The sequence below is a fragment of the Onychostruthus taczanowskii genome, unplaced genomic scaffold (assembly GCF_017590055.1).
Source record: "Onychostruthus taczanowskii isolate IOZ18803 unplaced genomic scaffold, ASM1759005v1 scaffold134, whole genome shotgun sequence".
In the NCBI taxonomy this organism is placed as follows: Eukaryota; Metazoa; Chordata; class Aves; order Passeriformes; family Passeridae; genus Onychostruthus; species Onychostruthus taczanowskii.
The window spans coordinates 813,456-944,884 of NW_024498507.1; the positions used below are offsets into that span (position 1 = coordinate 813,456).

General features: G+C 37.1%; 1 protein-coding gene across 1 annotated transcript; it reads left to right on the top strand.

Annotated features, from left to right (window-relative positions):
* Positions 1-13,294: 13,294 nt before the first annotated feature.
* FRMD3 (FERM domain containing 3) lies at positions 13,295-89,871 on the top strand. Its single transcript, XM_041397041.1, has 13 exons — positions 13,295-13,399; positions 26,262-26,304; positions 35,607-35,685; positions 50,690-50,787; positions 52,021-52,144; positions 62,676-62,763; positions 64,586-64,674; positions 66,894-66,957; positions 67,969-68,057; positions 71,322-71,396; positions 71,948-72,016; positions 75,228-75,349; positions 86,435-89,871. Exons 2-13 carry the CDS (start codon positions 26,298-26,300, stop codon positions 87,028-87,030), a joined length of 1,500 nt encoding a protein of 499 aa, XP_041252975.1. The 5' UTR covers positions 13,295-13,399; positions 26,262-26,297; the 3' UTR covers positions 87,031-89,871.
* Positions 89,872-131,429: the final 41,558 nt, after the last annotated feature.

Sequence of the window (131,429 nt, forward strand, 5' to 3'; positions counted from 1 at the left end):
AGACATGCTGTGGAAAAAAATGCAATTACTTCATTTTACAAAGGATAAGGCTGGCAAGTAAGAGACATTAATTGGATAAAATTGTATTTGTTCCAAATTATGCAGATAGCCAAATCATCTAATGGCCTTTTCTAATGTTAGAACTCCTTAGTCCTTTTTCTTGGCATCTTTTTTTGTGTTTATATACGAAGTGTGTACATGTACGTGTATGTATAGACACACATGCACAAAAAATAGGGGGTGTGTATGTGTGAGATGCAGCAAAGATGCAGCATAAGCTAGAAAAGGAAATGCCTTTGATGAGCTAAGTGCATGATGATGGTCAGCATTTTTAATCTATTGGCCATTGCTCTGAGAGATTCTTTATTAAATATTTCAAGACCAATCTCCTCAGCCATGTATGAGTATGCACTGCAGAGATTCAGCAGAGTCAGTTTTAAATAGGCAATAATGTCTGGAATTACTGGAACACCTTTCAGCCATGCTGGGGAACTATGTCCTTCAGTAGGTTGGTGCTTTCTGATGGCTGTGCGCTGTTGTCCACTTGTGCTGCTCTCCTGTCATGCCTATAACCCAATGTGCAGATATTTGTGTTTCTCTTTGCTGGTGAGAGAAGGTGATGAAGACAAAGTTTCAGAGGACTAGCTCCTGGGTACCTCGATGTGTGATACCTACTTGCATGGACTGAGGCTGGCCACCTATTGCATGGTTAAGATGAAGACAGGCAGAACTGGGAAGGGTTAGACAAGACTAGGTGGTGAGACTGGGCAGCATAAGAGCAGAGTGCTATTCCTGCACTAAACTAAAGTTTAAATGCCTTGTAAGAAAGGGAATCTTTCATCTTTTCTAGAAAAATAGATCCTGGTTTGCTGGTTCTCGTGTCTCTGATATGGTTTTGCTTAACTCTGGTGTTTTCTCAGTTGAGTTTTCAGTGCAGTCCATTCCTCAAGGCTCTTCAGAGAACAGGTGAACATGCGTGGGTTTGGGTTAATGGCAGCAGAAGTACTTGATGGTGAAATCTTCAGAGAATCACAGAATACTCTGAGTTAGAATGCACCCACAAGGATCATCAAGTCCAGCTCTTAGGTGAATGGCTTATATGAGGATGAACACACAACCTTGACATCACCGGGCTCTAACCAACTGAGCTAAAACCAGTGCTCTTCCCCTGCTCTCTGCTTTCCTTCTGCTTGCTGCTTTCCTTGTACTTAGGGCACACGGCTAAGGATGATTGCTGCATCCCACAAGAGAGGGTGCAAGGCTACTGAAGTGTCTGATTGCTCTCTTGCCAATTTCTATACTGGCTTGTTTCTTGCATTATTTTTTAAAAGTTCTTTTTGCATTGATGTGTCAGGCAGAAAGAGGCATCGAAAAAGTTGTCCTGTGCTGCAAGACAAGATACCTTTTATTCTTTGGTGTCATCTGCTCATTTATGTAACTTATCCAGTTTTGAAAAAGAGGTTCATTATAAAATAATTTCATGCTAACGTTTTGCAGTCAGTTTTGGCAGAGCAGTTACAAAGCTGTCAGAGTTTAGCTTCTTAGAATCTGCATGTCAGCTTTGCACTGCACCTAGCTCTTTCCTAAGACTTTTAAGAAGTTTTTTTTCTTTCACATAAGCCCGTAGTACCCGTAGATGACCTGGGTGAGGAGAATGTAGCCTTAGTTTGCTCCCAAATTACCAGAGGTTAAGCACAGGTTTTCTACTGTCAGAGGCCAATAAGAAATCTTACTTTGCTTTTTATTTTGCAATAATATTCAAAGCCATTCACTTATTTTTCAAGTTGCTTAGTTGTCTTCCTGGTATTTTCTATTGCTCTTCTTCAATTCTAAATATGACAGGAATTTAAAGAGAGACCTTTCTGATACAAAAATGACCTAGGAACCAGCTGTACTATCTGTTTATGAAAGTTACTGTGTGTTGTATTTTTTGCCAGGTTTTCTTCCACTTTATAATCACCCATGTGAGAAGAGGAGTTTATTTACAAAATTGTGGTTTGATGTTTAAATACCTGTTAACAAGGCACATTTCCTAAAAAAAATTGCTTAGGAGAACTGTGCTCATTTGTGTACAGGAAGTAGCTTCCACTGTATGGTTTATTTTCATCTGCCACTATACCTAAAATGAATACAGGCAATCCTATTAAGCATCATCTTCTGGTGTTTTTTGTTTTTTTGTTTTTTTTTTTTTTTTTTGTGAGTTTTATGTTCAGTTGCAACAGGCAATGCGGGTTAAGGGAAATTGATCAGTGTGCATAAACATCCTCTGCATCCACTCATTTTTCAATGCTTTCCCTAAATGCCAGCCACTGGGGAGAAAACTTCCAATATATAAACACAAATATATAATCTGCAGTCCTTTTTTTCTCCCGCTTTTTTAAATTCAGTTTCAGCCAAGGGCTAAAATTTTATAAATATCCAAGATAGCAAATTTTGCCTTTAATAGATAGGAAAGAATAGACAAAATGGTATTGTTGCAAGGTCAGGAAATGTGAGTTACATGAATTTGGTATGTAATTCAGGGCTCTGCTTTCCATTTACTAGATGTGAAGACACATTTGCAGCATCCTAGGATTTATTTTGGGGGAGGTCATCTTAAAAGGGATACAAGAGTAACTACTGCTAAGAAGAAAAAAAATATGATGAGTTCCCAACTTAGCCAAATAGGATGCATTTTAATAGTGTGTCAGTATGTTCCCCAACTAAAAAAAGTGGAAAACTGATCAATTACTGAAACAGCAAAAGGAAGGTCAGCTTGCCTTTGATCTTTGCTGAGTGTGTGGGAACAGGAAGTCTGAGCACATGATGGAAAGATGAAGTTGAATCTGACATAGTAAGGGAGAAAGTGAAGTCTAGTAAAGGTGAAACAGTTAACAGTCTGTAAAATGCATTGCTTTATTATCTTCTTTCTTTCAGCTGTGGTTAATGGAATAAGTCTGTAGAGCCCTTTATTTGAATTTCTATTGTGTGTTGGGTTTTTGTGATTATAGTTGAAAGAAATTCAGAAAGACTTGTTGTTTTCAATGTGTATTCATATAAATATTTCTTAAAAAGTGGAAAAAAAAAGACCATAATTGTAATTTTGTGAGGTGATGATTATAAATGCAAGGGTAATTCTGGCTATGCTATCAAATGGAGGTTTTATTTTAGGTAATGCTAATGAGGCAGTTTGTGTCTCTTTCAAGGACTGAATGACCTCCAGAAAAAAAGAAAGGAAAAAAAAAATCAATCCAGCTTTCTCTACTGAAAAAAAATTTGTGAGCTGGGGACTTTTTCTTTGGCAAGGAGACAGAAACTTGTATGACACAGAGAATGAGTTTGTCCCCTGATGCCAATAGCTGGCTTTTATTAAATACCATTGGGGTGCATTGGTGTAGGCACCATGTCCAAGGAAATCTTCTGGAGGACTTCTTTCTTCAGCGTTTTCAATCCATCATTAATTTGCTCTTTTGAATATTGAATATCAAATCTTGCAAATTTAATGTTTGTTTTCCTTCAAAACAAGCATTTAACAACTGGGATTATTATGAGGGGAGGAAAGTACTGATGAAAGACTCTTTACTGTGTAATTATTTCTGACAGGAAAATATATTTAACCATATGTGTCTATGAAGCACTAGTTGAGCAGCTTGGAAATAGTTTCTTGTGGTAAAATTATTCCTACAGTCTGCTGAAATAAAGTACAGGAATGAAGCACTTTGCTGAGTGGGAAATGAGCCAACATAATCCTTGAAGTTACAAAATTTCTGCAGTCAAAGCACATAGGAAAAGTGATTAAGCAAACTGAAATATTACCAAAGATGGATAGAAAGGAGTTACTTACCTAAGGCAGGTAAGCAAGATGAGTAGTTGAAAAAAATGTGTGTTGGTGGATTCTAAGTTAATAGAAGGTGGGAGATTTTGTGTTTATCCCCATCCTCTTTCATAAAACCTTTTTTTTTTAATGTGCATTTTTGAAGATGAACATTAGGTATTATGACAAGCGTCCTCTGAGGCATAATGATATAACTATATCATATGTCTGTCTGACAGTTCAAGTGCATAACATGGCGAGGATTTCTCAAATAACCAAAAGTTTTTATCTAGGCCCTTATCACATGAGATTAGTGTATGAGTTGAACTTTCAGCTGGTTCACTGAGAGCTGGTGACTTCTTCACCATAATTGGGGGTCTTGTCTGTCAGGAGACCTTGTTTGTTGAGTTGCAGCGCTTTTTGTGATTGGGTGTGCTCCAGAGATGATATTGCCAGATCAATAACAACACAGCTGGGTTTGTGATTCTGGAATAATCCACAGAGTGATGGATCAAATTTCTTTGATATCTAGTTGTATATTCTGTTCATTATGTAAGCTGTTAGACTTTCACATCACTCTAATAGCTTTTCAAATGGGCATTACTTCATCCCCTCTAGGGATTATGTTCCATGATCTTACATTTCTTCCTCCATTCCTCTCACCAGTGCATGCACATCCCATGTCATGCTTGCAGGCATTTAAGATGTGTTTCCCCATGCGAGGCGATGAACATGTGGGGATCAGCTGGGGTACCACTCTCAGGGCTTACAGGGGTTCCCCAGCTCTACTCATAGCTTCTTTCAAGCCGCCCTTCACTCCCACTTGGTGTGGAAGCAAAGGTGTGTTTGTTCCAGCACGACCCTTACCATTGTTGGGGTTCAGTGTGTTCAGCTGAGCCCTGGAATGTGCTCCTGAAGAGACGTTCTTGCAACTACCCTGGCTGGATGTTTTCATGTGGGCAGCATAAGTGAGCTGTGTCACACACTGCCGAGTCTCCCTTTTGCCTCTGCTGAGGGAGGTGTCTTGTTTGGCTAGAAGAATTTTTGGTTACTTTTCTTTTTTGAAAACACTTCTTGTAAAATAAGGGCAGACTGCTATGCATCTGTTGGAACAGGCATATTTAAAGAATGGTACTTGGAGTTGTGCTTGAATATGTACTGGTTTTGCTGTGTCTTTTGAAACTACTGAGAAGGTTCAGGCCAAGAGAGGATTGTTGACCATCACCTTTACTGGGGGACATTAGGTATTTTTTTTTTAAATCCTGGTTTGGCTTTATGTTGCTTCATAGGTGGGGACTGAGAACTCATTATTGAAATCTCTAGTCCACTTTCCTTGATGTGGTATGATGTAAAGAATGAAAGAGAGAAAGCAGAGTCAGGTTTGCTGAACAATGTTGGATATTGAATAAAATGATAGATTTGTTGATAGAAGGACTCAATTCCTTTTAAGAAATCAATAGTGTCTCAGATGGCATCACAAATGCTGCGCTAATGGAAGCTGTTATCAGAAGCAAGCAGTTAATGCTGCAAGCCTTCTGTGGGGCTGACACTTCAGGGACACAAAGCCTAAATGGCTAAGTGATGCCCATGTGCACAACAGCAAATGAGCATGAGCCCTGTAAGTGAATATTACATTTGTGGTTTCCTCAGTGCTTGCTGGCCAGACTGGTGGAAACTTTTGAGAGCTGCAGTATGCAAACTACAAATATTTATTTTTTATTATTTATAACTTAACCTATGGGTCAGAGTAATTTACTTGCAGAATATCACTGAGGTCAAGAACTGATTGTGTGAAAGCTGTTACCTGTCTTCAGTGCTGCTCCTCAGGTTTTACTGTGTAGTGGAATATACTTTTCATTTTCCATAGTAATTTGTTTTGCATGGGACTGGCATTGTGGGATTTTTTTCTGTTGTGTAATTTTTCCCTTTTCCTCTTTATCTGTTATTATTTCATCACTATCCTTATACAATAACCTCTAACTTAAGAGAGCATAAAATTATGCTGTCTTATGGGCAAATCTGTCCATCTATTGCAAATGAATAGTGTAAATTAAAGAAAAATAAATAACCTCAAATCATCTTCATTTTCCAAACAAGATCGTACATAGGAGGAATTTCACAAGTATGTTTCTGACCTCACTGCAGCAGTTATTTCTGGGTAAATTTTCAATGTTATGTACATTTAGCCATATAGTTTCATTGAAGATTAATAGAACTTCCTCAGCTACATTCACATATACATCCTTGAAATTGCTGTTACCTTATTTCTCTTCTTCCTAACATGGATATTCTTTTTTCTTTCATTTCTCCTTTATTTTTAAGATATATTTGTATATTTCTTCCCCAAAAGAAACTGCAAATAAAGGCTTGTTCATGGGGTTCTTTTCTCTTTTGTTCTTTTTATTAGTATGTATAGCTTAGGGCTCAATTGATAATTAAGAGCTTAGAAATTTGAGTTTAAAGACTAATATATTTGTAAAAATGGTGTTTTTTAAGACCAATTCCAGGGTACCAAATGAATTCTAAAACCAGAGGAGTAGTAATAATAGTTTGTGTCTCAGACATGAAGCATTCTTTATCACTACTGACTGCTAAATTCCCTATGAAATAAGATGGGCATTAGTTCTTTAATGTTTTCTATCACCTATTCACATATTTTTATACATAATAAAATGTATTAAATGACAGATTTAAAAATTGTTCCTTCACTAAGTTCTAGAATTAGATAATGTTGATATAAATGATTTTTAATTAATATAAAAATAGTAACTAGTATATAGAACAAAATATTACTTTGCAAGAGATAACTAATATAAAATAACATGTGGAAGAGGACTGTTATAATTAAGTAAATGCCAGCTACTTTATTGAAGTGTCATGTTTTGTGCCTTTCATTAAAAATCATTGGCCCATTTTTTTGCTTCATTTTAGGTTTGTAGAAATATAATTACTTCTTCATTGATAACAGAAAAAACAATTTGTGATAAATGGTTTCTAAAATAAAATCTTCCATTTCCAATTTGTTTTTTTTTTTTTCTTTCAGCAAAAGTTGCTTTTTACATCTTGGGACTTAAACTATAATAAAAGAAGCCAATTACAACTGGCTTCTCTTACAACTGAGAAAAATTTCTGGTTAAATGTTATATACCTGACTAGACTTCCAATGCATTTTCCTATAGTAAAAAATACTGTAGGATGCTGATTATGGAAGGAAGGAATTCCTTTTAAAGAGTTATACTACTTTAGCTGAGGAGTAAAACAGACATAATTTTATTTTTCTATATATTTTGAAGGCATTGTTCAATATTGAGTTTTTGTGAAACATTTTCATATATTCCTGTTGTTGTTCCCAAAGAAGGAACAAAAAATGGCAAAAGACTTGTCTGTGTATCTATCTTGTGAGTACTTGCTGTCATCGGTAGTCTCAGTGAATCCATAAATACAAAGAGCCGTAAGAACTTTGCAGAGGGCATTGGATATTGTCAGGATTAGGGCTGGCCCAGTTTTTCCATGTCAGAGTTGAGTCTGTTCCACCTCACTGACTTTGGTTGCTGCAGAATGAGGGTTCTGTTCCAGATTCTGTTATTCAGGCAAGACTTAAAAGTTGATCTAGAAGATACTGAGAAATTCGGGTATGCCTAGATGTCTTCCTTCTCTGCGCCCTTAGTTCTGCTCCCTGTTCAGCTTCAAAGGATGGATATTAAATGAATCCCATTCCAGGGCATATCCCAGTCCAGTGATGCTTAGGGAATTCTTTTGCTGTACCACTGGAGACAAATGCAAATGTGATGATGATAGACGTGTCAAAACGGCCTGAGCAGGGAATTGCTCCCAGTCGTCTGTTCACAGCCATACTCTGGTGTGTGAGAGCTGGCCCCGTACTGAACTATGGAAAAATTGTCAATGAAATGGAAGACGTGCCTGTTGGTGTTCAAGTAATTTCTCTCATGAAAAGCCTAGAAGAAATATGATCTTATCACTGGTAAAGGATGTCCATTAAAAGTCAAAAATGTGAGACATGGCAGTCAAAATGTAGTTTAGCTCTGTTGATTTTTATAATTATTGTTATGTACTGTCAACAGAGCTATCTTTTTTTCAGTTTTTAGTGGATAAAAATGCTTTTTGCTTAATTTTTTTTGCTTTTTTTTTTTTTTTTTTATTTTTGCCTTAGAGGCACAATGGTTTTGTCCATTTTTCTGACTTAGTTTTAGTTCTATGGTTCTATCATAATTGTACTTCAACACGTGTATTTAATTATTTTACGTCCATATAACTTCAAAATATGTTGCGCACCAAAGAAAACAAGCATACAAGATCAAACAGTATGCTTGCCTTGCTTGAGAGCCTGACTTTCCATTAATTTAGACAGAAATGTTGGTTTCATTGTGCTTTGTTTGTTGTGTTGATAGTTTTTTTGTTTTTATTTATTTATTTATTTATTTTTGTGCATGACTTTACGCTTAAGTAAGCACTTAAGTATGTGACCAGCTTTACACACAGGGTCACTGCTGGGAGCTGTTCACACCAGTAAAGACACTTACTGGATGAGGATTGAAATCCCCAGTACAAATAAATACAGTGTTTATGACTCTGCACACTTAGTACTGTCAGTGGCTTCCTGACAGAGATAAGCACAGCTGGCAGGACTTCAGCGGTTAGATAACAGAGCAGAAACATTGTGTTTAATCTGCTTGTGATTATTCCTCTTCCTTGTGACGACATTCAGATAAACAGACACTGAACTCCACAGTGAAGCAAATTCAAATAGGGAAAACATTTCTCTGAATGTAAGAGCTTAAACTGCTATAAGTAGTTTTCGTCTCATTTTCAGATTTGTAAAGCAGTCAGAAAGGTTTTGTCATCTCATTTTACGTCATTGGAGAATTGTTAAATTGGTAGGAAAAGTTACACTCTCCTTTGCTTTTTAAGTTGCATCAAGATAGTTGAAATAAAAAAAGAAATCCCCAAAATAAGCACGAGATGGGGATAATGTGTTAAAAAAGAGCAAGAGCAAGAGCAACAAAAATTGTTGTTTGGGTTAGTTTCAGTATACCAGAGAAATTACCAAGGAATTAGGTTATAAATTTGCAGAGTTGCAGAAATGGAAGCTGTAATAAGAGTGTCTGGTAGGGAAAATGAGGCATTTTTCCAGTTTATTACTCAGTTCCTAGAGCTGAGGAACAAACTCAGGCTGCCCTGAGTCTATCAGTGGAAGACTGTCTTCCATATCTTGTTTCTGTACAGAACACCCTGTTTTGCTTAATTCTTTTGTCGCAGCTGCAAGTTTAGTTTGATACATATTTGTTTCAATAGAAACGAAAACTTTTGACTCAGCTTAAAAAGCAGTGTTTAACAGTTATTTGCAAACTGACCTTGTGTGTTTGGGGATTTTGTCATTTACATGGCATTATATCTGTTACATTTGTGTTGGGGATTGTTGTGGGATTTCAGTGGTATTAAGGTCAGATATTCAAATACAGGCTTAGGAAAAACATCTTGTCTGTGCCTATTTATCTAAACAAATCAGAAAGTCATTCCTCAAATTATTTATAGAAATCTCCAAATTTTTGAGTGTGTGGAATATCTGCATTATAGGACTTTGTTTAAAGCCATTGCATGGGTTACAAAAATATGAACTATACTATTTCTCATTTGAAATATACAGATATATTTGAATTAATAGACTTGGAAAAAAGTGGCTTATTTAATGGTATTATTTCATTAAACACAACGTATTTATTACAATTCAGAACATTTCATATCTCTCATGTACAGACTTTTCTGACTGTTGTTTCTGCCCACATATATCTTCTTTAATGGAGAATAGTGAATAACTTCTGAGTGAACTGTGGTATAATTCTCAAATATTTGAGCTGTGAAAATTTTAAATGTATTACTTGATTATTACTTTCAGATTCCTATTGTTTGTGGCTGAAATTCTTCAGTGGTATTGGAGTTTTGGTTTGGGGTTTTTTAGTTGTTTTCTTTTATTTAAGGATTAATTTAAGGAATTGGAAAGCTGTATGGCAACTGTCTGAAATTTCAGGCAATGTTTTATATTCATTATTCTCTGACCCAAATCCATTCCTCTGCTCTGTTGTGGATGACTAGCTGTTCTTAATTTGTGTTTTCCAGATTCTTTCACAAATCAGAACGAAATTTGGTTTTAATATATTCTTTTGTAGTATGATAACATGTAGTAATGTGTAATAAATAGAAAAAGATCATTAGATTCTAAAGCTCAGAAGAATTTGAAGCATTGTTAGAGAAATGTAGAAAATGTTTATTTATTCTGCTGTTTGCAGAAAATAAAATTAACTGCCATTGCCGATCCTTCTTGTCATACAATCTATTATGAATTAGGACTTAATGTGCAGTGTGCCACATCAAGTATTTTTCTCTGTGTATCAATTAAGATCTCTTTTTTTCCCCAAAATTTCAGGTGTCCAGAAGGCTTTAATGTTTTTAGCATTCACAATTTCATATGAGGACTCTCACTACATTATGCATGTGCTGAATTAGCTGACTTTTGTGCATCTTGAATATTTTTTAAAACGTAATGAACTGAAGGGGGTATATTGACCAAGGGTGAAGTTATTAACTAGTCCCTTCTATTTATTGATGGAAGGCTTAAAGACTGCTAGAGCATGAATCTTAGCTTGGAGGCTTTTTGCTCTTTTTTGTTTCGTTTGTTTCCATCATCTATGTTCCAAGGAAGAAAACTAGGGCATCAATTCCTTTTAGAAACAGAACGTTGTTACTGGATTTATAAACATTATGTGTGCTGTACGCTTTTATAGGTTTCTTCAGGAACTCGGAAATTTGTGATTATTTAGGTGACTGAAGCAAAGGGCTTTTAAAATTAATAGATTAGAATTTGAACTCCTAGTAGTTTGTTGTAGAAGATTGTACTACTGACTGTTCTTCCACTGTGTCCTGGTTTGGGGCATACAAGCATCATATAGCCAAGCCAGGACACAGTGACACCCTCTAAGTTGTTGCATGAAAATATGGATAGTCTGGTTTCCCCATTTCCAGTGTTTTAAAAATTGGGTTTCATTAATACACTGTTGCTAGTAAAATCTGTTTTCATGTTTGATTGTACCTGAGTCATCTAATAGCCGTTAGTTCCCAGTCCTATTTAATTTGCTGTAGATTTGTTTAAAACTGTATGCAACTTAAATGTCACATCTGTGTTTATAATTTTTCCTGCTGCCTTTGTAATGAAATGTCACCATGCAATTTTGTCAATATTTCAATGGTTTTTCATAGTCATAAAACTTTCCAGACACAAGATTTTAAGGTAGAAAACAGTTAATTGAAATATGGCTGCATAACTGTATGCCTTTTTCTTTTTTTTTTTTTTTTTTTTTTTTTTTGTCAGCTACAGGGAGAGTGACAGTTTTCCTTTTGTATTTTTCAGACTTTGATAGGACTTTTCCTTTTGAGGAAAGCGTTCTCTATGTTGTCTCCAAGATGCCCATACTTGTAACTGGGTACAGCACAAAGATATGTCAGTGAATGTAACCACTCTTAACAGTAAAAAAGTTGATTTTTAAATGTCTTGAGGCTGTAAGGAAACCTGTTGCATCTAGGTTGCATGGGAAAAGGTAACAATGCAGGGTGCAAAACATGAAGTTGGATGAGCACAAACTGAACAGACAAATTGTGTTAACATCCTTAGACAAAGGATGTTTAAAAATAGGAAAACAAATTATGGAAGTACCATGTGCAGACAAGGGAGAAATATCTCTAGGCAAGTAGGAGAGCATGGAAGTGTGCAGGATGAAAATTTATAGGAGAGAGAAGGTGGACACAGATAGGAGTAGGGGAAGAAGCTGGCTTATGCAGTAGCATTTGAAACAGAGGTGGCCACATCTAGGAAAAGGAAATCAGTAGAGAAACTGGCAATTTCATTGGGGCAGGAAGTGAATTTGGGAGGAGAGGAGGTCCCAGTGGCAGGCAAGGTTATGTCTGCAGGAGCATCAGCATACAGAAGGGCGATGCATCTCTCTGTCAGGGCCTTTACTGAGGGTGTTTTTTATTTAGTTATCTGTTTGTTGAGTGTTCGAGGCCAAAAAACAAGCAACTGTATCTACAAGAAAATTCCTTATTAATTTTAAATATAAGAGGACAAAAATTTCGTTGACAGATTGTATTATTTACTAACTTTCCAGTCCTGAAGCATGTCTCATTTTTTCCTGTGGGAAGCAGTAGATCTCACCAGACAGTGGTGGTGCCCAGGCCATGGCTTCCTCTGCCCTTTAGAGGATGACCTGTGACAGGTCATGGTGCTGGTTTTGGCACAGCTACTTCAGTGCAAAATCCAGCCTTGTAAAGTACCATGAGATATATAGATGCTGTCCCTTCAGTTTTGCTTGCCATCCTCTTTACAGCTTAAAATGCCTCTTAAATTCTTTAAAAAAAAGTTTGAACAGGGAATAGTGTTAACGTTTTCAGGAAATAGTTTGGAGAAAAACAATTAAGTATTATTTTTATATAAAGTGACTTCATGTCCTGTGTAGTTTCTATTCAGTAGATATTAAAGAGCTGAATTCAAATTGTTTCATGTCAGCAAAGGATAGAGACTCCTGGTCTGCAGCAGAAACATCTCAGTGCAGAATGAGGGTGGAAAAATAGACATAGAGGGAGAAAAAATGCAGAGACCTGACACCACTGTATAGTGAAGCACCTTCGTCTGTTTGGGACGGACTATTTCAGGAAAACAGCTTTAGTCCCATGCTAATACTGACACAAATCACATTTCAAAAAAAACCTCAACATGAACCTGCACACTAGCTGGATCAGAAGAAATGTGAAAACTCATGTAGGATCTCCATATTACGCATCAGATAAAGGAGAATAGACCCACACTCTTGAGATTGAAGAAAACAGAAAGAAAGAATGAGATTGTTAGCTAAATATCATAGCAAAAATAAAATAATAGCAAGATTTGACATGGCCATAGTTACCCAGTGACAACACAAAGATGAAAACCTCTCTTTCAGTCATTTGGGCATTTGTTTTTTATACTGTAGCTTTGACTTAATGGAGGGAATTAGTGATCAGACCTCTGTTGCTGTGGGCACTGTGTAAAGATCCAGTAGAGTACTCACATTCAGATCTGCTTTCAAATTTGGGGCGTTTCAAAACACAGAGTGTTTTGAAATTCTATTTGTAAATGTTATGCCATTATAGCATCCATGGAAATATGATTGCTAGTAGTATATTAAGTCTCATAAATTTGTAGCCATTATAGCTGCATGCATTTTCCTGAGGTAGGAGTAGTAATGATATTTTCTTAACCAATCTGTGAATTTGCAGGGACTGTATTGATAATTATTCTCTTGAGTCTTATAGAGATAATAAATTGTTAAATCCTTGTCCTCATCTGAATAACAGCAAATTTCATGTGTCATTTTCCTTGACACTTTGCATAGATTTGTCGACAGCAAATTCAGAATACTCAACATAATGTATAATTCCTTTATCTTTTTACAGAGGGAAACCAAAGGTCAGTTTCTTATTGATCACATATGCAACTATTACAGCTTGCTGGAAAAAGACTATTTTGGCATTCGATATGTTGACCCTGAGAAGCAGAGGGTATGTATATAATCTCTGACTAAATTTGCTTTAATTTATGTTTTTCTAAAATAAGCATATATGTTCTGATGCAAAGTTATGTATCTCTGAGGATTTGTACTCTAGCTGTAATCTATAGAGGTTCCTAAAGTGGCATTATTAAATTAATTTCCCCCTCACTATGTATTTATTATCATATTATTATTATATTATTATATTATTATGTATTCTGATTTGTGAAGTTCTGGGCACCTAAACTAGAAAAGAATCTACAGGCATGACTCAGAGTCAGCACAGAGCAGCTCTAGGCTCTGACAGTACACTGGAATTTGGGATTTTTGTTTTTATCTTAGTATATGATTTTTGGGATACGTAAGAAGAAATCCTATTATGTTTATCAGGTAAAAGCAGTCATTCTGTTTCACCCATCACAGGGTATATGGATTAAAAATCTGTAATACAGAAAACAGATGTGATTTTTCAGGCTTTGGGGAGCTCTTCAGGTTGGTCCTCCCTATGAGCATCTTTACATTTCTGCAGTAAAATTCTCAGGCCTCTACTGTAGACATTTTTGTGTACAGTAATTAGTCAACTTTTCTAGGTGTTAGGTGGTTCTGCAGGTTGTATTTTATAGGTGATTTGCTGCTGCTACCCTGAAATGGCTTCAGGTGACTTTTATTGTATGAGAGTAGGAACAAATGATGAACACAGAAAGCAGAAGTCCTCAGATACTGAAATTCATAACTGCTTCTTTACCATGCTGTCCTCTGGTCTCAGTATTAAGACTTAGATATGTGGCTTTAAATATGTTGGGTACATATAATGGCATTTAATCTCTGGAAACAATTGCCATTTTGAAGCTGCTCTGATTGAAGACGAAAAAAAAATAATCTGGTTGGATACCTAAATTAGTTTTGTCAAAAATCACAGGAATTGGGGTATCACCATCAGCTCAGCCTTATAGAATTGCAAAAGCTTTGCAAAGCCACACCAAATAGTTTTCATTGCTTCCCCCTTTTAAAGTGAAAATAATTAGCAGTTAGTCTCATCAGTGTTCTTAATTCTTCACAATCATAAAAGTTATAGAGATGTTCACCTATTTGAAATTGAGGAAGATTAGGTTAGGCTAATAATTGAGCTGTAAATAAGACTTAATAAACACTTCTGTTGGGTGTTTCTCTGACAGTCACTTGAAAAAGCTACAGAAAATTTATTTCACTTAATGGAAGTAAAGAGGGTCTTTTAAATAAGACCCCAAATTTTTATTTGGGGTCTTATTTAAAAAGTCATATTTATAAAGTCAAAATACTTTAAAGTAGTGATACTTCAGGAAAAAAAACTCCAAAACCTGAAATTGTTTGTGATGCCCATTATATCATACCATATGTGATTCCCATGCTTCAAAGAGCTGTTAACTATATTGTTAGCTAAATTTGCTGCACTGTCTTATTCATCTTGGCTTTCCAGTTGTTATTTTACATATCGTAGTACAGCTAATTTGGTGCTAAGTTTATGGAAGATTCTACAGAAGCTAAAATTTTCTATTGCTTAGTAGCACAAGACAATTTGAGAAAAAAAAAAAATTGTGCTCTTGCCTAAAAAATCTTGTGTTTTCATTTCCCTTTGTATCCCACAACTAGGGAATACTGTTGCCATTCTGTGTAGGATGGAGGCTTGTATCAACTGGTCCAGTCTCCAGCTCAATTTTGCTAAGCAGACTTACGAAACTTGAATTTCAATGCATACGTTTTTAAGTGCTGATTTACAATTGCTCTCATGTTTTCAAGCATAGCAATAACATCTCTCTATTTCTTTATTTTAAATTCTTCATGAATTAGGACATTATTTATAAGGGACCATTCTTTGTACAGTCTTAAATGCTTTGTTGATGAGTTGAAAGCAATGTTCCTTCTGAATGGTAATTCATAAAAATAAGCTATTTTTATATTCAGTACCTTATATTGTCACAAATATCTTCCTGGAAGCCCAAGAATTCCTAGATTTCTGCACCCCAGCAATGATGTGAATATATAATAACCCAGACACTCCCACACAGCTCCAGGCTTTGCCACCTCACAGTTACTGCAAAATGTTACCTCTGTCCTGGCCAAAACCAGGACAGCTCACTAAAAGACTAAGGAAATTACAGTTTTGAATTTATGAGGTACATGACAGTTTTCCTCACTGTTTTTATTTTAGCAATTATGAGTTTAGATGCCTGGAATTCGTCTAACAAAGAAAATCAGTAGTTGCCTAAGTATGTGGTTAAAGAGATAAGCTATAGCAAGTATAAGATGGGTGGAGTCACAGGAGAAATGTAGGTGACTGTTGTCACTGTACAGGTAAGAGTACTTATAGTTCTGTGCAAGAAATTTTCAAAGCTCCATGGAAAAAGTGTATTTTTAATTTGGTAGAAGAAATTTCCAAGACTTAGTGGAATTCTTACAGGTCCCAAGAAAGAGAAAGGGACACTCATTTTCCGCAGTACATTATTAGGGCTTGGTGAGACGTGTCACAAAACACAAGCAGTAGCCCAGCAAAGATCAGTAGGCGGACTTCAGCAACAGCTGCTTTCCAAATTTAAACCTTGTGGTTTGACCAAGCACAATTACTTTGAAGGAAAGCGATAGTCCATGCTATGCTAGTTGATAATGTGTGTGACAATGTACTTCAGTGTCCCAGAGACAAATAAAAGCATATGAGAAAATGAATAAAATGACTATCGACTAGTCTGGTTTTAGTGCATGACGTGGCTATGGTTACAGACAACAATTTGTTTGCCTCTTAGGACTGTATTTGCAGGAAGGTATTAATATCATTAGGCTCTAATGAGACCTCAGCTGCTCTGATCTAGACATCTGTATTCAAGAAAGATCAACTTAACTGAAGACAGAAAGAGGAAGGAAGGAGTATTAGAAATACAAAGAGAGTGGAGAGCTTGTTTATGAGATGATTCTAAGAAGGACACACCCTTTTAGTGCAGGAATCAAAGGTTAGGAAGATAGGGTTATACATGCATCAGAGTGTAAAATAGAAAGAAAAAGAAAGTTTAAGCAAGGGTGGTGGTTCTTATAGCAGTGAAAACTGCACTGTCTGAGACAGTCCTAATGGAAGCAGTGGGGAAAAATCTATCACCAGGTTGGTAAATAATTTTGGGAGAATTTTCCATAATTTTATGGAATGAGTTTATATTAAATATTGGCAAAGATAGAGACTAGGCACCATCTCCTGTCTGTTCTTTCAAACAGCATGCAATAGGAGCTGAAACAAGAAAGCATAACTTTTTTAGGCGAGTTATTATTGATTCTGATTTACATAGCACACAATGGATGTTGCTTTGCTGAATTTCTTGGAAATGCTAAATGCCTCTATTGTAGCATTTTATATGTTGTAGAATTTTATATTCGACTGCATAGTCTCTGTGTTTGCACAGAATGGGCTATATCAATGGTTCCAAATGAAACTGCCAAAATAATGCATTTAATTCTGGCTTTTGGTGAATTATCCTTGAATGATTTTTTGAATAGTGATTTATGAAATAATAGTATACTATTATATGGTATACACACACACATACACACATATGACATATTATGCAGATTTATGCCTGCTGGCATTTAATCTAGCAGTGAAGCTTGCCTCCATTTTATTTAGATTTAATTTTTTTTGTGCAAAGTTTCCATAGTTGCTCTGAAAGCTAATTTGCAGTCCTTTTGTTTTATATTGAGGGAGCTCAAGCAGGCAAATATACCAGCTTTAATTAATCAAAAATATCTTCTAAATGTAGAGTATGCTGCATTTTGACTTAGGAGTCTCAAAATATTTGATTGAGTTTGAGAATTTAAACAATGAATTGTTTCACTATTTCAGATGTTTAAAATTAAATGTTTCAAGTTTTCTGTTTAGAACATTCAGAATTTATGACTGTGTAAAAAATGTAGAAAATTGAGCTAATTGTCTTATGTCAAAAAAAAAAATTGAAGTGTGGGAAAACGGCTGGTGTTTTTATAGGTTATTTTTCAAGTAAGTAATAATATATATTTCTTCCTCTCCCCAACTCTACTTTTATAATAATCCTTTCCTCCTACATAAATGAACATATGTGTATATTTTGGGCATACTTAAACTTTTTTGGGCATACATAAACTATAAAACGTTTTCTACAGTTTTCCATATTCTACTGCAGAAAAAAACAAAAATCCAAACTCTGGATGACACTCTTGACAGAAGGCAGCAATGAATTTTCTTTTATGTTTATGGGAGAGTAACAGTGACAACAAAATCAAATTGAACTAGCAGTTAAAAACCCCAGGTTCTCCATCATGCTGTATCTTTTAGCGTTACATTTGGATGTTCTTTTGGGGAATTTGCACCTTAGTGTAGATTCAAAAATGTCAGTGGCGTACTAATAGTATGCAGTAAATTGTGGTATGCCATTTTATGTCTAATGATACTGAGAACAAAGGAGTTCCTACTGTTCATATATTAACTGTTAACTATTTCATGTGGATTTCTTAGACAATTATGAGGGATCACACTGCCTTTCTCCCTGACTCTAAATTGCACTAACGTTTGAAGCTACTTTTTGTCAAATTTGACCAGGTTAGAGATCATCCCTCTGCACTCAGCACTGGTGATGCCACACCTTGAATCCCGGGTTTGTTCTGGGCCCCTCACTTTAAAAAGGTGCTGGAGAGTGTCCAGAGAAAGGCAACAAGGCTCATAAAAGGACTAGAAAACGTCTTATATGAGGAATGGCTGAGGGATCTGGGTTTGTTTAGTCTGGAGGAGAGGATGCTCAGAGGTGACCTCATTGCTCTCCACAGCTCCCTGAAAGGAGGTTGTAGTGAGGTGGGGGCTGGTTTCCTCTACTGTGCCAGCAGTGAAAGGACCAGAGGAAATGGCCTTAAAATTGGACAGGGGAAATTCAGATTAGTTATTAGGAAATTTTTCTCACTGTTAGGGTGATCAGAAATAGGTTTCCCTGGGAGGTGGTGGAGTCACCATCCCTGGAGGTGCTCAAGAGGAGCCTGGATCTGTTGCTGAGTTATGTGGTTTAGTGATTTAAGGGTTATAGTGGTAGTGCTGGGTGAAACATGGGACTGGATGGTGTTAAAGGTGTCTTCCAGCCTTGATGGTTTTATGATTCTATATAGTTCTCATGTGTTAAGTTCTCTATGGGATCATGAAGAAAAGCTGCCACATTGGTGGATAGAACTCTGTTATTTTTATTACTGAGGAAAACACTAAAGGCCAAACCCAGCCCAGGAAATCTCAAGAGAATAAAGAGACATTGATACACTGTAAGATATACTGTAAGAATCCAGAAACCATCATTTGGAGCCTGTACTTTTTAACAGTTACAAATAAGAACCATGCCTGGACGAGCTGTTACTGATTCTCCTGCTCAAGGAACTATTCCTGGTATGTTTTCATATACTAGATAACATATTGAGGCCAATTGTCACACTCTCACAACTGTGGAAATGCAGAACAGCTATTGTGTGCCAAGATAGCTTGGGTTTATTAAGCAGCATCTTTGTGGTTTTGGACTGATACCAGATGAGAATAGAATGAGAGAGTGAAGCTGCTGTTCAGCATCTTCTCTAGAGTGGATTTCTTGTTGAAAGAGGCCATTGGTCTTGACTGCAAGGCGAGATTCAACTGAAAAATTTAAACTTGGAAATACTTCATTCCTTTTTTTTTTTTTTTCACTCCTGGTGGATCAATCTGAGCACATGCTTGTGATTTTGTTTTTGAATGTGGAAGTATGAGGTGGCAGTTAGACAGAAATACCTTGGAGCTACCCATGGTGTAGGTTGGAAGTGTCATGAAAAGGCTTTGTAGGGCCCTGAAGCAACTGTGAAGTCTTACCTGTCACTGTGGGGATGTCTGAAATACTAATCACCCTTAAGCACTAAGATGCTTTGTCATGTGGGTGGCTGCAGCGGTTTTAGCTCTGTGCTTGCAGGAAAATAAAGCTTTCAAATTAGTGAAACTACTCTATGAGCACACTCCTTCTATGCAGCTGATCCTGAATGGTAGCTTTGAGTACACTGGAATTTTCTGACTTTCCCAGAGCACAGAGCCTGGTTTGCTGCTTTGACAGGAGGATGACACTGGACACTATGGATTTGTTGGCATGCCTGCTAATTTCCCCCTAAAGAATTATTGCAGGTGCAATTCTCATTTTGCTTTCAAGCTTAAATATGGTGAAAACTGGGTGACAATTCCACACAGATATAGAGAGGTTTTTTTTTGGCAGATTTTATTTCATTTATTTCACTAGTAAGGGTGGTGGGGAGACCCATTTCTATACTGAAGTGTATCACTTACAATTGACCTAGGCAGAATATTTGTTCAATCTTACAACATAAGTAGTTCAGCATTGTGCCTGTGTTTACTAGGGAAGGAAAGGAGAGTCTCTGGTCCATTGGTAATTAATTTCTTTATCAAGAAATAGTGGTTCTGTTTTTAATGGGAGCCATAGACAAAATGTACAGCAGTTCCTCATCAGAGAGACCTTCATAAAGAGTCATCAGATCTTGGGTGCAGCTGATCTCTGCTTTAGCAAGAGCAGCTATTTAATACATGTTTCTAAAAATGTGTGCCTAGTCTCACATGAGAGTGGTGGAGGCTGGCAGAAAGACACCTTGCGCCCTCAGGTCAATCAGACAACTTGCAACCTCGGTTTAATGAAGTTATATTTTTGTGTAAGGAGTTGTACTACTCCATACAGTTAGGAGTAGAGATCAGTCTGGGAGACATCTGGTTTCTGTGAAGGGCTAGAACAGAAGTATTACGGGCAGAACCCCAGAGTGACTGAGCTATAGGTTAAAAAAAATCTTAATCTTTATCCATGCATATGAACCTCTCCTCCAGGGCAGAGTTATCACAAAAATTATTGCATTTGCATGAACTCTTGCTGCAATGCTGCTTGCTCTGTGCCATTCAGGTCATGTTAGTTCAAAATAATAGAACTGGAAAAGGAACAAAGAAAGCTGTGAGAATTATATCTAATAGAAAAGGATTTCATCCATACCTGGATTAAAGAATAATATGGCTAGGAAAAAAGGTGAGTGAGAGAGAATGAATAAGAGAGAGTCAGAGAGTAAGCACAAGTGAATGAGAGAGAAAGATATGATGTAAAATAGCTTGGAGAGGGTGATCAGGGAAATGTTGCCCTGTCTTCTTCGAACTGAAACACTCTAAAGTAAACTAAGTGTAAAGTCACTGGTAATGCGAAATAGTTTTTAGAAAACCATAGGAAGTAATAAAAATCATTGTAGCTGTCATGAATTTGAAAGAAGTGTTAAAAATTGTAGTTTGGACAAATTGGTAAAAGCCTACAAAGATTTACAAACCCATTTTAATGCACTCTGGGTGGAAAAAGCCTATTGAGCACAATGGGAGTTACTGCTCTTGTTCTTTCTCTAAGTGCTTGCTTCAGACCATTTTCAGAGACTAAGTGCTGAGTTAAATGGCATCATGCTTTTACTAGTAGAGCTGCATTTATGTACTAAACAAAAATTTGACAGAAATGAATAGTAAAGAGAATATATACATATGTATACACTTAATTCAGTAGAAATATTGCTAACTAAATATCTTTTGTGAAGATTAGTAAACTTGTAAACTAAATAATTTTATATTATCCTATATTGATGAAAACAAAGATTTTTTCCCATTGATTGTGAACCTGTTGTCGGTGAGAATGTGCTGGCTCATGTATCCATCAATATATGCAGATTTTATGGCCAGATGTTCAGCTGATGTAGAGACTATGGATAAATTCAGCTACTCCAACACACAGCAGTGATAATTCAGAAATTTGATTAATAAATGCCAGTTCAGAATCATATTCTACTCCAGTGCATGTGACTGCCTTTTCTGGATCAGATAAATGTTTGTGATAGTTATGTACCTTGTTTCTTCCTCATTAACATGCCATTAAATAGCATCAGTGCTCTGATTTTGGAAAAAATACAGAGGAGCAGCTCTTCTGCTACAGCAGAACAATATCAGTAGTCTTGATATAAAAGTTCTTGAAACCACAAAAAACTGGTATTGGCCTCAGGGCTTGAAGGAGGAGAAATATCATGCCCTAAGTCCTTTGGCAACTCCTATGCCTATATAGAGTTGCCTGCCACTTAATTAATTCCCCTGTCTGAACGTCTGTGAGCTTTGGATATGTATTTGTTTATTTGTTTGTTTTTGTTTGGTTGGTTTTGGTTCTTTTTTGGCAGGTGGTACCCCTATGCAAGTCACTTATTTGAAGCTAAAGCAAATGTACCTTGATTTTGCTTTTCATTCAAGAAAAATACTAGATATTCATTTTCAAGATTAATATAGGGTGGAGTTTTCAATAAAATTAATTATTCTTTTAATTTTCTAGCAGTGTTTTATATCTCCATTCTCCTGCTCTTTTCTGTCAATTAAACAAAGTTTTCCAATCCAGCCCTTGCCTGGAATATTTTTGTAAAATCTGCAGGTTCTTCTGATACTGTTTCACTGTATGCACATCCAAGCACTTGGCTAAGTATTGCTTGCCAAGTGAAATTCAAGTATTCATAGCATTTGGCCACTTTCAGTTGCCCCCTCCTAACTGCTCCTCTTCCAAACACAGAGACTTAATCAAAAGCCTCTAGGCTTGGAAGAGATAAGAGACTTTTCTTTGCTTCTAGTGCTTTGAGGCACTGGAACAGGTTGCCCAGAGAACCTGTGGATGGCTCATCCGTGGGAGTGTTCAAAGCCAGGTTGGATGAAACTCTGGGCAATGTGGTATTATGACACATATGTCTTGTCAGTGGAATGGGAGGTGTAACAAAACAGTCTTTAAAGTCCCTTTCCACCCAGGCCATTCTTTGATTCTATCACTGTTTCCTTTTTCCTCACAGCTTCTTTATCTTAAAATTCTTAACCCTGTGCTGGATCAAGACCAAGCTCAGTCTTCTCAGACCTTCTCAGTGAACAGCTTCATTTGAAACAGGTTGAAATGGGCTGAAGTGTTTTTTACTAAAAGCATATCAGTGTTTGTGGAGTTAAATTGACTTTCTAGAATGGTGCTTTCACCCTTGCAGGGTGTCCTTGTTCACTCTGAGGTTTTGTTGTGAAAGCTGATAGCACATCAGCTGCTCAGCATTTGTGGGTAAGCAAGAACACACCTGGCCTCGCTAATGACTACTCAGCGCCACTTAAGGGCTGATCAGAGGTGAAGGCTCTATTTACAAAGTAAAAATTGCACTAGTCTGAAACACAGCACACAGTTGCAATGAAATCTTAGTCAGAAGGCAATGCTCAGCACATTTTAGGATCCCAGCACCAAAAGTGATATCTGTGACAGTTTGCTTAAGCACCATTGGCACCTGAAGCACCAAGACTCATTAGCTATCCCATGACTGACCTTCAAGATTTCCACGTATCTTTCTCTCACCCTTCTGTTTTCTGTGAGGGCATCTGTCTGATCTCTGAGATACACAGCTAGTGAAACCTCTTTTGGAAAAGAGATTAGTAGTTAGTAGTGCTAAACATTAATCTCTTCTCAGGATTCTTAGCAATGCGTTAGCAGGATTAGGATCAAAGTATTTTCTTCCCCATTGGGCAGCAACCATGTTACTAATATGCTTTCACTGAAACAAGAAGTTCAGCCCCTGCAGGAATAATTTCTGGTGATCATTAGCTACTAGCACACATAAAACCAAGCTGGGTTGAGGGTGTAGGCCATCCTTCAATTACAGCAGCCTTTGTGGACTACAGTGTCAAATACACAAGACAGATGAAACTGCTTAAAATTGCTGGAGTTTTTTTTTTCTCTCCCTGATTTGCACAGTTTAGTGTTAGCAATGAAATAACAAATTATTGTCTCTAGTTACAGTTTTATATCTGAGTGATTTTGTTTGGGTTTTTATTATAATAACTCATTGCAATGAACAGTTGAAAACATCTGTGGCCTGTTCTTGCAAGGCAGTGTGGTATGTGCGTTAATGACATTTTTTTGCAGCTGAACATTTTAAATGTTTCTAAAATTTATCTTGACAAGCTAACTCGACATATTATATTTTCATTTACTAAGATTTTTTTTCCAGGAAAGTTGTTAAAAAAATATTGCTACATGAAAAAAGCATTTTTGAAAACCCAATACTTTTCAATTTAAAGTTTCTGCAGAAACAGCTTGATTAATTTATAGGAACCTTAATCTCCTCCTAACTATAACAGCTAATTAATCTTGGAATAAATATAGGTTGGATACTGTATAGTAGAGATGAGGCATAGATATTAATTATTAATAGTCAATGCTGTAAGGCTGAAAGATAAGTACTCAGGGGAAAATCTTTCCTAAAACTCAAATTGAAATATGCAAACAAATATTGGGGTGGCTATTTCCAGAAATATTAGCAATGAGTAGGTGTTTATCATCCCCTGACAGTCAGAGAGCATTAAGCACCTAATTGCTGTATCTTTGAAAGTCTCCCCAGTTTATAAAGTAACTCCTCAGTTTTCTGGAAGATTCAGCCTAATTGTGTACATGTTTGCAACATTCCACCAACAGAAGGTCACAGCAGAAATTTGAGCTTGTAGAAACTGTCTGTCAGTTCCATGACCTCCATGAGAAAGCCTGGATTGCGTAATTGCTTAGTGTCTTTTCAACCTGTTTTTAACTCATGGAGGTCAGGTCTTAGTGAAACATGTTTGATTTTGGACATGTTAGGTAAATCTGCATTCCTGGGCGTTAGAGAAATTTCATCCATGTTTCCCCTCTTTCATTATTCACATGGTTGGTGTCAGGGTTTCATATCTGCAAATTTGCTTTTTTTTTTTTTATCTCTGATTGCTTTGTTATAATAAGTAATTAACTTTTCCAAACAGTTCTAAATGCTGATCTGGTCTGTGCTGATATTCCAGCTTGGTATTTCAAAAATAAATATAGAGAAAACTGTGTTGTGTTTCTGCTAGATGAAAATGGTGAACACGCTTCACTTTTGGTTTCCTGGGAGCAGTACAGCATGGCTCACTGTCCAAGTCCTGCTTTGTTGTCTGAATCTTCATCTAGGACTGGCCTGATCCTAGTGGATGTGGGGTGGGTCTGTGGAAAGTGGACTTGTATATCTGTTTGTCTGGGTTTCCTACCTGTGAATTCATTCTGGATTATGCAGCTATAAACCACTGCAGACTGTATAAGAATTCTTAAATCAGATTGTCATTACCTTTTTATGAGCAAATCTCAGCCCCCATTATTCAGAGTGAAACATATAAATAATTTATATGTATTATCTAAAAAAAGAATGAAATGAGCTAGATATTTCTGGTAACTCAGTGAAACCGTCATTGCTGATTCAATTCTGTTTCTTTCATCTTATCCCCTAAAAAGAGAGATACTGGGAAAACAAAATAGGTAAAGAAATGTTGGAGGGCTGTTGTTGTGTTGTGGCTGCTGTTCGCAGTTTGAGGTTGTTGGCTTTTTGTTTTCTTTGTACCAGGATTCCATATCAGTCTCTCAGTGATAAATGAACTTCAAATAGAAATGCTCTGCTGCTTTGCAGAGCTTATCTCCAGTACTGCTGTAGACTATATGTGTGTGAGTTTCTGAGCAGCCGTAGCACATAAACCACAGATGTTTGAAAATGCTCATTTGATGGTATTTGTTTTTTCAAAAGTTCTCTTTCCGAAAACTAATTTGCAGTTATCCTGACTTCATCTGAATTCTTAAGACGTCATAATTTTTTAAGTAATAATTTTCTGTCAGTTATTAACTACTCCTACAAAATATCTACCCCTGGCCTATCTCTGCAGAAGAATTACTAAAAGTTATGAGGAGAAATGGTAGCCCATGTAGTATATTTTAAGTATTGGGTATGGCTTAATAAATGCTAGACTTTCATTTTGCAGTTGACCAAAGGGTTTTGGAGCTAGAATGAAAGGGTTAAAAAAGAAACCCCCTTAATGCAAGACCTTCCAATGTTGAGTATACTTGTTAAAACTGACTGCTGTGCTTTTTGACCAGCTGCTTCCACAGCACAAATCTCATTTTACTGTGGAGATTTTTGCATAAATGAAAAATACTAATACAAAAGCTGCCGGCTGTGGTCTGAAGTGGCACTTGAATATCAGCATGCTCTTTTGTCTGACAAAACATCCTCCTGAGCAGGTCAGCTAATGCTAGCAGGGGATATGCTGAGGCTCTTAAATAAAAATGTGAGCCTAACTTTTGGTTACAGAAGCACCTGAGTTTATTTTCTAAGAGAATAAAAGAAAAAAAAAAAAAAAAAAAAAAAATTTTCCTGCCAAAAGCATCTTTTCCTGTAAATTTATGCACCTACTGACAAGCGTCCATACCTCTCTGCTGTACATTATCTATGATTAATATACTGTGAACATTTCACAGAAAAGTGCAATCTTTTTCCCTTGAGATTTTTAATTATTGCTAGAAGAGAACAATTGCTTATCTCCTGTGTGTTTTGACTCTGTGTTTTTGAGGATATAGTACTTAGACATTCTTCAGTTTTAAGAAGCATAGAAGACAACACTAATGAAGAGACCGTGTTAAAGTTTCTGAATATTCTTTCTTACTGTCTGATATGATAATTCTTCTGAAAAAAATGGCTAAAAGTATGAGACTAAAATGTCTACTGCAAGCTGAGGACTACAGTCTGTAATCCATTAAATGTGTCTTTGAAATGTCTTATTTCTATCTCAACTACATCTATTTTATAGGCACTGGTAATATCAAGTATGCTTATACAATATAATTCCAGTATGGAGGTGCTTTTCTCATTTATGTATGTCTCAGTGAAATAAAATTCCTACTTCCCATTTTTGCACCATTTACATTTACAAGGTTATTTTTGATCAGTATCAACCTCTGCTCTCTGCTTTGTCTTTCCAGCACTGGCTTGAGCCCAACAAGTCCATCTTCAAGCAAATGAAATGTAAGTCTTGAAAGCTCATGTTTTTAAACTTATTTTTAAGTAATTTAAGATTTAAATATTTTTAAATAATGGAAGGTTTTCTTGTGCATCCATGCAGTAATTTAGGATAAGCTTCATTTTTTTCATTTTACCAGTGTAAACAGGTCCTTCATGCTAGCACAGGAAGGAGTCCTAAAACCTCCATGCTACCCTGATCTTACCATCTTACAGTGTTCTGCATATCAAAGCTTTCCTTACTGCTCATGGCTACAGCCAGAGGCCAGCAGACTTGGGATGGCAAACCTGGTCAGATGACCTCTATGTTCCAGCTCTCATTTTCAGTCAGATGCCATCAGCTACTGGGAGATGGCAATAAAAATGGAGTGTGGCAACTGCTTCTGGGTCTTTTCTGGTTATCCTTCTTTCTGCTGGCCCTTGCGTCGTGAAGTTGCAGAACACTGGCTTGAGGTTGTTGTTACTGTCCAGCAAACTCAAACGCTGTGGGCTAAGTGGTGAGCTTTCTGCCACAGGTGGGGGGAACTTCAGTATTTTAAAAAGTTCCTTTAAAACAGGAATGTATTATATTAATTATCTTTTTGAAATATTACTGCCTGGCCTACGGTTTCCATCAAATAGTCCAGTCAACTGTGAAGATCTTTTCAGGAAACAGAACTGCTTTGGTGCTCAGAAGCTTATATGCAGCAGTTTATTTGGAAATTCTGGACAATTGATGTGGTGCATTAGAAGTTGTGTCTTAGCTGTTATCTATCTATCTATCTATCTATCTATCATCTATCTTATGAAATGAAGGAGAATTTTATCCTCATATTGTTTGTATACAGTTTTCTGCTTTAACAAGGAGGCTATTTTGTAGGAGACAATGTATTTGCTTTAAAATGTGGTGAGGCTTAAGAGATGGTCTAATATGCAAAACCAGTTAATACTGGATGTTGACTGCACTATATGGAATATTTCAAAGAATTTTTCCATTAATGCAGCCATACTGCAATATATGCATACATGTGTATATATGCCAATACATATATATCTGGCATCTTCAATATGAACTTGTATATCTAGTGTTTAGCTAGCTGGGGTACTATCCAGTAATAATTAAGTTCAAAAATGTCAAAATAGAATGAAGTTGTGCTCTTCAGCAATGCTAGTAAGGGAAGAAAAGAGGGAAGAACAGAAAAGTTGTAGTAATTGTAAACTATCTTAATCTCTTGCTTCCTTACGATGTTATCAAAAATAGAACAGTTTCCTGAATGTATCCTCTGGCCCACATTTAGGTTACTGCTTTTACCCACAAAGAATAAGGGCTGATTCCTCTTGTGCACTTTGCATAGCAACACATGCAGGGGCTCTGCCTACAGATGTGCTGAGAATCTTTTGACCTATTCAAAACAAGCTTTCTTGCATATAGATGCTGCCTAGATGTGATAGGTGGTAGTCCATGATTTCCGTAGATGTAGTGATTTGATGGCCTCATCAGAGGATTTCTGTGGCTTTTGTGATAGAATCCTAATCAAAATTCTAAAACCAAATTAATGCATAGCAAAAAAGCAAAATAAAATGCATCTAGCATGAGATTTTTATCATGGTGAAAAGGTCTTAAGAACAACAGCCAAAGAGAAAGAGATGCTAACAAAGGATTTTTGCTACCAGCCTTAGATTTAGGATGCAGAAGTTGAATTAATAATTTATTAAAAAAAAAATAAAAAGCTTAAAAATTTGGATTGGCAACATATGTTTAAAAATACTAGTGTAAGTTAACTTTCTCTTATGTTACAGAAGGACTTCAGTTGCTACCATAACCCTTTAAGGAAAAAAAAATAAAGCTATGTATATATATTTTGTACACATGTAGAATCCATGAAGATTATGCTCCCACAGGTTTCAAGGACATTTTTTGTATGAATTTGGCATCAAGAATATTTTGATTTTTTTTTTTTTAATAGGCTGTATTAATGTAGAAAACCAAACAATTTCTAAAGGAAGAAAGGTTAAATCATATTTGATCTAAAAATATTCAGATTACTATGAAAAAGTTTAAACTCAGAAGAAGAAATTATTGATAATCACTTGCAAAACTTCCCAGTGTCAGGTGGCACAAGTGAGGACTGAAATTAGTAGAAGCTGGAAAGTCTAAAAACTGAAGCAATGAAGTGACTGGTTAATAGCACACACGTTATGTATACATGACTCCTGGGAGAAATGATGGCAGAAAGCTATTCACAGTGGCTGTATTAAATGGAAGTTTCCATTTATTCCTTTGCATTAAGGAATTCAGGAAAAAATGAATAATTTTCTCTGATAATCTCTAATGACTCAAAAAGTTCTAAATTCAGTTGAATGCTTAGATTTACATAGAATTGTGAAGCACTTGCATACATGCAGAAAAAAAAATACAAAAAAGTTTTGTTCTTGAGCTCAGCTACAATTTGTGGGGAGCTTCCTTTTCCTCCATTACAGCACCAGTTTTTTCAGTCTATTTATTCATGCAGCTCAATATTGACAAATATTTGGAGCAGAAAAAGTTTGGCTAGTAGAAGTACTCTAGTATGCATTTTATTAGGTACTTGCTTTCATGGGCCTCAGTAGTACATTAATCATTCAGGCATAATCCAGCTATAATCAGGTTGTAGGGAATTCATAATCTGGCAACACTACATTACTGTCTGTGGAATAGAATTTTGTTTCTTTGAAGCTCTGATGTGTCCATAGGATCTTGTGTAATTTTAATTTATAAAATTTTAGTTTCTTTGGCTTTGGAAAAAAAATTGCTTTATGCTCATATTTAGTAACATTGGTATATGACAGGAGGAATCTTCTAAAATTTTCCAATTTGTCTTATCACATATGAAACTATATTTAAATGTGTTCTGATGCCATACAAAAAGAATGAAGGCATGATATCTTTTCTGTCTCACCATCTACCTTTGCATTTTCTTTTTCATTGTAATGTTTGTGTTTTAACATGATGTTTAGGTCTGTGCCTCAGCTATTTTTACACTGATTTTGCCTGAGAGGGAAAAATTCAGTTTCTGAAAAAATGTCCTGAACCACTGCCAGTCTTGTTTGTACAAATTGAAGCCAATTGGTGACCTGCAGCTGCAAGCAGTGTGTTTCGAGCAGCATGACAGAAAACTCTCTGGAAGGTTGCCTAAGGAATCTGTATCTTTGAGGTTCAGGGCACAGAACTTCTAAAAGAAATTTTTCTGTTCTTTTGCATGTTTTTTTGTATAGTGTTATTCTCCTGCCAAATGTTGACAGTGAAGTTATCTGTTTGGCAATCTTTGTTGCTTATTTTCTGTCTAGGAATGTTATGGCGTAAAACCTGAGTGACATCAGCACTAATGTTTAAGTAAAGAAGAGTTGTCCCATGCACTTTCTCTCCTGTTGTTTTTTTGATTACTTCTAAAGATTATTCTGCCTAGTAATATGCAGCTCTCCTGTAACCTGCTTGGTGGGAAATACCCAAATATATGGGTTTTGTTCTTGATGACAGTGGGACAGAAGAATTTCTGTTGCTCTGATGTGCAGAAGTTCTAAATTTTCATGTTTTTTTTTGTTGTCTTGCATAACTGAGAGTAGGTTTAGATTATGTATTAGGGAAAAATTCTTTAGTGTGAGGGTGGTGAGGCACTGGAACACGTTGCCCAGAAAGGTAATAGGTGTCCTGTCTTTGGAGGTGCGCAAGGCCAGGTTGGAACCTGGTCCAGTGCAAGCAGCTCCTGCCCATGGCAGCAGGGGTTGGACCTAGATGATCTTTATGGTCTCTTCAAACCCAAACCACTCTATGATTCTAGGATCTCAAAGAGTAATGCTACAGGGATGTTCTCCTGTGCCAGGTCATTGGAATTTTTCAGTTAATTTCCGTGATCTCTAATACTGTCCTAAAACCTGAAAGGAGGTGGAATGTACCAGTGGTTCCCAGTACAAATGTAAAGAAAAGTTTAATCAAATATGAGGATCAAAAATACATATACATGTATATACATATATACAATGAGAGATTCATAAACACATATACGGGAGTTATGAGTGATCCTTCAGGCACTAATATGAATGCTGTGTATTCTATAATCCTCATGAATATTTATAATAGCATTTTAAGCTTTATTATAAACACCTGACAAAAATCCACCTTGCCCTGTGTTGTACTGTAACTAACAAGTGAAATGTAGGAGAGCCCTAATCTGAGATTGTTCTGGTTTGAAAGCAAAACCAGTGACAGACTCCAAGTCAGACATACAGTTTCTTAGGAAAAGTGAAAAGAAAACCAAAAGACATGCAATAATACAAAAGAGAAAAAAACCACTGAAAAGTCAGAATACAACCTGACACCTGTTGGCCAGGGTGTTGGTAGCAGTCCAGTTGGATTGGTGGCTGCAGTCCTCCTGGGATGCCAGGTGTGGTTCTATTGGAGCAGGGATCCTGTAGAAAGGGTGAAGTCTTCCTCTGAGGATCCAGTGGAACAGACAGCTGTTCCTCTGGGAATCCAGGGGAAAGACTAACTACTCTGTCACAAAACGAATATTATATCCAGGTGGGGATGCTTACCCACCCTGGGAAAAGCATCTCACAATGGGCTGCTATCATTCTAAGGAGTCATGTGGTGGGTCCTTGATTGCCCATTAACCACAAATGGCTCCCAGAGGGAGTTACCTCTGAGTCATGTGCAAGGCATTGATGGGCCCATTAACAAGAGATAAGGAAAAAACAATGTCCCTCCTTGTTTCAGTAGCTCTTGAGGATGGAATAGAATACATCTTTAAGTTGTAACCTAAGAGAGAGATTTATGATAGATCAGGTATCCCTTATGCATAAAAATCCTGAGTAATGCCTAAAGACAGTTTTGCCTGTCTTTAAAGTGCTCAGCAGGGAATTTGGATAAAGAGCTGATTCATCTGGAAAGGAAACGGGGATATGGAAACAACTATGAATGTCTTAATGGTTGTCCAGAGATGCTTCTGCAGAAATAGTAAACATGAAGACCATTTGACTGTAAATTGTTTTCTTGCCTGTTTGTTTCTTTCTTAAATTTCACTAACTTTTTGTAGGAATCTGTAGTTCAGAGAATGCGTAACATCAAGGAGAGATGAAGGAAGTGTTCTGCAATGTTGCATTCTCAGGACTACAAAGATAATTTTAAAATCTGCTTTTGGCTTTCAGTATCCATGTGTAATTAATGTACAGATGTTGATGTACACTGACAGTGCAGTGCATTATAGAAGATTAACATTTGTGTCATAAGGCATTAACATTTGTGCCTGGTGAAAAGGAGATTGTGAGAAATAAACTTTCCAAAAAGTATCAGCTAAGAATCTTCTGTCTTTCTCTGTTTGGTTGACACTTGTAAAATTTCAACCAAGTTTTTCAACAGCTTTTAAAAATTGTTTTCGTCTTTCATAGTGTTGTGGTTTACCCCCAGCCAGCAACTGGCCCCACATAGGCACTCACTCAGCCCCACACCATTAGGATGAGGAAGAGAAGGGTAAAAGTTGGAGAAGGGGAAAACTCATGGGTTAATGTTGAAGTTTGTTTTGTTAAGACAAAGACAGGTTAAGACAAAGACAGATTAAGACAAAGAAAATTTAATAGGGAAAGGAAAAGCACACACAAGCAAAGCAAGAAAAGGCATTCATTCAGCCCTTACCATGGGCAGGCAGGTGTTCAGCCATCTCCAGGACAGTAGAGCCACATCACACATAACAGTGGCTTGGGAAGACAATTACTCCAAAATTCTCCCCTTCCTCTTTCTTCCTCCTGCTTTATATACTGAACATGATGTCATGTCATCTGGCACATTCCTCTGGTCAGCTGGGGTCATCCATCCTGTACTTGTGTCTCCTCCCAAATTCCCATGCACTCATAGTCTCCTGACCAGGGTGTCAGTATGAAAAACTTCTCTGTATTATCAACCCTGTGTTCAACACAAATCCAAAACACAGTCACTGCAAAGAAAACTAACTACCCCAGCCAAAACCAGAGTACATAAATATTTTATTCTTTTTTCAGATTCTTTATCTATGAAGAAAATGTTAATGTGAATATGTGGGGTTTTTGTAGAGTGCTTAAAATAGTTCATGTGAGACTCAGTCCCTTATTTACTGATTTCTGTACCAAGGGAGGCATCTCCCACATCCTTCTTTGTTCTTGTCATGGTGTTGTAGGTTTGGGCATACTTTAGGGAGACCTTTCCTTTTTGATGGAATACAAAGAATACTGTATCTTAGTTAAATGTAAATGAAATAAACTTTAAAAACATACAACCAGTTGCCTTGAAAACTATGCTTTGTGTGTAGCTTCTTCATGAGGGTTTAGATCATGACTTTTTTTCAGCATTTAACATAACTTAAATGATTTTATTTGTACTGTTTCTTTCACCTCTTACGTACTGTTAGCATTTAAACTGGCAAATTAATGGTTCTGCTTCAGTGGGGCTGGCTGCAAATACTATTCTCCACACTGAAGTCCTTTGAAATTATTGTAATTGTGAATGGTTTTTAGTGAGAAAGTGAACTCAGATGGTAGGAAATTCTGACAGAACCTCAGGCATTTTGCTATGCCAGCTGCTTCTTATCTGAGAGATAAAGAATGCTCCAAAAGAAAAGGCTTGTAAGAAATAGCTACTTAAAAACTGATTATATGCCTTGATAGCTTTGTGTTGATGAAATGTGCTTCTGCAAATTCTGCTCTACTTTGGGAAGGTTTGTTGTTATGTTTCCACTTTAATATGTAGTGGTCAAAAGTAATTTTACTTTCAAGGAATTGAGAAATTATCTGGCTTGACAATCACATCTCTTGAGCTGATAAAATTCAATGCCTGCCTTGGTTTCTGCTATGAGAAACCAAAGAGAGAACATTAAGTCCTCATGCATGTTTCTCCAGTGTGGTAAAATCTATGAGAAAAAGGCCTTGCCAAACATTTACATATCATCAAATGTCTCTTTGGAAGAACATTAGGCTTATAATCTACCTTAAAATTAAGATGAAAGGTAAAGTGGATATCTTTGGGAGTTCCCTCCTTCCCCATTCAAATGTTCATTGTGGCTGGTTTTCCAGCTGAGAATAAGAAAGAGAAAAAGAGGATCTCCTGTAACTGCAGGGAACATTCTTATCTGCACAGATTAATTATATGGACAGGTTTGTATTCTTTTTACCATTTCAAATTGCAAGTTGTTTTTGTTTCATTCTTGCACAGCAATAGAGAGGGAATCTTTGCTTAGCAGGCTGCAGCAGACTTGTATAGTATTGCTGCACTGCTGAGGAGGAATATAATTACAGGAGCTTGAGCCTAGAAAAAGGTTTGAGAAATAGGCTTTAAGCTGCCTTGACAAATCTCCTGCATGTCCTGTGTGTACTTCTGTCACATATTGTTCTTCTGCTCAAGTAAAACATTTACTACTTTAACCTTTCCTATAAATGTGGGCTATTTTTATAGCACATTTTATGTTGTCATTTTCTCACTGTGATACTCTTTGCGTATAGGGCAGCTGATACTTTTATGCGTTTACCACACACTGCCAGAACGGGACTCTTCTAATATAACATTATTTATTTATTTCTTTTTACCACTGACAAATTTTTTTATTGACATCTAGAAAATTGGGTAAAATTCAGTATATTTTTGGAGTCTTGCTGTAGGCTTGTATTTGCTAGAGCCCTGAAGACACACGAAATAGCTATTCTTATGTCTTCATCGCTATTTCCAAACTAATTCTAAATCTACCAAAACATTTAAAAGTGGGCTTTTTTCCTTTTTTTCCCCCTCCACAGGGGAAGAGCTCTTGCTTGTTTAATACACGTTGTCTCTCCTGTCACGCTTTTTAACTGAAACAGCATTCCAAAAGTGTGGGTTTTCTTCCCTTGCTTAGTTTTTACATGACTATTGAGGAGTGACAGAAACATTTAAGATTACTTAAGTTATCTTTCGGTGTGTCCAGGCAACATGGCTCCTTAGTGAGTTTCTGCATGGCTGCTTTCCTTTCTGGGACGCTTTACCTTCTACTTTGCTGTTGCAGCGCAGTGAAGACATAACGATATCTTCTGTTTTGCACACTCTAAGACAATGCTGCACTCACATCTAGGACAGCAAAGCCCACAGAAAACAGACTGAGTGTTTCTCTAGCCTTCAGAGGGCTTCTCCAGATCTAAAAACAGTGACAGTTCAAACCATCTCTAGAGAACAATTAAGGCCTTTTATTTTTTTTCTTAATTTTCCCTTAATTTCTGTTTATTATTGATTATTTGCTTTTTTCTTTTCCTGTACTTTTCATATTTCCATTCCCATCCCTCTTGAAATTCCTCCTTGTGTTTTAAATGAATAGTTATTTAAACAAGGAAAAAAAGTTAAATCAGCAGTTTTTGTGGAAACTGACTGTACTAAATAAGTAGAATGTGAGATTTTAAAAGAGGAAAATATTTCTTTATCTTCAAGAAGAGTTGAGCTTTCCAAAAGATACCAACCACAACAAAATATTTAATTCGTTTTTATTTTCCATTGCTGTTGCACATCCACATGGAACTGTGTGATATCTAGAGATGTGTTTCTGAAACATTGCAACATACATGTAAATACTGCAGTCAGAGTAGCTTGAAGAGTATGATGATTGCTGAAATACAGTAAAATGTTCTGGTAGCTTACTAATTACTGTTATAATTTACAATTTAAAAAAGAAATTATTGATTTCACCTGGTATTATCTTCCAATTGCTCTGTAATTTTTTCTTACCCTTTTCTTCTGCTTTCCCTTTTCCTGCTGTAAAAGCACAATCTCTTCTAAGTTTCAGAAATTCAAAATTGTCTGTGTACATTGAGAAAATATCAAGACAAAAATATATTAAAACTAACTAGAATATTGTAGATATGCACTTTGCTCTGAGTCAAAGTGCCTGAGAGGCATTGATTGCAAAATTGAAGTATTTCTTGTTGTTGTGATCCTTTCCTCTTTCTCCTTTTCCCTTTCTTTTTCCCCTCTTTCTTGTCTATTGAAAGGATTGTACATCAGGCCTGGTATTGATACCATTGCTCAGAGTTAGGTACTATAATCTTATTAAATACTGGGAACAGAAATATTTATACTGTCTTTAGTTTCATTACCTAAATGGTTTCTTCAATTTTGTAGTATTATCATTGCTTACTGCTTACCATTTGCCAAAAAAGACCTCCCCAAAATAAAGCATATATAATAATGCTCTTGCTTGAATCTCTGCCTAAACTAACTATTAGTAAGTGGTTTAAGGTCACTCCTTCAGAGTGGCTTAAGCAATATTTGTTTCCTACGGTTCTCATGCTTTTTCTTTATAATGTTTCAGCTCATCCACCATATACCATGTGCTTTAGAGTGAAATTCTACCCACATGAACCCTTGAAGATTAAAGAAGAACTCACCAGGTATTTTTTGTTTTGTTTTGGTTTGGTTTCTTTTGTTCTTTTTTTAGTCTGTGCATTTAATGTACTTTGCTAACAAGCTCAAGAAAAGGCAGATTGTTGTCCAGGGTAGGGTTCTCACTATTCCTGATCAAATTAGCATAGGCTGACATTCACAATACTGATCATCTTCTTTGTTCTATGATTCCTATAGATTTTTTAAAGCAGTTTAAAGGAACACTTCTACAACATACAGACAAGTAGTTACACTTTACAAGAACTTTCAAAAAATGAAGCAATGGTCAAAAGACTGGGCAAAATTTATCTGGGCTCTTTTTCTGGCAGGGACAAGTTCCCTTCCCTTCCCTTCCCTTCCCTTCCCTTCGGAATTTCCTTTCTTTCTTTCTTTCTTTCTTTCTTTCTCTCTTTCTCTCTTTCTCTCTTTCCTTCCTTCCTTCCTTTTTCTTCCTTTCTTTTCTTCCGCCACTTCCTTCCTTTTTATTTTTCTTTTTTTTTCCTTTCCTTTCTGAAATAATCTGGAAAGTCTAATTCAGCCCTGACTATTTCAAGACATTTATGTATAGTCTCACTTAATTTTCTCTTGGGTGTGTCTTTGGATCACAAATAAGACAATCTTTTCAAAGTAATGACAGACAAACAAACTGATATAGATAGAGGTGCAATATATTAATACTTTTCAAGTACAGCTGCTCTGGAGGGTAAGAATTCTTGCGGCTTCTGTTAGAATTTTGAAATTTTTATTATAGTAACAGAGCTGTACGACAACTCAGCTGTGCTTAATGAATGGGAGCTTTGTCCTTCCTACTGGCCATTGTGAATATTCTGTCGCTCTGGGCATTTTTCCAAGAAGTGCAGACGGGGGAGAAGTGCAAGAAGATAGCTCTTTTGAGGTCTGTGCCAGCTGTGCAGGACTGCGCACACGTGTGCTCCACCACCCTGTTAGTGGGCAGGCCCCGCTGCTGGCTGTGTGCCGCAGAAGCACTGAGCGCCGCAGCACTTAGTGCCTTGGACTCTTCGCTGATTCTTTCCCCGAGCACCATGCGTGCGTGTGCTCACAAGTCACTTCACGAGCGTGGGGCATCCCCTTGTCACTGGCCTCGTACTGAAAGTTTCAGAAACAGCTTATGTTCTGCTGCATGGTACATTTGTAGTTTGTATAGAACAGCTGGAGCATGCTGTTAGTTTATAGCTATTTATCTTGGGTGAAATACTGAAACTGTACAGCTGAGTGAACAGGTTGCCAGCCAGGAAGTCAATGGATTTTCATTATTTGCTACTCTTTGTCCTTGGAAGAACATTTTACCTTTTATGATCCAGAGTATGCTTGTATAGACCCTTCTCATGCAAGAGTCTAAATTAACTGACTTTTTAAAAACCTGGATATCCTCCCAGGATAAGTTTTATTGAAATACAAAGCACCAAGAATTGGCTCACTGATGTTTATTGGGCTGTGAGTATGTTTTAGTCTTTGCTGGAATATTTCAAATAAATTTTTAAAGTTAAGTTGTTGTGTGAAAAATGAGTGACAGTCTTTTATAAAAATCAATACCATTAAGAGCTTAAAAAGGAGAAATAATTTGAGACATCATAAATTCAACATGTTTTTTTATCTGGTCATCTTAATAGTTTCCCAGTGTTGTTATTTGGGAAGCTTTGCTTCATCTCTGCCATATGTCTTCACAATAACAAAATACAGAAAATTCTCCTGAAATGAGCAAGTGAAGTGCAGTCATGTAACCCATCTCTGAGAATTTGCTTCATGACCAAAGCAGAAGGTCAGATTCTAGGTGATGCTCTAGATTGGCTAGATTGGTGATGCTCTGGATTAGTTATTTTTCTTTTCCTTGAATTGCAATGATTGGTGAAATTCAAGCAGAAGAATGTTCATTAGCATTTTACAGAAGACAGTCATGAAACATTGAGGACTGGTTGGCTTCTTGGTAGATTTTGCTATGCCTTTTTTTTTAGTGCTGCTGTGTTCACTTGACAATCATATTTTTTGCTGTGATGCTTTGAAAATAAATTGATAATATTGTCACCCTTTGACTTAAAAACCATCTGTACTTTGCAGCTGTATGTGCAGCCAACTGAGTGAGAGTAATAGTGTTTTGTATTTCTGTTACTGTTCGTGCCTATGGATGTCAGAGTTGCTCTCTCACTTCTTCAGCAGGGTGGAAATCTGATGGGTGTCTGTGGTCCCCATTTAAATAATGAAATTCAGTTACAGTAAGACATTGCATCACATTGCCATACCACTCTTTGTTTCAGAACATTAATTAACCTGGTGGTTAATCCCTCATATGGATTATTGCCGATGCAGTCTTTTTAAAAGCTTTATAGGAATAAATCTTTAATGAAGCATCTTAGAGACATCAGAGGGACTTACAGGTCTTAAAAAGAACTGGTTTTCCTACTCTTCCATAGAAAAAGCTGATGTGAAAAAATCATCTGTTCAGTTCATGAAGATTTGTGTCTATGGGGTAAAGGTTTGATTTCTGTGAAACCCATGTAACATGGGTAGAGATACTATTCAGGATTTAGACATAGCTTGCAGGAAGAAAATTTAAGAGTTGTCCCCTGAGATTACTGATGCTTCATTTCTGTCTTACCTTGGGCCCAGCCTTCCCTAGCTGGGTTTGACTGTAATCCTTGAGTTACTCTGTGGTTTAACATGTTAAACTATTTTCAGAAAATGAAGGCAGAGAATGACCTATCTGAAGTTATCACTACATCTATGAGATCATAGAAAAAAAACCCTGTAGTAGTCTGAAAACATGTGCACACTGCATGCTTGGAGGCCAGCAGTGCCTTGGGCAACAGATGATGCTGCGTTCTTGCCTGTCACTGCATTTTATTACACTGCTAAGGACAGCTAAGAATATTGTCAGTCACACTGTACCTTTCCAGCCACTTACTTTCATCTCCTCTTGTTTTAATTAACAACCATTTTCATAGCTATGCTTCTGAAATAAAATCAGTGTCTGCCTTCAGAAATATGCCTTCGAAATATTATTGCTAAAGGAGAAATTCAGTGGAAAATATTTCTGCCTCTCACTGTGGAAGGGAGGTTCTGTGTGGTCCTTGGTCACTGTTTTCTCTAGAGTGAGCTGGTGTTAGGATGGTAACTCACAGGTTATCTTCAGAGGCCATGAGGGTTGTTGCCTTGATCTCTCTTGCTTATGTAGTAATAGACAATCTGAAACCCAACCTGTCACTGAAGTCCAAATCTTAATGCACTTCAGTGCTTCTCAGCTCATCATCTTAATGGATGTCAACATGGTTTTAGAAGATCTGTCCTGATTTTTGGAAATAGTTTCCACAGCAGAGCACTGAAATGGCACATTTGAAACATGTTTGATAAAGACTAAAGTTACAATTTTCCTTTTTAATTAGGCAATTTTCCCAATGCCTTTTAAAAATTGTGATGAGAAAATGGCAAGGATTTAACTTATTTTTCTCAAATGAGTTGGCCTCTGCATGTGCACTGGAGGCTAAGCAGACTGCAATACAAGCAGTGTATGTATACTTTCCAATGGTTTGTATAATCTTTTAAGTAGAGAAAGATGCTCAGCCTTGATGGAAGAGTGATGCTCTTTTTAGTGTGTTGACCCTGACTGGATGCCTGGCATCAGCCAAAGCCTTTCTCTCACTTTTCTCCACAGCTAGACCTCTCACAGGGGAGAAAAAAATGTAATGAAGTGTCCATGAATTGAAATAAGGACCAGGAGAGATCACTCACCAAATACTATCATGGGAAGAGAGGGTGCAATTTGAGACAGTAATGGAATTTATTACTAAAAAATCAGAGCAGGATAATTTGGAGTAAAATAAGACCTTAAAAATGTCTTCCCCCAACCCCTCTGTCCTTCTCAACTCTACCTACTCCTTCCATGGCACAGAGAAATGGGAAATGGGTTATGGGTTACTGTCAGTTATTTCTTCTGCTGCTGAGGGAGAGGGGACCTTTCTATCCTGCACTGTGGGAGACAGTTCTCCATTAACTTCTCTGATGTGAGTCCATCTCACGAGAAACAGCTCTCAGTGACCTGCTGCAACGTGAGTCCCTCTCAAAACTGCTGCAGCATGGGTCTCTCTTCCACAGGGTGCAGTCCCCCAAGGACAGGCTGTTCCAGTGGAGGCTTCTCCCTCCATGGGCCTCCCATGAGTTCACAGCCTCCTCAGGCATCACAGAATTAACTAGGTGGGAAAAAACATCTCAGATCATGGAGTCTAACCCATGACATAACATGACCTACAGTTAACTAGACCATAGCAACAACTGCCGCATCCAGTTTTTCCCTAAACCCCTCCAGGGATGATAACCCCACCATTTCCCTGGGCAGCCCATTCCAGTGCCCAGTCACCCCTTCTGTGAAGAACTTCTTCCTAATGTCCTAGCTACACATCCTCTGGTGCAGCTTAAGACTGTGTCCTCTTGTCCTGTCACTGGTTATCTGGGAGAAGAGACCAAGCCCCACCTGGCTGCGCCCTCCTTTCCTGCAGTTGTGGAGAGCAGTAAGGTCTCCCCTGAGCCTTCTCCTCTCCAGGCTAAACAACCCCAGCTCGCTCAGCTGCTCCCTGTAGCACTTGTGCTTTGGACCCTCCACCAGCCTTGTTGCCTTTCTCTGGACACTTTTGAGCAACTCAGTGACCTTCCTGAACTGAGTGGCTCAGAACTGGACACAGCACTCAAGACGTGGCCTCACCAGCACTGTGTACAGGGGGACAGTCACTGCTCTGGTCCTGCTAGCCACACTGTTGCTGATACAGGCCAGGATGCCATTGGCCTTCTTGGCCACCAGGACTCACTGTTAGCTCATGTTCAGTACTCTGTCAGCCCTTTCTGCCTGGCCTCTGTCCAGCCACTCTGACCTCAGCCTGTAGCACTGCAGGGGGTTGTTGTGGCCAAAGTGCAGGACCTGGCACACTCATATCATTGGATTCAGTCCATCTATCCAGCCTTTGGTCCCTTTGGAGAGCCCTTCTACCCTCCAGCAGATCAACACACACTCAGCTTGGTGTCATCTGCAAACTTGCCAATGGTGGACTTGCTCCCCTCATCCAGATTATCAGTACAGGACTGGCACCAACACCGAGCCCTGGGGGGCACACTGGTGATTGGCCACCAGCTGGATGCAGCACCACTCTCCACCACTCTCTGGGCCCAGCCATCCAGCCAGTTCCTAACCCAGCAAAGAGCACTCCTGTCCAAGCCATGGGCTACCAGCTTTCCCAGGAGAGTGCTGTGGGAGACAGTGTCAAAGGTCTTGCTGAAATCCCAGTAGACAACATTCATAGCCTTTTCCTCATTCACCAGGTAGGTCACCATATGATTCTTATCTCTGGTCATAAAGGAGATCAAGTTGGTCTGGCTGGTCCTGATCCCCTGGCCATCCTGTAGGTGCCATGTGATGGTGCTCAAGATGATCTGTTCCATAACTTTGACAGGTTCCAAGGTCACTCTGACCAGCCTGTAGTTTCCCAGATCCTCCTTTTGGCCCTTCTTATGGCCACACTGGCCAGCTTCCAGTCATCAAGGACCTCTCCAGTGGGTAAGGAGCCAGGACCCTCATATACAGAGCCACCACAACCCTTGCCTGTCTCTTCTGAAGAGCAAGTAACCATCCATTGCAGCATTCCAGTCATGCAAGTCACCCCTCCATGTTTCCATGATAGTGACATCATAGCTTTCCTTCTGTACAATGGCTTCCAACTTCTCTTGCTTGTCACCCATGCTGCATGCACTAGTGTATGTGCACATCAGCTGGGCTGCTGATTTCACCCCTGGCTCTGGCTTGCTATCTATGGCTTATCTCTGGAGGGCCCATTTTCATCCACTTCCCTATCCAAACGTTGTTTAAAATCCTCTCAATCAGCTCTGCCAGTTCATGGGCTAGAATCTTTTTTCCCTTGTTAGAGAGATGGAGTCCATCTGACTTTAGAAGGCCTGTTGCCCCATGATCAAAGCCACATCCACCTGCTCTGGTGTGGAGCTGGTCCATGGCCTACAGGTGGATCTCCAGGGTCTGCAGGGGCACGGCTGCCTCACCATGCTTTGCACCACAGGCTGCAGAGGAATTTCAGCCCTGGAGTCTGGAGCATCTCCTGCCCCTCCTTCTCCACTGACCTTGGTGTCTGCAGAGTGGCTCCTCTCACTCCATTCTTTTCTGTCTGCAGTTACATTTCTGCAATCACTTTTCCCCCCCTCCTTCTTAGATCTGTTATCACAGCAGTGTTATCACCATTTCTGGCTGGCCCAGCCTTGGTCAATGGCATGTCTGTCTTGGAGCCACCAGGGATTGGCTCTGCTAAACATGGAGAAAACTTCCAGGAGTTTCTCACAGAAGCACCCCTGTATCCCCACTGTTACCAAAGCTTACCATGCAAACCCACTACACTCCTTTACACTGTGGCCATCTCTGAGGGTTTGAGTTCTGCTCCATGAGTAGTATGTGGAGAATATCTGTCTCTTCTGAATGTTACATCTGTGGCTTTCTAGGTCTGGTTATCTGTCACTTACAGATGGTGTGAAATCCTTCAATTTTAGAAAATAGCATTTAACTGGCATAATTGAGCATATCTAATGAGAGTAATAAGCACCAATTTTTAATTAAGCAATAGCAACATGACACCACATCTTCACATTTCCCCCATGCCCTGCCACACATACCTGTAAAACATAATTTCAGTTTTTCTTTTATTTTAAAATCAGCATTTGTAATGAAGCTTGACAGGACTGGGGATAGAGGCCTCAATACATACCGTTTTGGTATTATTGTTAATTTCCTTTTCTCTTAATTTTCTTTTTAAAAATAAAAAAGTTTCTTTTTTGGTTAATTCCCTTTGTTTTTCCAGAAAGCATGACAGCTTGATAGGGAGAGGTTTTCTTTTGCCATGTGCGTCAAACTGTGTGCAGAAAAAAAGGATATTCACTATAATGCCCAAGGTTATTCTGCTGGCATGGCATACAAAGATAAAAAAATTACTGTGAAGAAAGTTTTACTTGCAGAAATCACTCAATGCACCGCATACACAGCATCCCAGCAGACTCTGTGAAAAGCACAGATATTTTGCTCTGTGCCATTCTTTCCTGCTCTTGCTCACAGCTCAGAGCCCACTGCTGGGAAAGCCTGAGATGCTGTACATGAACAAGATGTGAACAATCAAGGGAATATGAACAGATAGATCAAAAGACTGGTCATACTTGAGCACAGATTTCTATTTTGTTATTTATTTTCAGTGTTCTTGTTTAGGTAATAAATTAAGCAGTGTTTTTTATTTACTATATATGAAAGAATCCCAGGGCCTCAAGCTCTCTTATCTTCAAATTCCTACGTTTTACTGTGTATGTATAATTAAAATGAGAGACTATAAAGTCATTTAAGGTCCCAAAGGAATGCTCTAAAATGCTACAGATAATACTGTATCAGTGATAATCCATGATTATTATAGAAAAAAAAATGTTCTAGAAGAGGGCATGGGTGAATAGGTGGTGGAATTAACCAAAGATGGATTATTTTAACTAGCTTTCATCATGCCATTTTTCCCTAATCCATACTTTGTAATCCAAGAAGCATTTCTTCAATGACAAGTCTGTCATAAATCAGTGTCACAAGTATAGCAGGAAAAGCAGGCAAAATAATTGTTTAATTGGAAGTTATACAAAATGTCAAAGACATGGGTTATGCAAACATGGCACACTCAGTGTTTGTCTAGTCCAGTCTCAATCAACTGTGCTAGATATTCCCATGTGCTGGAAGGGTCTGGTGCTTTTCCCTCCAGAAGCAGGAGGCCAGTTGAGTTTGACAGTGATTGTTAATGCCTGAATGGATCTGGTTCTTAATGCCTCAATATCAAGGGATTTATTTGCAAGTTAGAAATTTGTGCAATGTATCTGTGCTATTAACCAATAGCTCTAAGGTGAGTTCATACGAGCTGGGCCTGTGCTGCTAGCCCTGTTCCAGACATCACTTAGGAATACCTCTGCTCTTCCTGGTACCCTGTTCTGCTCTTCTTGAAGTATGCAGTCATAGCTATGCTTTGATATCTATAAAAGTCCACTTTTCTATTTTGGCTTTGTCAAGGACACTTTGGCAGTTGCCAAGTGAGTTTTTGGTTTTAACAGTATTGCAGGGGCAATCAGATTGAATAGCATAAATCTTAAAAGTGAGTGTTTTTTTAGTAAAAGCACTTGACACCTCAGGCTTGCAGATAACATTCAGAGTAGGGAAAAAATTACCAAGAAGGGTCATTTTTTTTTAGTGGAGATTATACCAGAGGGAGAAGAGACCTTGTACATGTTCAGAGCTCTTCTTGTGGTCCTCTGAGGGGAAGGCAGAATGGGAGAGAAGGTGTAGTCCTGTCAAGGTGTTTTGCAGAAAAGACTATTCCCGTGCTGTGGTGGGATTTTCATGTAGCCAGGAGCCAAAACAATGCTTATCATTTACCACTCCTTTGCCTGCTTTACTCATCAGTGAAATTAATTATTAAGTAACAATCAAGATTTTTTTCCCCAGTAGTCTGTGCTGTCAAGAAACTTACTGCGATGGTAATTTATCACCCTTTTCCCAAGGAAAGACCATACAGGCACTGACCAGCTCTGAAGCCAGGGGAACAAACCCATGTCTTGCTAGCTGCAAGTGGCAGTCACAATCCTGACCGCAGAAGTCTGAGATTTGAGATTACTAAAAACTGTTATTAAAGTCACCTTCCTATCCCCCACCCCAGGGCATAAAATGAAGTACTTCTTTCTGAAGGAATAGATTTGGGTGTTTTGGGGCATTTTTTATTACCAGGAATCCACAATTTTGGCAGTATAGGAGGGGTATAGGTTCAGAATAGAGATATGGAGTACTGATACCTTCATTATGTTTTAGCATTAGTATATTTCTTCAGAAGGTGTAGAACAAGAAGGGTGATTCTTTCTACAGGTGCCTGTTAACACAGAACTAGTCATGCAGTTTCTCAAATACATTAACAAGGTGATTCCTACTACTTCTGGTGTTAGATATTTTAAGAGAAGTAGAATTTTCTTTTTTCATGTGTTTGGATGAATTATGCTTTGAAATCATGATAGATATATCCCCAGTTCCTAATTCCTCTACTAGAATTTGGCTTATGACTGATCAGATAGGTCAAAAAGGGCAACAGCTGTACTGACATCAGTGTGGCATGCTTATTGTCATGAGTATCTGTTTTACAAATGGAGAGCTGTTTTACTAATGGGTTTAAGCCATGCTATCATGAACAGAACTTTCTTACTGTTTCAAAAAAACAAGAAATCTAATAGATGATCTCCTTCCCATCCAAATTCACTGAAGGATTTTGGAGCTGTTATATTAGGACTTTCAACACTTAAATTCATGCATATTCATTTTAGTATAATTTTCTGGATATTTTGCTCATATTTGTGTAATCATTCTTTTTTTTGTACTGTTTTTCTTCACAATCTTCTGAGGCAGTTGGCTTACTATCTGCTATGTCTTTCCTCTGCCTTCAGCAATTTCCTAATTTCACTGATTTCCCCCTAACTCTAGTGTTGAGGATTCAGTTGACAGCAGCTCTTCATTTTCCTTTCCCACTCAGAAGACTTCAGAAGACTCACTCTTATTCTCTCTTCATCACCATCTTGCCCTGTAAGGGAGGCTCTGTCTTCTCATTCATTTTAGTTCTTCTCTATTAATCAAGCTCAGCTATGTCCTACTCAGGCTGAAGGGACCAGAGCTAGGTAAAAAAGTCAAGGTGTGATTACTTCAAGGCTTTAAGTACTGGTAAAATGCCCCTCTATCTTTTTCACAATATCATTCCCAGTGTTGCCCAACATTCTCTTGGCTTTGTTTTTGGCTGCTTCTGTACCCTGAGTTAATGCTTTCAGGGTGATGACTTTTTCTTATTTTAAAATATATCAAAAATAGCAAACAAGTAAGCAATATATTTTAGCTAATATAATTGGAGTTTTTTTGTCACAGAAATTTGTCACAGAAATTTGGTTGGAAAAGATATCTGAGATCATTGAATCTAACCTACGATTTAAAACCACCATGTTCAGCAGACCACGGCACTGAGTGCCACATCCAGCCTTGTCTTAAACTTCTCCTGGGACAGTGATTCCACCACCTCTCTGGGCAGCCCATTCCAAAGCCTAATTTTCCATTCTGTGAAGAAATTCTTGCTAATGTCCAACCTAAACTTCCCCTAAATGCACAGTCTCCCCTTAAGACTGTGTCCTCTTGTCCTGTCACTGGTTGCCTGGGAGAAGAGACCAAGCCCCACCTGGCTACGCCCTCCTTTCCTGCAGTTGTGGAGAGCAGTAAGGTCTCCCCTGAGCCTCCTCCTCTCCAGGCTAAACAACCCCAGCTCCCTCAGCTGCTCCTTGTAGCAGAGTTGTACTCCAGTTCTCTCCCCAGTCTTTTTGTCCTTCTCTGGACTTGCTCCAGCACCTCATTGTCCTTCTTGGAGTGAAGTCCCAAAACTTGACACAAGGTGTGGCCTCACCTGTGCTGAGTACAGAGGGAGAATGACTTCCCTAATCCCCTCTAGGGACACAATGTTCTTGATAAAGACTGGGATGCCGTTTGCCTTCTTGGCCAACTGGGCACACTGCTGGCTCATGTTCAGCCCTTTTCTCTTCATGGCTCTGTAAAGCATAGAAAATATGTTCTCTTATTTGTGATATTACATACTTGTATGTAATAGTTAGTGTTTAGTGGAAATTCATATACTTTGGCAGGAAACCGGTGCTCCTGCAGTGTACTTGATGATATCTGCTGTGGAAGACAAAATGCAAAGTTGTTATTCAGAATAATACACAAAAAGAACTCAAAAATTCTTCTAGGTTGAAGGACACCCAATCCAGGAATATTGCAAACACATTCATTTGCCTTCTGCCACTTTACCACACACCGCACCATGGAAAAGAGTAATGAGTCAAGGTTGACACCATGCTGAGATAACAGCTTTTAAAGAATTGCTGGATCTCTGGAGGTGACCATATTTGTCAGCTGGAAAGACTGCAACAGCACTGGGAGATACATTTGCTATGGGAATAAACTGTATGAAGTGACTTGAACAAAATAAAAAACCACCATGTGGCCAAATCACAAAGTTTGGCTGTGGGAAAGCTTTCTTGCCTCACTGAACACCTTAAAATAGATAAGTTGTCTGTTAAGCAGCTAGCAACATGGTCTCTGGGGGTCATGATACCTGCTTAAAAACAAGAATAGATATTGCTGACCCTTAATCTGCATGGCAGGAAAGGTTTGGCCGACCTGAAGTTGAGTCATCAGTACCGCAAACAGATAATAGATGGAAATGAGGTTATTCCAATGAGAGACATTTGTGAGTGTAAGCATACGTTTACTAGCTTCTTATTAAGCTTGGATACTTAGGGCTGTAAATCAAGTTATAAAGATATGCCAGGGCTTGGAAAAAACAGCTATGGTGGAAGGACACATGAAGAAGCAAAATCAGTTATTTTGCAAGTTATTTTTGTAAGTGTATGCACTTTTAAGTACATAAATATACCTTAGTGAATTTAGGAGTCAGGGTTTTTTTTTTCATAAGTTTTTGCTGACCTGGGTCATAAATTACTACATCAGTATTACAGGAAATGGCTGAAGTTTAGTGAGTCTTTGGCAAAATGTGCAAAAATTCCTTTCAATTGAAAATACATTTCTCTTTTTCATTTGAAAGAGCTCTAAAGTCTTAGTCCTGTTCCAGGCTGCCCTTCTTGCTTTAGAGATCTCAGCCTGTCTTCATAGGACAGGTGCTCTGGCCCTCTGATCAATTTGGTGGCTTTTCTCTGGATTTGTTCTAGCAAGTCCACCTCTTTCGTGTGTTGCAGACCCCGTGATGCAGTCCTCCAGATGGGGTCTCACCAGAGCAGAGAAGAGGGCCAGAATCTCCTCCCTTGACCTGCTGTTCATACGTCTTCTGACACAGCCCAACATAAGAATGGCTTTCTGGGCTGTCATTGAACACTCTTGGGTCATGTTGAGCTTTTCATCCCCCAACATCCCTAAGTCCTTCTCTTCAGGGGTGTTCTCAATTAATTCTTCATCTGGCCTGTCTTTGTGCTTTGGATTGCCCTGACCCATGTGCGGGACCTTACAGCTGGCCCTGTTGAGCTTCATGAGGTTTCCACAGATGCATGTGGAAGCAGGCTTGTTTCTCAAGCCTGTTAAGGTCCCTCTGGATGGCATCATTTCCCTCCAGCTATGTTGACAGACCCCCCATACAGCTTGGTTTTGTTGGCAAATGACACTGAAGGTCTTCAGTTGTGGTCTAACAAACTATTTGCTTAGAAATGACACATGTTGATCTGTTGACCTCACAGCTTGGCTAACAAGCCATGCTCTGAAACCTTGGGTAGGCTTTTTTGGCACTGCTCAAAAGCTGAACACAGGCTGGCCTCAAGCTAATGGTCCCTCTGGAGAATGGCATCCTATTTTTTCACCCTGGAAAATCTTACCAAATTTTTTTGTGTAGGGACTGCTCAATTGCCCAAGTTATATATGGTATTTACATCAATATACTGAAGCTTTTCTGGTACACTGTCATTGCAGATTAAGAATTTTTACTTCATCTCACTGAGGCCTCTGGTGCACTCTGTTAGAGGTAGTTCCTCTGGGATCTACCTGTAGAATAGCAGTACCAATATAGAAAAGTGAATTTGTGAGCTGTTACTGGATGTTGATTACAGGGGGGAAAATAAGGTGCTGCAAAAAAACCCAAACAACCAAACCAAACCAAACCAAACCACCAAAAAAAACAAAAAAAACAAAAAAAAACCAAAAAAAAAAAAAAACCAAAAAAAACAAAACAAAGGAACATCAAAAAAAAAATGACCCATGTGCGGGACCTTACAGCTGGCCCTGTTGAGCTTCATGAGGTTTCCACAGATGCATGTGGAAGCAGGCTTGTTTCTCAAGCCTGTTAAGGTCCCTCTGGATGGCATCATTTCCCTCCAGCTATGTTGACAGACCCCCCATACAGCTTGGTTTTGTTGGCAAATGACACTGAAGGTCTTCAGTTGTGGTCTAACAAACTATTTGCTTAGAAATGACACATGTTGATCTGTTGACCTCACAGCTTGGCTAACAAGCCATGCTCTGAAACCTTGGGTAGGCTTTTTTGGCACTGCTCAAAAGCTGAACACAGGCTGGCCTCAAGCTAATGGTCCCTCTGGAGAATGGCATCCTATTTTTTCACCCTGGAAAATCTTACCAAATTTTTTTGTGTAGGGACTGCTCAATTGCCCAAGTTATATATGGTATTTACATCAATATACTGAAGCTTTTCTGGTACACTGTCATTGCAGATTAAGAATTTTTACTTCATCTCACTGAGGCCTCTGGTGCACTCTGTTAGAGGTAGTTCCTCTGGGATCTACCTGTAGAATAGCAGTACCAATATAGAAAAGTGAATTTGTGAGCTGTTACTGGATGTTGATTACAGGGGGGAAAATAAGGTGCTGCAAAAAAACCCAAACAACCAAACCAAACCAAACCAAACCACCAAAAAAAACAAAAAAAACAAAAAAAAACCAAAAAAAAAAAAAAAACCAAAAAAAAAAAAACAAAAAAAAAAACAAAAAAAAAAAAAAAAAAAAAAAACAAAAAAAAAAAAAAAAACAAAAGAACAAAAAAAAAAAAAAAAAAAAAAAAAAAAAAAAAAAAAAAAGAAAACAAACCAAAACCCAAGAACCCCTGAAGTGTAAAGATCCTGTAGATCTTGCAATAAAGGGATGTGTTTACAATGAGAGAAGATTGCTTTTATTATTGATAACTCTATCCCATTTATTGTATTCAGTAAAAATCCAAGGAAAGGAGAAAAGTTTCTCTTGCCCTTCAGACAGTATTTCCAGGCTTGCTCTTGATGCAGAAGCTCATGATATGACCAGGTAACAGAAGAAGGTAACTTGGACAAAATATATCTGACATTGATGTTACTGATAAACTACATTTTTGTTGGCTATAATGTATATTGCTCAAGGTTGGAGAGGACTGTCAGTGTCAAGGAGTGTCTTGATAGTCTTCAGAAGCCACTGAATCTTAAGAGAACCCTTTAGATGGTAGATTTTGTCGAGTTGAAGCAATGTTGAAATAGATTATTTTCCCAGAGGGGTGAAGCAGCTGCATGGTGTGGCTGTAACCTGGTAGGTGCCGGGAAAGAGGCTGTGAGTGGTAGAAGGTCTCTGTGGCAGAAGGCAGTGGACAGGTAGAATGAACCTTTTGTTTTCTTCTCCCCATTTCTTTAGAGAAAGAGATGAATGGGAGAAGTGACCCCCCACATGACAGGTGCCCTATGCCTGTGGCTCTTTAGGCCTCGTGAAGTTATTGCTCCCATCAAACTTCATCTGGGATTCTTTACAGATTTAAAAAAAAAAAAAACAAAAACAAAAACCAAAACCAAACCAAATCAAAGCAAGCAAGCAAGCAAACAAACAACAACAGCAAAAAAAAACCAAACAAAAAAACCCACAAAAACCCCCAACCAACCAAACAAAAACCAACCAAACAAAAAAACCCCACCAAAACAAACAAACAAACAAGCAAAAACAAAGAAACCAAAACAAAACAAACCCAAAACCAGAAGAGGAAAAAAATCTTCACTGAGGTCAGTGTGCTATTTTGCCTACAGTAAGAGAAAGATTTTCTTGTGTAAACTTGTATATAATGAGAACAGCGGTGCTCAAACAAGCTCACATTACCATAATTTATTTCACATTATTAATGTGCATTTTAATAGACATATTTTAAATAAAACTTGTTCTATTTCATTTTATGTGGGGTTTTGTTATTTTTGCCCTTATTATTTCACTGTTATTAAAAAAAAAATCTATTTACGTCTACTTTTTTCTTGTTGTTGTGTTTTGCCTCTTTTTCCTGCCATTTGAAAAAACAAGAGGAAGATTCCAAATAGTTGCACAGCTGGTTTCACACTGATATGTTAAATCTGTCATAAAAAGACAGCACATTGTTTCTTGATTTTTAAAATTATATTTCAGATACCTCTTATATCTACAAATAAAAAGGGACATTTTCCATGGCCGTTTGCTGTGTTCCTTTTCTGATGCTGCCTACTTGGGTGCCTGTATAGTCCAAGGTAAGAGTGAACAGCCGGCTTCTTTAAATACTCCACTCACATGTTGGTTCTATCAAATAAGCAATGCAAAACTTGTGTGACTACAGCTAGCGCTAGTTCTCATTGTTGTTGTACTGTTTCCCTCTATTGATATGCACTGTGAAGTGTTTTAAGTAATTCAGCCAGTTAGCCAGTGAAGTGGAGCTTGAAAAAATTAAACCAAGTAAGTCATCTTAGCATTTTGGTGAAAAAGTATGGCATCATTGTTAGATTCCACTTACCAAGAGAGAAAAACTCCATTCTGAATCTTGAATGGAAATATAGCCTATTCCATTTGAATTAAGCAAGAAAAAGTGTCATTTCATGCTCTTTCTTATGTTAAAGAAGACCTGTGTGATGATGGAATCTCTGACAAAAATTGACGATGTAATTCAAGGGGAAAGAAATTTTAGTTTATTTTCCCTAGCTTTCCCGCCCTCCCCCCNCACACTATTTTTATTTCCCCCCCCTCCCCTCTCTATCATTTCCTTAGGACCAAATTCAGATAGATGTCTTGAATTGTACAGAGAGGAACAATCATCTATATGTCAGATTAGGGAAATCATATGTGTGAAAGTTCCCTTTATTCTGCCTTAAGGTGAACAAAGCTCTTAATGCATTAGAAGGCAGTGTATCCAAGCCAAAACTGAGCCCAGCCCTTATAAAATGAGGCTCATTCAGAAAATTAGAACACCAAATGTCAGGATTGTGTACCTAAGTGACACATCTTTTAGAAGAGAAATCAAGTTTGCCCGTTACCTTGATTAACATTGTGGCCTGTGTTTCTCTGCTACAGCAGAATTAGGACCACTCCATGCCAGTGTAGATAAATCATGTGAAAAAGGGGAGAATCAGGAATCCATTATTTTAGATGTGCCTGGTACCAAAAAAACAGATACTCAAAGGGGAACATTGCCAATGCTTCTGTTTTACAGAGCATTTTCTGCCACAGAAAATAGTTCAATATTGCTAATTAATGCAGTAGTTAATAAGGCAATGACCTTCTCTTGAAACTCATTGATTAAAGTGACAGGTATAAGGATTTTGTTGTTTCAGTTAATTATAAATTCCTCAAAGAAGCATTTCTTGAGATATACTGGATTCTTACTGAGTGTGTAAGTACCTTGAATTACAATGCATTTACTGACTTTTTCCCTATTAATTAGTGTTGCAATTCAATTTTTCTGTTTTGTTTTGTGTTTTGGATCTGTTCAGCTGAGCTTGGTGATTATGATCCTGATGAACACCCAGAGAATTACATCAGCGACTTTAAGATTTTTCCGAAGCAGTCACAAAAGCTTGAGAAGAAAATAGCTGAAATGCATAAAAATGAATTCAGGTAATTTATAATGCTGTTTGATAAAAAGACAGCTAAGAAATACTTTTATCTGTTTCCAAGTAGTGCATGTTAACTTAGGAGGGTTTGTTCCATGAATTATAATAAGCCCTACCAATATGCTGTCTGATAGGCTGTATTTGAAAATGTGGTTTCAGCTTGGGGGGTTTTCTTTGCCTGTTAACCTTCATTAATCATAGTTGATTATGACAGATGACTGCTGGTAATTTAGACTTCATTTGCTTGAAATGTAGGTCTGGTTAGTGGGAACAGCTCTCATGATCAGAGCTGCTCTAGTTGATTAGTGGAAAAACATCTTTCATTTAGGTAGCACACGTTTTTTGCTCAGAAATTTCTGTCTGTAGTGCAATTCTAAAATTCTTGGTAGATATTGACCTGATTGAAACTATAATTAGGTTATTTTATCTGTAGGTGGTTAACATAGTGGTGAATTGCACAGAAATGTATTAAGTAACTTCCTTGGAAGATTAAGGAGGTGAGATCCAGAACTCTCTGCATGCTCTTTTTTCTGTCCTAAACTTTTAGTACTGCAACAAAAGGCAAAGGAGAAAACAGATTAATCATTTGTTTGGCTTTTAATTTAAATGAGTTTCAGGAAAGAAAGAGCAGTGAGCTGTGCAACTATACCCTCTTCAGGGTTGTTAGTGAATGACATGCAGAGTGTCTAGAGGAAGATTTCATGAGGCCCTCTGCACCTTGCTTAGTTGAGGATGGTCCTCACAACACGGGGAAAGGCACAGGATGTGCAGAAAATAAAATGAAATAAAATTATTAATTACATAAACTAGATGGACATTTTTTATTGAAAGATTACAAGGCCCTTTGCACTTGTTTACCCTGTGTTCTGTTTTCATATTTCAACATATGCAAAGAAAGGAGAAAAATTCCTTTTCAGGAGAGTTAAAGCTTAAAACACTTTTTATTTCCAGAAGCCTATAAAAGATATTTTGCAAGTAAAGTTCAACACTCATGACAATAAGCTTGCCAGTATTAACATGTCTTCTCTTTTTATTTTTTTCTTCCTGAAATCTATATACTTTCTTTGTAATTCTTTCAGTAAAATCAGTTTTTAAATGGTTTATAGATAAATTTTTTTTAAAGCAGTTCAGCCTGCATGGTACACAGACCCATAGAAACCACATTTTAAAATAAGAATAACTTATTTTACTATCAGTATTTTTCCATACAGTGTCTACAGGCTTCCAAAGGATAAATTCAACCTTTAAAAACAAGATATTTCATCAATTAAGCCAAGGTGCTATTGAAAAGTCTGATAAATTCAGTCTTTCAAGAACAGGCTCATGCTTTACTTAAAGTTGGGAGAAGAGATGGAAAGCTGGTGGGCCAGTGCTGGTTGGTTTTATATTTTGTAACACTGGGAGAGGTGTATTTTTCTGTGTTGGTTTGCTTTTTTATGAATGTGTAATTCTGCACATCCTTTTGAATGCAATCATCTAGTTCTCCTGTTATTCATAACCAGACACATTTTTAGCTCATCTTTTAAATCCCCTTTCTGCTGATGTAATCTGTCTGATCCTGTGACAGTAAATGTTATAAACTTTCACACAGGTCCCTCTGGGATTCTCCAAGTCCTGAGTTCCTTCCATCAGTGGTTGTTCAGCACGAGGATGTCCCTGAATTTCTTCAGTAGTGTTGTCAAGGGGCACCATTCATTATTGCCTTTTGGAAATCAGATGGTATCAGGCTGACTTTTTTTTGCTTGTGGATCTGCTGGTTCCTAAAAAAAACCCCAACAAAACAAACAAACAAACAGAAAAAACAACCCACAGGAGGTGTTTGAGACATAACTATGTTTTATAGCAGAATTCTTCTCATGTATTCCACTTATATGTTCCTTAATGTGCTTTCTGTTCTATATTTTACCAATTTGTATGTTATGAATTTTAGGCTCAGTGGCTCACAGCTCTTTGCAGCCCTCAAGAACTGCCATCTTTATTTTCTGTTTTCTTTGCTTATGTCAGCATCTTGTATGCCTTACCTATTTGTCTACTATCAGAGAATGAAGGCAGTTTCAGAGCTGTCTGGGTAGTAGCTATTTGGTAATTTCCCACTGCAGCTCTTTGTCTTCCCCAAACTGATCATCCTCTAATATTTTTTACTCCAGACATTTGCCAGTCACAGAAGTTTTACCTTTTTATGGGTATTTAATTCCATGGATCTCTATTCTGGCAGTATAAATTAATAAAACATATCTGACATATAATGAAGTATATAGAAAGAGTTCCAGTGCTAGATTATCAGATTTTGGTATAACTATCTGGAAAAAAAATTATAGGAAAAAGTGGGCTTCTCTCTGGCATTGATTAGCACATATGTTTCATTGCATTCTTCAGCAAGTCAAATTTTCTGATAACAATTAATATTGTGCTGCTCAGTGAGTATTTTTAAGAGTTGCAAGGGGTCCCTCAGGTCTTTTCTTACAAGACACTCGAGTGACATGTTAGAGGCTGAGAGCCTTTTTAATCCAGCTGCCGTTCATCTGCCTTCAGAATTGTAACCTCTGTTTCAGCTCTGTGAGCCAGATTCTTTGTTTTTGTCATGTGTGTAAACAAACAAAGATGATGACATCTCTCTCCAACAGTAGGCTCCCATATCACCAAAGCCCTGGGGCTTGGAAGAGGCCAGATCTCTGAATTCTGTCCAACGTCGTTAAGACCTGTTCATTGGTCACACCTTTTCTTCTGTCCTACAGAAAGATGGAAGAGTTTAGCTTTAGAAAGGAGCATGAAGATCAAGAGAGGAGTGTCTCAGAAGTAATAATAGGGTACTGTGACAGCTTCCAGTGCCTCATTCAATGTTATTTAGAAGTGGTTTTTAATTACTTAAAGCAGATGTATGACGGGGTATTATTATTTCTTATTGGTTTTGGCTATGAGGTCATCACTGGGTTTAACAAAATATAATCCATTCTGTGATTTTCTGTTGCACTTAATTGCAAAAATATAAATGTGACAGACAGAAATTCATGGCAGGTTTGTTGAGTTGTGGTTGTCTTGTGAATTTTGATTAATTATTCTTCCCTCATTAAGGGAGGGGGAGTACAGAAGATGATAAAAGACAGATTTAAAAAATACCTTCTAATGAATTTGATATCAGGTCTTATGTACTTTATCAGAGTTTTTAGTCTGACAAATTTTCCTACTTTTGGAAAGATTCCTTTCAGCCAGAGCTCCCAGAGGCTAAGCACTAGAAAATACAGAGATTTCTAAAGGAAATATTGTCATACGTCCCTAACAAGGGAATTCATGTTTACAGGACTAATGTTTTGGTAGAGTTTTTCTTCTGATTTTTTTTTGTTTTGTTTGGTTTTTGGGTGGTTTTGTGGGAGGGGAGTGGGAGTCTTCGTTTTTTTCCTTTTTTTAAAAGAACTCACTAGTTGAAAGTCAAGTATTTTTATATGCCATCTGAAAACTAGTATTCCATTTTTAGTCCTGATATGAAATATTGCACCACATATTTATGGAAATGTTATGTAAAAAGCCTTGAATTTACCTGAAAGTCCTCCACAAATATTTACTTTTTCAAAGTTACATGACCTGTTCAAATGCCTGTTTTCAATGTTGAACTCATATAGGTAAATGTATGGGTTTTTTTATTCCCTTGGACGGTCAATGTGGATGCAGGCTCAAGATACCTGGGTATTACTGAATAGGCTTTTGTCTCTACTTTGTGTATCAAATGCTTTGCAGGAATCATATGTGAGAGACTGTCTTTTGGGAGAAGAAAATTTTCCTCTGAGGGTATGAAATCACTGACATTTTCTGATAATAACTATCTCAAAAACCATTTAAAATGTTAAGATAAAGGGAGTATTTTCTTGAAAATCAGAGTAGCAAATTACTGCTTGTCTTTGAGCCAAGCTAAATGAGATGTGTTGCTTAAATTTGTTTTGAAAGGCATATAACACTTTTATCCTTTGCTGCATCATCTACATTGTAACTACTCAGTAAGGATTTCAATTTCCTGTGCTCCTTTGACTCTTAACTGTGTTCCCTTAGCCATCCCATCAGCTCCCATGTGGTTTTGACGCTGGTGCCAGCAGGAGCACAGTATATCCCAGCCTCCACTGATGTGGCTCTCCAGCTCTTGTGCAGCTGTCAGTGGAGCCACTGGCAGGAATAACTATAAATGTTATTGTCTGAGTACAATCTGGGAGGTTGTCCTAAAAGACTTGGCAATGGTTGCTAGAAAATGCTTTTCTTTGTGGGTGTTAGTATAATTTCATTCAAGATTAAACAACTTCTTGCATGCTGTATACATTGAAATTCATCATACATTGAATACATTAAAAAGCACTAAAACTAAATTTTGATTTAGCTAGTCCAGAATAAGGTGGATTTGTTTCATTTAAGTGCTGCGCACAATTAAAAGTGCATATTATATGGCTTTATGCATAGTGCTGGTAGCTCGCTCATGTACACTTTAAATTTAGCTTCTAGTAGTGTTAATCACTTTGATATCTAATAGCCTCGTACACACTAAGGGAATTCAATTGGAAGGACAGACAGAATGCTCCAAAACTTGCAAGTCATGTTACAGGAGACAGAAACCACGTTTCTGGGGATCAAGGATCTGTTGAGGTTTATGTGCAGCTGAGGGGGATGTCTGGAACAGGGCAGGGCTTGGGCTGCTGCAGGGGTAAGTGCCTCCCAGGCCTCAGGGCCCAAAGTCTTTTGTGTTCCTGGTTATACAAAATATACTGAGGGATTTGGAAGGCTGAGTCCAGTGTGTTCTTCATTTCAGCTTTGGTATCACATGCTGCCTGAGTTTCCCAGTGACGTAATTTAAATTTATCTATCAGGTCATATGTTGGCCACTGTCTCTGCTTGAAAAATAACTAATTCTCTAAGTATCAAAACATCACTGTGTGTGGTGTAATAGGTGAATAATTTGTTTCTATTCTGCTACATTTTCCCAGTGTTTTAACTCCAGAATTCTTATCAGTTGTAATCTGGATGAATCAGAGAGGTGGTTGGAATGTAGTCACCTAGTCCTTTCCCTGAAGCATTCCATGTGTGCTGATTTCCTCAAAGCTTTTTCCTTCTAAACAATATTTCTTCTGACAGAAGTGTGCTTAAAACCAATTCAAATCAAGGAACTGTTCTTGTAATTCTGGTTTCACTAACTAGAAAATAGTAAGAGCAAGATATTGTTTTGTTCAATTAATGTTTGCATGGTACAGAGAATATTTCCAAAAGATCTATGGTGAGACACAGCTTTCCCTGAGTGGGAATTTAATGGAAGAGGCAGATGTAACAGTAATCTAGAGAAAGGAACTTCACAGACAAGAGTTGTCTTTCCCATTCTCATTTGAAAAACTGAAAAAAAATATATCAATACATGGGATTTTTATTTTTATGTAATTCGAGGACGTATTCAGTAGAAAGGGTAATCTGTTTGAGATGAAAATGCTGTCAAATTTATGGCAACATTGATAATTTTTTAGCTTTAGGAAAGATTTTTCTTGTGTGTATGTGCACTCGTGCATGCACTGCATTTTTAAACTTCTTTATTCCCTGGGAAGAGTGGTCATAATCATGATCTGGCATTGTGTGACTGTGAAACTGTCATCGTTTTTATCATGGTAGTTGTTGCCTGTCTAATGGTGAGGTTTGGATTCAGATTCTGCGTACTTAACACACTGATATCTTCAGATGTCTGTGTGAAATTTTAAAATGTACAGATTTCTTCATCAGCTGGGAGGAAGTATTTCCTCTGCCACCCTCCTCCCTTCTTACCTCTTCTCTGTTTAGAGAAGGCTTTATGGGCTAGATGTGTCTCGAACAGAAATATTAACCTACTCTGATAATGAAACTAGAAAGCTTAGTAGATTTCTCTGTATCATGGGAATGCATTTTAAATTAATATTAGATAAATTATAACTGCATCTCTTCTGCAAATGTGTCCTGTCTTTGAATGCACTTAAAGCTGTCTGTGTCACGGCATCAATTTTTGAAGTAAAGCTGAAATACAAATGTCTCAACACAGACTTCAGAGACACCATCTCAGTCTGATCTCTGAAGGTGCACAAGTAATTTGAAATGTTCTGGTAGAAGGAGTTATGTAAGTGACACATACCATCGCAGCATGCGTGCATTTAATAGACTCAAAAAAAGAGTCTGATTATTGCTTTAGAGTGGTTATTTGGGTTTTACTGGGATTCTATCTGTCTGGGAGAAAAACAACTTTGCAGTAAAAGTTAAAATTGATATTTAATTGTTCTGCAGCTTTCTAAGTTTAGTATATTTCAGCACTCTTCAACAATTCATTGACTTCCTAAATGATAATGTTTCTTTCCATATACAGACACATTTAAAGCCTTTCTGCTTCCAGTGCCAGACTGGGCAGTTCCTGGGGAGCTGCACTGCTGCTTGGGCAATGTGCTGATGCTGGCCTTATTCTGATAAACTGAACTACAGCCTACAATGAAATTTCACTTACCAGTCATCATTTAGCGCTTTTCTTTGAGATTATCACCACCACTGTGCTATTTTTTCCACTACTAAACATTAGTAATCATAGCAGGTTTATTCCAATGCCACACAGCACCATTATTGTGACAAAAATAGTAGCAAAAAGACTTTATTTTAAAACATCTCCACTATCTGCCAAAATATTTTGAGCTTAAAGTAAAAGTTGATCAAGACCATTAGCACTTTAATTTTATAATAATTGGACTCTCAGCTATATGTAAAAAGATTTAAAGATTCAACAGCAAAAATTTACTCGTGTGGTAATCAATTCTGTGTTCAGTGTACAGTGCAGCTAAGTGTGCTGATGCTTTAGCAGAGTTCTAGCATTATTTTAGGTTAAAAGGAAGCCCAGATAACTCAGTTCTGCTGGGAGATGCTCTCTACAAGCTCTGGGATATAACAGCAAGAATATTTCATAGGAGGATATCCTTCTTGAAGTTGTTGCTGTTGTCTCTCCTGAGATCAGAGTGAAATATGTCCAAGATTGCAGGGCAAGGCAGAGTGGCTGATGGAGGTGAATATGCAATGTCTCTAGAGGCCAGACCATTATGCACATATTTATGTGTTGTTTTCTTAAAAGACATTAATACAAACCGCAAATGTCCAGAAATTAAACATAGATAGGACAGGAAAGTATTGCTATTCTATGCTGCAGCAAGTACATTTTCTTGACATAGAGATGAAGCAAAAGAGTGTACTGTAATTGTTATTATTACTAATTTGGTAACACTAGTATCTCACAGCACTTTATAAGTCAGTAAGAAAATCAGAGAAGACAAATAAAATTACCTCAGTAATGGCACTCAGGAACCAAGAGGATGAGAAGAGCATTGAAAATGCTTTTTGTTTGCTGCTTTTGCGACATGGTCTTCTTTGTCAAAAGGAGTTAATGCTCAATCCTGTGTTATTTCATCCTTAACTAAGATTTATAACTTTAGTATGTAACAGATACATACTTCAAAGGAAAGGTATGAAAGGGAGAATCTTCCGGAATAAATTGGCAGTGAGTGAAGGAAGTAGACCACCACTGTGACACACCCTGGAAGTTATTCCCTGTTGAGCTTCCTTCACCTTTGGGCAATAAAAAAAGCTTTTACATCCTCTAGTGCATACTTATCATGAGATTAAAGCTAAAACAGAGTGTGTTGCATGCATCTCAGTGTTCTATTGAAGTATTTGTTTCATTAAAATTTAATTGGGAGCTTTTGGATTGATTGATTTCTAGAGGTTGAATAATTAATTCCACAGCTAGTGGCTGTGGAACTCTAATTTCACCAATAATCCACTTTTTATCATTTGTTTGGTATGCAGAAACTTTTCTGAATAGTAGTTTCTTTTTTTGGTCTTGTTCAATATCTTTGCCACACGACAGATGGATGCTGTAGTGCCTGCAACATATAGAAAGAGAATATATCTTTCTCTTAATGCTGAATTAATATTGAAAAATAAGGTCAAGAGAAACAAATGCACTGAGACCTGAATTTCCTGAGAGTACTGAGTTCCAAAGCAAATATATATTGCCTAAATATTCCCAATTTTTCTGCCGTAAAACACTTGCATAAGTGAGTACAATATAAATTCTTGTGTAGGGCTGTTTGTTGCATATAGAAAGCTTAAGGGCTTTTCAACCAAGGCATATCTAATGTTAGAACAGTGATGGGTAAAAAAAAAATGTTGACTTTGCTGATAGGATTTGTTACAGTTATATTTTTATTTAGTAAGAAAAATTTCATTACTAAGTTACACACAAAAAGCATATTGTCAAGGCTTAAAAGGTAATCCTTTGATAAGAGATTAATGAGGATTTTTTCATTTGATACTGGCCTTGACTCTTGTGCTTTGTGTGATGTTCTTTTAAGGCTTTGCACTGTAGTCATTTGATTAGTCTATAATCGGATAAGATCAAATTTGTCCATGTCTTCTGCTTTTTTCCCCCAAATACCACAGCTTGTTTCACTTGATGTACACAAAATCATCATAGTTGCAAAGGCTATATGTGAGGGGACCCTGATAATACTTTCTTTAATGTCTCTTTAATAGTAATAGCAAATTAAGTTTTTTCCCCCATTTCAATATGCCAACTCCCCAAACCGCATTGTTGCAAACTACTTGTCACTTTTTGGTCCACTGAAACCAAAAGATTGTACCAGCAAATGGAGGTGGATTAAAAAATGTGTTTGTAATTCTTTGTTTCTGTAAGTCCCAATATTTAATAAACAACCAAACTATTTTTTTGGCTTTTCACTATGCAACATATCTATTCAAAGAAATTTAGGTCAAACTAGTTAATTACTTCTGGCAAATGCAGTTGACTGGTACACGAAATAAAATTGTTGTCTTTTATGGTCATTTGTGGTCTTACAGTTGTGATGACATATAAAGTCATCACAACTGTAAGACCACAAATGACCATAAAAGTGTGATTCAGTAGTATTTAAAATGGAGTAAAAGCTTAGTAGAGCTACCAAAAAACTGAGTGGAAAAATAAGCATTTTTGTTTTGATTGCTGCTTTTGTGCTGCTTTCTCCTTAACTATTAGCTGTGTAAATACACACTTGTAATTTTTGGTGTTCCACTTGCTCTTCCCCTCTGGCAAGTGGTGAGAAAAGAGACTGAAACAGGAAAGACAAAGGAGGCCACTTCTTCTCTAATACATATTTTTTAATTTAGAAGGAAAAGATCCACAAAAATATGGTCTGAAATAAAGTGAAGGTTGTGTAGTGTCAAATAAATACTGAAGAAGTTCAAGAAATATCATGGGGTTGACTAGGAGATGATAAAGAGTGAAGTAAAAATGAGCAATTTTAAAACTTTGTAACAGAAATGGATATTGACACTTGCATTGCCACAGGTCGTGATCCTGTTATGTTCAAAACAGGTTTTGATGTCCACAAACATGCTAGATGTTCTTTTAATTATTAAACTAACTTTAGGTCAGATACTGGATATCATATGTCAATACCTGTTGGTTTCTACCTGATAAGGAGTAACAGGCTTTCAGAGAAATTATGCTACAATATACAGTGAAATATTAAATGTCAATTCCTATGTACAATTTGCTGTGAGAGGCTAGACTCACAAAAAAAATTCAGGGACAGAATAAAGTATGACTATCACTATGCTTCTTGAAAATTTTTTATGGCACATTTTTTTTTAAACTTTTTATTTTTTTAATTACTTGCATGGAAAGTATTTATAAGGTCTGGCTTTATAAAGGTCCTAGGCACTGTTCATTATCATAAAACCATATTATCTTTCAAAATCATGTACTCTAGTGATCATGTACTCTCAAAATCATGTACTCTAGTCATAGATACAGTTATATAATACTTGAAACAGTTCACTTTCAAATGGACATTGTAAATCTGTGTTAGACCTTGTTGTAATGGCAATAGTTACCAAATACCAGATAAAACTTATTCTGCACCCCAAGTCTTCATGTCATGTTTCGGGCTTTAGTGTATATTCACTGTTGATTATAGGCATCCTAAAAATAGGGGTGTATAAATGGAAATGGTGACAGATTCTGAGCTATCATGTTGGTAGCAGGCGCTGCTATAATTAGACATACATCTGAGTAGGCAGTGTAATATGATTGCCGTGTTTATACCTTGCACTGGAAGGAATGTTTGTTAATCTGCTCAATTCTTTTAAATGAAATGGGGAGCAAGAGTTTGTGGAAAAAAAGATGCTGAGGTTTATTTCATAATCAGGCTGACATGAGGGTATATCAAAAGACAAGAAATACTTTCAAAATATGAGATAACTCTGCTGTTGTTATCTCAGGATTTATAGAAATCATCAGATTTTACCTGAAAACATCAGGCACTGTACAATTCAGCAGAAGAAATTATATGAAAAGTTTTCTTTTTATTACAAACCAAACATTGTTGAAATAGTTTGAATGTCAGTAAAATCTTTCCTTTCCTCTGTCTCTAGGCATTTAAATTCTCCAGTCAATAAGTCTTTTTCTCCTATTTATTTTTGCTGTCAAACTCCTTTTTCTTTTGTAATTTCAGAGGTCAGAGCCCAGCTGTTGCTGAATTTAACTTGCTTCTTAAAGCAAATTCTTTGGAAACTTATGGTGTTGATCCTCATCCTTGCAAGGTAACAGTTTTTTTTACTAACTTTTAGTTAAAAGTTAGTAATGGAATTAATTTAGCTCTGGTCTTTATCCAGGCACAAATAGGGAGCAATTTCTAAAAAAGCTGCCCTGGAACTACATATTATGCTTAAGCCTTGCCTTGGAAGAACACTGACTGGCTAACATTTCTGCACCAGTCAAAAAAAGGGTCTCTCCAGAGGAAGCAGAAGAACATCACAGGAATATTTAGTAGATTGTAATGGCATAAGCTCTAATAACAGTCCATAATTTCTTTGCATTTACTGCAGAGGTTTCTTTTAATTACTCCAAGTATGAAATCTTTTTTGTCTGCCAAAATTTTCACGATTCACCATTATTTTGATAAGAAAATGCAAAATATTGGTAGTCCATGGCAGATCAGTTTTTCAAACACCATCAAAATATGCTAATCTTAGTAAGAACAGCAAGCCAAATGTACAAGGAGGAAAACCCGTTTCCCATTCCCACTTCCCACTTCTGTTATTTTGTGGTCATCTGTAAGAAGGTGATCTTAATTACCAGTTCTGATTATCTTGTATGCGTGCATTTTTAATTACTTGGTTGTATCTGTATCATCTGAGGTGTTTATTTTTAGAGTGACTTGCTTTTTGTTTTAACTGCTGCTTTCGCTTTGGCCGGTGTATTATCTCCTCCGCTGGGACAGCAGTACTGTTTAGTTAGCTGTTCTGGTGGTGATCATCCTTAAGCAGTCAGCTCTAACACGAAACTGCATAAGATTTTGTATATACTTTTTTAGGAATGGTGCTCCTGTGTGAAAGACAGGGTCTGGCTCAGAGCTTAAGGAAGTCAGTGATATAGTAAACTTTACATTGAAACTATACTGCAGATTTTTCAAGAGGCATCCCAGAAACTGAGGCATACTGGCTCAGAATTACTTCTTTGCCTGTGTGGCAGGGCTTGTAGCGTGAGGGCCAATCAGAGGTTCTTCACCCATGCCCGAGGAAAATTTGTCTGGCTTCTCAAAGTGAACCCCAAAGCAAGGTTCTTCACAGGTTCCTTATGACATGCTTCTTTCAGTGCTGTGGCTGCTGCTCCAGAACCATCCCTCTTTCTGTTCCCCTTTACTTTGTTGTTAAGACATAAGGCATAATAGAGTCGATTACCTTTATCAAGATGAGGGTATGGAACTTTGGATGGACAGAAAATCCAGTTAATAAAAATTCATCTCAGTCATTTAGCAAAAATTATAAGCCAGAATTTTTATAGTGGAGCTATATTTTAAAAATGTTCTTTTCTATTTGAAAGGCTAGCACCACTATTTCTTCTGTTTTGTAGTGAAGAGTACATGAGAACAAAACAGAAGCTTATATTAGTAAATGCTGTCTGTAAGTAGTATTTCCAACATGACACCTTGCAGAGGAACAGTGTATTGTGAAATCTTAAAAAATATATGTGTTGAAGCAGATATGAATCCCTGGTTTGCAGATAGTCCTCCTTTTAAGAATGGGACATACACAGAAGTACATTTTAAATTCATTTAGTAAGTCTACCTAAGGAGTCCCTTGTGTAATCAGCTACAGGCAGATGGAAACAAAGCATAAGTTATTGTTACTCAAATCCCTAGAAATAAATGAGGTCTTTATTTCAAGAGCTGTCCTTTTCTTTAGAAGTATATATTTTAAAGGCAAAATTTGTTTTGAAGAGGAAAATAAAATAAAGGTAATCTAGAATGGAGTAACAATTTATGCTATCAGTAAAAAATCAGTGAGAAATACCTCATTATCAGTAAGAAATACCTCATTGGATGAGGGGAAAGTTATGTTATGTTTCTTTTTCTCTTTCAAGGACTCATTTGGGACAACTACATTTTTAGGATTCACAGCTGCAGGATTTGTAGTTTTCCAGGGGAATAAAAGAATTCATTTATTAAAATGGTAAGCATATGACATTTTATAAGATAAGAATATTTTAATAAATGAGCATATTTTCTCCTGTGTCTTCTCTTCCTACCATCTTCACCTGCATTTGTTGTCTTTAAGGAGAACCATGTGAATATTACCTTTTCTGCCCCATTATATTTCTATTTTAAAGGATTTTAGATAGCAACAACTACAACAATAACAACAACAACAATTTTCCAAGTAAAAATTATTCCATAGAGTTCATTAGTCAACATAATTTACAAATGCTGAAACTGAATAAGTTGATTTTTCAGCTATCTGTAAATCACCAGTGAGGTTTACTGGCAGAGAGTCCACCTTAATCTTTATTTGACTTTTGGAAATATTACAATTTCCTCATTTAATTGCCCTCAATTTGAAACCATAAAAGAACTTATTTGGTAAACAGAGGAGGTGGAGGTGAGAATGCATTTGAATTGTTTTTTTTAGTCTCTTTTTAAAAGAAATGGGCACTTATGCAATTGTCCTTGATTAGTCTGGTTTTGCTTTTATTTGAACTCCTGGACTTAATTTGCTAGCCTTACTCAGCTACATTTGAAGAAGAGGTAAAACTTAGCTCCTGCAGATGATGCTAAGAGCAGCTAGCCACACCCTCAGCAGTGTGGTGAAAAGTGACCAGTCATGCTTAGACACTGATAATCTCATTTTAGCCCTGCTGCTACATGCATGCCAGTAACTGCTGAGACTGTTCCATCTCTGAGCTTTCAGCCTGTCTTGTGAGATCAAGACAGGCAGAAGATGGAAAAAAGGTGAAACTGGGCTCCTTGCTGCATATCTGTAGAAACTTCCCTGAGTGTTGAATAACCTGAAATCCTCTAAAGTGTAAAATCAGCATTGTCCTGTCTGTATAATTGAGTTCCATATGGAGCTCTGAGGATACACCTATCAAAAGTGGATTTGCAGTACAGTTTCCCCAGGGTTAATTGCAGGTAGCCGTGGTAGCACAGTACTTCAGTGGTTTGTGGTTTTGTCACAAGGAAAACACAACAGTAATGTCAGTCTATGGCACATTGAGGAGAGAGTCGCACTTGCCAAGCATGCGCCCACCATGCTGTGGGAAATGAATCTCACGGCTTTAGCTTCTCATGATACTTGAGGATAATGCATCCTCTGGGCGATCTAGGCATACTTATTAAGTGCATTAGTACATAAACCAGATAAAAAATAAAGCAGTGATGGAGGAGAGGCCAATAAACTCTCAGTGTTACAGTAGAGGCTGAAAGGTCAATCCGGTGAGTTTTATCTGAACATTATGTACAGCTTCTTCCATTTCAGAGGCCTAGAAGTGAGTGGTAGTAGCTGTAACTAATTTTAGCTGAAATTTTCACTACACAATAAAAACCCAAATTTGTATTTGAGATTTTCTTTTTAACGTAAAAGCTTTCTCAATTTTTTTTTTTGTTTGTTTGTTTGTTTTCTCATGTAAAAGGAAAACTCTTGTTATAAAGTTTCAGGTATAGCATTGTCCCTGCCTCCAAGATTATTCCTGTTTCAACTCTGACATCCAAAACCCTTAGGGAAATTTATCAAAAACAGCAGTATCTCCATTTTAACACTGGTAATGACAAAATTTCCATTACAATTTAAACAGAGGTGTGACATTGCCTTTTTATGGTTCACTGTTATTCCATATGAAAACTGAGCACTTAACCTTGATTAAATTAAATTTTGATATAGATTTTGCAACTCAAAAAGCCTGTCTATAAGTAATGCTGCTAAACATTATTTTTTTCTTCTTGTTGTGTTCTTTAATAAGTAGTCTGTTACTAAGATGTGTGATATGAAGCCTCAGATAAATAAGTATAAAGAAAAGAATATTATCTTTCCCTAAATTTAATTACAATAGACATTGTAAGATTTTAAGATGTAAGAGGAATTACAAACTGTGTCATAAATATAATATAACTATAAGCTTCTGTCTACCTTTAATTTCCTCTTTACTTTCCAGCAGACAAAGCTAATTCTTTGAAGGCACATAAGGATGTAAAAGAAATACTCTGGGCTTATGTTCTCTGAAAAAATTAAACTATTAAATAATTTTATCCTAAATCTTGTAAGGCCTGTAGAGGGCTTTTGTCATTTGACTGCCTGCTTGACTTTGTTAATCAGGAAAGCTTACATGCTAGTTACTTTTCTTACTTGTAGATCTATCTTTTTTTTTTCCTATACTTAAATATTTTTTCTCTTTCTAGGTGTGATGTCTATAAACTGAAATTTGAAGGGAAGATATTTTATGTGTTTGGAGCTCAGAAAGAGGTTGTGTTTAATATTTTTACAGAACTTCTATATTTGTTTAAGATTGTATAATATGTAACTTTTTAAAAAAAGAAACAAACTACTAAATAATCAATAATTGTACTTAATATCATAACTAAAATAGAGAATATGAATGAATGTGAGTAATTTTGAAAAAAATGTCTAACTTGCAAAGGGTTGAAATATTTCTCACTTAATATTCATGCTGTGCTATGTGGATTGTTCATGGTTCTGGACGCCTTTGGAGTCAAGGTTTAATTTATTTTTAAGTGCTAAAGCTGTACTCACTCACTCTAAAGTATAGAAGATGTCTGTATATGATTGCAAATTCAAGTAAGCATTGCTACCTGGATCAGTGTGAGGTATTTTTTTGATAATTACAATCCCATCCTCAAATCTCGGTAAGCTGAAAAGGTTAGAGTGGGTCTGATGTAATTAGGATCCTATCACTGAGCTGTTCTCATTGAAATCCTAGAGACTTTTGTCTACAGCATGTTAAAATCAGCTCTTTCCCTAGATCAGAGTGATATAGCCTAAGGTTATAGTTTTGAATGGAGGTGGGGAAAAAAATGAAGGAAGGAAATAATGCCAGAGGTATCAAGACTGCTTGTGTGGTTGCAAGGACATTTTGATGGAAGGACATCAAATGGTAGACTGGAGGGAGAGGTGGGTGATAAGTAGTGCAGCAACTGTGTGATGTAGAATGTTGAACACAGAGGTTTCCCTCATTTGATTTTGACCAGTTACACGGTTGTTTTAAAGGCCTCTTGTACATATGCTTCCTTCCCCCCTTGAAGTGTCTCCTTTTCTCTGAAAAAATTGCCTGGTCAGTTTAAATACCAGCTATGTATGGATTGTGCATCTCTGGGTGAACCACAGATTTACACTGCACAGGAAATCTTGGTCTTCAGTGTATCTGGTTAAAGGCGATGCCATCAGGTAGAGCTATTTCAGTCACTGAGAAATTAACATTTTCACTGCTTTCATCTGCTTTCTTTTCCTTGCATTTAGAAGAAGGCTGTGCTGTCATTCCATACCTCTACACCAGCAGCCTGCAAGCATCTTTGGAAGTGTGGGGTGGAGAACCAGGCTTTTTACAAGTATGTACACCATTACCTATAGTCATTATCTATACTAAAAGTAAAGAAAAAAGTGCATGTGAGTGAAAGATTGTTCATCGTGAAATGTTCCATTTTTCCAAAGAAGGCAAAATGTAAACAGAAAATATGCAAGTTAATGGTGAATATCATTTTACTTCAAGCCAGTATTAGAAATCATTTAAAATCCAAATGGGACAGGAAGGTTTTGGCTCCAGCACAATGCTTTTGCTGCTCTGTAGTGAGATATTGGATGGACAGAGTACTGCACTTGTGTCTGGGAACTTAGCTGTTAATCTTAGCCCAGCTGTAGAATATCTTGAGAATGAAAGAAAAAAAAAAATCTGTCATGCTTGATTCTTTGGGTTCTTTTGCCAGGAGGTAATTGTTCTTTCACTTGAAATCCAAGGCTTAGTAAGAGTAGGTTGAAAAATAAACAGTTCTCTTTAATGATTTAAGCAAGGAAAGAAAATGTTCTTAGATACATTTTGAAAGATACTTGTGATCTTGTTATACATAAAAAGCCTGTAAAGTGACCAAAAAAAAAAAAAAAAAAAAAAAAAAAAAAAAAAAAAAAAAAAAAGAATTTAGTAGTTATCACCTATTCCCTGAAGGAGAACCTATTAATAATTCCTTATTAAAAACTCCTCTGTATTCTTTCTGCCCTCCATTGACTTTGTTAGATCTGTTTATTGATGCTTCCCTCTAGGCATGTAGTTTTTATTCTTGCTACTTAGTGTTTCCTTACAGCCTCTCACATATTTTAGAAATATTACTGTTTCTGTGTTGGCACACAGCCACACCAGGGGGCTGCTGAAAGGGCAAACAAAAAAGAAGTAGGAAAAATGTATCTTATAACCTGGATGTTAATAACCTGCTTTAATTTGGAGAAGAGACTCTTTAATTTCAGTGATACAATAATATATAATCTATCCAACTGATATATTCAATTGGATAGAAAAAAGAAACAGGAAGTAGGATCTGGCACAATGCATTGGTTAATTCTCTATGTCACCGTTTACTGTGCTGGAGACTATATCAAGCCTAAACATAGTCTATAAATGAAGACTAATTTGAAGTTTATCCGGAAGCATTTTCTGTTGTAAGTAGATTTAAGTAGGAAAATACTGCATGGTGTTTCAGTAGTTTCATTTCATGTTACAAGAAATAAATAGGGAATAGGAGATGATTTCCCCCTAAAGCAGACAAATTACTTTCTTTGAGTAGAAATTAGCTCAATGTAAAAATGTCTCAGGGAGATTCACAGGAATATCACCTCTCTGCTCTTGTTGTGAAATGGCTGTAATATTAACTATTTGGGTTTTGGTCACAAATACATGGTTTAGGGGGTCTAATCTTGGCTAAATGGCAGATGCCTACCCAGCTGCTCTTTCACTCCCTCTACTCAGCAGATCAAGAGGAAAAGTATGATAAAATGGCCTTAGGATAAAGATAGAGAGATTGCTTACCAATTAATGTCACAGGCAAAACAGATTTGAATTGGAGAAGCTTAATTTAATTTCCTATTAACGTTTCCACTCTATTTCAATTTGTCAACAGAGACAGAACTAAAACCACCTTTCCCCTATTTCATTCCAGGATAACCTTTACTCCTTCATTTCTGACTCCTTTATGTCCTCCTTGTCCTGACCAGCTCAGGGAGATGGGGAATGGAGACTGCAGTTCCTCTCTGCTGCTCCTTCCTTCTTACACTCTTCCTCTACTCTGATCTTCTTTATGAACTCCTCAAGCATGGGCCCTTCCCATGGTCTTGCAGTCCTTCAGGATATACCTGCTGCATCTTGTGCTCCTCTCCATGGGCCACAATGCCTGCCTGGAGCCAGCTCATGTGTGAGCTCTCCATAGGCTGCAGCTTCCTTCAGAGCATGTTGGCCTGTTCCAGGATCTCCCATGGGCTGTAGTGAGGATATCTGTTCTGTATTTTGCTGCAGAGGGACAGACTCCTTCCCCACAGTTTTCTCCATTGGTAGAATATGCTCCGACACCTGGAGCACCTCCTCCCCTTCGTTCTTCTCTGACCTTGGTGTGTTCAATGCTGTTTCTCTCATCTGTTTTTCTACCTTCCAAATTACTTTATGGAGTGGAATTATTCTTTAACAATGATTGCCCACCTCCTTCAATTTTTGTGGGTCTTTCAAGAAGACTTCTTTAATAAAATGAAGATTGGTAATGTTACTCAACGGATAGGGATGTGAACAATAGACTGGAAAATGGTAATGTTTAATATGCAGAGTGGTCAAAAATAACAATAATACTTCAAATGTGAAACTGAAGCCAAAACTATCTATAAGTAAAGCCTCAAGACAGTAGTTTTGAAAGAGTAAATGTTTCCACACATTTCGGACAAATAGAGTTGTACAGTGGGGGCTGTTATTTAGCAGCATTAGATAATTCTCATTTGAGTTCTATATAATAACAACAAGATATTCTAATAAGATTAAAACAGACATAGTCAGACTGAGTAAATAATTCACAGCATTGATACTTTGCCTTAATTAAATTTGGTCCTCTCCTCTTTCTAAAAGAGTTTGAGACTTGGAATTTAAGGGAAGGTCATGATCACATGACATGTATTGAAAAACAGAACTTTAGTCCTGTCTTGATCCAGGTTCAGGGGTCACTGTTGCAATTATTCAAGTAGATACTAATCATGGACAATTGTTTACTAGGGCCTGGGAATTAGAGACTGTACAAAATCAATTTGCCTTTTTTCAAGAGAACATCAAGGAAATGGCACAAGTGGTGCTCTTTGTTATAAAGATAAAAGGTTGCTGTGTACCTGTTGATTACAGAGAAGCAGTAGGGTATGATGTAGGCTACTAAGAAGTTGACAGAATAGAGATATTGGAGAAGCACCTACTTCAGGAGACAAGTTGTTGTCTTTATTATTTCTTTGTTTCCCTAGTGGAAAAGCAGAAATGGTCATACTTTCCCACAAACAAGCTGGTGTTAGGACACATGTCCCAGAGCCTTTGATATACCATGGTCTTTCTTTCATCCTGGGAATGAAAATTCATAGAGATGGAGCAAGTGTCTATATTTAATTTTCTTGTTTTCATGGCAATCGCTTGTTCCATGTTCAGTCATTCTATGCTGTCTGAATGATTTTATGTAAAAAAAGTTGAAAAGCTCATTTTTTGAATATTACTTTATGGTATAAAAATAACAAAGCTTGTAGTTTGCCATGTTCATTTTTACTTGTCATGTCCTCGAAAAGGTGACAGCTTCTGTTATTTTTTTTTCAAGGTATGCAAAGTCCAGTCAGATCAAGACAATGTCCAGCAGCAAGATATTTTTTAAAGGCAGTAGATTTCGATATAGGTGGGTGTTTGCTGTTTCTTATGCATGGTAAATAATTCAGGAAGTAAGAAAATGTAAGTAATTGCTCATGGCAAATTCAGGGCTGTTACTGCTGAAGGGTCTGTTCGTGACTAGCTAACATCAAGATTTGAAAGTTTTCCTGTTGCCTTTTTAGCATCACTTAAAAATTAAGCAGGAGTTTTCACACAGACACTTCTGTCAAGAGTAGTTCCACCGGCAGATAGCTCCACTTTTGGTGCAGCTTCTGTAAAAACTGGCCAGTGCAGAGATTTTATGCCCTCTGCAGCTGGGCAGCTCTGAACTAGGTGCGAGATAACGAGGCAGTCCAGTTCAACCGTAGTGTTCTACTACAAGAAGTTACCCTTTTTTTGGTAGTTTTGTGGGCAAGTAGTCAGCACAATTTTATTCTGCAACCTTATGTATGCACTTTATTGCAATTTTACCCCCCTTATTTTACATTTTTTAAAATGTAACTTAATTGTCTACATTTATGTAGTTCTTGGCATGTATCTTAGTATTTACTTGAATATTAATTTCATTTTTTAATGCAGTGGAAAAGTAGCCAAAGAGGTTGTGGAGGCAAGCTCTAAAATCCAGAGGGAACCTCCTGAAGTTCACAGGTATGTCTCAACATTCAGTATTAAAGTTTAAGGACTAGGGAGGATTGTTGCTTTCTACAGAAATATTCACCTTCCTTTTCTGTCAGTTGCAATGGCTGTCTTTCTGAACTTCCAAAATTATGCACACAAGCCTTAGGAAAAATGTATCTGACAATGCTACAAAATTCAGACAAATGTCTCCTATAAAGGAGAACCTAATCTGTGCTGCTTAGAAGCTGTTGTAAACTCAGCTGCTTTGAAGCTGAGTTTAACTAATCAGTCAGATTGATAACTTTTATTATTTTTTGTGTTATGGCATAAGCTGCTAGTATATGATCCTGACCGAAAAGTACACTCTAATTTCATTCCTAGATTTTGTTTGATTTTGAAAGTTCTCGGTTTGTATATGTTTATGGGTATGTTTCAAAGTATACTTCACAGTTTTTCTATAATGCAGTTGGATTAAAAAGCATGACCTTCATTCAGTAAAGAGGAAAAAATATTGAGAATCTTTTTTTTAGAGGAAAATTTGGCTTGTAAGAAATAAGCTGCTAGACCTTGCAAGCAAACTAATGCTTTCAGGTCCTTACCACTCATTGTAGTGACAGTAAAAACTCCTAAGAACCTGAATAAAGCTCTTCAGAAAAGAAGAGGCCATCAGGGAAAACTCAAATTGTTTGAAACCGTTTTTTAAAAACAGGTTCCTTTACAGTCTGAACATTCTACAGCCATATTCCCTTTTTTTGTTGAGACTTCATGTTTGGGGGGAATATGCTTTGTTTATTTTTAATTGAATATTGCTATTCTGTCTATTTTTTAGACAAAAGTGGATTGTTTTTACTAAAAGATGGGAATACATTTGCAGTAAATATTTATAATATGTTGTCCAGCCACACTATGTAATTAATAGTTAGGCCATGCAGGCATGCTTTCAAACATGTTTTTCCAGATTACATTTTTAAATGAGGTAAGTGAAGGTCTAGAATGTGTTAAATGATAACACAGAAGGCAGAATATAGATGCATCATTGAGGCAATATAAAGTACTTGGGCACACAAATGCATTTTAAATAAGAATAGTTGCTCACTTTAGGAAATAGCTTATTGCCTACTATCCAAGAGTTTTCTTTGTTCCTGGATAAGATTATCATACATTTATTTTTTATCTTGTATTTTGCTTTTCTTTGATTTCTACATTTAGAAGTATTTTAAACACATAATTTAAAACTTAATATACATAAAGAAGCAGATCAGAGAACAAATAAGTTTATAAAGCAACTTCATATGGATTTAACATTCATAAATAGCAATATATCTCTTTTATTATTAACCTTCTTACAAAGCTTGCATTTATAATATTATGGAAGCTCCAAGTTCAGTTTCTTAGAAAGACTAAGGAATATAATGATTTCAGGTGCTTTTATAGCTCAGGTTGTGAAACGGGAGACAAAGGTAGCTGAAACTTCTAAAAGCACAAGCAGGCAAAAAATATAGAAAATTTTCATCTGAAAAAAAGAGTCATGTTTTAAAAAAAGTTACTTTGTGGAAGAGGATTTGGGGATAGGAAATGATGGGTTTTCAGAAGATAGACATTCAGAAAAAATATTTGATTGAACATAAACATATATCTATATATCTATATATAATCTATATATCTATATATGTATATATCTAAACATCTATATAAAGCTTTTCCTCCCTGTCCTCTCACCCTCAAAGTCAATTCAATTGGACCATGGTTTCATTAAGAAAGGAACATGCAGTTGGGAGGAGGGAATTGCTAAGTATCTCTGTGTTTGGATGTTACACTTACAGTGCTGCGTACTGAAAATCTGTTGGAGTGTGTCGTCATGCAGGATTAATCCAGTGACCAGTTCTTCTGCCAAGCACAAAATGAATGATTTCATGTTCTTCTTCCAGGGCATGCCTGAAGAAGGGATCTTTGTAAATAAATATGGAGCAGAAGACTATGGGTGTTCCCAGACACATCTTGTATTTTGGGAGTTGTTTGAGAGCTTTTTACAACAAGAAAAAAGCGATTTGCATAAAAAGCCTATGGATTTACCATTGGGTTGGAGTGACTATAATTATAATAAGCTGAGTGAAAACCCTCTGTGGATAGTGAAAATTTAAACTAAATAGTTACAAGAGAATACAAATGAGAATATAAATCTCTTTGGGCATGTGTTATGGCACAAGAAATCATGTCAATTGAGTAAGAAAGTTTGTTTATTCCCACAAAATATTTACTCATAGGTAGTGTGGGTTAAGAGTTGTACACCTGTGTCCCAAGTTTACCTAAACCTTCAGCAACACACAGTTCCATCTTCTGATTTGCAATAGGTTCTTTGTTCAGTTTGTTTATGTGGAATTTTAAGTTGAGCCTTTTGTGCAGACTTGAAATGCATTTGGTGAAACTTCGGCACTGTATCAATATACCATTTGAAGTTAAGTAGGGTACTCTTCCATTTCATCTTTGCTTTTGTCAAAGTAAATATTTTATAATATAATGGTTAAGATTTACTGCAGGTCTCTTGCTTCAGGCCTGTATCATGTAAATCCTAGACAACGTATTCAAAAGAGCCTTTTTATATTCTCAGTAATACTTTTTAGGCTAATAAGCATCATGACTGAAGAAAATCAGCAGCATTCCTAAAACTTTCCAGAGCATATTTAACACCTGCTTGCAGGAAAGCCTCTTAGAGTGAAGTAAGACAAGAATGAACACCAGCGTGAGTGCTGGGAGGCATGGTGTAGAGGCAACATCTGAGGTACGTGAGCACGAGTGAGAGCACTCTGTATCTGTAAACCTCAGGGATACAGCTGTTCCTCCTTTAGCCTTTGATGCTCAGTGCTCAAACTGTAACAAATCCTTTATTGAGTTCTGGAGGCGATGGAACAACTTTTCCCTTCCTTGAATCCAAATATTAGTGTTTGCTGTGCACTGTGGAGAGGAGCAACATACTGAAATCCTGCCTGAGACGAAAGGAAGTTAGGCAGTGTAAAGGAGTTAAACCAGCACAAAACCTCTCTCACACGTTGAGTTCAGATGTTGAACTGTTTACATCTGCGGAGGATGCAACACAACACAGCTGAAAGCAGCATTTAATGTGTAGAGCTTTTTACAACAGCTCAAGAGCTAGTAATTTATGCAAAATGATTCTGAGATGAGACCTACTAGACTGCAGTTATTTCCAGTAAGCAAACTGACCCTGTTTTCCCCATTCTTTTAGAACGAGCATTAACCAGAGTCGCAGCTCTCCCTCCTTGAACAAGCAACTCATAATCAACATGGAACCTCTGCAGCCTCTCCTTCCTTCTCCCTGTGAGGAGGAAGAGGCTCCTTTAGATGAAGGTGAGTCACTTACCCAATTCCCACTGATATTTATTACAAAGTATATGGAAAAAGGTGTGATACTGACTCTGGGATGTGGAAAAAATCTAATAATTTTCATTAGGTATTCCTAATCATTAAACCTCTGTATGTCATACCCAATAACAATCACTATTTCAAGAAACTGTACATTAGCCTTATGAGAGATATAGTGTGAGGAAAGTTGGTGTTACTTGATTTCTGTTTCAAAAAATCTTTTAAATTGTCAGGCAAAAGGATCTTAGGAAATAAATAGTCTCAAGATAGCATCTTTTTCTGAATAGTGTCAGCAGTCATTCAGGAGTGAAAACTGGCTGTTAACTGCTGGATATTTTGTTTTTCTTGATACTCTTTACTTTTATATTTCCTTCTTTCTGCTTTAGTCTGCTAATTTAATTTCCTTGACCAAAAAAAAAAAAAAAGACATTATTTCCAGATCAGCTAGGAAAGATCTTCTTTTATTTATCCTTAACAAAATGGGGCATTATTGAAAGATCAGTCTGAATTTATTCTGTATAACAATGTTTTGAATGTATTTATTTTTTTCTTGATATTTTTAATATCACATTAAATGGCTCTATTTTTGAGATTCAGTCACTACAAGCAATGACACGAACACCATTGCCAGCTTAAATGAGGTTCATTGCCTTTGTGGTAATAAAAATGAAGCCAACCAAACAAAATCTGACCCTGAGAGTTCTTGCTTGAGATGTAGGGAGGTAATTGTTTCAGAGGTTCAGAAATACAATATTTGCTGTTGCTTTGTTCTGGTCAATAAAAACCAGAAAAATAGCTGAGTGAGTATCTTCCTTTTCATGGGGTATGTCATAATTTTATTTTATAGGAGTTGTATGAATATGTTTTGTTTATTCTTCAGAATTTGGACAATGAATGTAGCAATCCCAGGGTGATTACATTGTCTGTGTTCATACCTTATTATAATTAGTAGTGGCAGCTGTTAGTTTTAACATTACTTGTTTACCTCCACTGTGAAATACACATATCTGAGAATTTGCCTTCTAGCAGCCAAGTACCACCACTGTGCTTCCTCTGGGCAGTTGTCACCACGGCAGAGTAACAACAACTTGCTCTGTGTAACCACATGTCCTTGCCTGTAACCACACTTACAACTCTAGGCAATGAAATCCATTTTTGGAAACTGGTAACTTACTGCTATATGCTCACCTGACAGTGCTTGTTTTAAATGTTTTGTGTTACGTAAGTTTGCAAATTGCATTTCCTTTGAGTCAGACAGATTGTTGTTACTATGATAAGCTAATAGACATATTTGCTGGTGGTATTTAACTGCATACTTTATATGTTGTTACATATCACCAGATGCTAAGTTAACAGTATTGAGACAGTCTTTTCCTGCAGAAAACGTGGCTATATTATCAAATTGCAGCTTGAACTGATCTCGCAGCACTTCGGCAGTGATGCTGGCTGTCTTCCCAACATCCACTTCTGTGGATTCCCACCTTCTCCCTTGCACCAGCACTAATCACAACAGTGTGCACTAGAAAAAGGAGCTAAAAAATAAACCAATGACAAAAAAAAAGTCCAAAAACAAACAAACAAAAAAACCCATAAAGAACTCAAAAACAAACAAAAAACCAAACAAAATAAACCAAACAAAAAGTGAACAAAATAAATTCAAAACAACAAAACCAAACCAAATCCAATAACACCAGGAAACAAAATTAAAACCAAACAAACAAAACCAAACAAAACTCTCCTTAACTGTGCAGTCTCCTACTATTTCCTGACTCAACTATTGTCTGGCTCATCAAGAGGGTCAACCAAGGTCCTGTTCTGGGGTAAGGGCATGAGCAAGAGGTGGGGAGAGGGGAGGTATCTAGCCCTGGACTGACACAACCGCCTTGGGATACTGCTTTTAGTGTGCTACAGATATGAAACAGCCTTGGTATCTCTGTATATGTCTTGGCCCAGGGAAGCATAATTTCATTTTTGTTGTTCAAAAGGCAAAAGTCAGTGTTATCAGATCAATAATTCATGCATGAAATCTCAGCACAGAAGTGTCAAGTGAGCAAAAAGAAGCTTTCATCACTTTGTCAAAATGACATTAATATCCTGTGACTGGAGAGGTATGGTATTGCCTTTAAAAAAAATAGTCTACTCAAATAGGTGTGATAGCATCTGGTGCTGGAAAATCCAGAGACAATGGACTACCATTTGCAAAGGCAGTAATCTGTCTCACCAAAATCAGACGGGAAAAGAAGGCAGCCACAGAATCTGTACAGCAGCACTACAAGAAACATAATGTGTTCAACTACACATGGAGCAAGAACTGAGCTATACTCAGTGCTGGTGAGGCTGCACCTCAAATCCTATGTTCAGTTCTGGGTCTGTCATTGCAACAATGCCATTGAGAGGGTGGAGAATCCCCAGAGAAGGGCACTGGTGTGAGTGAAGAGTCTGGAGCAATGTCCTGTGAGAAGCATTTGAGGGACCTGGTGTTGTTTAGTCATGAGGAGGCTTGGGGTGACCTTAGCAGTCTCTACAACTCCCTGAAAGGAATGTGCAGTCAGGCGGAGATTAGTCTTGTCTCCCAGGTAATAAATAACAGACAAGAGAAAGTGGCCTCCCATTACACCTAAGAAGGTTTAGTTTGGATATAAGAAAAATTTCCTTACCCAAAAGGATGGTCAGACATTGGAACAAACTGTCCAGGGACATGGTTGAATCAACAACCTCCATGGAAGTGTTCAAAAGGCGTGTGGGTGTGACGCCTGAGGACATGGCTTAGTGGTGAAAACAGCAGTGTTGGGTTAACAGACTTGATAGTCTTTCCAACCTTAATGACTCTATGTACAGGAATGAGCGCACACCTGCTACTATCAGTCTAATTGTCTGTCTCTGTGTGGGTGCTTGGCTGTGTAAGATTTGGTTGTGAAGGAGAGTCATGTGGAGCTTTTGTAGGCACAACTATTTAAATTTTTTTAGATGGTCTCTTGCTGAGAGTTAATATAGACCAGGAGTTTCTGAGTCAGTTGTAAGATTTTAAGATTTCCCCCTTACTTATGTGTAGATAAAACTATGGGGAGCAAATTGAAATTAACACAGCCATTTCTCTTTTGCATAAGCATGGTCACATGAAACATAAATGATAGATTTTACTTCTCAACATCAGTATGTAGGAACACACTGGCCTTTTTTCCCCTTGCACTAAGATTTGACGCCTTGGATATTTTTATGCTTCTGTGTGGTTCAGCTGTTATGATAGCAACTGCCAGCTGAGATGGATCCTGTGGAAGCTTGCAATGTTATGAGGCATTTGGAAATGTTTCAAATGTTGGAAATCTTTCACAACCTTGTCTGGCTGACACTTGAGTCCTTGTATAGGCCTTCCTTTATGTATTGAACACACTGGTGATTAGATTTTTGTAAGAATTCATGCTTTCCAGTTTTTGTAGCTGTGTACACAACGAAGAGTCAACGTCTTTTAGTTAGAATTTAATGTTATGACAGTTATGAGAATAAAAATGAGAAAAGAAAACAGAACCTTACTTTTGAAGGGGTGACAAAATGTAAATAGGAAGCAAAGGGTACTTGATCTTTCCTGACACCCAGAAAAAAGTGTTTGCAGAAAAGGAAAGGAAGAGAAAAATCTTTGCTCTGGCAGAGGAAGAAAACAGGACCTCTGCTGGATATTTGTACTATACAGGCTGTGTAGAAAAAGGAGCCATCATAAAGATGCTTTCCAAAAGCTTCATTGAAGTAGATGTCTTTTATGAGAGAAACATCTGGGTGTAAAATAGGCATTTGCAGGACTTCCTCCCCTACTCCTCTCTTTCCTACATATTTGCATGCACATCACTGATTTTTTGGTACAAAGAGAACAAGGACATCAGGTAACGAGGATTCAGATAGCACAATGTCATAAACATTACAGATGAGTACTCTGGGAAGTGAGAGACTACATCCCCACCAGTACACTCCTTCCAGTTTGTCTCTTCTCTGTGGCTTTGGTGTACCAGGAAAGAGTTTCTTTCCCACTAGGATAGTGTGATGTTATGCATATGGTTGCTTTCCAGCTTCCAGCTGGAGCAAGTTATCAGCAGCCAGCATAGGCGCATCATGCTTTTTTGGGAACCTGTATATCTCTGCTGGGCAGGAACAGGGAAGTGCCCAGCCTCCTGAAACAACATTTCTTTCTGCCCAAGAAGAACCTGTCCAAAAACTGCCCTCAAGCGGGAAAGGGAGCTCATATGTAAAGAGATAATTTTTGTTCCAGACTTAAAAATTTTCTGTTCTTGTTTTTACATGGGAAGGTCAGGTTTTTATTCTGGGCTAGAAATTAATCTGTTTTGGCCTCACTGCTTTGCTTTGTGAGTAAGATTTGTAAGAGCAGCATGGGATTTTTCCATTGTATTTACATGTTTCACAAATAATTTCCAGGCAGTGATGGGGAACTGATATTACTGCCATATTAAAACATTTTAGAAAAATAATGGGACTATGAATGCTGGCCTCTTTTTTAACTGCACCATGTTTTTTGTGCCTTAGATATTTTTATCCCTCTGTGTGTGGTTCAGCTGTTATGCTAGCAACTGCTAACTGAGATGGGTGCTGTGGAAGTTTGTATTGTACATTATGAGGCATTTGGAAATGTTTAAAAATAACCTCTGGTTCTGTTCCCTGCTGGGATATTTTTGTTGGCCATGTTAGAAGCTTGTCATTTGATTCATTGAGAGTGACCTGTGTGTTAGTCTGTTAAAACTCAGTGGGAACTTAATAAAAGGTCAAAGCTGGTATGGCTAGAGCTTTTACAAGATTTTGAGAAGAGGAATTAATAGTCAACATGGTGAAATGTCTTGTAAAAATCCAAACAAAGAGAAGCATTTGTTTGCGGATGGTTAACCACTGCAACAAGGAAGTGTGCATTCGTTTACTGCGGCATGGCTTCAAGATCACAGCCAGAAGGGCTGGTAAATTTACATTTATTTTACTCAACCCCCTTTTTTTAAAACCTCTAACCCCAGTTTAAGTTAATAGTTGTGTCTTGGAAAGGAACTGTACTGTAAATGGCATGTACAGCAGAGAATAAGGACAAACTACTGACAAGAATGAAGTAGCAAATGGAGAATGAATGAGACAAAACATAAATTTATTGTATTTACTTACAGAAAATTGTAGATTGATTTGTTAATTGGTAACAAATGGGGGCCTGGAATTTTGCCTTTGTATTTTTCTGTGACTGAGGTGGGGGGGAAACACTTTGAAACTGTAATAATTTATGACAAAACTAGAATATGTGAGCTGAATGCAGTAGTTGAGTTTTCTAGTTTGTAACTTTATTTGGTTTATTTTTCTACATACTGAATAATTTCATATACTGAAAAATAGTACTAAGTGGAGAAAGGCAGAACTTGGGCAGAATCTGATTTATCTGCCTTTTTCACTCCTCCTGTGTGTACAGGAGTGCAACCCAAGGGAAAAAAGCATTCAGTATTGTTTGGAACAGCAAAGTGGTGTTTTTTTTAGGAAATGCTTTTGCTAAAGATCCATTTCCCCCGCCCATCACTAAATATGTCAATTTCCTTAATGTCATAAGATGTTTTTAAATTGGTTTTTCCATGCCTTCTGTAGTACTCATTACTTTTGATTTTTGGGCACCTATAGGTTGAAGTGTTTCAGTTTTTACTAACCTATATTAAATCTTTGTATTGAATCTTAATTTCAGAAATTAGTTTTTAATCAAAGAATTAACTCAAAGTGTTCTAGCAAATGAGAATATTGTTACTGTTTTGATACCTGAATTTAGAAAGCAGTGAGTGCAGTAGGTACATAAGAAACTGCTTCTTGCAGTGATTTGTCTTTGAGCAGCAACAACTCCTGATTGTCTTTGCTTCTTGAGTTCACCACTCAGTGAAAACAGTAGAATCTATGAGAATACACCTAACTCCCTGGATATTAACTAACTCCCTTTAAACATAGTAGCAAAATTGAAAAAGCATCATTATTGACATGTGTTTTGTATTCTTACATCTCAGAGGCTAAATACTGGCTGCAAATAGATGCAAGACATCTTGCTGGTTTAATATAATGACAACAATCATAAGAGATTTGTATGTTGGGACTACATTAGTTCTTAAACACCTTGATTTTGTAGTACTGTTCATACTATGTTATTCCTTTTGAAGTAAACATGCAAACAAGTATACATAAATATATATCTATATCTATATCTATATCTATATATCAGCATATAACATGTGGATACCAGCACCAAAGCACAGGAGATAGCTTGTGCAAAGCTCCTAACATGGGACATAACTCCCTGGGAGAGCCCCATTGTGATGCTTTCAGAACAAGTGTTGCTCAGAACAATGTTGGCTTGTGCTGGGAGGGCTCACCCAAGCTGAGTGGGAATGCTGAATGTCCCACTTGCCCTTTTGCTTGGGTGCTAAGCTTTCACATCTGTACTCGGCACTTTTCAGCCTCACTATCCTCGGCATGGTGCTGGACACCGAGTCACTGCAGTCCCATCACCAGGTCCTTCTTTCTCCGAGCTGCTGACAGATGTATCTTGCCTTCTCCTTCCTGCTCCCATAACACAGTCCTCTCCCTGATGCTTCCTTCAGTCCTATTGCTGCTTAATCCTGTTTCTGGCAGGCGATCAATCTCTGGATTGAACGCCTTCCAGGCCAAAGAGAGATGGAAGACAGGCATCCCAGAATGCCCACCATGAAGTATGCTCTGCTCTGCTTCTGCCTCTGTGCTTTGGGTGCCCTTTCTGGGGTGTGGAAAGCAGAGCAGTGGCCTTCAGTGGCTGTACTAGCTGTGACATTGGACACCGTGACACAACACAGCTGGGAGGCAAGCTGTAATGCCACAAAACATCCAACTCATATGAACTGGCAACTGAGACAGGGCTTTTCTCCCTTCTAGAAGTTCCCATTAGACTAAAGCAAACAGTAATGGCCAGCAGGAAAGTCAGATCACTGCCTAAAAAGGAGTTACTATAAACTGTCATTGATTTACTCTCCTTACAAAGCTGTAACAGGTGTCTTTCATAGGCACGGGATGTGGGTATGGTACAAATCTGTGACCTTCTGTTTCTGAGGGCAGGAGGTCTGGTTGTGAGGCAAATCCTGCTTGATATAGATCCTGTGTAGGGAAATATTTAAATTCAATGCAATTCTAGAGTCTGTCTCATTTTTCTACATTTTCTTTGTGACATTCATGCACTTTGCTCATGTGAGAAAATCACCTTCTCCTTCCCTCTGAAAGGTCATTCTATTCATAGTACAGGTGAATTTTGTCCACATAGAAAATAAGCAAAGGACACATGATATTTCTAGAGGAACAAGTAAAAAGAACAGGAAGGATTTCTCCTAACTGCAGCCTGGCTGGCCTTTTTTGTTTACATGTGTGTATAAAATGTTCCTAGCACTGTTCTGTCAGGACCATATCTAATTTTCCATTTGTCTCTCTAAAATGAGTGTGTATTCACATTTGTTCCTTTCTCCAATATTGAAGGCTGTTATAGGTGTGTAATTGTGTTTCTGGTAAGAAAAACCCTGTGCAGGATATCCAGCCAATAGACAATGTGTGACCTCAATTTTTTAATAAGCAGAAGATACATTCTTCTGAGGTGAAGTACTTCCAGCAACTGCAGCTTCTTAAGAATGGTGGAGCTAGAGCTGCCCTTCATTTTGTTAATCCTCAGCTGCTGGTTTTGGCCCCTGTAGAAATACTAGCAGCTGACAACTTCTATGTCAGACCTCTCAGACCTCTTGCACGTTCATGTTCACAGCAGATGACCAAAATAATGTCATGTCTTATTCAGCTGTTCATGTTCCTGGCTTGGAGCAATCACCAGTATTTGGTGGAAGAGGAATACTGAGTTTCATCTAGGATAATGAGATGTCTGGCTTTGTAAAATTTGTCCAGTTGCCAGAAAAGTGTAGCAAACTTTTGCTGTGGAAATATAAGAAATAAACCTGAGTTTATTTACCTGATATTCCAGTAATCTGTATTATAAGTTTCTGATTTATGGAATGTAAACTTCCATTAAGAATTCAAAATAACGAATGGAAAGAAGAGGTTCTCAAATGTAAGTTAGTTCTCAGCTCATAGTCCTTTAAATCTGAACACCACATAAATTTTAACTATTCTTAAAGAGATAGTAGACTTTTCAAAATCTTGCCAACAAATTATATTAAATGATAGTCTTATAAGAGTAGTACCAAAATAATTGTTATATATTAATAGGAGCAAAGGATTGGCAGTAGAGTCATAGAATAATTAAAGAGTATTAGGAATTGGGCTTGCTTTAACTTTTATATTCTATTTTTCCATTGGAACATTTCAAGGATTTTTTTTCTTTTAACTTGGTTTTATTACTTCAGATAACTGGCTCTCTTGACGGTTATCTGAAAAGTAAAAAATTAAAAAAACCTTTCTTCTCTCTTAAATTTGTGTTACTGGAATATTCATTGTAGTGTGGAAATTTGGTACTTTAATGTGGTATTCTTAGGTCTGCATAAGCTTTGTAAATTATATTTGCCATAATGATTTTGCAGTTATGTCTTTTGAAACCATCAAAATATGAATGGCACAGCATACTTATCTATATATTGCAACATGACTGAAACTTTGCTGGAATCAGTCATGTGGACTCCGGTTAATAGCCTGTTCTTTCCTCATTCCTTGACTTAAAAAATGTTGTGGTGCTACAGAGAATATGAAGGAACAAAAAACCCAACTTCATAGCTTAATTTTTTTAAATATCAAATAAGCTTGCAGCAGCAGCAGCAGCATTTAAGGCCCATTCTAAATTTTCAAATATTGATTTACACTAGTATTTGACTGATATAAATTACAATTACATTGATTTAATGAGTTTAAATAAAAATAAAGGAGTGGAAAATTCTTCCTAGTGGTTGAAATTAAATAGTGGAATGTAATTTTGATGTGTGCTTCAGAGCTGCAACACATTACCATTTAAACACAAACCCTTCAGGAAACAAAAACACTGACATGAAAAGGTTTCTCTGTTGCCTTCTATCAACAGGTTAGCCCCATAGTCAGAAGTCTACCAGTTATTTGAGAAAAATACAGTTGTAATGAAAGTTAATATATGTTTTTTATGTTCACTGTGCATTTTATGCAAGCTGGAATTTACTCTGGGGAGAAAGAGATAAATTGGGGTGACCTTTCTTTGTGGTAGCTGCAGCTGTCCTCTAAGATGAGAAACATGATGAAGATATATTACTGACCTTGCACACCTAAGCTGGTATAGAGAGGCCTATGTCCAGAATTCTCAAATTTAGGAGAGTAAAATTGTGTGTTTTCAGCTATTTTGAAATATCTAAGTAAGTGGCACAACTTAAATTTTAGTATTATTAAGAATATTTGAAATGCATATTTGAGAATCAAATGGTAGTACTTGTATAGCTAAAGATATGTGTAGATTCTTAATGCTGGGTTCCAGAGTTAAAAAATTTTGGCATTTGTAATTTAAAGCATTGTGGGTATACTCTTAAATAACTTGAGTATGCTTTAGTGATCCAGCATTACTTTCTGTTACTTAGGAGAAAGATGGTTAGGAGAAAGATCCTCCAAATCTGTTCTCGCTTCTTGGTGTTCATACTCTGTTTTGTCTCATTTCAGTTGGTTTTTATCCTCCTCTTCTCGACTGTGGCAAGTGTATTTTTTAATGTAAAGACATGGTGTAGACAATTACATTCCAGCACAAAACAAGTTTCATGCTGAAATATGATGAATTTCTAAATTGGCTGTAATAAAAGAGGACAGAGTAGTTACAATAGTAGGACAATAATTAGGACAATAATTCAATTGAATTATTGAACTGACAATTACTGAGAACAAGGTTTCATTTCAGCTATGCACTTTGCTGCTGAAAGGAACTCCTGCTCTCCTTCTCTGTCCCAGGTCATGTGCTGTTTCCACAAGAAGGCATGACTAGCCAGCTGACGAAAAAAACCCCATCAGATGTTAACCCAAGCTGCTTTGCTCAGTGATGAAATGAAAGGAAGCAGAAATTGTCGTTTTGGTTATTTGGCCAAAATGAGAAACCTCACCTGGTGGCATGGCCAGTGAGGTCTATAGAAGAAGGAAAAGGTAACAAATTACAGGGGAAGAGATCTGTCTGAGCAATTTTGAATATTTAAAAATGGAAATTTCCATGAGGAGATATCTTAAGATTGCTTTGCAAGGCAGGTCTGTGCCCTACTGTCCTCTCCATTCCTACGACTGACAACTAACAGCCGTCACTGAAGTATTGATGTAGCCGTAAAAAGCTAGACTTCTTTGCAGACTTCTTGCTGTTAGAGATAGACTGGAAAAAGGAGAGTAAGTTTTGAGAGAGCAGAGAATAATGTCATAAGAAAGTTTCCTCTGTAAAGGGGACAGAGAAATTTAGAGGAGAGAAGAAAAGAGCTCAAGAACTAGATAAGCAAAAAAAAAAAAAAAAAAAGAGATGAGAAGGAGCTTTTTTGACAGGTGAGGCTGTTAGAATGCTGTTCCAATGACATCTAATTCTCATATCATGTGTTAACCTTCCTCTCCTTTTGCCCTTTTTATTGTTAACATGAATTTGTCATTATAATCTCTTGTCTCTGTTTAGTGTCATGCTCTATTCTCAACCTTAGCTATTATCTTACCACATTCATTCATCTCAAAGCCATGTGAGTTGGTAGTTTTTGTTGTTGTTGTTGTTGTTATTATTATTATTATACACCAAAGAGCACCAATTCATATATGTAGTAGGTATTAATTTATACCAGAAATCAGATTGCCAGTACTAAATAAGGTGCTCTCTTTTCTGCTTTGCACTAAGCTATTATCATTGGTAGCTACATCAGGCCCTCTTAAGCAGATCTGATGTACTGCAGCATTGTAAAGATACTGCCCTCTTCAAAAAGCTTTTTCAGTTTTTGATAATTGTGTACAGTCTGCTCTTAATATGCACAATTATTGTAGAATTTTCTTTCCATACATCTATTATATATTGGAGGGCTGACTTTTGCCACCAGCTGTGAGAAATTTAATATCATTTTTTTAATCTGATTTCTTCAGGTGTCCAACTGCTAAAGGAAGAGGAGATTTCAGTACCTGTGACTTCAAGCTCTCCAGTAAAGGATACTGGGAAGGATGTTGATCTTGCCCTTGAACAGGAAGAGAAGATAAAAGAGGAGCCCTTAACCATCTCAGAGCTGGTATACAATCCAAGCACCAGCTTGCTGCCCACACCGGTTGAAGATGAGATTGACATGCTCTTTGATACCTGCCCAAGAGCAGAGAATGAGAAAGATGATACTGATTCATTTGAGGAACTTGAAGCAGACGAAAATGCATTTTTAATTGCAGAGGAGGAAGAACTGAAAGAAGCTCGGAGAGCCCTGAGGTGGAGCTATGACTTTCTAATGGGCAACATAGAGGTGAATGCTTTTGTGAAGAGTTTCTCCAGACTTTTTCTTGTAGGCCTTGGACTGCTGTTGTTTGTGTTCCCCCTTTTCCTTGTTCTCTTGGAGTCGGACCTTCAAATCTCTTTCCTTCACGAAATCCGCCAGACGCCGGAGTTTCAGCAGTTTCATATTGAATATTACTGCCCCCTTAGGCAGTGGATGGCTTGCAAAATAAACTTCATCCGTGATATTCTGGGCAGCTTTTAAATTTTACATGAATATAATACAACTAAGGGCTATATTCAAAATTTCAGTTAGCGACAGCTTTCCATAATGCCCCTGCACCCATCTGTTGGCAGCTGCCTTCATATCCTCATTTACAGTTTTTTTTACAGACTCTTCAGGTTCTTAAGTTCCCTTTACATACTTAAGTTGCCATTTTAGTTACCAGCTTATACAGTCACCTCTCAATAACCAAAAAGAAGCTTTATTTAAATTACATTTCAGACTTCCAGCTGATTTATTACATTATACAAGACAGGGTCACAGTAAGTTTCATTGTCCTTAACTTTTCAATCCATGATGCTAAGACTGATGATATTGAAACAAAACCTTTTTGAATATACTCCTTAGTGCAACAATCTCTTCTAACCAATGCCTATACAAGCAATGTTTATGCTGGGTTTTTGGTTTTTGTTTGTTTTTCTGTTTGTTTGTTTTTTTACATTTTTATGTGTTTAAGATATTTTGGTAAATTTTTAGCAAAAGACAACTTATGATGTTATTTAAATGTACACATTAGTAAGAATAATGCAGAGGGGCATGCAGGGTGTTTTTAGTGTTTTACCAATTATTTGTTTTTAAACTATGGCTGGAGAATGAATTTAATGTAGCTCTATACAAAGGGACTGTGTTTGGGAAACACACAGAAATTCACTCAAGTTCTGAAGCGGCTGCCTGGGCGAGGTGAAATGACAGCAAGTATGCAAAAGAATTTCTGAAAGGTACAGTTCTAAAGCTTGGGGAAGTGAGCAGAACTGAAATGATCCTTCCTCTTATCTGTCAGGTTGTCTTCCACTTTACCAGTTCTGTAGAAAGTCTTTACAAGATAGTCCAAGTACGTTTAGAGAAAGATTGAGTCTTCAGTCTAAATGTAGATTATTGTACATAACAGAAGACAATAACAGTAAGTAGCAAAAAAAAAAAAAAAAAAAAAAAAAGGATCCAAAAGTAAATCAGTAGGTGAGTAAGCTACTTTAAAAAATCATAAAGAAGACGAAAAGGTGAAAAAGGAATAAATTTTTTCATACTTCTTTTAAAAAGCAAAGCGTTAGGCTGTACAGTTGATATCAAAGTAATCTACCGGCTCACAGTTAAAGGCTTAAACACTTTAAGAGATGAATCTTCATGCTTAATGCCCTTTATGACTAATCTCTAAGACAACATATTTTCTGTGCATATTAATATACTTCCTTTCACATATAGCACCATACTTACCCTCATTCCTTGCTATTATGAGCCCAGTTACAAGATCTAATGCTGTTTTGTGTAACATGGATTTGTATATCTAAAAGTATTCCAATATAGCTTAGAGAATATACTTACGTAAAATCTTGTCAATGCTGAGAACATTTGAAGGCCCTCAAATATACCACAGAGGTTGTATCTAAGACAAGAAAGTTTTTATGCCTCCTCTCCCACAATCTTAGTGCAGCCTTGTTTCATATTTAAATTAAGGAAGTTGAATTTTGGCTTCAGACTCTTTCTCTTGCTTAGACATTTAGGAATTGAAGACATATTTGAGGCTATTTTATTAGATGTGCATTTAACACATTGTAACCACATGACTAATTCCTACTAAATAAGTTCCTTTAGTTTCAGTATCAGGGAATCTGTTTTGCTTCGTTTTCTCTTGTAAGCCTTTGCAAGTGTCTAGTTTTAAAATGGCAATTTTCATAGCAGATTTTTCCTTCCCTTCTAATCTTCTCCAGTTTTTAAAAGACAGAACAGTTACAGGGCTTAGGAGTTCCTTTCCTCAGCTGAAAACTTTTGGATTACTCTGCATATCCCCTCCAACAAAGGCTAAATTAAACAACTGTGGTTTTTTATTGTCTTTGCTTGTCCTTGATAATCTGTTTCCCAGAAGAATCATTAATGATTAGTTATTTAGTGTCCATTTCTTCCTGTGCTACTTGCAGCTAAATGATCCTTTCCCACAAGGTAATAATTATTCAGCCTAACAGAAACGGAGAGTGAACAATTGCAGACATTTGGTCTTAACCAGAAATTATTCACTTGCATTGTTGCTAAATATAGCGGGGTGAAAAGGTGTTTTCAGTGGTGAAGGCTGTGAGAGCAGACATCCTGATGGACTGTGAAGACATGGTTCCATACAACCTCCTAGAAAGTCTGAGAATCACTTAAAATAAAAAAAGTTGGTTACGATAGTCTCATCCCTGTGCACCCCAGAAGTAGGAGTATTGTAAGGCTTGATTTAACTCTTGTCAGAAAATAGCTCAGTTGCATCAGAACATAATCTCAAAAATTGTGCAGTGCAGTGAAGTTTTATGTAAGGTTAGATGCAAGTGTGTGTGCACATGTACTTGCATTTAGTAACCACGTGCATATATTCACATCCGTCTTTTTAAAATTCTCACCTTTCCTTCCTGGTATTCCCTAGTCTTTCAAAGTAATTTAACTAAAAGTCATGAAAGTGTTATACCTTAAAGGCCACTATCATGTCATACACAGAAGGATGTGGCTGGGCACATTCAGAGAGTGTAGCAACTTTTTTACAGGTAAAGATAACAGACTTGGACTATGGAGCGTCTGTAGGTACAGTATTGTGTATTTCTGTCTATGCTTGGATTATATTGTAAAATGTTATGTACTTGAAATCTATTTTGTGGTTTGTCCAACATTTATAAACACAACTCTGGGAAGTATTAAAAATGGTTTTATTTCATGGAGTGTAAGGGGAAAATATACCTGTAACTTGAGCCTTATCTTTGTACAGTGAATTTCACATTTCTATATGTCAACATCCTGATTGTTTTGTATGTTGATATGATGGCAGGAATCCCTAATAAAATTACACTGGAGAAAAGCCTTCTGTAGTTATGACAGTCTTTATGGAGAAATATTTTCTATAAGTAATACTTTTTGTCATTAAGTCCTTGAAATATCATAGAGATTTCTTACAACTCTAACAATGTTTTCAATATTATTTTCTTTATTTATCCGCTGGTGAGACACTAAAAAGTAGTTTAAAATAGGATGTAATTAACATGGCTTCAGGCTTATTTACCAAGATACTGTTGGTTTGCCTGATTACCACATAGGAGTGAGTCAGAGTCCTGAGATACAATTGCTGCACACAGAGTAAAAACGGAGAAGCTGGTTTTACAGTCAGGCCCAGGTAGTGGACATATGGCTGCAATCTTGTAGAGGCAGGTCTGGCTAGAATGTTATGTCGGAAAAGCTGTGCTTTCTTGCACTGAGTTGGTTTGGAGCTCTGACAAAGCAAAGTATTTGGTAAGAAATTGACCTAGGGTGAGAAGGAAGTGAGTTTTTTGTGAGGTTGTGGTCAAACCAATCAGTGCTTGGATTTGAATACTGGCACTTGGTTTGGCCACTGAAGGTACGGACCGCCTCTGAGAACTCAGGGGGTTAAATGCAAGAACTCCCAGGAGAACTCTCTCTTGGTCCCGGTGGTCGCTGAAGGAGGTCGGAGCTGCCCTGCCCAGCCGGGGCTGGCTGGGGGAGGGAAGCCATGTGGCCGGGTGAGGTAGGCCGGAGCCTGGGGCCGAGGAGGGGGTGAAGGCCTGGCAAGATGGAAGGGTGGAGGAGCCCTGAGAGGCATCGGGGCCCCGCTACCCCCTGAGAGAGAGATAGAGATAGAGAGAGCCAATGCCTGTGCTGCCTTGGAATGTGATATTGTGCTGGCAGCACGGCTGGCCAGAAGGAGAAGTGGGGGATGCGGAGCGAGAAGGTGCCCGGCTGCTGTGGGAGTTCTGGGCACACAGAGGTGAAGATTTTAACCTCTTTCTTGAATAATGGAAACCTCACAAATACTGATGCTTCTGAATCAGAATGAGGAGAGATAGATGAAGCAGGAGGAAATTGGCAAGTGTGAGGAAAGTTGGTGAAAGTGAGAGATGTCCAAAGAGATGAGAAGAATCCTAGGTGGGAGGAGACGATGGAGTGGCCTTGAGCTGGACTCTTTCTTGTATGGCCATGGACAGATCCATGTTTTTCCTGTGACACAGAGACTGCATTTAGGGAGAGGCAATGCTTTGGAGCCAAGAGTGAAGCAGTGACGTGAACAGAGACGGCTGAGGAGGGTGTGGGATGCCCTCTGTCTTCTGTGGAGAGGAAGATCTCTGTTCACGAGGCCCCTTGGCCCCAGGGGGTAAATTTGGGGGAGACTGGTGTCCCAAAGCTGAGAGACTGCTGCTTTTTTGGGACTGGGTGGAGCATCCTTAAAAAGGGAACCCTAAAAGTAGTCCTGGTCTCAGTGGTGAGATCGCTGGACATGGAGGGAAGAAGTCATGAGGGCAGATGTTCTCCGGGCAGTGCCACGAGTGACATGGAAACACCAGAAGTTTCAGTTGTGTTTCTGGGGGAAGCCTATGGTGCAAGGGGGGACTTCTCTCTCCCTGATGGACTTAAGAGTTGATTATTTGAGGGGGGGTGATGGACTCAAAGCTGATTATCTGAAAAATGGTGACTGGATGAAATCTAAGGTGTTATTTCATGCTGTGGAGGAAATGGGGGGGAGGAGGAGAAATGTATTTGGAGGGTTTTCATTCTTAGTTTTGTGTCTGTTCCTTTTCAGATATTGTAGTTAATAAAGTTTGTTTCCTTTATTCCTAAGTTGGAGCCTGCTTTGCTCTGTTCCTGATCACATCTCGCAGCAGCTACTAGGTAAAGTATATTTTCATGGGGGCATTGGCATTGTGCCAGCACCAAACCATGACAGAAATATACAGTCTGCAATGAAGCAATTTATTATAATTCTGGGGAGCTAAGAGAAATAGAAGTTACTTCCTGAGCATGTAAAACGTACTGTACTGTATAGAAGATGCCAAAATCTAAATAAATTCTGGCAATTTGAAAGATAAAAAACCAGGACTATATAGTAGAGGTAGACCTATTAATTCAGCTTAAAGGTTGTACATTGTAATACAGCCTTCAAAAGAGATTGCCTTCCTGCTTTAACATAAGAATAAAATATATTCTCCTCAACATTATTTGTATTCTGAAGTCCTACTATAATTTATGAAACTAGCATTTGTAAAACAAAGTATTTTTACTTCGGGTGGAAACACAGCACTTGGCCTAACTTCTTTCTGAATAATTACACACATTTCTCCAAAATTACAACTCCCTGAAATGTCATGCCAGAAGTGCATTTGAAGAAATCAGGCTGCCTTTTTTTGGTGCTAATGGTTGCCATAGGACCTTGACAACAGATGTGTCGACCAAACTGGAGATTGCAAGAACTGGAAGGCAAGAAACTTCACCTGGAAGTCAAGCATTTCTTAACATTTTGTTTGGTTGTGTAGGCTTTAGTTGCGTTTAAATGCCAAAGGAAGTAAGTCTCTCCTCTGTTTGCATGGATTTGCTGTGGATTTCCTTAAAGCTGTCATTTTATATGGTAAAGACATATGTCTGGGACACCCTGTGAGGATTTCAGTTGTCACAGCTGTTAAATGCCATACTAAAGACTGATGCCATAGTGTTACGTCATTCATTCTGCCCCTTTATAAAGGTGATTCCCTTATCAGCTTTATCCTCAGAAATCTGAGGGAACTGCTGTGACTTCTAGAAGCTGACTTGCTTGGAGTTTCTTTCTCTTAAGGCAGGTGATAGATGTTCATCTCAGCCAGACGAACTCCCTGCAGAGATCCTATTTTAAAAGGGTTCACAGCTTGCCCACAGGTCTCATAGCTCACTCCTAACATGGGCACTATTTGTCCCTGTGATGCTTAAGGGTATAGTATGAATTTATAGCTGTGGCATAACTCATCATATGCACATCAGCTGCTATAACCAACCACAGCTCAGTGCTTGCATATTACATTGAAGAAAAATAAGGCAGTAATCTCTACTTCAGCATCATATAGTGATGGAGTACTAAAACATAGGTATAAAAATAAAAATTTGACATGTGCTTGAAAAATTACCTGTTCTATTTATTTCATTCTGACCTTTCCCATATTAGCTCACTTTTGTTTTCACTGAAGAAATGTTTTTTGAGCTCACAAGTTGGCAGATACTTTGGAAAAGCAAAGTGGCCCCCTAGAATCTTCATCAGTGTCATGATGAACAAATACTGCCTACTAATTACTAGTTGCAAAAGATGAAGAAACATCATTGGTTTAAATGGACTGAAAGTCCAGGTGAAATAGTTCACATTTCTTTAATTGAAAAATAATTAAGTATATAATTTGAATCTATTTAATTATAAACAAATATTTAAATACCTATATATATGTACAATAAGTATATAATTATACAGTAAGTATTTCTTTGATAGAAGAATAATTAAATATGTTGACTGAATAAGGCACCTATTTTAGAAAAAGCTGTAGACAGAACACGGAAAGCCTCTCATTTGTAATACTATATATTTTATGCCAAACTCATAATGAGAAGCTCTACTGCATATAGTGTCTTCTGAAAAGCCTAGTTCTAAATACATTTTGAAATATTTTTGTGTTTCAGTATTATGCACATGAATAATTCCCTAAAGAGAAGTTTTGATAGGGCTGCAGGTACTTTTGAATTAACTTCTAGTGCAATGAACATATCAACTGAAACAGAAACTTAAATGTCATCTAATGTGTTTTTCTCAAATCTTCAGATTTTCAGATATTCAGGTTCTTCTTCCCCGAGACAGGGCTTTATGCACCCAATGACATGCACTTCGGGTATGAGAAAAAAAGATTTCTGCAAAACCAAAACCAAAATAAAGGCTTCTGATCACCAAGTTTGCTTAAATCTTCTTCTTGAGAGCTAAGTCAACAGCTGTAATTCTCACTCAGAAGCTGTATAACCACTGTATATACCCAACTCAGTAGCACAGTGACCATCACCACTGCTTCACTGGCTTTGCCTAGCTCATGGTGTGAGCCATTTCCACCTGAGATCCTGATATGACCACAGGGAACTGTTAATAACAAAGGCAATGTACGGAAATATCTCTGCTGCTCTAACAAACATAAAACCAAAATAAACATCAACCGGTACTGAAAAACAGATTGAGTCAATTTTGCTTCATAGCTGTCTAACTTGCTCTTGAAACTTCAACCTACTGTTAAGCCAGAGTAGCCAGAGTAGCTGACTTGTATCTTCTTTGGACAGCTCACCAGAAATTATACTTACTATATATTTGAGACCATTATTATATTCCCACAACTTTTGCAATCACAGATGTATAGGACATCCTCTTCACTGGTTGCCCCTGCCCTTTCCCATACACATTGTTTTCCCAAAAAGTCGTTTTGGAACCTCAGAAATGAGATAAAACATCACATCTCTAAAGAGCTGAAGTGCTATTAATGCTCAGAGAAAGGACTCATCTTTTAATGTGTGAGCAGCCTTGTCATAGTGCTCCATAGCTGTGCTATTTTAAGTGCCTTTAAGAGCTTTTTTAAGTGCCTTTAAGTGCACAGCAGCCCTGTTTCGTGTGGGAAGGAACCTCAGAAGCTGAAAACAGAATCTATACTGCCAGCCATGTACTCATGACTTCCTCCTTCGTGTATGTTGTTCTTCTGATCAAAGTCTCCTTTGCTGTTCTGATTTAGGCAATTACCCTCCACAAAGCACAAAGCTCCACCTGTCAAAATGTCATTTCCAAAGCTTGTCTTCTGCTTTCACCTCTGGTGTAAATTTAGTACAAGCCCTGGATATACAAACAATTGTAGCAAATTTCAGCATTGCCCCTGGACTGCAAAACAGGTACAACTTAGTCCTGAATGTTGTGTGCTGGATAGCATGACAAATTTTTTAGTCTGTAATACTTTGTAGTATGTGCAAATTTCTATGACTTGCATTTCAGCAGTCACTTTGCTATATTTCTTAAAAACCCACAATTATAAACAATTATACTATAATAGCACCCTCAGAAACTTTATAAAACATCAGAACCCTTATGAAAAATCTGTTTCAAAGTTTTTGGCTCTGCAGGTGTCACTGCTGCCTCTGAGTAACAGCTCTGGCTTTAAGGTTGTACTTTGCCTATTGACTTCTGGCATTATCAGTACCCTCTTGGCAGGGGAGCAAGAAGTGCTTTAAGTAAAAATTGATCAGCAAAACTCTGAAATAAAAAGATATTTCCCCCAAGAAGCTCCAGTAATGCATCACAAAGTAGTAACCTAGGAAAAAGAATATAACAAACCTAAAATTTTGTAATCACTACCAGTGTTAGTAAAGTAGACCCCACATCTAGCTAAACATTTTAAAATTTTGAATGTACCCTAGAGAGCCTTGATAATTAAGGTATTTATATTCTCTACAAAGATATACAAAGTAAGGAGCGTAATTCTATTTGCATCTGTTTTTATCCAAGTGTTTGGCTCCCACATAGATTATAAAACAAAAAGTAGAAATGACAAAAACCACAGTGGTGTCATCAGCTATAAACTGGGTGTTCTTCAGAAATAATTTTACTATGACTTTCTTTATGTTTTAATTTTCCAAATCCTTCCTGTTTATGGTGAGTGTGGCGGATTTAGCTTATTGGAAATGCTGTAATGAATCAGACAGGAACTAGTAATGTGGGAAAAGATGTTTTAAAGGTAATTACCACATCAGACTGAACTAAAATCAGTTCAGAAGATATCTGGGAGACCTAAGTAAGTCTTAGCAGAATATCCCAGAGCTAGACACGCTGGCCAAGGCTCAGGTAATTGGGATCTCCTGCACCTACTTAATTGCTGCCATGATGGAAGTCAAAGTTAGAAGTGTAATTTAGCACCCCTGAATAACAACTTGAAGTTCCTTTCCTCCCCCAAAACCATTTTGGTAAAGGTGTTAGTCCTACTCAGCTTGGATAACTATATAATTAAATTTCATTACAACTTTAAAATGAAGTTAAATATGAAACACATTTAACTCAAATATAACCAGCATCACCAGCTGTCTTAAATTTTATTGTTTCTAATCAGTTTGTTGTTAAGATGTCTGTAGGTGTGTATGAAGATGCTAGCTTATCATTCAACTATTATTTATTTTTGTTCCTGTTCAGGCAAAAGGACTTACTACAGGTAATATAGAGACCAAAATGGAGGTAGATTCTACACATTGTTGTAAGCACTTGTTCCACTGAGTTGACTATAAAGAAGCAAGATATTTTATTTCTTTCTTTTCCATTAGTCCCAAAGTGATTATTGGGTTACATCACCTCAGATGTTTTAATGTATTATTCACATATTGTAATCACTTGCTTTGTTCCATCTAAAAAACTTTTACATCATGTCTTTAAAACAATTATGAAGCAATGACACTGCAGTGATTTAATACAATACTTTTAATACAGTCACCATATTTAAGAACATAGTTTTACATTTCTCAAAATGTAATTCTTAAGTTGTATTTTTTAAAAAAGTGTATGTGCCTAGTTGCTTCTAGCAATTAGGGTACCAATACATGGGTATTGGTACTAGAGTTTTATACACGTGGAAACAGCACATTTCCAACAACATTGTAACTAAAGTGTAAAGTACGCTACAGGATTTTCAGAGAAAAGCTGTGAGCAGAGTGTAAGAAGTTCTTTGAACCAAGGCTAATGCAACTTAAATAAGGGGCTATAGCTGTCACTTTATCTTAAACTTTTAAAGCAGCTATGTTAAAAAAAAAAAAAAAAAGTTAATTATTTTCTGCCTGAAATTTGAGGTTAAGTAACATTGAATGAATATGAAGAGATGTCCTTAGCTTCTGGATTACTGGGGATCAGAAATCTGTAGTTACCACTGAATACAAAATAACTTGTGAAGCACTTGTCCTCATGAAAAAAAACCAAAACACTGTTCAAGAGTGTCCTCTTGTGGCACTATAGAATAAGCCATATGAAGCTGTCTTATGTAGAAACACTTTTCTTGACAACTAGATTCTGGAGTTGATTGGGGTGTTCTGGTATGTTTTTGTTTGGTTAGTCAGTTGGGGTTCATGAGGTTTTGTTTGGTAAGTTGGTTTTTTTTATAATGATACTAAATAAATATTTGCAAAAGTGTTTGAATAGGTATTTATAATTTTAGGAGTAAGTGTTTCAAGGTTGGTTGATCTGGGAACAAGATTTTACACTGGTTCAGGAAGACACAATGCCATAGGTCTCCAGCAGTGTCCCTTCTTGCTGTCCCAGGGGAATGGGGGCTGGATGGAGCTGAGAATGCAGAGCCATCCTGGTCCGAACTCTGCCGTTGTTGGCTCCCCTGCAGGTCCATGAATATATGTATCTCCCTGCAGTTGCCCTGTGTAGATATATAAGAGAGCTGTGTGTGTAAGGTGTAGTGAGAGCAACCTGCATTTAGGTCCTGGGCTGAGTTGGTGTGGTTCTGATGACTCTCTGGCACTATGCACTGCTCTGCAGGTCAAGTGCACCTTCAGCCATGCCTCTCAATCCCACTTGGAAAAGTGTTTATCATGCTATCATGTTTAGCTGATGATACAATAGATAAACGTGGCTAGCTAGCCACAGCTTAGGTATTTCCAGTTTAGTCAAAAGGAATACCTTTAGTCACTTTTTCTGCTGCTTGTCCTGTGCTTTTGAACTTACTTTTCTCTCCAAGCTCAAAGTAATAACAGATGATTTTTAATTTGCTGAAGGACTGCAGTAGTTCAGATGTCCCAGAAGTTAATGGGGATATTGGGCAGGATCACAGAAGGTAAATCTGTCCGTCTGGGGCTGATGGCCTCTGATGTACATACACCTCACTAAAAGGTGTATGCTCTAAAAGGTCCTAATGACTTTGGCTACATTTCTGTGTAGGCAGCTGCTCCTGAGCACTGTGGAGCAGGATGGGAGACCTCAAGAATCTGATGCCACATTGAAAAATAGGTTAAAACAGTGCTGAAGAGTAGATACAAAAAAAAAAGGGAAGGAAATTAAGCCAATACAGGTGTGTAGTTGATAAGGCACGAAATTCCAGGATGAAATATTTAATTTATAAGGGATTGTTTTTTCTCATGAACAGCCAATTACTTATGGAAGAACAAGGTCTTGCAGTACTTTCATGGAGCAGGCTTTTTCACTGACAAGTTTGGCATGGTAAAACCCTGCCAGCACTGTTCATGATCAGATGAATAGTGCCAGGACATCTGCTGCATTTCACAAACTGGTCAAAAATTAAATCATCACCTGCATCATTTTATCAAACCCTTCTCTTGAATTTTATCAAAGAACTATCATTGATAAAATTGTTGTGGTGTCTGGTTAGTTCCTGAAAAATCTCTGTGGTGATACAAAACAAAATTAGTTTCTAATACTTAATTTGTAGAGAACAAGATGTACTTACAAAAAATAAATTATCCAAGACAGAGGGCTTTGGTTTTAGACTTCATTTAGCAAGAAAAAGAAAACCAAGGATATCTGAGAATTACCCTTGGAGAAGTCAAGAAAGCAAAAACATGTGGGGGAATCTTGCTTTGAAAATTATTGTGGGCTGATAACCTGAAAACCAGGTTTCTAAGAAGAGTTATTATAAATAAGCTTATCATAATTTTCTTGACTGCTCAGATGGCGTTTGCAAGATGAAGCTAGTTTCCGTGTTCTTGGGTGTTGTATCTGTGCCCATATTATTTGTAAATTATTTGTTTTATCTTGCTTTTCATCAAACCCATGAGGCTGGGTTGCATTTCTTGCTGTGCTGGTTAAGATTTGGAGTCAACTGCTTATTTTTTATTATTCTTACCTCTAACAACTGACAAAATTCTTATCAGCTCCAAACATAATATTCAAAATGCACAAAAGTATTACTATTATTCTTGCTGTCTAAATTGAAAGCAGAGAATAGAGCTCAGTTGAGAAACTTAGAAAAGGTTAGGAAAAAAACCTTAATATGTAGGGAAAAATCAAGTGTTTGGGTCTTCAAAGGAAAGTGTAGAAAGAAAACTTAGTTTGTGAAATAATGAGTGAGTAATTTTTTGAAAGGACCTCCAAGTAAGTTTTCTAACAAGAAAACCTGCTTTTCCTCACTGTCTCCTCTGTAATAATTTTTTTTATTTCCTGCTCTATCTTTCTTACACACTTACTTATAGTTGTGGGTAGCAATCCTTAGATGTGCAAAAACCATATTATTAACATTTCATTTATTACAGGTGTCATTTGTGGCCTACTTGATTATGGATATCATTATTTTCCCATAAATATTAGAGGAATTTTTGTGTGTTTAACTGCTGGGTGACATTTGTGAGAACTATTGCCTGTCCTTCTGACAGTCTTGTGATCATGCTGCCTGCTCTGCTGGAACCAGATGGGTTGTGCAGACTGCTTGGATTCACCCCAGTGGCCTTGTTGATGTGGCTGTTGTTCCTGAGGCCAGCAGATAAGCAAGAACCCTTTGTTAGAGCAGAGAATCAAGGGAGAAATAATTTTTTTCTTTATTCCTTTGATACCCAGATCCATGTGTCCACTGGTCCACGAGCAGAATGCCAAAGGAGGAGGTGGAAGACCTTTGTCAGCAGTAAGGTGTGTCTAACATATGTTAAACCTGGAAAATAATATCATATGACTTGTGAATTCTGACTTCTTATTTGCTTTATATGAGTCAGCCTGCTTAGGTGAGTTACTTGGGCAAAGAAATAATATCACGGTGGAAAGTCCAAGAATATTCAGTGTTTCGCACATAATTCTTCATAATCTATATCAATTCACCTTAGTGGCTTTAAACCCTGTGAAAGCTTCAGATTTTAAGGAATCTGAATCGGCTGGCCTTGAAACTATATGCTGTCAGTTTTGAGTTGGGAGAATTTGTCCCAAATCAGCTTCTGAATAAATTAATTTTAATGATTATTTTAACTTGCAGATTTGATTTGTGAAAACACAAAATCAGTCTTGGCTGTGCTGTCAGTTCAACCCCCCCCCTCCCCCCGCCCCCTTCACTGTTCCCTTCTTATTCTTTGTATTAAAACTGAGATTGATTAAATTGTAACATATTTTATTGTCTTTTTTTGCTAAAATAAAAAGTAGCAATAGGACTCTAAGGACTCAAATACTCAAGCAAAGTACTTTAAAATAGTATCTACTTGAAAGAGTCTACTTTCAAATGAGCACTTCAGCCTGAATGAGACATTGCTGAAGTTCCTTCATCTTAAGGGGAATTCATGATTACAGAACTGAGCACTGAAAACTTTTTGATATTAACGCTCACCCAGGCCTTATATATTCAGTCTCATGCAGGATAATGATAACAACAGTTCTGTATTTGATTGCATTCTGGAAGAAAATTGTTGGCATTTAACTGTAAGAGAGGGAAGAGGGCAGCTTTTTGTTTAACCTAGGCTACTTATACATTTGAAGTTGAAAGTTGAAGTGAAGAATGGATGGGCCAGATTTCCTGCTATTTTCCATTACTGCTTCTTTTCCTTCAGTAAGATCCATATGAATCTAGATTTACAACAAAAGATATGTGTAATATCAACTTTATTTTGGCTTTTAATTTAAAATGGAAACATCAAATTAAAATATAAGATAATCCTTTTTGAGTGACATCTTGATTGATGAATTTCATCTGATATGAAATTGTGTATTTCATGTGAATTGAGGCACTGCAGTACTCACTCAGAGGAACTCTGCTAATTTAGTATTTCTGAGCCTTCGAGACTTAGCTGGACTTGGGAAACAAACACAACTGTAGATTTTGCACTCATACTACTAGAAATATTTTCACATATTTTTATCTCAATAAAGTCAGGATTTCACTTGCAAGATTGCTGGGATTTCATGTAGCTTTAGCAGATCAAAAGAATTTTGTGGAGGTATATATGTCTATATTAAAGAATTTGTTGACTATTTAACAGTTTAAAAACTTTCTTCCTATTTTTTTGGCCAAGAACTTCACTCATTGGACCCTTGGAATAGTACACTGTGATTAAGGATTTTATTTTAAAATTAGATTTTAATTGTTTTTATTAAGATTCACAGCTGATTTAGTTACTGCTGGGTACCAGTTGTTGGTTTCTCTGGGTCTGGATTGAAGGCACTTAGGATAGTAGTTCATGCTCAGACTCAAGTGTTTATTATTTCTTATCAGTAAAACAGTCTCACTACTGTAAGTTTGGCAGCCTTTCACTAGCAAAGCACAAAATGGCCAACAATCTCTTGTTACAAGGTCTTTTAAGACTATCCAACTAAGAACTGACACCTTGATTATTTCCCCTTTTAACCCAATAACTGATCCCAAAGAGTCCACAATGAGGACTTTTCTGCCCAATTACAAAATGCCGCCCAAATCCATGAAGAAGAAGGAAGAAGAATCATGAAGAAGAAACCCAGGTCAACACTCTGTGCCCTCCATATTGCTTCAATCCACAACATACTAAAAATCCCAAAACCTAAATTTGTCACCAAGTGATACACCTACACTACTCTCTATAATCTATTTCACACTTTTGTGGATTCTAGTCTAATCTGAAGTCTAGGAAACTTTCTCCGTGAATGAGGGTCAAAGTCGGTGCTTCCCTGGGGGTCAGGACACCCCAGAGCAGACAGAGAAATATTCCCAGTGCTCTGGGTTTCCACAAGTGACTAAATATCAATTTTATTTAATACCCTATACTATGTTTCTGTTCCAAGACATTGTTTATGGAAATAGTTTCATTTTTTGGATTCTTTTGTACCACTTCAATTTCTGATTTGATTTTCAAATCAAGCAATGTAGTTCTGTTTGACCAGTGGAAAACATACAGTTTTGGTACAAGCTGGAATTTTGTGTATCATTGTATCTCACTTAAACATAACTGTCAGCATAGTTGTGGTTTGATTTGCAATATATCAAAGTAGTAATAGAATACAGTGTAAAAGACTTGTGGCTTTGTAACCTATAAAATTAAATATCACCTACTTTTTGGTATTCATACATTCATACAACCAGAGCCTATTTATCCAGATTAAAAGTAAATAAAGAAAATATTTTCTAGATGTTTAAGACAGTAAAGGAAAGTTTAAATGAGATGTCTTACTTGCTATGAATACTTTAAACTTTGGTAACTTTTAAAAAGGCAGTGGAGAGAATACAATTGTGCATATAACCAGTTCTAATTGCTTGAATGTTGCAATTGAAAAAAATCTCAATTTTCTCACTTATTTCAAGTCAAGCATATAGTCTAACTGCAATAAAGGAATACAGTTCATATGTGTTCATTTGGCATCCTCTGAGGTCTCAGTCTTGAGGGTCTTCTTTGTCTCCATGAAAGAATTTCCTTTACTGGAGGCAGGATCAAATCTACAGTCATTGCCATTACTGAGCAGTAAACAGATCAACAGATCATACCTCCTGAAGATGGGCATTCAGTGCTATGGTTCACGTGATGAGGATCTGCTAGGTCACAGCTTGGACTTGACAACCTCAAGGGTCTTTTGCAGCCTGTGATTCTGTGAGATTCTGTACTGACTGTTAAATACAAGTCATGCATTTTTATATGGCTATTATCAATTATGTTATAAATACCCTTTGTTGCTGTTTTTTATGTAGTAGTAGGAAGAATTGCGTTGTACGGAAAAGGTATTACTCAAAAAAAACCCAGAAGACTTCATAGATTGATCTATTCCAGCACAATCAATTTCGAAAGGTGTTATCTGACAACACGTAAAAGTCGCTTCTATAATTCTAATGTTAGCACTTCTATAGCCTGGTTGTACACAAATCATGCAAAGTAAAGCTGTTCTTGGGTTTCACATGAGAAAACTGCTTTTAATGCAGCACAATGTAATGAAGAACTATGAAACTGCTAAAATAGATTGTCTTACAGTGAAGGAGAAGTTTTTCTTTTTCATTATTAAAAGCAACATTCATAATGATTTGCATTAAATAAATGCATTTGGTAACATTAAGTGTTGTCACATATTATAGATAAGAAAGTTTCTGAAACAGATAATCCTTGGAACAAAAGTGAATGGTCCAAGGACACACTCAGAAAAGTCCAGAGCTGAATAGTCACCTTACCTAAACAGAGAGCTGAAATCAAGGTTGGCTTACTGTTTTAACTTACATTTATTACAAGGTATTTGTTATCTTCAAGAAATATTCTACCAAAGGCTTTAATTCTGATTTTTAAAACTGCAGTGTCCTTAATCCTTAAGTTTTAATATTTTTCTGGTTTTAGTGTCTTGCCTTATGGAGTGTCCTGTGAATGATTTAGGCCAAATAAATCAAATTACTGTTGTCAGAGCTTTGTTTTAATGCAGTCTTCAGTAAGGTGGTAGAATACAATGAATACATTCCTTTAATCAGTATTTCTATCTCATTGAAGAATGTCCATAAATAAGACAAGATAAATCTGGTATTGTTAATATCAGCTTGTCATGCTTTGAGGCTGGCACAATGCCAGTGCTTCCATGAAAATACACTTTCTCTAGTGGCTTCTGTGAGATGTGATCAGGAACAGAGCAAAGGAGGCTCCAACTTAGGAATAAAGGAAAAAAACTTTATTAACTACAACATCTAAAAGAAACAGACACAAAACTAAGAATGAAAACCCTCCAAATACATTCCACCTCCTCCCCCCCATTTCCTCCACAGCATGAAATAACACCTTAGATTTCCACCCCGTCTCTAAACCTCCATAATGTCTGTGGAGTAATTCTTTTATTCAAAGTCTTCAGAACTTCGTATCTTCTTTTTTTGCTTTGTTTTGGGTTTTTGGTTTTTTGTGGTTTTCTTTTTTGTGTTGTTTTCTTTTTTTTTTTTTTTTTTTTTTTTTTTAGCAGAGAAAGAAATATTTAAAATGGGCTACAGAAAAGTAACTATTAGAAAGCCTGTATTCTTAAGTAGAGGAGATTGTTTAGCATGGATCAGGTGAGGCTTTACACAGGAGGTAAATTTAATCATAGAATCATAGAGTCATCATGGAAGAGACCTACAAGGTCATCCAGTCCAACCATTCACCCAGAATTACCACAGCAACCCCTTAACCACAAAGCCACATCACCCAGTGACAGATCCAGACTTTTCTTGAACTCCTCCAGGGATGGTGACTCCACCACCTGCCTGGGAAACCTACTCCAGTTCTTGACCCCAAAATTGAAAAAAAATTCTGAATTTCCCCTGTCTCATCTTAAGGCCATTTCCTCTGGTCCTTTCACTGCTGGCACAGTAGAGGAAACCAGCCCCCACCTCACTACACCCTCCTTTCAGGGAGCTGTGGAGAGCGACCAGGTCACCTCTGAGCATCCTCTTCTCCAGATTAAATTAATACAGATCTCTAAGCCATTCCTTATAAGACACATTTTCTAGTCCTTTCATGAGCTATGTTGGTCTTCTCTGGACATACTAAAGCATCTCAAAGGCCCTTTTGAAGTCAGAGGCCCAGAACAAACCCAGGATTCAAGGTGTGGCCACACACACTCACAGTGCTGAATATAAGGGGATGATCACTTCCTTAGTCATGCTGGCCAGGATGCCATAGGGCTTCTTGGCCACTTGGGCACGTTGTAGGCTCATACTCAGCCACCTTCAACCAGCATCCCTAAGTCCCCTTCTGCCAAACTGCTCCTGACCCGCTACTCCTTTGGCTTGTAACGCTGCATCAGCTTGTGACCCAAGTACACTGCTCCTTATGGAACCTCATGACGGGATGAAAATACATTTAATTTTTTTTTTTGTATATACTAATTAACAACAGAAATACATTGTGGCTTTTCAATGAAAGGGGAAGAGATGTATTGGACTTGCTCAATATTCTTCCCTTTACTTCTTCCTGTTTCACTTTTCTGAATCAGTTTTGTTAGATGTGATGTTGTAGCATCTTCCATCCCAGTTCTAAATAGACAATATGAGATAGAGGAAAGAAAGCACAGAATTATCAGCTTAGAAAGTGGAACTGGATCTTACACATGCTTAGAAATACACAGCTAATACAAAACTAGATTAGTGTAGCATCCCAGGGTTTGGTGGTAAACATATTGTGTTTCTTTCCTTCAGAAAAGAATTTGAACCCTGTGGATCTATGTTGATTATTAACCTTCCCTTATTTCCAATTAACTCTGTTGTGTGGTACACAAAGTTACTGAAAGATAGACTCTGAAAACCAAATGCATTATACTCACCTTTAAAATGTAACTCAGAGGACTAACTGAAAATATTATTTTATTATATTATATATATTATAATATTATTTCTACATGTCATGTATGAGCTCATTTTCTTCATTCTTTTGGCATTCTTAAGTTTTTATTCTCCATGCTTTTGGTGAGGTTTTCTTCTACTGCCTACATTCTACTGCTGCTGAAGAGTGTTCACAAAGGGTTGTGCTTTGTGCTTTGCTTGTAGGTTTAAACATACAAAGTAATATCAGTCCATTTATCATGGGATTATTTCAACTACACATTTTATTGTTCATACTGCTGAGATAAGCCTTAATAAAGAGTAAAAATTAGAGCACTTTGTGAAAAACTGGGGGAGTAAATCGGCCCCTGGCTGAATGTAGAATCACAGACTCACTGAAGTAGAAGAAACACCCAGAGATTGCCTCATGCACTGTTCCTGCTCAAAACCAGCACAACTAGAGCAGATTTCCCAAGGCCAAGCTTCGGCTGGTACTGAATGTCTCCAAGGACAGAGACTCTACATCAGTGTACTTTGTAGCCATTTCCTGGAGTCAGTCCAGTATGACCATGTTTCTCTTATACTGGGGAGTGCAGAGCTAGACCCAGTTTTCCAGGTGTGTTTCAGCAGTGCTGAGTAGAGAGAAATGATCACCTCACTCAATCTGCTGGTAACACTTCTCCTAACACAGCTCAGGTGGTTGTTTGCCATCTCTGCAGCAAAGGTGTAGTGATGAATCACATTCAATTGCCCACAGAGCCTCTAAGTATTTTTCTACAAAGTATAACTTCAGCTGTGTGTCCCAGCTTGTTCTGATGCATGTCGTTATTTCTCCCCAGGAAAAGGACTTTTCTTTCCCCTTTGCTGAGCTCAATGAAATTCCTATTTACCCATTTCTCCATACATACAACCAACTGGAGTACCAATCTGATAGACTGGGATTGTTTTGGGAGCATTGAGATACATACTTTAAATTATGTGTGCTATGTGAAATGCAAGGTAATACTGTCCCTGCAAAAGTTTCTTGATATTTCCCATAGGATAACTGCTTTTACTGAGCCTTTGATGACTTCTTTTTCCTAACCAAGCAGCTATTACTCAGCTAGATGTATACATAAGTGTATACCAAGAGTGAAATAAATGCTTTTATGGTTAAAGAAATACGTGCCAACCTGTTGGATCTAATCCATATACTACTTATGACAGATGTTAGTTGGCAAAGTTTTCTGTGATGAAAAAGGCTTTCTGCTCTCCTTCTTCAGTGAGGTTCTGACTACCTAGATGCACCTGTGTATGTAGGGAAATTGTAGGTTTGTGATCACGGACATCTGCATTCAGATCTTTGCCACAAATTTCTGTTATGACTAGGATCGCTCAGTGAACCCATGTTGCTTCAGTTCAGTTAAATTGTTGAAGGAAAAAAAAAAGAAAATCAAATGTTTTTCATTGGCAAAGAACATTTATTTCATTGTTCTCAAGAATTAGTCAAACTCTAGTAAAGTAAAAACATCAGCAAACTTTTATCCAAAGACCAAAAGGTAACAGAAACAAAGCAAGAGAAACCTGCATGCACTGGACAACCTGAATAGTTAATAAGTTAGGTGGTTTCTAAAAAAAGAAGAAACTCAAGGCTGTGACTAAAGAAGCAAACAAAACTGTAGGTCACCTGCTGTAAGGTAGCTCTGTCATGGCTTATGTCACGTTCTCACAGTGAATTCCTGAGCAAATACACCTTGCACAAACAAACGTCAGGGGTTGCATTTCAGTAGTGCTGAACAAATGTTCCAGCAATGAAGCGCGCTGTTCCCTTGGAGAGGCAGCAGCAGCAGCAGCAGCCTCAGCAGTGGCAGCAGATACAGCGTCCCTGCAAGGCCTGGCCCAGCCTGGGGTATCTCACCAGCAGCTTCTGACAGAGGAAGGCAGGAGGCCTCTGTGCAGGATTCTGTCTGGTTGCAGGTTATCAGCTATAGGTTACACACAGAGAGGTAAATGACACTCATCAGGCAGGCATGGGAAAGTACAAGTCAGAGGGATTTTTCACTTGTCTTTGTGCTTTAGTTCACTTTGGTTGTTGTGCATGTCATGAAACAAAACTTCAAAACTCAGCGAGGTCTTTTCAGCTGTACATGCTCAGCTGTGTAAGAAAAGCTGTCAGCTTTTGCTTGGTGAGTGTAGTTATGCAGTACTTCCAAAGACAGAATATGTACTCAATTTCCAAGACTGATGAAGGTATACTGTTATGACTGACAGTTGATACTTCTGTATCTACATTTCCATATGCTATCAGTACTCTTCTACTTATGATGCATAAGGTTAGAAAATATGAAAGTAATGTGGATTTTCTTTAGCTGGATAGGAAGCCTCTAGCAAGTGAAAATATTTTTTTTCTGTGCTGAAGGAATTTCAAGAGATAGCCTGTCTTTGTTTCACCCTAACATTTCATACTGACACAAAATCGTGTTCAGCCCACTTTGTCAACACAACCATGTACTTTATGTATATTTTAAAAACTTCCATAAATTCCTGTATTCATATGTTTGATAACTGCAGCTACTTTCTACTTTAATCATACCAGTATCTTAATTGGCATAATTAAGGGTAGGGAAATAAAAATACAAAGACAACTATACAAAATGCATGCTAGCACCAAGGTGGTATTGAGGGAAAAATTCATAAAAGAATTTCAGTTGCTGGAACAGAAAGAATGGCAGGATGGCAGAGCTAGTATTCTGAGTGAACTAAGGTGTGAAGATCCTTGACTTCTCCTGTAATCAGCTGCTGTATGTTATTCTAGTCACTAATGTTATTAGCATAGATTTTATATTCAGACTAGGTCACTTCAGGAAAAACTACACATCTATATTAGCTTTTCATGGGTACTTTATAGGCAAACAAATATATTGTCTCATCAGGCTGAACTAGAAATTATTACATCATTTATCTGCACTGTAGTTGTAAGTGCAGACTGCTATTTTGGGTTCATTGGCAGTCTCTTAGCTAGTTCTAAAATACTCCATCATGCAACAAAAGTGGAGTGGGAGGCATCTCTCTGCACAGTTCCTCCTCTTCAGTGTTTATGTTGCTAAAAATCCAATCTTTTTCTACTTCTAATGTCTAGCTCATACTCTTAATTTCTCTTCCCAACCAGTTGTTTAGATATAATTACTACTAGTCTGTAGAAATGACAAATGTAATTTTAGGGCATGATTCTCTAGCAAGGATTTGGAGACTGAGCATATAGCAGTCTCATGTAATCAGCAGCTCTCTTTAAGAAATGGTATTACATGAGTGAATAAACTGTATTTGACTGTTTAAAATAGCTGGCTTGTTTAGCTCAGCTAAACAAGTATCCTGTATATTGTATATAACAAGTAGGTTGTATCCTGTATCTTGTTGAGGAAACAGGTGAAGATGGGTCCTAGGAAAAGTTACAAATTTTTTCTTAAATTTTACATTAATACAAAGCATGGATGGATGTATATAAACATATATTTGAAACTACCATAGAGGCAATGATTTTAAAAGAAATAAATCTTTGAGTTATAAACTTTAGAAAGCAAAGAGGTGTTCTGGGCTCAGTCTAGCAGTTTCTGTAGGTGAATGAAGTCTGGGGGATTTTATCATAATCTCCAAATAAAGCCCCAGTTTGTCAATATACTACATACAACAGGGTCAATTATATATACAGTTTGAACTGATGTACATCCCAGAATGAGAAGAAAGAGATTAAGTCAGTGAATTGAAATGGCTAAGGTTTGTCAAGTCATCTAACATGGAATCTGTTTTGTACTTTCTTTTGGGAACTACAATTTAAGTTAATGAAGGTAGCTACTTTTAATCTCTTGAAGTTTGTTGTCAAGTACTAGAGTGAGCTTTGGCACACAAAAAAAAAGACACTAAAGGGATTAATTTAAAGTAAAATAATACATATTTTGAGAAACAGCAGATTCTAGACATTCTGTGAATTGTTTGTTATTGCTTTTGTCCTATTTATACACCACCTGACATGCATCTGTTATGCTTTTGACAAGTAAGCAAAGTATTTTAGATTTGCTCTAGATTAACTTAATGACACTTGAAGCAAAGGACAGTAAATAAATGGGAATAAATGATAATAGGTTACTAGTATACTTTTGTGACTGTCTGAAATCCTGAGCTGTAGATCCTTAGAAGAGGTAAAATGAACAACTCATAAATGGCAGCTACTAGCTGTTTAAAGAGTATCCTCAAATATTTCTCCTTACTAGAACAGATTTTGGGATGTTTTAAAATGAAAGTGCAAACTCAGGTTGCTCTTACATTGAATATCTATGCAATAATGAGACTGTGAAAAGCCTTATGAAATAGTGCAATAGATATTATCCTGTATTGCTTTAGTTGGACATAGCATAAAGATTGGTGTGTATAAGCAGAGCAGTCCTACCACCTGAACCCACTGCAGGTTCTTTAATATAGTTTTGACAACTTTTAGGGAATTTCTATGGCACCCTTCAAGGAGAATTCAACAGGTTTGTGCTGAAAATAGAAAAATTCAATGATCAATGTATTGGGAAAAGTTTCACTGTAATCCGTTGTTCTACATGGAGTCTTCAAAGAGGCTTCACAAGCAGATCCCTCATAGGCACTTGAACCATCAGCAGCACCAATTCCTTAAGCAGTTGCATAGGGCAGCTGAGCCTTGTCATGGGTCCTTTCCCCACCCCAGATCTGCTGCCCCAAGTTTCACCCTGTATTTTACAACTCCAGGAAAGTCCACAAGACAATAGTGAGGCTTGTTTCTTATCCCATCACCAAAGGAAACTAATCCCTGTCAAAGAGACCTGCCCTTGGCATTCCTGCTTCCAGCCACTTAAACCCCTTTTTGCAGCAAAGCCTCCTTGCCCTCCACTCTGTCACAAATACAGCTGCTAAGCAGTATCAGTTAGAATGTCCCTTTTACAACTAAAATATAATTTATTTTTAATGTCCTGGATTTGTATTCTTCTTCTTGTCACTGAGCTTAGTAAAGTGCAATAATTTAATCCTTTATTGATCTAGGAGTTTTGCTTTCCCTTTTTTCTTGCTGTCTAGTGCTCTTGATATGAAGCAGCTAATTAAAAGTGTATTTCAGGTATTTATATAGAGTTTTTTCTGATGTGGGGTCATCAGCCAAGCAACAATATTTAAAACAGAGAAAGGGAGGTAACTGAGGTGGCATTTATTAGTGCCTTGCCTCATCCTCTGCTTGGAGCAGGAAGTCTGCCCCAGAGCAGACTTATGAGGTTGCTATGGACACTAGCATACAATGCGCTGCAAACAGAAAAGGACTGAACTGACCAGAGGGCCCTTCTGTCGAGTAAGTTTCAGCAATTTGGAAAATGTTGAACCTTTAAGGTTAATTTTTCAGAAGTAACAGTCAAACTAACATTTGTAATAACAAATCATTAGCATTTGAGTATGTAGTACAAGTGTTTTGGTTACTTTATTTAGATGCATGCCAGAAGTAACTCAAGTTTCTGCTCAGATTTTGCCTCGGTTATTTTGTTCAAAGTCAGTTAGCTGGAGTCAAGTCTAAAGCACTTTCACAAATGAGCAGCTCAAAGTAAAGAGTCACAGCTGGAAAGAAATAGGGTAAAATCTTGGGTATTAAGATCCTTTCAAGACCAAGATTAAGAAAAGTTTTATCAAGTCCAGAAGGGCTCTGCCTAGATGGAAACCATTGTCAGATCATGACCATGTTGAGAAGGTAATTCAAAATGTAAATGCAGAATGGGAAATCTGCTCTCAAGTATGACCTGCGAAGTGTCCTTTAGATGAGTTTTCTTGAAAGGTTTTATTATGCTTCCTGTGTTAGCCCGGATACGCAAATGTTGTTAAACAGGCTCAAACAGTGCAGAACTAATTAGCTGACATCAAAGACATTTCTTATTTGGAAGTGAATGAAGTAAACATGATTAACATGAACAAGATGATAATTTTCTGTGAAATAAACAGAGCATGACCAAGGCTGAGCTGTTCTTTATGTAAGCCTGACATCCTACATGAAATTGCTAATGCACCTTCAATTTTGAGCAAGCACCAGGTAGTCCAAACTTTATCAGAACATTCAGAAACAAATACAGAAATGTACCAAACACTAGAAAGCTTTTTATTTTTATTTTTATTTTTTTAATGCAGATGAAAATTAGGGATAACACTTCAAAGAAAGTGGTAGCATAAAACCAGAAAAGTGACTGTGCTTTTATGTCACTTGTGTTAAAGGAAACAGAGCTTTGTGAACACACTGTGTCAAGAAACAAAATTTCACCTGTGAAATCCATGTCTTTCTATAGATTCACTTTCTAAGACAAATAAACTTACAGGAACCTGCTATAGGACCTAATCATGTTGCAGAGTAACAAGTATCCGGCAAAGCACATTTTAGAAATCTTTGAATTATTTTTTGCAATAACTTCAAATGTGCTAAAAATATGTGTTTTGAAAAGCAAGAAAAAGGTTTTTCTAAAAGTTTTACATATTTAGAATTACATAATTTTTCACTGCTGAATATACTCAAATGATACCTTTTGTTTGGGGTTCACTGTCTAGTAGTGCTTTGATCAGTAGTTCAGAAGCTAGAATTGGTATTCAGCATGGCTCTGCTCTGTGCTAATTATCTTGATTGGCATAGTTAATTAGCCTGGATGTTGCATTGTGCTGATGCAACAGGTACATAAGGTAATACATAAGGTAATATTGTTGAGTGGAAATATGGTGTTCCAGTTCATTAATAACTAGATCAGCTCTTTCCCTAGTATGGCATTACATTTCCTGCTGTAGATGTGTTCACAAGGACTTTGCACAAGGGACAACATCCGAAAATTTACCATAAGGATTAACATCCTCCTGGAAACACTTGGACATTTAGGGAAGCCAGGTTGCTTTTACTGCTGCTGATCTTCAATCCTATCTTAGCAAGACTTCCACTAAACAGGTGGATTTGTAAAAGAGTTTGAGCTATACTCATTGAGACTAGATTTAAATGGAGAAAGGATAGAGTTTTTAGAAAGTGATTTGATAATTGGCATAGCCTATCAATAATTTTGGACTTCTTTGTTTCACAGAATCACAAATTGGCTGACATAGGGGGGAGCTCTAAGTATTGGCTAGTCCAATACCCCATTTCAAAGACAGCCAGCTCGGCCAGGTTGCTTAGTGCTGTCTCCAGCTGGGTGTTGAATACGTTCAAGGATGGAGACTCACCAGGGAGAATCTGTAGCCTACATGAGGAACGTGTTCTAGTTTTGATAGTATTTAGTGTCAAAAAATTTTTCATCTATTTAAATGTAAGTTCCTGCATTTCACTTTGTGCTCATTGCCTCTTGTCCTGCCATCAGATACCACTGAGAGAAGTTTGCCTGTCTTCATTGTAACTTATCATCAGGTAATTATGCACACTAAACCTTCCCTTCTCCCTGCTCTCTCAGCCTTTCCTTCTGTGACATATGCCTAAATTCTTTAATCATGGAATATCAGTCTCCTTCATAGCTGTTGGCTAGCTTTGGTCCCATATGGCCATGTCTGTCCAGCACTGGGAAGCCCAGAGATGGACCCAGCTTTCCAGGTGTGTCTCACCAGCGCTGAGTAGAGAGGAAGGATCACCTCACTCAATCTGTTGGTGATGCTTTCCTAATGCAGCCCAGGCAACTGTTGGCCTTCTTTTGGGAAACTGCTGGCCAGAGGACTCACAGGTCTTCCTTTTATGCAGTATTAATAAGTTTACACCACAGTCTGGAAGTGGGATTATATCATTGGCATTATTTCCTTTGTTGCCAATTTATAGGAAACAGGTTTATCTTGCTGTCCTTACATCTGACTATATTTTATTTCAGAAATCTTTAGATTCTCTAATATCTTTCCTACACTTTATAATTTCTTTTGTATTTTCTTCTTTTTAATATGAATTTAATTATTTTTAGTAATGCTTCTATTTTCTTTTTTTAAATATTAATTAAATTATTTTTGTTTTGTTTTGTTTTTTTCTTTATTGTTGTTTCTAAATGCAGTTCTCTGTTATTTAGGCAAAGATTACCAGAATTAAGGAATTCTGCCAAACACAGCATTTGTCATTACTTCAAATTTAACTAAAGAGCTCACAGCCCAGTTTTCTCCGAACATTCTTCTTCACAGTAGTTTTTCTTACAGCTTTTTGAAATGGGAAATTTAGCCCTTTTGAACAGCAAATTACTTGTGGGAAATGTATTCTGTATTTCCATAACAAATACATGTGTGTTAGAACAACTGAACTTTCAGCAACCACTAGTTTGCAATCTAGTAATTCATTAATTTTTATTCCACTGAGATTAAAATAGATCTATTTACCATTTTGTGTAAAACCTTTGCTTTTCAATTAACTTCTGTACTATTAATAAATACTATGATTTACTGCTTATTGCATAAAAGTGTTGTATAACAAATAATTTGAAGTCTACTCAAAGTCCTCAGGTTTAATTTTTTTCTATTAAAAACAAAGATATCAAAGAAGGAATTTTTTTGTCTGGTCTAATCTGGAGATATCAAGTTATCAAGCTTAAATTTTTGGGGTTTTTTTGTTTTCTTTTGTTTGTTTGTTTGTTTTTGTGTATGGGTGGTGTTTATTTTGTTTACTTTGGGTTTTTTTTGTATAATGTATATTGTTGCATTCTGTAAATAAGGATGTGAAGAAATCTGCACATTTAATACTGAATTTGAATAGAAGAAGCATTGCTTGTTAATATTAGTATCTTGTATTGCTAGTTTTGGCACATCAGAAATCATTCTCTTTTAATTGGAGTGAAATAAAGTTTGGTTAATTAAAACAATTTTTATGTGCAGTCAGACTGCAAAAATCTGAACTGTCATGCTAGAGAAATCAGTGGCACAGGTCTTGCAATTGTAGGCCAAAACCAAGATCTATTGCTCTTCATTAATTGAAGAATTAATGAACTATTAATTAACTATTGATCTTCATTAATTACTGGGTATTTCTTAACCTAAGTCATCTAAGGACCTGCTGGTTAATTAAAGGTCTATTTTACTGAACTGAAACAGTTAAATTTCCCTGTATTTTTATCATAAATTAGATTTTCAGATTAAAATGGAGACTAAATTTGAACTCTGAAGCACTTCTGTTAAGGTACACAGTTTTTGTCTTGGTTTTACAGCTGGTGCAAAGAACAATTAACTTGGATTCATAAGGCTAACTAGTGACTAATTTTTTTCTTACTTGCACCTTATTTTACAGAAAACAGAGAGTGTTACTGATGCATAGTATTATAAATACTGTGAGGAGATTCAGTTCCAAAAAAAAAAAAAAAAAAAAAAAGATAACACAGCAAGTTTAAGGCTAATAAAACCTATCTCATCTTTTGAAGAACATTCAAGAAGCACAGAGTTAGGGATGGGATTGACAGACCTCCACATTAATGCAAGAGAAAGGGTGATACAGAACCTGTAATAAATCTTGGGCATGTAGCTTCAAAACCCATTATCACTCCAGCAAATGCAACCATAAACACAATTAGCTTTGGTTGCCTTTAACAAGATGCAGATGTCTAGCAGCATGATCTGTCAGTATGCTTAATTAATTATCCATCCTAAAAATGATGAATCAAGAACTCTTTGATTTTGATAATTTACAGATGATTTAGAAAAATGTTTTTACACAAAACACATTTCATTTCAGAGCATTCCCTTGCCTGTCCCTTACTAGTTCTTATAAATTAAAGGGGTTTGTGTGGAAAATTAGAATCTTTCATAACAAATACCACGAGGGGGAGCCCATGGTTTTTTTTTTTTTTTTTTTTTTTTTTTTTTTTTTTTTTTTTCTTTTTTACTATACTGAGCAAGTGATCCTCTGTGGTTTAAAGAATTTAGCATGACATTTTAGTATTCATGTGTTCCGCCTTTTTTTCAACTGGACCCGGTGAAAAGTCATCTGATACAGTACATTTCTGAATGTTACATTTATATAGGGGAAGTATTAAACAGGTAAGAACCTTATTTTGTATAAAACCAGAAAAAAAAAAAAAAAAAAGGTCCTGAAGCTCATTTGACTCAGCTGGTCTCTACTGAGTTCAGAAATTTTTAAATCAAATTTCATTTACGTTTAGTTTTCCTTCTGTGTTGCCACACTGAGGAGGAAAATGTTCACAGGCAGCAATTGTCATAGATGTACTTTTGCATACATACAGTCATAGAATGGCTTGAGTCGGAAGGGACCCTAATGATCATCTTATTCCAAATCACAAGCCATAGTCATGAATGTCACTCACTAGATCATGTTGCCCAAAGCCCCTTTCAACCTGGCCTTCCAGGGATATGGGACATCCAGAATTTATTTGGTGAACAGGAACATGCAGAGAAGCAGAAGAAATCCATTGTCAAGGCTTCAGATACAAAGAAAATATACTGCATTTTCTGTTAATTGTGAGCATAGTGTAAGACTGGAGCTTAGATATATAATGCTTATATCTCTAAGGAAAAGCTCAGAGATATAATTCCCATGGAGTTGTCTCATAACTATAAGATGACACAGAGAATGCAGTGTTTGAAACATGTATTATTAGGAACTGTTGCATGTAATTTGAGTGCATTTATTAACAAGATAGCCACATATTTCCAGAGGAGATGTAGCTAGATCATTTTATCCCTAGTTACAGGAAGTCATTCTACAAAGTGGCAATAAGAGGAAGACAAAAAAATTAATATTATTTGGACAAGGAAAATGATTGGCAGACAAGGTGGGAAAATATTTACATCAAATTTTGCATAAGGTCATTTGGATAAAATCATTGATAATAGAGATGAATGGATAAGTGGTCAACATTTTGTAGGGGAGATACAGGTTAGGTAACACCAGCATAACTTAGATATTTGCAATTTATTGGGCCTTCTCTGCTTCCTCCTGACTATTGCTCCTAAAGTGCAGGCAGATAAAACCTCAGCTGTAGGTATAAAGTTATAATTGTGGAGAAAGGGGTCCCAGAAGACTAAAATCCCTTAATCAGTGCTTATTTTTGAAAGGACGAGAAGCAAGTGCATAACTTCCATTCCTTGACAAATTTTCAGAGAAATAATTAAATTTCACTATTAATAGTGAAGGGGGGAGAAAAAAAGGAAAAAGTAAAAGCTACTTTCTTTTAATCAATCTTACCCTGCTCTGTAAATTGCTAACAGACCTTGAAGACAGAGTAAGAGTAGATACCAAATAGGTTTTTGGCACTTTTCTCTATGTTGCTCTCACAAGCAATCAAGGGAAACATGCCGTGTGCAAATATTTACAAATAAAAGAAAAAAAATGTTTTGAATCGATTTCAAGAGTAGATGACAGTGATTTGTTTTAATATAGAAAGAATGTTTTGAACTCTTCACAGTCTTTGCTCTTGGTCCTCTCTAGTTTAGAGTTTTCAGTGGTGGTCCTTATGACGCTTCTGGCTTTGTAGTTGAAACCAAACTGAGGGATTGTGGCAAGGCTTTGTCAGCCAGAATTAGATAACAAATCTGAGTATGTATCAGTAATGCCATGTCACAAAAGGCAAAAAGTGAAGAAATAAGAAAGCTTTTGACATTTCAACTGTTGGAATCTCAGACCTTCTAGTGCTTATTGTTGTAGAGGAAAATCTCTCCAACAGCAGGAGTCAAGTAGGCTTAATAGAGACTGATACTTCATATGAATGGGTAAGTGCACAATTGCAAACACACAGGTATAGGCAAACTATTTAACACATTTCATATATTTATTATGCCCCTAACTGGTAGTTTGATCTGGGTAACAACCAAGTAAGGTGAGCAAATCCTTTAGCAGCAAACCTGAAGTTACTGGTGAAAGAAATAAGCTTGTAAACAGATTATCAGTTACATACATTTACTAGTTTTCTTCCAAATATTAGCTGAGGCTGCATGCTTCCTAATGAGAGTCTCAGATTGCACAGTAAAATTATTTTAAGATATAGAATAATTCTTAAATATTTTAAGACTAAGAGTAATTCAATTGATTTCTGCAGCAGTTCATTTTTATGCAATAACTATTTAATTATATATATCCTTTTTTGGAAGTTTCAGATGATTGAATTGTAAGGAAAAAAAAAAAAAAAACAAACCAAAATCCACTCTGATAAAGGAGTTATGGGATATAGTTTCCAGTACTTTGTAGGTTGTTGTTTGGTAGCAATATTAATTCTTAGCTCTGGGAAATTGATGTTTTATGAAATTTGGACTAAATACTCTTTCTACTCATAGCTCATTTAATATAACTACAATTCAGAGCCAATACAATTTCCATTACTGGAAATAGAAAGGATCCTAGTGGTTTCTGTGAGAGTCAGGTTCTTCCTTTCCTCTTTGTTCACAGATTTTGAGGTTCATCTTTTGTTATATATGGTCTTCTTCCCAGTGTTTTTTAGCAAACCTGAAAAAATCTGGCTGATTTCACAGCTCTGTAATGACCCAAGAATTCCCATATCCATCTCTTCAGTTCATATTTTTATTAACTGTTAATGGAACTAATCATGACACTTTTATTCCCAGAGGTCACTGGAAAAATATGTTCTTTACCTGTCAAGTGTGATGATAACACAATCCTAGAAAATACGAAATTATCTTGGCAGGTGAGTAGGGGAAGAATATTATATTAAAATTATAACTAAATTTCAATATTGTTAATATAGCTATCATGTCAAATATAAAAGCAAGAGAAGGAAAGAAATTACAATATTTAACTGGAGTCTCATGACCCAATTCAATAGAAATGTTTTATTTGTAGTACCTAGTGATTTGAAGATTGCGTAGATGAACCATTAATTGGCAATTGATTTAAAAATTATTAAAAATGCAATAGAAACCTGTTTCAGTGTTTTATTCCATAGGAGAATAATAATGAGTCTTTCATCGATTAACACAAGTTTTCTTGTTTTCGTCAGAATCCAATTCAAGGCAACACTCCATCAATTTCCCTACTCTCTGGTAGGGAACATCTCCTTAATATCCCTTGCCCTTATATGTATTTACATCCACCTGTGACAGATCAGGTTTCATTCCAGATGTGTTTATGAGTTATATATTAAACTAAACAAAAAGAGTCATAATATGAATTAGTACTGATTGAGTATGTCACCGTCTGACTGTTCAGATTTAAGACTGTTTGCATTCTTCTCTAAAAGGATTCTGCTCTGTAACAGAGCTAATCAAACATGAAAGAGAAGAACTGAATGTATGAATGGCTTGTTTCCTGGCTTTATACAATTTCAATTGGTTGATATGCTGTGTAAGAACCTGAATATCAACCTACATGAATTTTGTTTCAGAATATATAAGAGGCAAATGATTTGCTAGGAAAAACAATCAAACTGTGAAACATTAAGGGTTTGTTAGCAGTGAAAGCTATGTTAACATGATATTTAAAGAAATAAAGCAACAAGATGCATGAAAAATGAGAGAAAACTAGCTAATTTTTGCAATAAGTCAATGGTTTTATATTTTACATAATACACAAAACCAATAAATAGAAGGAGTACACTGTGCATATGTGTGTTACACATATATTCCTGGTTAAAAAAAAACAATAACTTTTTCAACATAAAATATTTTGACAGTAACGTGTAAGAATGCACATGTCACCCTATGATAAAAGGAATCTTGGCTGTGTAGCATCTAAAGAATAAACAGAAAAATTAAGGGTGTGAATTGTGACAGTTTTTCAACTATCCAGATAAAGGAGCAATCTGGAGCAGCCTTGCTGGCTTGTCATTGAATTTCCTTCTAATACCTGGAATGAGAAAACATCTATATCTGTGGTTTGTATGTGTGTGTGTTTCTGACATTCCATTCATTATTGCAAATAAGTGTGACGCAGAGGACAGAGAAGCTCAGCCAGATGAGACCTATTTGTCTTTTGTTTACTGCCAGTGGCCAGTCCATTTCCTCAGATGCTTGCTTAGGGTGGAGAGCAGCAAATAAAAAATCATGTGAATGAAGTGAAGGGTTATGTAGACGTTAATATAGATTTCTTCTGGAATGTAATGGAGCTGAGTTTTAGGTAAAAGCCTTGTTTGGTGTGAGAGGAGGCAGATTATTTAATAGCTCTGAGAGTCAATATATTTTATTCAGTAGCAAATTTCTCATTGTAATTTATTGGGAGGAAAGACTGGTCTCTGACTTTATTCTAATAAGGAGTTCATCCAACTGTTCAGAACACCTTCAGTGTGTAACAAGTATAAAGGAATTGGAATCCAGTCTTGACTTCAGCACCTTTCTGACTTCAGGGAACAGAAAACTTTTCTGATGGTGTTTGGGCAATGGGTGAAAATACTAGTGAATGTCAGTCTTGTGAGTTTCCTGATGCAGTTGTTGAACCCAGTGCAGGCTAAACTGATGAATTCTGCTTGTTTTGCGCACTTCAGATCTGTACAGGAGCATGGAGCATATCAGTCCTCCTTGTCTGGACAAACTCTTCTAGCTTAAGAGGCATGTCAATCTATTTCTGTCCAAACTGATGACAGCTGCCCATTTCTAACCTCATACATTAGCCAACAAGCTGCTGTATATTAGCGAATCACAGAACCAGTTAGGTCAGAAAAGACCTCTGGGATCATTGTGTTCAACCTTTGACCAGACACCACCTTGTCGCCTAGACCATGGAACCGAGTGCCACATCCAGTCTTTCCTTAAACTGCTCCAGGGACGGTGACTCCACCTCCTCCCTGGGGATACTCCCCCATATTACTTAGTTGTGTAAGTCTTTTCTGTTCATATCTTCTTGGCAGGGTTTTTAAGAAACTCTTTTGCTTTCCAGGATTCTGGGAACTGCTTTTTTTTTGTTGTTTTGGAGTTTTTTTAGTGTGTTTTTATAGATACAATAAATACAGAATGGTTCCATGCTTATTAACTACTTTAAAGATGAGCAGTACTCAAACGATCCTCTTAGTATACATGTTTCTAAGCAATGTTCTGTAAGGAAATTTCTTTTTTGTTCTCATAAGCATGTGAATAGTTCGGCTTTTGTTAATCTTGTCTAAAATTACAATATTTTACATCAATACATACAAATATATATATACATACATATAAAGGAATACACATTAAAAGAAATGCATTAACCTAAGACCAAAATGTAGCACTTCATAAAATTATTATTTTTAACTAATGCTAATAACTAGTACATTTTACTCACCCAAGTATGTTCATTGATAGTGTGAGGCTGTGAGCTGCCTGAATTTCTCTTGTGAAACACTGACGTGTGAGCACAGACACTCTGTAGTGGTCAGCACATAGGCAGCAAGTGGAACAAGATTTGAACCCACTGTGTTAGCTGTACTGATTGAGTACACAGGGGTCCAATGCCTGGAAGAAGTGCGGGCTCACTGCACATGGTGCCTCTATATTTTGCAGGAGCCTGGGATGTCCTGATGTCTGGTAACCACAGGAAGCTGTTGCTTAGGTCAGGCTCCAGGCATGTGTAAAATCCCGTACACATGGACAAATTGTAATTTCAATTTGTACAAAGTTTCTGGGAAAAAAAAAGGATCTCTTGAGGGAAGGTGGTGCATATGGATTGCACGTGGTAGTCCCCTACTAAGTGTCACCTCCTTCTTTTTAGGACTTGGTGCTTTTAAACACACAGTGGGGGCGGTATCTTGTAGGTCATATGAACTTGAAAAGCAATATTCTGTGTAAAAAGGGGGAAATATCTGATCTCTTTTAGGGATAGGTAATTCATAGTTCCTAAAGGTTGCATTTTGTAAAAGTTTTTGGAAATTTCTTGACAGTACCAGTTGTTTTTAATTAATCTATTTGTGAGAAATTGAGCAATAGGAACAAATTTTTATCTGTTTGAAGCAGTTCATACCTGAGAAATCAGTTTATGCATTAATTGTTGGTAATGATGACATACTTCAGATACTGTAGTAATATCATTCAGTGAAAACTATTACCACTTGTGCTGCACATTCCAGGGAAGGATTTTTTTTTCATAATTCAACAGGTTTTTTTTTTTTTCTATGGCACATTCCTTTAAAAAAATTACACTAGCAACAAGAGAGGAGAGTACTAGTTATCAGCTGCACTGTTCTCAGAGCAGTTCTTCAGCATTCTGTGCAAAGAATGTGTGTTATAAATTAGGCTCATGGAAACAAATCCTTGTCCATATATCTGATTTTCTTCAACAAAGAAATCATGCATGTTTTAAAAGCTCTGAGGTTGCTTAAATGTTTTCTGTTAAGGTTGCATCTGACTGATTTATTTATTTAGACTGACATGATTCTTTGATTCTAAAACATAAAATTGTTTTTTATAGGATGAACTGCTGATCCTTCATCTCATCTTCCTATTTCATATCACACAGTATTGGTATTATCATAAATTAATGTATCCCAAAGCTTAAGACAGGACTCTGCTCTTCACAGTCAACTGGAATTGTTTGTGACGAACTAGAGACCTGATCATTCTAAAGGAAAAACCCAGAAGGGTACAAGTCCTTGCCACAGTGGCATCTGATTCTCCAGACTGCCTCTCAGGAGTCTGTCTGATTTTTTTGTGTGTGTGGTTTTACACTTCTTCGTGGCAGGCTTCAGTTAGTTTTAACACAACATAATGAAAACATTATTTTCCTGTGTAATTATGACACAATCTTTAGTCTGAATTTCCTCTTCCAAGGTTAGGCATCTAAAATAAGTTACTTACATTACAACTTTAAAATTGGTCTGATTTTCACAGCTGGCAAACACAATCTGTATAGCCACTGTACGTTTCACAGGGCTAACTGAATTTCACAGTAAGAAAACAGAAGTACTGAGTTGATTTTGGAGTGGCCCACAGTGACTTTGGCAGGTGTCTGCAGCAGTCTGATGGCTGGATTGAAACGGGAGCACAGGGAGCACTGCCTTCTTCTGCAGGCAGCCCCACAGGGCTGTGCTCCAGCTGCATCTAGGCAGGCCAGCACAGGGGAAACTTCTGCTTTCCTGAGCTGGATAACTCAACCACAGTTATCCCAGGAAAGTCTTCACCATGACTGGTAATATATCCTTTAAGGATATCTAGCTTTAAACTTGGTTAAGCACTGGGCTAATTGCCAAGTTGACAACTGAATCCTTCAATTCCCTGTAAGTCTACATATGGCTGCATGACAGGTGGTTGCCAAGTGCAACCAAATATAAACAAACCTGACAGGATCCATATCCTGTAATTAAAGTTTCAGTGGCATTCCTGACAGTTCTTCTCCAACTTCACTTTCATCACTTTCAAATACCTGCTCCTCTGCTTCCATGTAGGTCTTTTATTAAATATGAATCCTCTCTTACTTTGGTCCCTTAAATTTTGTAAGACAGAAGTAATTCTAGTCCTGCAAAATATGAAGACAGATGGAAGTAGTTATGCAATGCATGGAGAGGGGACCTCCTCTTGTTCTTAAAATAGTAGAAATGGCATAGTAGAAATGGCATTAGAGGTAGAGAATATGAAATAACTGATTTTGTCTCTTCTTCAGATGGAATGAAAATATTTGGAAGAGGCAAAAAAGAATAATCATTATAATTTCAAAAAAGTTTGTTTTTTTTTATCAGAGAGAAGGAAATATGTTAATGGACACTGGTAATAAGAATAAAGAATAAAGTTTGAAGTAGTATATGACGTATAGGTAATATAATTCTCTTCAGGAGAAATGCTCTTCTCTTTTGTACGCTCCTAGTTTCAGGAAATAATCACACCAAGTTTCCAGCACACTGCAGGTTCAAGCTTATCATGAGAAATTTAAACAGGGACTTTCTTATCTGGGTGTATATTTGCTGTGTGAAAGCAGCCATAAAACCTGTCACCTTTTCCTGCGTGACTCCTTTGGGATGAATGGACAGTTTAAGCTGCAGCTGGGTTTTTTGCAGAACACAGAGAATAATTCTAGTTAGTCCCTAACCATAATCTGTATTTTCAAGGCAGTTTGATCCCTATGAGGCTTGAGTTGCAAGTGAGATATCTGGTGGCTCCTGTTACACAGTAGTAGCTTTAATGGTAAACCACTAGAGAAACAAATGAAGAGTTGAAACCAAAACAATGTTTTTTGCCTTCTCTTTTATGTCACCCTTCTTTAAGGAAAAGTAAAAAAATGTAAGATGGTGTTACTTACCTATTTCTCAGAAGAATTGTAAAGGGATTTTAAGTTGCATTTGGAAGACCTTTTTCAAAATCCATATATTAAAATTCTCCCTTTGTTATACTTTTCTTCAAATTTTGCTATTTTTCCAGAGGTTTTTCCTTTGACAACTTATACATTATTTCCTTTTCTTTCCTTTGAATTTTCTAAAACATACAAAATTAAATTGCTACATCATCAACATTAGTAATATTGAAATAGTCTGCATTTAATATTTATTTACGGTTTTCCAAAAGTAAAGCTGACTCAGCCTTTAAATGGTGTTATGTGTAGATCTCTATGCCTACAGAATCTATGAAGGTTTCTAAAGACACCTGGAAGAATGTTGGGTTAGCTTGGTTTTTGTTTGTGGGCCTCAGTGCTGTTGGCCAGCTTTTTCTTGGTCTGTCTGGAATGTGTAAAGCTCAGCTTCTGCAAAGATGCCACTCTAGGTGCCTTTAAAATGCTTTTTAGTAACCACAGAAGACGAGCGAGGGCTTGAATATTCTTCAGTCTTAGACTATGGCTACAGCATTTCCTGTCAGATCGTGAGGATTTAATTCAAATATGAAAGGATTATTATTGTCATTAAGGTCAGAATGTGTTTTAAAGCCATTCACAGGTGATTTTAAAAATGCAGTCAGATTTTGTTACTTTCACAGGAATTTTTTTGCACTTCAGGATGCTATATTAATGTTACACTAATTCATAACAACTGTTGTTATTCACTTTTATATGCTGTACATTACTTTTTCAAAATTTCAGCTCTCTTAGAATTTTTTACAGCATTCTGATATAGTTATTTTAAGTAGTATATTTAAAATTACATAGCACTCATGAAGAGATTTTCTAATAAAAGAATGTGTTTTATTTAAACATCACTTTAACAAAAAGTTTATCATGAAAACAAGAATAATTATGAAAATCTATGGTAATGCTACATAGATCATTTAACAATTGTTAAGAGCATAACTTCTTCTGTTGCTCTGGATTGCTTGTGAATAATTTTTATATTTTTCTTCCCCACCACTGCCCCCGTCCCCCCACCTCAGATTGCTGTGTTCAAAATTAACCACTAGGTCATTCTTAGTTTTGTTTGAAAGTTATCAGTTCACACAGACTATTTGAAATTAGAACTGTCCTTACTTCTACTGAAGACAGTCACGAGATATTTTTCCTGCTGTATCAGGTGGGAGGACGTGATGGCCTCTTTGTGCTGAGAGAAACCCCAGGAGTCAGCAGAGCACATTCAACTGTCATACAGCTATAAAATGGTATGAAATATAATATCCCACAGCTTTTAGTCCTGTAGTAGAGTCAGCTAAAGCACTTAGACATCACCATGGCTATAGTCTCGTTCAGTGCAGCTGAGCGTGAGCTGAGCTGTTATTTTTGTATAGCTGTTTCAGAAATCAGGTGCTTTTGGAGGAGGGTCAGCCTGTCACCAAAAGCATTTATGTTACAAACACATATTTAACTTCTCATAGAAGTTCTTGAGTATTTACTTAGAAACAATTTCACTTGTAGAAAAAAAAAATTGGAATACTTATTTTTGTAGACTTCTCCAGTTGTGTAAATATTGAGGAAAGTATACATCAAGCCTGTTAATGGACTTAGGCTCATAAGAACATATTATTTTTCTTTATGCTTTTGGAGCAGGTGAGAGGAAACCCTCTTTTAATAACCCTTCAGTGGAAGAAATGTTCAATAGAATTAATTCTGTTTTTTTCTGTCTCATTTTATACTGTGTTACTGACATGAATTGTCTTTTCTGCAATTTCCATTCTGAGAAAAGAAGATTCCTTAAATTGGTAGAAACAAAAAATTAGTGTGGCTTTATAATTTTGTGTTTATTTTATAGTTTGTTTTACTTTTCTGCTCTGAGTCATGTAATCTTTAATGCCTTTTGGTTTAAATCCCCCATTAATTTTGTTTGATGTTTCCTGTTTAGAAGATTCTTTAGGAACGCTTTACTACATCTCCATTTTTGTCCACCTCTCCAATATTTTATGGCAATATTTTTTGGTCTTACATTGTAGTAATAACTTTGGGGTTTTTAATACACCTATTTTATTTCTCTCATGGTACAAAATTAACTCTCCTTAGGTGGAGAGAGGTGAAATTGGCCATGTTTACAATTATTCAGCTTTTAGATTTGAACTATTGTCAAACTGTGATATATTCAGGAAGTAAATTGTAATAGGATTATAATCTCAAATATTATTCTGACATTTTATAAATAAAAAGGCCTACACAGGTAATTTTTCCACTCTTGTAAATTAAAAAAAAAGGACTGTTCTCTGACACTGAGGTCAGTGGACATGGCAGTGTCTACTTTAGTATTGAACTGCCTTCCAAAACCGGGTGGCCACATTAAAACTGGATTATCCCATCTCCCAAATAGTCTTCATTGAGACAGAATCACGGGAGATGCTAGCTGTGGTGCAACCAGTGCCAGGGGTTGTTCTAAACAATAGAACAGCATAGGTAGTTGAGTTTCAGTGTCTTTGTCTGGGAACAGGAATTTACAGAATCATTAGCTGCAGTCAAGGGGACTGACAGACACCATCTGGTTTCAACTGGGGTAGTGTTAATTTTCTTCATGTGGCTAGCACAAAGATGTGTTTTCCATTTCTGCTGAAAACAAGGTTAATAACCCAGAAATTGTTAATGCTGAGCAGGGCTTACACAGAGCCAAGGCCTTCTCCACTTTTTCATACGGCTGCACCGGTGAGGTCTTTGTGGGTGTCTGAGGGCTTGTGAGGGCAAACAGCCAGGACACGTGACCCCAACTGACCACAGGAATATTCCTGACCATATGACATCATGTTCAGTGAATAAAGTGTGAGGAAGAAGAAGGGGTGTTTGAAGTGATGGCATTTATATTCTCAGGTCACTTTACACGTAATGGGGTCCTGGAGATGGCTAAACACCTGCCTGCCCTTGGGAAGCAGTGAATTAATTCCTTGTTTTGCTTTGCTTGTGTGTGTGGCTTTTGCTTTCCCTGTTAAACTGTCTTTATCTCATGAGTTTTCTCACTTTTATGCTTCCCATTCTGTCCATGATCCTGCTGGTGGAGGAGTGAGTGAATGGCTGCATGGGGATTGGCTACTGGCTGGGGTTAAACCTTGTCCCCAGAATTGTTGTCAACGGGGCATTGTGATGCCACATCATATCAGTGATGTTTTCCCCAGGAATATTGCCCAGAAGCCTCAAATTGTAGGAATGTCCAATGGCCCTGTGGGCACTGAGCATCTCCATAGCAAACATCCCTCTTGGGATCCACAAGTAAGACATTCTTCCCTCATTCTTTTAAGGCCTGCCCTGTTGATGGTGCACAGAGTTTGCCTAACATGAATAGCAGAAGGTTTAATGAAGTGAAACAGTGACAGCCACTTTTGCCTAGGATAAAGTAGGAAGAAGTACTGAATATGTGTGTCTTCTTTAGGGAGAAACCTGAAGGTAAGGGCATTACACAAAAGATTGGAGATGAATTCAGTCTTCCTCTCTGTCTGAACAGATTTAAGTATTTTTTGCTCTACGTAAACAAATATCTTTCAGACTCTCTTTACAGCTGCTCAAGTGATTGCATAGATACAATTTAGTCAGAATCTGTGAAAATAATGTAAGATTTTTTGGACCAGACAGAGAGAAATAAAAGGTGGATTAGAGACCAACTAGCATATGGAAAATTGTCATCTAGCATTTTCATGAAAGAATATTTTTGTCTAGTTACAATGCACTGTAAAACATAGATGCTTGGCACAGTGGCTTTGAGCAGCTGTGTGCTTCTCAATTCCATCACTCCCTGACGTACCTTTGTGGTTCGAACATTTGCATGAGGAAAAAGGAAGGTAACCTTAATTTTCTTCAGGCAAGGCAGTGATTTAAACTTGAATCTTCTGCTTCTGGGGAAATGTTCCAACACATTGAGCAAGAAAGGGAGATAGGTAGAGGGTGAAACAGTGACATTGTGTTTGCAAGGGAAACCTGGACCTTACTGTGTTTTTAAAGGAGCTTTGGCATCATTTTGCAGAAAAAGGTCAAAGCTAATCCTAACTGGAAGGAGACATGTCTTTTTAACCTAACACTGTTTATCTCTGTCCTGAAAAGGACACTTCTATCTGTTTTCAGCAGTGCTCATTGTTAACAGGATTTGCACATAGGGAATTGCATTTTGAGATGTCCATTTCTTTACAAACAAAGAAATTTCATCAGTAGATATGATTTGGTTTTGACTATTAGAATTGAAAAAAAACTATGTAGACTACCCAAATCAAGGAAGACTTCCCATAAATGATGCAATTCATCGGTATTTATTGCTAGCTGCTTTTGTTATTCAAAAACACTACAGATTTTGAGAATTGGCAATATAATAACATGTCTTTAGAACAGTCTTTTAATGTTATTTTTTGGGGGCTGGTGAGCATTAGAGCAGCATGAGGGTGACAGCTAACATGTCCAAACTAGGCCCAGCAGTCATTATCAGTCATTTCAGCATCTCCATGGATATTCAGTTGATCATACAGACAAGCTTTTAAAAAGACTGCCAATACTTAATAATTTCTGCAAAATCTCCTTTGGGTACATCAAGGGTCACTTTTGTCTTTTCCATGCTGAAGATTCTTCATCTGAAAGATTTATACTTCATGATCTGGAGTCATCATCTGGAGTTTGTTAAAGAGTTATAATACCATGAGGGTCTTTTACAACTTCATTGTCTGAACTGATAACTGTTTAGGAGAATTAAAAAAAAAAAATTGTATATCCTGAGAAATATTTTTTGCTTTTAAATGTATCTCTTCTTAGACAAAAAACTTTTATTGTCACTTTTTTGGTCATTTTATCACAAAGTCAAAGCACAAAATTGTGTTCTCTCAAAATATTATTTTTTAATTTCCTGGACTAAGTTTTTAAAGACATAGATTCACCTTTTTGAAGGTGAATCATATTCAGTAGTACTAAAAATTATGCAGCAGGGAATGAGAGCATGCAGAAATGTTCTATGATCTGGTCAGACTTGGCATTTAATATGTGCACCTATCCTATGTGTTTCACATAAAGTGCATGCCAGGATAGAACCAGGTAAACAGTTAGTTAAATGCCATCAAAGCACATTTTGATGCATCAAAGCAAAGAAAATGCCATCTAAGTAATATAGAGTGCAATGGGAGATACTATAAGAGAATGGCAGAAAATGGAAACCAGTAGGAAGAACTACTATCACAGCCCGTCTCCTGGAGAACTCCCACACTCTGCTCTGCACACCACCTCCCTCCTCTCCCCTTGTCCTTCACGTGCCTCTGCACACTGTGCTTCCCTTCCTGATGATAGGGGTGAGGAAGAAGTCCTGGTACCAAGTAGGTACAAAAGGTACAGTGTGGCACAGATGGAGTGCCACACTGGAGTTGTGATGTTTTGAGATCTATAGTGACTTGTAGAGATGATAGAGTTTGTGTTGGAGGGGAAGAAATTGGAGAAGGTTTATATAATTAGTTTTTAGGGTGTTGTAGTTAATAGGATACCTGTGTGTGATATGAACTGTTTTCAATATCACTGGTTGATTCTATTTGATTTATGCTCTCTTGATGTCATGTGCTTTCCAAGTAGATTGCAGAGTTTATGCTAAACTGCTTAAATTGTCCTAATGTAAAACAGAAAAAGGTGAATAAGAGAGTATACGCAACCAGAGAGGGATAAATTTTCTTTCTTAGCCAATCCTAATGCTGGGAAATTTAGTAAAAGTATGCAGAAAATATTAAAAAATATACATTCTGTCCTTAGTAAAAGACCAGAATAGTATGGATGACATTGCAGATAATGCCCAAGTCCACAAACAATAATGATGAAAAGTAAATCAGTGAATAATTTTTCCAATTTATGTTCTATTTCCTAACTTTTCAATGCTTGATGCTCCGAGTTAAAAATCTTCCTTTAATATGTAGGTAAGGTACCTAAGACAACATATAGAGAGGGATGAGAAGAGGGCTGTTACTTCAGGCATTGAATCTGACTGGAGCACAGCAGTCCAGCTTTTTTGGGCTTCTGCATAGCACTGCATAGCTATCTTCAGAGACCACATGCATTCAAATAGCATTCCTGGTGGTCAGCTCAGCTCCTCTGCTCTTTTGCTTACTGGCACAATAGATATCATGTGTGGCCAGCCTTTCTTTTCTGACTAACCTGTCTCTTCCAATCTGTAACATTTAACCTCTCTCTCTAAAACAGTGTCAAAATCCACTTTTTTCCCACTCAGTAAAACAGGACACTTTAGTAGTGATACAATGAATGCTTTCTTGTTCATCTGTTGCCTTAGGTCTCTCTAAAGCTCCTAAGAATGATTTAATTTTCTCTTCTGCCTGTTCAGCCAAATAAATGCTTGGGCTAGCTTGTGAGTTTCATGGCACAGTGAAGCAAAACAGATGATAGACTGAGAATTGAATGCATGGTATACCTGTGTCTTCAGTATCTTATGCATGAATTTAAAACTTCTCTTATGAATTTAAGAGATTAAGAGTACTATGGCACATAAAGAGTGCCTTGCATTTGCATATTTATTTAATTTAGAGTGGATTTGAAGAGCAGGTCATTCTAAGAACAGGGACATGATTTCAGAAGAAAGCATGCCATTTCCTGCTGGTAATCCTGGTCTCACCACTCTTTGGTCCATTAAGACCATTCTTTGGTCTTAACAAATAAACCATTCATTATCTTTGTGCATTTGTGTCAGAACTATTCAACTAAACCATGGCCTGCCAAGCAAGCATGGGCTGTGTAGTATCATGAACCATGCAAGCATGAACCATTGCAAGGATTATCTGTTTTGCAGAATATACCTATGCCATGGCACTGCTAAATCATACACTGTGCTTCATGCCAGTACCTGAGATTTGTGTGACAAAACTCCTCTAACAGAAAAAGAAAAGGAAAAAAAGCCAACAGGGATTACCTGTCCAAAGTCTATGCTTAGCAGTCCAAAGTAGTGACTACCACTAAAGATACAAGAGTACATAAAAGAGTGGGTAGGATAGCTGACCAATGTCAACTCATAACCCAGCAGAAAAAAAAAAAAAAAAAAGGTGAACACATTGATTTGAGCGGGAACTCCCTGTATTTGAGCGGGAACTCCCTGTTTGGCCAGTCAGACACACTCAGACCTGGATGAGGCTGTTCCAGTTCATCTCATGAGCTTGTCCACTCTGAAAGCCAAATGTCTCAGCTCCTATAAACAGAGCTGGGTTGTATATACAAGAGAAGTTTCTCTCTTTTGATGGCTGAATAACCCTTCATCAACCCCTTAAGGGCTCTCTGACACACTTTAGTTATAAAAATTTGATGGATAAATAAAAGACCATAGAACAGGAAGAATACTTTTGTTAAATTAATTCTGGCTTACTAAAACACTAAGAAACTGATGATGAGCCACTTTACTATTATTAGTAATTTCGCAATTGTGTGGTGGAAATGTAAGAAAATGTGTAAAATCATAAATTTAAGTCTTTCTGCTATCTCATACTTTTAAGCTAAAACTTATATTTCAAATTGCTTAACAGCTATATTTCCTTAAAGTGTGGGGAACATTTTATGAAACTCTTTATTGTCTAGAGAAAGACTGTTGGCTGTCTGCCTAATCCTGATGGGTTAATAATCAAAAGCTGAAAAAAAAAAATCCCTTTGAGGGCATTCCACATCTTAGGCAAAGGAGCAGTTGATTATTCCAATTTACAGTATGTGCTTCATTCTGAGGAGAGGTAAGATGGACTTTTTATGCTTTGCTAGATCACATAATTAGACTACGTTTTGGTCAACAGGGAAATGCTGTTTTGACCGCTAGATTTGTAGTCTGTTTATCACAACTGTGGTATAACACAATTTACATTTGCAGATAGACGTTAACAAGAATAAGCGTAGGGGAATAAATAATAATTTAAAAACATCCCTTAAATTCAATTGGAATCTGAGTCTTGAATCTGACCTCAACAAGGAAGAGATCTTGACTTCTGTCAAGAAAGACACTAGTTCTTCACAAAGCACTGAAAAGCTGTCTCCTCTGGGTTATTGATTTGAATATATCTTCTGTATTTCCAGTTTAAGATGGTATTTTAACAGTCTACATTTCTAAATCACTGGTGGTGAGACATCTGTGAGCACATACCCACAAGGTATAACTCCAAGACTATTCGTGCCAGAGAGAATTCATCTGTTCAAACGTTGTGTCATCATGTGGCTTCTGGGTCTTTCATGAACGTGAAGAGTATTTTTACTATGTTGGTAAACGGAAGTTA

What these genes read in the sequence shown, in the direction of transcription:
- FRMD3 (XM_041397041.1), top strand. An exon ending in ATGCATAAAAATGAATTCAG is followed by an intron (nt 52,145 to 62,675) that starts GTAATTTATAAT and finishes TTGTAATTTCAG; the next exon opens with AGGTCAGAGCCCAGCTGTTG. An exon ending in AGAATTCATTTATTAAAATG is followed by an intron (nt 64,675 to 66,893) that starts GTAAGCATATGA and finishes TTCTCTTTCTAG; the next exon opens with GTGTGATGTCTATAAACTGA.